Source organism: Pelodiscus sinensis, chromosome 5, assembly GCF_052426305.1.
Source record: "Pelodiscus sinensis isolate ZL-2025 chromosome 5, ASM5242630v1, whole genome shotgun sequence".
Classification (NCBI taxonomy): Eukaryota; Metazoa; Chordata; order Testudines; family Trionychidae; genus Pelodiscus; species Pelodiscus sinensis.
This window is the reverse complement of record NC_143056.1, coordinates 61,391,153-61,535,331: the sequence shown is the minus strand read 5'-3', so window position 1 is coordinate 61,535,331 and position 144,179 is coordinate 61,391,153. Positions and strand designations below refer to the sequence as shown.

General features: G+C 44.7%; 1 protein-coding gene and 1 long non-coding RNA gene across 6 annotated transcripts; one reads left to right on the top strand and one right to left on the bottom strand.

Moving 5' to 3' along the window:
* The first annotated feature begins 35,284 nt into the window (after window positions 1-35,284).
* BMF (Bcl2 modifying factor) lies at window positions 35,285-58,891 on the top strand. Of its 5 annotated transcripts, none has more exons than XM_089778467.1 (4): window positions 35,285-35,444; window positions 39,295-39,399; window positions 40,830-40,993; window positions 57,599-58,891. In XM_089778467.1, exons 2-4 carry the CDS (start codon window positions 39,300-39,302, stop codon window positions 57,698-57,700), a joined length of 366 nt encoding a protein of 121 aa, XP_089634593.1. In that variant the 5' UTR covers window positions 35,285-35,444; window positions 39,295-39,299; the 3' UTR covers window positions 57,701-58,891. The 5 variants fall into 5 exon arrangements, with proteins under 5 accessions (XP_089634593.1, XP_089634594.1, XP_006128708.1 ...); XM_089778468.1 differs by having other exon boundaries at window positions 35,286-35,444; window positions 39,295-39,390; XM_006128646.5 differs by lacking the exon at window positions 57,599-58,891 and adding an exon at window positions 42,034-44,712 and having other exon boundaries at window positions 35,286-35,444; window positions 39,295-39,615.
* LOC112546720 (uncharacterized) lies at window positions 50,798-143,779 on the bottom strand. Its single transcript, XR_016349657.1, has 6 exons — window positions 143,740-143,779; window positions 120,253-120,313; window positions 69,842-69,914; window positions 67,988-68,338; window positions 55,721-55,823; window positions 50,798-50,920 (listed from the first exon to the last, which is right to left on the bottom strand). It is a non-coding gene; the product is annotated as an uncharacterized LOC112546720 (long non-coding RNA).
* Between the last annotated feature and the right edge of the window lie 400 nt (window positions 143,780-144,179).

The window sequence follows — 144,179 nt, the reverse complement described above, 5'->3', positions numbered from 1 at the left end:
AATCCCGGGCTTCATTTGCAACTTCGAATGCCTACATTAGCCACCCTAATTTAAACTAGGGTGGCAGTGTAGACATACCCCAGCTGTTTTAAAACAGCTGGCAGTTCCCTCTAAGCGCCTAGCATGCTCCCCCTGGCCTCAGGCCAATCAATGCCTGTGGGCCGGGGATCATGTGAAGTCTCCTCACCCCCGCAAGAGCGTACGGCAGCTAAAGAGACATGCCAGCAGTTTTAGAACAGGCAGCATGTGTCTCTAGCCCAGGGAAGGGCAATGGGCCCTCTGTGGGCTGGATCCAGCCTGCCAAGCCAGTGGATCTGGCCCGAAACCACCTTGCTGCTCCCTCACCCCCAGGCCGATCAGGGAACATGCGGCGGCTAGAGACACACCGGCTGTTTTAAAACAGCCAGCATCTCTTTCTAGCTGCTGCGTGCCTCTATCAGGGTGGGAACAGGGTGTGAGGGTGTGTCCAGACTACATGCCTCCGTTAACGGAGGCATGTAGATTAGACAGATCGGCAGAGGGAAATGAAGCCGCGATTTAAATAATCGTGGCTTCATTTAAATTTAAATGGCTGCCCCGCTCAGCCGATCACCTGTTTTTCGGCAGATCGGGGCAGTCTGGACGCGCCACTGTCGACAAGGAAGGCTTTGTCGATTGGCGCAGGTAAACCTGGTTTCATGAGGCATACCTGCGCTGATCGACAAAGCCTTCCTTGTCGACAGCGGCACGTCCAGACTGCCTCGATCTGCCGACAAACAGCTGATCAGCAGAGCGGGGCAGCCATTTAAATTTAAATGAAGCCGCGATTATTTAAATCGCGGCTTCATTTCCCTCTGCCGATCTGTCTAATCTACATGCCTCCGTCGACGGAGGCATGTAGTCTAGACACACCCTGAGAGATTTTGCACACTCCCCACCCCCAGGCTATGATTGACCGGGGAGCAGGGAACACGCAAAGTTCCTCCCCTGCCAAAGGCTCATAGCAGCTAGAGATAAATGCTCGCTGTTTTAAAACAGATGGCACGTCTCCCTAGCCACTGCGTGCTCTTGCAGGGGCGAGGAATCTTCATGCTCTCCCCTGCCCTCAGGCTCTGATTGGCCTGGAGGTAGGGGAGTGGCAGGGCAGCCGTGGGCCAGATCCACCGGATGGCAGGCCAGATCCGGCCCGCGGAGGGCTCTTTGCCCACCCCTGGTCTAGAACCTAGTGTCTATGGCAGGGATGTAAAAGGTTAACTGGTTAACTGGTAAACATCATCCATTAAGGGTGATGCTTACTGGTACTGGTTAACTGGTGGGGGCAGGAGCAGTTCCCCACCAGCCATGGGCAGGAAGTTGCTCCAGTCCCGTGGGACTCACCACAGATAGGGTCTGCACCAAAGTTGGAGCAGACACTGCCTGCTGCTGAGGGCTGGTAGGCTCTGGTATCCAAAGCATACCTTGTCTGTGGTGTTCCCAGGCACGCCACAGGCAGGGGCTACGCTGGCATCCAGAGCAGCCTCTGTCCACAGAGGGCATGGGCGCCCCGCAGGCAGGAGCTGTAGCAGCCGGGCTGGAGTGACCCCCTCACCTGCTGCCCCTATTATCGGTTAACCAGTTAAGCAATATTTTTAACTGGTTAACAAATTAAACGGGAATTACATCCCTTGTCTATGGTTTTAACCCTTATAGGCTAGACAACTGGGGTTAGGTCTCAACAGTTAACCAAAGACTAGTTAATTGAATGACTGGTATATCCAGAAAAGGGTATTCCCTCCCCCGCATCCCTTCATCACAGCAACATTCCTGACTTGATCGCCCCATGCTTTTGTTCACATTTCATGTTAACGTGGCTTCATTGTCTCTGCCTGATGTCCAGTTGGTCAATCAAGTAAATACACATTCCTTTGTCTAGGGCAGACTGTGTCTATCTATTCCAACACATTTTAAGAACTATAGCCAAACCCTATGCTGGTATCATACAAAAATAATTAATGATTAATGACTTATTGGTTTCCAATGGTATACTACATGCCACTTTTTGGGCATACTACAAGCTGCACCTCCTGCTTGCCACACTCACCAACTCCCCTTTCTCTGCCTGTGATACTTGCCAACCCTTCCTTCTGGCTCCTACACTCACCAATTTCCCTCTCTGGCTGCTACGCTCTCCAACCTCCCTCACTCTGGCTGCTATGCCCCTTTCTCTGGTTGTGTGCCAGAGAGAAGGGGTTGGCAAATGTAGCAGCCAGAGAAGAGGGGCTGGTGAGAGTAGTGGTGGTGGTGGGGGAGTTTGGCGCTCGTAGCAGCTGGAGGGTGGGGGTTGGCGAATGTAGCGGCCAGAGAGAGGGAGGTTGGAGAGCATAGTAGCCGGGGGTAGGGGATTGGTGAACTCAGCGGCCAGAAATGGGGGTGGGGTGGCAAGCATAACAGGCAGAGAGAGGGAGGTTGGCGAATGTAGTGGGAAGGGGGGGGGGGGGTTGGTGAATGTAGTGGCCAGAGAGGAGGGTTGGTGAGTGTAGAGGGAAGAGAGAGGGGGATTGGTGAGAGTAGTGGCCAGAGAGAGGGGTGATTCCAAACACCCTAGAATATTCAAGGAGCTGATTGAGGAGGTATCTAACCCACTAGTGATTATCTTTGAAAAGTCATGGAAGATGGGAGAGATTCCAGAGGACTGGAAAAGAGCAAATATAGTGTCAATCTACAAAAAGAAGAAAAAGGACAATCTGGGGAATTGCTACATTGTTCCAGTTTTCCTGCTTTTGTATTCACATAGCCTGGTGTCTCAACATTTCATTATTTACCAAATTTTACTGTCATTTTACTGTTTTCCCCCATAAGACCATGCTTGCTCTTCCATCCATACTGTACATTGTGGGTTGCAAATAAAAACATGTACATTGGGCTTCCTTATGTTACCCTGAATTAGATGATTTCACCATCTTTCCTTTGTACGGTGATGGGGTGTGTGTGTGAAAATCAAAGTTGCATGTTCCCTTTACATTCATGACACAAAGGTGCAATGGCAAGACAGTTTGCCTGTGATATGATTTCACTACGTTATTAGGAAGGCCATCAAGTTTAAGCAGAGAGAAGATTAAAACACAAAGATTATTTAGATTGCTAAGTCTCTATTAATCGCATAACAGGCAGCTCAGACTAACACAGCGGTCTCCAACCTTTTCTGACTGGATCCCTCACTTTGTCCTATTGGAAACCAGGACATGGGCGGGCATATGCCTGCCCACATTTAAAGGACTCTTTTCTAGTCTACAAGGAAGATCCACTGAACTCTGTAGTCCAAATAATTACAGGAGACAAATTAAAAGGAAAACCAGGGACAGGTGTGTAGGTTAAAAGGCTAAAACAAGAGAACCAGAAGGGGACCAAGCAGAGAGCACCAGACAGCACTCACTGTTCCTAGAAAGCATCGAGGGAGCCAGAAGATGCTGCCCAGAGGAACTCTAACCAGATGCATGAATAAATACAGGAATGGAAATAGGCCCCACAGTCACAGGCCCCTCCCTGAGCCAACCTCTATTCCCTAGTTTTACAAGTGGCCACCTTGGCCATAGCCAGGTGGAGGTTGACATTAATGGAGTGCACTTAAATATGTAGGTGAAGGGAGAAGTGCAACCAGAACCTCAACAAGAGATTCTGGAGGGGCTGAAAAAGGGGCTGTAACCTGGCACACTCAAGGTAGATGTGCACCAGTGTCTCCCTCATGCTACAGAAGAGGCAAGCATCGGGGACAGGCATGAACCACATAAAGTACAGGCCTGTGCTCACAGCACCAAGCATTCCTCACTTTGGGTATGTCTACACTACAGCACTAATTTGAACTAACTTAATTCGAATTAGTTAATTCGAACTAAGCTAATTCGAACTAGTGCATCTAGACCTAAAAACTAGTTCGAATTAGCATTTTGCTAATTCGAACTAGCATGTCCACATTGAGTGGACCCTGAACCGAGGTTAAGGATGGCCGGAAGCAGTGCCGGCAGGGCATCAGATTAGGACTTAGAGCGTGGAGCTGCTGTCTCAGGCTAGCCGAGGAATGTGCTTAAAGGGACCCGACCCCCACCCCGAACAGACAGTTCTCAGGGGTTCCCCGCTCTCTTGTCTAACTCGATGAGGGACAGCAAAGCAGTCCTGGCTTGGAGTGCCCTGAGTGCCCACACTCAGCACATCACAGCACTTGGCCATCAGCCCGGCTGCACTTGCCGCAGGCTGCCATCCGGGGGGGGGGGGGTGTCAATTGGGGGCCTGCAGGAGAGCTTCCACCCCGAGGAGCCCGCAGAGCCACCCCAGTCCTCCCCGTCGGGGGCTCGTACCCCATTCCTCCCTCACCTCCTTCCACTTACCCCTCCCTAGCCCCCCTTCCTGATGTACAAAATAAAGGACACGTGTGTTCAAAAATAGAAACTCTCTTTATTGAACAAAACTTGGGGAGACTGGGAAAAGGAGGTGGGAGAGGGGAAGAGAGAGAGTGGGAGAGGGGAGGGCAACTAAAATGATCAGGGGTTTGGAACAGGTCCCATATGAAGAGAGGTTAAAGCGACTGGGGCTTTTCACTTTAGAAAAGAGGAGACTGAGGGGGGATATGATAGAGGTATATAAAATCATGAGTGGTGTGGAGAGGGCAGATAAAGAAAAGTTATTTATTAGTTCCGGTAATAGAAGGACTAGAGAACACCAAATGAAATGAATGGGAAGCAGGCTTTAAACTAATAACAGAAAGTTCTTCTTCACAAAGCAAATAGTCAACCTGTGGAACTCATTGCTGCAGGAGGCTGTGAAGGCTAGAACTATAACAGAGTTTAGAGAGAAGTTACATAAAGTCATGGAGGTTGGGTCCATGGAGTGCTATTAGCCAGGGGGTAGAAATGGTGTCCCTGGCCTCTGTTTGTGGAAGGCTGGAGATGGATGGCACGAGACAAATGGCTTGGTCGTTGTCTTCGGTCCATCCCCTCCGCGGTACCTAGGGTTGGCCACTGTCGGCAGACAGGCTACTGGGCTAGATGGACCTTTGGTCTGACCCAGTACGGCTGTTCTTCTGTTTTTATGTTCTAATCTCAGGGCTCAGGGTCGGGGGTCTCACTGGACCACCTTGATTTTCATGCAAACCTGCTCCTGGGTGGCCAGGCTGGCAGCTATCCTGCCCTAGACGGCCACTTTCCTGTGCCTAGTGCGGAGGTCGTGGATGAGGTCTATGATCTCCGCACTAGACCAGGTGGGCGCCCGCCTCTTGCGGACCTGGGCAGGCTCCTGGGAGCCGCCAGCCTGGTCCCGGGAAGAGGCAGAGGGCTGGGTGGCAGCGGGTGGCTGGTTTGTGCCATGCCAGGAGCAGGGTCTGCTGGCTGGGTGCTGGCAGGCTTGCACCTGGCACGGGCACCGTAGCCAGACCATTTCCCTTTAAGGGCTCCGGGGCCAGGAGGAGGGCAGACGAGTTTCCTTGGTGGTGCCCAGAGTGGCCACCAGGGCAAACTGGGGAGTGCTAGCCTCCCACTAGTTCGAATTAAGTGGCTACACAGTCCTTAATTCGAACTAGGCGTTAGTCCTCGTGGAATGAGGTTTACCTAGTTCGAATTAAGCGCTCCGCTAGTTCAAATTAAGTTCGAACTAGCGGTTTGCCTGTGTAGCGCCTATCAAAGTTAATTCGAACTAACGTCTGTTAGTTCGAATTAACTTTGTAGTGTAGACATACCCTCAGAGACAGTCCTAGTCAGATCCACCCATTTCACCAATCCCACATGGTCTGCTCAAGTTGCTGTATCTTATTTCCTTTTATCTTCATTCCCTCTTGACTTTTTCTATATGCTTTCCTTTTACTTCCTGTCCAATGTTTTCTCTTCTGCTTAACATTTCTGACTATGTATTCTTCTAACAATCTGGCTGTGCTCAGGGCCACATGAGTATAAATGGCAGCCAAATCAAAGAGCATCTTCAGTGGGCCCTCCCCCCAGTTTGTTCAACTTTTGAATGCTTTATTTTTTATTGCATTTGTAGCTCATTTCACAATGTTGTTGCATGATTTACATAACAGGTTGGATCACAGAGGTCCACTTGAGTCTGTAATCCAGTGTGCTGATCTTACTGCTAAGCCTACCTTCCTGCCCTCTAGGGCACTCCACCACCCTGTTCTGCTGGTCCAGATGCTCTGATCTCCCCCAGCAAAGGCACAGAGTTGGGGTAACAGCCCTCTACAGAGTGACATAGATGCTAGTAACTGCTGAGCTCTGGGAGGGCACAGCTACAGGGACTTGAGAGCACCCAGGAGCACAGATCTCAAAAATGATCAAAACCCCAAATAAATTCAACTTATTCTGTATGAAAGTTTTACACAGAGAAAGTTAATAGAAGCGATGAGGAGTCCTGTGGCACCTTATAGACTAACTGAAGTGTAGGAGCATAAGCTTTCGTGGGCAAAGACCCACTTCGTCAAATGCATGTAGTGGAAATTTCCAGAGGCAGGAATAAATATGCAGGCCAGGATCAGGCTGGAGATGACGAGGTGGATCCAATCAAGGAGGATGAGGCCCACTTCTAGCAGCTGATCTGGAGGTGTGAATTCCAAGAGAGCAGAAGCTGCTTTTGTAGTTAGCGAGCCATTCACAGTCTTTGTTTAATCCAGAGTTGATTGTGTCAAACTTAAAGATGAACTGTAGCTCAGCAGTTTCTCTTTGAAGTCTGGTCCTGAAGTTTTTTTGCTGCAGGATGGCTACTTTTAGATCTGCAATTGTGTGTCCAGGAAGATTGAAGTGTTCCCCTACAGGTTTTTGTATGTTGCCATTCCTAATATCAGATTTGTGTCCATTGATTCTTTTACGTAGGGACTGTCCTGTTTGGCCGATGTATATAGCAGTGGGGCATTGTTGGCACATGATGGCATATATTACATTGGTGGATGTGCAGGAGAATGTACCAGTGACAGTATGGCTGATCTGGTTAGGTCAGTTAATAGAGTTTGCTCTCTTTATCAATGAAAGAGAGAGATGCACAGCTGTTGCTTTCTCTCTCTCTCTCACACACACACACACACACACACACCGGTAACAATTATTTACACTGGGTTTGATAATAAACAAAAGTGTTTTTATTAAGTATAAAAGGTATGATTTAAGTGATTGCAAGTGAAAACAGACAGATCAAACTAAGATACTAATATAAAATAAAATGTAAAAACCCCACACCAGCTAAGCTAATACACTAATAAGGCATATCTATACTGCAAGGCAAAAATCGAATTAAGATACGCAACTTCAACTTCATCAATTGTGTAGATGAAGTTGAAATAGCTTAATTTGGCTTTTGGACCTGTCTCTAGAGCAGGAAGCCAAAGGAAGAACACTCTTCTTTTGACTTCCCTTATTCCTTGTGAAATGAGGGTTACAGAAATCAGAGCAAGAAGTCCTCCAGCTTGATATTATTTTGAAATAATGGCTTGCTGTGGAGAAGCGCACTTTGTTATTTCGAAATAATGTCAGTTAATTCAAAATAACACTGCAGTATAGACGTGCCCTAGGAGAGATTGTTACAGATCGTATTTCCCAGGCTATGTCTAGACTATGGGAACGTGTTTGCTCTTCCGACATTTTTTACAGAAGAGCAGACGTGCTCTTTCAGAAGCCCTGTCTTCCTCGTTTCATGAGGAAGAAGGACTCTCCTGAAAGGGGAGGCTTTTTCAAAATTTGGCCCAGTGTAGATAGACCAAATTTCAGAAAAGCCTCTTCCAAAAAACAACTGGAAAAAGGTACTCAAATTACAGAGTGCAATTTGCATATCTTTTTCTGAAAAAAACCTGCAGCCTAGACGTAGCCCCATCCTAGTCCTCGTTTCAGGTAAAATCTTTCAAATCAGAGATGACCTTTTTTCTGGCTTGGGTCTAGCAGATTCTTGTGAATCCTCTTAGGGTGGGAAGGCAGTTTCAATAGCCAGCTGAAGACAATAATTGATTACTTCCCATCCCTTAAATAGAATTTCCCCAGGCCCGGAATCCTTTGTTTAATTCTCCCAATCCCCATCTATGCAGGGTTGTTGGGTTTTTTTTTACCATATTGGCTGTCTCTACCCAGTAGTGTCTCATTAACTTACTCGTATATACATCAAAGAAAGGGTTTGAGTGGTGTGAGGTAATCCCAAGAACTGTAATAGTCAGAGATCAAAGCAGCTAGAAATGTTGCAATGAAGAGACCAAAGCTGCTGCCTGGTTGGAAAAGAGAAGAATCTAACAAGGCTGGAGGTAGCATCTATAAAGTTCCCAGTTGTGGGGGAGGAGGGAAAGATGGTTTATTTAGCTGCTTCTCAGTGACATATCTATCTTAGGTGTTTCAAGGATGCCCATCCCAGAGCGTCTGAGCTCCATCTCAGCTGTCTGGGAGCTAGTAACAGAAAACTGCTATTTGATCTCACTTCTTCTCCTTTATCTAATCTCATCTATCAATAGCATGCACAGCAGCATGGTATCTGAGCACCTCACAGAAATTACACAAAGTCAACAACCTTCTTTGGAGTCTTCTTACCATGTTGAAATAAAAGGGTTAAAATAAAATGGGAATTCAAGTGCATACTTTGTGATTCACCTATACCCACCTCTGTAGCTGGTCAGATGGTGGAAGGTATATCCTGTGTGAAGAGAAGGAACATTGTTTTATGTAGAAAAGTTCTAATGCTCATATAATAATAATAATTAATTAGGAGCATTTATATAAGGGGGAGCATGTTCAAAGGTCTGTGCAAATAATAATCAATCCTACAATACCCTTTTGGAACAGTGTGATGATGTATACAAATCCCACATTGGAGAGCAAGGAGTTAAGGAACAACTATGGGCTTGGGCAGGGCTTTAAAAAGGGAAGGCCAGGGCAAAGTGGGGGTAGGGCGATGGAAGGAAGATGGTCACTCTGAGGTGAAAATGCTCCCAGGAGCTGATTGCCTGAGGCCTGACACAACAGACCTATATACCTCTCTATGGAGAAGAAACCTGGGACTGAGTTTGCAGGTCAGAAACGAGACAGAAGTGATTTACTCTGGGAAACTAACAGAAGCTGGGTCAGGAAGTGGGCCAACGAGCAGTTGATTAGCACAAGAGTGCACCAATTACGGATGTTAGATATCATGTAATTAAATAGTCATGTAACTGCATGAAAACTTAGCAGTTACATGACTATTTGATAGTCCCTAGGGGTGGGACCAGCAGCCAGTGAACTTCCAGCTCTACTCCTGAGGGGCTCCCTGCAATCCTGTGCTGCTGCCTCTGTACCAGAGGCAGCAGCGCAGTGTGACAGGCAGGAGCCAGTCCGCGAGGGAAGCCAGTTTAAAAAACAGCTCTCCATGCAGACCATCTGCCTGCTACCCCATGCTGCTGCCTCTGATACAGAGGCAGCAGCATGGGTGGCCACAGCCACTGTCTATAGGGTTGCCAGGTGTCTGGTTTTGAACTGGACAGTCCGGTATTTGAGGGTTCTGGCTGGGAAAAAATTAAGAAAATACTGGACACATAAAATGTCTGGTATTTTCTAATTAGGTACGTTTTATTATTATTAGGAGTATCAGTACCTAGTTGTGTACTGACTGGCTGGTAGACATGCTCATGCTGTGTGAGTGTGTCTACCAGACAGGCAGTATACGACCAGGGACAGTGGGAATCTCTGGGGCCAGCCTCACTCGTGCTTCGCCAAGACTGCGTGCGGGATGGGCAGTGCCCCAGGATCTGCATATGCCTGGGTCAGTCCTGCTCCCCGCCAGCCAATTCTCTACCCCCGCTCCCCACCAACCAGCCCCACTCCCCCCGACTCTCTCCCGGCCAGACCCTCTTCCCATCGGCCAGTCCTCCACCACCCGATCTCCCCTGGCCAGCCCTGCTGCCCCCAACCAGCCCTACTTCCCACCAGCCGGTTCTCCCCCCTCCTTCTCCCGATCTCCCCTGGCCAGCTCTGCTCCACCCGACCCCCTCCCAGACAGACTTGCTTCCTGCCGGCCAGTCCCACCCCCCCATCTTCCCCGACCCCCTCCCCAACTCTCCCCCACCAGCCCTGCTTCCTGCCAGCCAGTTTCCCCCACACACACATCCTCCCGGCCAGCCCCTCCCAGCTTGTGTCCTACCCCTCCCCCCATCTGAGATCAAGTGTGTCCGGTAATTTTTTTTTAAGCCACCTGGTAACCCTAACTGTCTGCAAGGGGTCCGAGCGTCCCATGGACAGGGGCTGCTGCTGCGATGCAGCCTCTGTCCACAGTGGGCCCAGGCTTGCTGCCGACAGAGGCTGCTCTGTGGGATGTGGAGCAGCCTTTGTTTGCAGGGAGCTCGGGCCCACAACAGACAGAGGCTGCTTCAGTGTGGGGGCAGGCGGGTAAGTGGCACTGCAGAGCCAGTGCTGGGAGGAACTAGCATTTAAGCCATCTCTCTACAGCACCGGCTCCTGCCTGCTCCACTCCTCACTGCCTCTCTAGGAGGCAGCAAGTGGGGCAGGCGGGTTACCAGAGATGATATGCACAGGGAGCTGGCTTGAAAGCTAGCTCCTTGTACATATTGGCACCAACCTGCTCCCATTACCCTCCACACTGCTGCTTCTCTATCAAAGGCAGCCGTGTGGGGGAGCAGGCAGAACTGGTACTTGTGGGGAACTACCCTTTTAAGCCAGCTCCTCCCGGGCACCAGCTCCCACTTCCCCCCATCTTGCTGTCTCTGATACAGAGGCAGCAAGTGGGGAGGGGGAAATGCATGTAGTTGACAAGATTAACTAATAAGCCCAGGCTTACTGGTTAATAATGTAATTGTCTACACGATGACTTCCCTAGTGCCATTGGGAGCTACCCACACATTGGGCCCCCGATAAAAGCCCAGTGGAAATGGCAGCCTGGGCTCCCCTATGCATTCCGAGAGGATGTTACAACAACAAAGAGCCTTCACCTATAGTGAGAGTCTGTCTGGAAAAGACTGTTCAAGGGTTCAGTCTGCCAAATACCTGTGCTCTAGGGGAGAACTGGAAATCCTTCGGATGGAAAAGTTGCTAGAAAGACTGGGAACAGCCATATATATTTTCACCCTACACCTCATAAAGGGGTATTGGCAGAACCCTCTGATGTCAGGGTATGTCTACACTACCACCCTAGTTCGAACTAGGGTGGTAATGTAGGCAACCGGAGTTGCAAATGAAGCCCAGGATTTGAATTTCCCAGGCTTCATTTGCATAAAGCCGGGCGCCGCCATTTTTAAATGTCCACTAGTGCGGACTCCGTGCCGCACAGCTACACGCGGCACGGACTAGGTAGTTCGGACTAGGCTTCCTAGTCCGAACTACCGTTACTCCTCGTCCGAACTACCTAGTCCGTGCCGCGTGTAGCCGCGCGGCACAGAGTCCGTACTAGCGGACATTTAAAAATGGTGGCGCCCGGCTTTATGCAAATGTAGCCCGGGAAATTCAAATCCCGGGCTTCATTTGCAACTCTGGTTGCCTACATTACCACCCTAGTTTGAACTAAGGTGGTAGTGTAGACATACCCTCAGAGTCTTAGAAGAAGATAGCGTTCTCCACCCCATAGGTCTGTGTCAATTTCTGAACTATGCCAGTCAGCCTTCATGGGGCAGCAGCCAGGGACCAAGTGCTGTACCACATGACCAATATGTGGCAACATTCATAGGTGAAAGTGCTTTACCGATGTAATTGGGACTATCATGTGTCATGTCCATCCTACAAGCCCTTGAGAGTGCAGGACTCATGGTGAACTTGGATGGCAAATGAGTACATCACATATCTTGGCAACACTGTAGGGTGGAGCAAGTTATGACCCCTAATTGGCAAAGTTCAGGTCTCACCATCTTTTCCTATCCCAACAACAAGAAAAAAAGAGCTTTTGGGGTGTAATGCGCAATTATAGACAATTCATACTTGTGACAGGGCAAGGCATTTAAAGGACAGGATTGTGCTTTTACAGGAAGACAACCTGCTAACCTCTCACATAATCACTAGGCAGCACTGTCAGTGGATGTGCATCTTCTACAGGCAGGTGGGTAAGTCAGGAGAGAGATGGAATAACTGAATTACAGCTAAAAAAACTTGCCAAAGTCCTTAACCAGTCAGTAGAAGAACCAAAGCCCCATTTCTAGGCCTGGGTGAGCTGTTCTCAGAACAGGCCCTGAGGGGAGAGGACAAGGTGTTTTGGCAGTCCCTCAATCCCCAAGTTTGCTACAGGGACTAGTTTAGTCCCACATTGAGGGGTTTCTAACCTACATGTTACTCTGATGACCACGTGCAACAGCCCCCAAGGGTTGTTGTGGCAGTTGTAATGCCCCAGAAAAAAGAGTACTCTCCATGCGTCCACTGCCCGAGCAACTGTGTGTGTGGGGGTGGCAACCTAGAGCCAGGGAAATCCCCAGCTGACTGCTTAGGCTAGCTCGGAGGCTGCTTTGTGTCACTGGAAAGACACAACAGAGCTGTCAGTGGGCAAAGGATCAGGTTTCAGGGCATCCATATACTGTTTGCATTGGGGTGCCTACTTGTTTCATCTCCTGTTGCAGTTTCCTTAACCTGGTCTTCTTGTGGGACATGGAAGAGATTACTCATCAGGCAGTTTCTATCATGTTCATGGTTCAGATTCATGTTAAGCTCTTCCATGCTAGTGTAGTGGCAGACCTCAATGTATTTAGGCCTCCTAAAAATAATAAATATGGCTTGGCATATGCCTCCCTTTAAAGAGTGGTCAAAGAATTTGAAGAGGGGCGCTCATTGGCAAAAGTCTCATTATATACAGCTTCAAAGGCAGAGTTCATAGCACATAAACTTCAATATTTCTCCTTCTGAAATGAACTATCACTATTTCTATGGTATAGCCTTACTTCATAACTTGCTGCAATGTCAGCCAAAGGGGCCTAGAGCCAGCACTACAATATCTCAAGTGAAGCTAAACTAACAGTGCCTGCAATTAATAGGGGATCATGTGCCCAAGTCCTATAAATAAATGAAAGGGACAGAGTCATCCTTCGGAGGCTCGTCACCTTTTAGGCACTCATGCATACCTTAGACGCACTGGGCCAACACGACAGCTCAGGAACAAAATGAGCAATTAATTAAACAAATGTACAGTAACAGAGGTAATGGAGTAACTATTTACACAGTGGGAAAGTTTCCCAGAGCCACGTCATCTGACTAAAGAAGGCTGAAAGAGAAAAGGGAAAGAGTAAAAAAGAAAAGAGGTTCTAATGAGTTAAGTCCAACATGATTATGTTAAAATCAGGCCCTCCCGTGTTTGAGACCTCACATCAGTAAGTAGCTGCAGATACTGACTTGGGTTCTACTACATAGATCACTGGTCAGTTTTTGGCCTACTTGAAGGCAGTTGTATTGGTGACCAGAACTCTGCACTTTGGCTGCAGAATCTTCATGCCAAATAAGTCCTGCATATTTAGCATAATGTCATTTTAATACAGCCACAAGTTGTTGGCTTCAGAAACAGGAGTCACTGGGAGAAATTCTCCGAAACGTGATATGCAGGAGATCAGATTAAATGATCATAAAGATGCCTTCTGGCCCTAAAAACTACAAATCTGGGCATTTTATAATGATGTAGCAACACTGGCTCCAGTGGAATTGCTACTGAGTGAGATCACAATCAGGTCCTGTAATTTCAGCCCTGTGGCCCAGGTTTGTGAGAAAATAACAACAGAAGCGCTTTTCATGTTGCTTTCAGGGACATGGATAAACAACATTTTAGCTTGCAAGAAAATACCTAAGGCTTGTTACAATACTCGAACTACAGTGGGAAATAGAAATGGGAGTGTTTGGAAACAGGATTCTACAATGGATTTTTTTAAATGGTCGGGACAGAGCTCTGTAAGTAAGCAAATCATCTCTATTTATTACTGACAGAGAACACGAGGCAGCTCCTCACTGGCTGCTATAACCAGCAATTCCTCTTTCTGCACATGCAGGAAGCACATTCCCTTACTAACATCCCCTCAGAGGTACTTCCCTCTGCCAGCAGGGAGGAGCCACACCTTTAGGAAGCCAAGAAACAGCCCTTCCCCCAACCTGCACAGCAATTCCATTACAATAATAAGAGCTGCCCCCTCCTCCCCATCCACCCCAGAGTACTGCAGAGCTGTATTTCATAGTTGTATAGCATGGGTATGTCTCTCTTTTTAATCTGTATAGCAGGATGCAGGCTTTTCCAACGCCAAGTAGTTAGCTAATCCTGCTCAGGGTATGTTCAGATGTTCAGGGGATGCAAGAGGAGATTATAGTATTCCCATCTCTCCAAATGACCTCTCTGTCTCAGAAATCCTGGCATCCTTTCCTCAGAGGCTGGATTTAGTCCTTGGCCGGGTGCCTGGTTTTCAAATCCCATATATTTGGTGTGCTACTAAGGGGTGCCTCCCTGACCTTGGCATCTCTGTTCCACAGTGGACTGAGACTACAGAGCTTTGGGCCAACAACTTCTCCATTACCTCTCAAGTAACAGTCAGTTCTTCCGATCAGATGCAGTCTCCAGAACTCCCCGATAAGGCGGTGTGCATTCCAGATTCCACTTCAATTATTCACACTGGGATTGTACTGCAGTATCTTTCCCGCAGATAGTCTCTCTCTACTCTTTTAAATAAGACCTGCTCTAACCACAGAGAAAGATTTCCAGGACTGACATGTATTTACTCTAAGTGGGCTCCATTTCCTACCCCTTTTCAAAAATATCTCCTGGAACAGTAATGGGTCAGAGACAATTCCTATAATGCTCCTAAAGATGGTTTTGGTAAAGAACAGCAAGAGAAGAGAATTGCCCCATTTCACAGTATTTAATAGTTAAATGGGAGTTAATCTTTAGGTTTCTATAACCCTAACCTGTGGGGACATTAGGAGCCTTTGGGCTCAGCTCTACATTTAAAATAAAAGCATAAAATCCTATGTCCATAGAGCTTTGTTCTAGACATGAAGGATCCACCTTCATTTACCTGCAGATTCCTAACAGAAGTATTCAAAGCTCTTTTTCAGCACCCTCAGGATTACTTCTGAACCTCTAGAAAAGTTTCTCACACATACTCACATACAATGAACAAACATTTCCCAGAACACAGAAGATCTGACCATAACTCATATAGCTGATTATAAGCCAGAAGTAGCAGATTCCCCAACCTAGGCTCTCAGTAACACTGATGGCAAACAGAATTGAGGGTTTCCGAATGTATGAATAATCAGATGAGGACTCTTCCTTGGCTACTAGTTAAAGGTCATAAGGATATATTAGAGAGACCAGGTGGGTAGAGTTATATATTTTATTAGACCAACTTGGTCCAGTTATTCTGTCACCCTCGTCTCACGAATATCTAGGACCAAAATGGGTACAACAACACTGCATATAAGAATGTATTACATTCAAAAGTGGATTTTCCCTGGACTCACAGCAAAATCTCAGATTTGACCTACAGTGTTCTTAGTTAGCTAACATGACACAGAATACAATTTGTGTAGGTGTATATTGATCATTCAGTCATGGGCATCATCATGTCAGCTCATTTGATTCTTCACAATTGCATTAAAACACTAACATTTTGTAATACAGACATGCCCCTGGTAGTTTCAAGTTGTTCAAGGCCAATGTGAAAATCTTTGCTTTTATTAGAGAAGTAAGTTGCTCATGTAAACTGGTAGCAGATTCTGTACCCTAAGGAGGTGTATTTCTACACACCAAGAAAACAGTGATCACTGAGAAAACTGATTCAATTGAAAGTCCAGTTCTACTCTAGATGAAGTCTGTAACTGAAAGAGAACAGCAGTGGGACCAAGGGTCTACTTCAGATCAAGTCACAGATATCAGTAAGAGGACAGGGTTGTGGGAGCAGCCTGTGAGGTACAGAGAGGGCAGACTGAAGCATATGGTACAGTGTGTTTAAATCCCAGCAGCATACATCTGCTTTGCAGATCTGGCACAGATCTAAGTCTACAACCAAAGTTTGTTTTAGCTCCCATGAGAGTACCTCAGAGAAGAGTCCAATAAAAGTAGAGTTCACTTCAAAACTGTGTATCGACAATGATACTGGAATAGCATGAGGAGCAGCAGGAATGTTCCTGTATTTAGAAGTTCTTGCTAACTCATTCTCAGACATAAAAGTTCAACCTCTCACACACTACTAATCTAGCGTTACCTGAAAGCTCTGGCCCAATAACAGAAGGAATGCAGCATTTTGTAGAAGCCTGGGATTTTTAGAGCAACTCTTTAAATGTCCAGCCTTTCAAAGTCTGCATCCTTCCCACCCTGCTTGCATTAGACATAAGAAATAAAATATTTTATAACACTTATGACTCATGCCTTGCTCACCCAACTGATCACACAATCTGATTGTCTCTGCCACCCTACCATCCTATTTGTCATAGGATCCATAAATAGGGGAACGCGTAGTAGGGATTATTTTACTTCTACGTCTGGCATTGGTGTGATTGTTTCTGCAATACTGTGACCAACTCTGGTGCCCATAATTCAAGAAGGATATTGATAAATCAGAGAAAGCAAAGATCTGGTCTATATTGGGAGCTTGGTTTGAACTTAGTTGCATTAGGTTGATTTTCTAAACAGTGAGTCCACATCACCAAGCCCGTTCTGTTGACTTTAAGGGCTATTAAAGTCAATTTCTGTACTCCTGCTTTCACGAGAAGTAACAGCAGAAGAGCCACACAAATTATTAAAGGATTCAAAAACTTGCATCACACAGACAACCTCAAGGAGCTCAATCTATTTAGTTTAGCAAAGACATGAGATTGGTCACTGTCAGATCAGTGTTTCTCAAAATCTAGATTAGTGTTTCTCAAAGTGGTCCAGGAAACCACTCTGAGAAACCTATTAACTGTAGGGTGATCAGAATACCAAGGTGGGGGGCTACCAGTGCTTGGAGCTTTAGCCCAAAGGGGGGGTGCGCTGGCACCTGGGGTTTCAGCCCTGGGGGAGGCAGCACACAGCACTCAGGGCTTCAGCCCTACAGTGGGTGTGGGTCAGGGGCAGCACTTAGGGCTCCAGGAGGAGGGAGGGGAACCACAAGTGCTCAGGGCTCCAGCCCCAGAGTGGGGAAGGAGAAGAGCCACCGGTGTTGGGAGGCACTTGGGGCTCCAGCCCCAGAGTGGAGGGGGAGGAGCCACTGGCACTTGGGGCTCCAATGGCAGAAGCTCTGAGTGCCAGCAGCTCTCCACCCACCTTGCTCCACTGCAGAGATGAAGTTCAGCCCCACAGCATGCACAATAGGGAGGGGAGGGGAGCCGCCGATGCTTGGGCGCTGGTGGCTCTTTCCCACCCCCAGCTGGAGGGGAAATACGGGACAATGTGCCAATTTTTTTTTAAAAGTCAGGATCCTGGAACAGACCTTAAATCCAGGAGTGTCTTGATAAAAATGGGATGGATGGTCACCCTAATTAACTGGCCATGCCAGTTTATTTACTAGTGCTGCAGCCAAGCAGCCTCGCAGCTCCTTTTGGCTCCATTTTGCTGTTTGTAGCCAATAGGACTCGCGAGAAGTGGCAGCCTGGCCCACGCTGCTTCCCGCAGCTGCCCTTGGCTACAGACAGCCAAACAGAGCAAATAGGAACCGCAAGGCTCTGTGGCCACAGCGCCGATAAATAAACAAACTGGTGCGGCCAGTTAATAGGTTTTGTGGACCACTTTGAGAAACACTGATCTAGATGGACCATTTCTTATACTCTTAACTCCTTTGAGTTCAGTGGAGTTACTCACAATTTACACTAGCAGAGAAACTCAGGGCTAGAATGACTAGATACCAAGTATGACAAATTGTGAGAGCGTAGGACATAATAAGCACCTATATAAAAATAAGTCCCGAATATCACAACTGTCCCTATAAAATCAGGACCTCTGGTCTCTCTACTCCGGTCCCTTCTAGAGAGGACGGAAAATGGTTGGAACAAAATGTTAAAGAGAAAGCAAAGATCAAAATGTAGCAAAATATCCAAGAACAGCAGTCACAACAAATTGTAAAGAAAAATTGTTTTGTCTTTTTTTTTAAAGATGAATAGCTCAACTGTTCTAAAATATTTTTCTATGGTTGATTACAAAAGTTAAGTAGTTACAATAGCCCTAACCCCTTTCTTGAGCGAAAATGTGAAGCTGTGTGGCTGATGCAAATTGGTAGGCTCTCAGGTTAGCTCTCTTCTCTGAAGAGTCAGTAATAACCATGGGTTACAGTTATACACAAAAGAAGGATAAATATACTGTGAAAAGATTTCAATAATCAGTTCACATGGTTCAGTCTGGCTTCAAAGGCTACCATACGTAAGAAGGCTAATAGGAAAAATGCCAGAAGACCTTGGCAACCTTAGGGCCTGATTCTGGGAAGTAGTGAGTATCCCACAGAGTTCAGGGCTTTTTTATAGCATTTCCCCTCCAAAGAGTTCACTCTTTGTTCTTCAAGGGAAGAAAACGATTGAGTGTTTGTTTTGTAAACCTTTCTGTCAGCTGAGGTTTTGCTTTGCACAACTAAACCCCAAAGTAATTTTGATCCAGGTCCTTTTTTTCTACTCAAACCTCCAAAGTTTCCATGGATTCACAGAATGGTCCCAGTTGTGACTCATCTATAGGAATCACCTTCCTCTCTGTGACTGTCAGAAAGGTGAGTCAACCCAGACCTGACTTGCAAGCCTGCCTGACAAAAGGCCTGAGTCAATCCTGCCTACCACACTTTGAGGTGGTATGAGCACTGGTCCTATTCTCTATGATACGTGAACAATGTTTGTCTAAATACTATAAAACTGCAGAAATATTCTTAAAGTGAGACTCTGAAGATGACCAGAATTCTGAGGGAAATCTTAGTTGTGAAGCTAAAAGGTGTTTTAATACTGGCTCGTCTCGCCAGTCACAGATAAGCTCTGGAGACACAGTTCATTTGATTGACAGCTCATTAGAAATTGCAAGAGCAGCGAAACCCAAACTACAGACCATCTCTTTCTCTCTCTCCCTCCCTCTCTTTCCTCCTCCCTCTGTCTGTCTAGTCTGGGAGTCGTGCTGGTCAGCATTGGCCTGAGTGGAACAAAGAACTCAGGAGACACAGAAGAAAAACAACATCAAATTTTAATAGTGTTCTAGAAAGGCTGGGTGTAATGGATCAGGGCCAAGGCCTCCCCCGCCCACACTGCCTAGACACTTATATTTACTTACCATATATAGACACATAGAGAGCATAGATTGTGCTATGCTGCACATACACACATGTGCACACACATGAACACACAAAATCCTAGCTTATATATTCTGAAAGGCACAGCACCCACTTAAAAGAAGAGTTATGTAAAATATAGGCATTGAGGAAAATACAACGTTAAAAGAAGAGGTAGTAATAACTGGATGAGGTCAAACAACAGACCAAATTCATCCCTGGTGTAAAAACAAAAGAGTTACAATAGGAATGAATTTAGTCTGTTTACATATTATCAAAACTTGTTTATGCAAATCCTGTTTACCCATCATGAAATCATAATCCCGCCTATTTAGAAGACTTCAACTAGTAATAAGCCTGTTAGATCCTGAAATCATTAACTAGAATGCCCATTTCTTCATCTCCTCTAAGGATCATTCAAGGATCTGTTCTTCCAGCCAAATAGGAGAGAATGAAACTCCCTCTGAAATACATCAACACTAAAACTGAGTAAAGAATTCATAACATATAATGTGATTCATTATTCCATTTTTTCTTTTTATGGGATGTCATTTTGAAATGGTCTCAAATAGATTTATTTGAAAGTATTCAGTAGTATTTTCCACAGTTTTCTTCCACTCTATAGCATGGTATTTAAGATGTGATGCTTAGTTGTGATTGGTTCCCAAGGATACATGGTATGGTTTCTGTTCCTGATTGGATGCATACAGATCATATAGTCAGGTTTCTGGTATGAATTCTCAAAGGAAGGCGAGTTGTAGTCCACTCTCCATGAACATTCAAGTGTAAGCTTCATCTTCTGTGAGTTTTTGTGCAAGTAAAACTGAATCATACAACTATTTATTTGCAGATAAGAATTAGATAAAGACAGTAGGCCCAAACGAGCCATGAACACAGCCAAACTGAATTATTTAAAAATATTAGTGAATATTTGCAGGTTGTTGGGGCTTTTTTGTTTGTTTGTTTCCCCAGGATTCTTCCAGCTTTAGTCAACACAGCGAAAACTCAAAGAGAACTTCAAAAACAGTATAAACTTGAGAGGACAAGTGCTGTAAGATTATTTAAGCTTACAAAGGCTCTGACTCTAATGGAATGTAGGTAGAATATCTGTACAAAGACTACACAGAAATAATGGAGGTATTAGTTTGTGAAAAGGGTGGCGTGAGAATGCATGTGTTACTGTGGCATTGCATTCATTCGTAAAAACTGTGACCATGCACCCGATTCTCCTCTCAGACTATTGTAAGGATTCACTGTAGTCATTACAGTTCCCTGCTATAAAATTGCAGTAAGTGAGAAGAGAGGATCGTCAGGTCCTTTATTCCAAAACTATGAAAAATGACCTTTCCAGTGACTTAATAATCATAACAATGATGTTTTGTACTTACATAGCACCTTTCATCTTTAGATTTCAAAGAGCTTAATAAAAGTAGGCAGGTAAAATTATTCCCATTTCACAGAAGGAGGAACCAAGGCCTGAGGAGGTGATGTGATTTGTCTAAGATCACACAGAGTTTCAGTAACTAAACTCAGAAAAGCTTGGTTGCTGTAAGGTCATTGCATGCAGAACTCCACTGACATACAGAAGGTTGCTGGGCCCTCCAAGAAGAGCAGCTGTTTATAACTATTTTAAAAGGATTTATACATGTATTTGGAGGGAGACAAACCTTCTACAATCAAGGAATACAGTTTACAGTTCTGACTCAATACAAAGAGAGAGCTTAACCTTCCTCCAGTCTTAGTAAATGCTCCTTGAGATCACATGAATTAGAAGGAAATATTGAATCAAACTGTAAGTGCTTTTGGATTTTTGTCATTTAGGTTTCCTAGACAGTTATTCAACACATAGGAAAATAGGATTCTAGAGGTACCTGGCATCTCACTGGAATTTCAGACAGAAACTATCTTATCCCTCAGTTATAATTTTCTTTAAAAAAATAATATCTCATTGTACAGCAAAGTAAAGACCCAAACATTCCTGCTTACAATAGTGATGCTACAGAAGCTTGGACCGGTAGAATATTGGAATAGGTTTTTAAAAGTCTGATATTAGCAGTAGCATTGTCTATTGAACGGAGTGTAGGACTGGGAGCCAGAAATTCCTACTTTAGTGTTATTATTTATTATTTGTTTATGGTAGCACTCAGACTTAGGTGATTTCCAGCATATGTGTGCTTGCTCATGAGTGCTTGCTCCTAGGGACAGAGAGACCCTAGATAGAGGTTAGAGGAAGGGGAATCAGCAAATAGTGTTTACTTTCTATCACAGAGCCACTGAGTGGCCAAGTCAGATAAATAACATATGATGTTTGGACATTAAAGTGATAGGAGCCTTAAAAAATGAAGATAGATACAATCCAATTTTCAAAAGTGGCTAATTATTTTGGGTGCCCAATTACAATATCCAAAACGTGAGGCCCCCAGAAGAAATGGCCCCTACTGAAAATGTAATCATAACGTCTCTGCCTCAGTCTCCTCATCTGTAAAATGGAGATAAGACACACGTGTCACTATCTCCCATGGAGGCAATGAGGTTTCACTAATGTTTGTAAAGTGTTTTGAAGATGGAAAGCACTAAGTATTATCGCTGAAAAATATATTGAGAGTAAGGGAATAAATTGAGGGAGGAAAGGGAGATGACTGAGAAACAAGAGGTTGTAAGGCCAAAGCAGCAGGAGAAAATAGAGGAAAAGACACAGGAGAGAAAAACTGGGAGAAAATTCTAGAAGAGAGGGAAAAAACCAAAGAACATGAAACTATTTCTGGCCAGAAATAGCCCATAATATTAGTCCCCACGGGCTGCTTCATGATGGATCAGGTCAGGTGTCCGTAAGAGCAAGAGCAACTCGCAGGGAAGCCAAATTGCTTCACAAAAGTCAGGCAAACTAAATAATCAAATTGTGAGTAATAAAGTGAAGCTTTGTTACATTTCTATTGTAATTTATAATGATCTCTGCCCCAAACATTACCACCTAGCCATGGGATTCAAACACCATTTGATTGGGCTCCTCCCTTTGCATCACTTCTTTCTGACCTAGTTCCTTTGGAATTAGCTGTAACCCCACAGTCTCTTTAAAGCCCCCCGTCACAGCAAGTGGATGCAGCCCACAGGTGCCTAACCAGTTTTTCAGCCTTCCTCCAAACTGTGCAAAAGAGACAAAAAATATTCTTGTTTTCTTCTAGATCCTTTTCTAAGCTAGAAGTTTTGAACCAGATTTTCAAATATAGATGTGTGTGTGAAAACTCCTACCCAATTTTTGCACACATGTGCTGGGGAATTTGCACATGTATATTTGAAAATATAACCTTCTGGCTTTTGCTACATTTCTTTGATACGGCTTTTTGCAAAACATCCTTTTTCAGTAATAGTGGACCCATTTTTACTCAAAGATAGCCCTATTTTTACGAAAGATCCCCTTAACATTTCATGGTTCTTTTCAAAATAAATGGATCATTTTTTAAATTCAGATCAAAACATGAAAACCAGTTTGAAGGGTTTCACATTTCATTGTGAATTTTCCATATGATTCTACAGTCTTCTCAAATTACTAGCATACACCTGCATCCTCACATCCTCATCAGTGAGTAGTGAGAAAGGAGGGAGTTCAAATGAAGATCACCTCCCATTACTCAGTCACCACATCTGGGCAATCTGAATGGACAAAAATAATATTTGCATTTTCATCAGAGGATTTCAATGTGCTTTTAAATCAGCAGTATTCTATACTGTGCCATGCAGAGTTTTGAAGTATTATTATCAGCTCCATGTTACAGATGGAGAAACTGAGACACAAAACAATTAAGTGACTTTTCAAGATCACACAGTGACTCAGTGGCAAAGCATGGAACTGAACCTACATCTCCTGAGCCTGGGTCCCTGTGTTTTAGCCAATGGACAATGCTTCTTGTGTGTGGAAACTTCACTTACAGCACTGGTGTTGATTTAACATTTGCATGACACAGACATGGAAATGAAAAGAGATGGAAAGAGAGAAGCAGGCCCAGTGAACCTCTTGCCAGATTTAAGGAGGAGTCTTTACTTGGGTTTTGTAAGAGGATCTCCTCCGTCTCTTTAATAAATAAAGAATTTGGGTGACACAGGACCTTCTTGTCTCCAATGGAGGACATTTTTTCCCTGGGAACCTGAAGCTCAGTTATTAAAAATGAAAATCTCTCTCAGCCTTTCAACCCACTTCCTAGAAAGATCAGGTAGTATAAAAGGAAGAGGAAGAAAGGAGCCAAGGCAAAAGACCCTTTCCCAACGAAAACATTGCTGACATTGGGATCTCAGCATCAGAACGGCTACACATGATTACAGAGGGGAATGGGTAAGCTATGATGTTTAGCATATTTCATGTAAGAAATAGCCTGTTTCCTTTTATATGTATGGTATAGTGCAGAGGCTACCGATAAGAAGCTTCAGTATTATAATCCAAAGAAAAACTTTTTTCAAAGTTTCCAGCAAATCTGCTGCTTATTCCCTTTGGCCCATGTGAGGATTAACATTTTCATAAGAAGAAAAGATTTCATAAGGAATTGGAGAATATTAACTGCAAACACTCACACATGAGAATTCTGAGATTTCATTTTTAAAATTTTGTTTTCAAATTTATTTTCCAGGTTTGGGGATTTTGTAGAAAAATTCTTTCCTCTAAAAATGTAGGGCCTGATCCTTCTCACATAGAAGTTTAAGGAGAGACTTCAGAGGGAGCAGGATCAAGCCACTAGTTTTTGTGGTAATCCTATTAATTAACTGTCTGAGAGAAAATTATATTAAATTTACATTGACAATAGTTGGAAAAATATTACTGGATACAAACATACAAAGGAACAAAATGAGACTCTTTCCCTGTGTTCCTGCAAAGATAGATTTACGGTCTTATCAACCTTTAAATCCTCTATTGTAATAAAACTTTTTACAAAAGCACATAGAGTAAATACTATAATTAGCTAAATGCAATAAAAAGGTTCCCAGGGATGCCCACAGGTGATGGAAAAAAAGGAGATAGTTTTACATGGAGGAATATAGGACTCTTGGTCCTACAAATTCTTAAGCAATTTTTTCCCGGAAGGTTTGCAGGATCGGGCCCATAGACTATTCAATAGGTTTGATGCCAGCCTGTGTTAAATGGTCAGGAAAACACAGGATCATTGCAGCAAAATCAAACTCTGACATATTTCTTTACATATTGACTTTAAAGAAAAACACCAGAAATATTAATCTCCTGGCAGGTATCAGAGCTAGATGATTCCTTCAGAATATTGTTGGCAGGACTGGGCACTAATAATTCTATTTGTACTTTGCTGTCTCGCTTTGGCTTTCTAATCCTGCATGGTGCTATAAATATCCAGAGTGTTCATAAACATAAGTAGGAAATTAGGGTACTCAGCACCTCTTAAGATCAAGGCTCTATGACAGGAATGGGGAACTTTTTTGGGTTAGGGGCTGCTGTCTCACAGAAAAATCAGTCAGGGGCCACACACAAGTGAGAAGCAAAAAAAAAAAAAAGAGAGAGAGACAAACACTTACTGACATCGCCCCTCACACACCAGGCTGGTAGATTTTGTGTGCTCCAGTCCTGCAGTAGCCACAGGTTCCCCCAATGCTGGGAGGGGAAGCCTTAACCTTTCGGGGCTGGATCCAGAGCCTGAGGTTCCCCAGCCCTGCTCTATGATTTAATTTTAAATTTATAGAAAGGGACTGATAGCAATGCTGTCATTAATACCCAAAATATATTTTCTGAATTGAAAGTTATCATAGTCAATCTTAAAGCAAATAATTACCAATAGAGTAAAATAATACCATTCGCCAGATTTGTAAAATTGGTACAACATTCCTTACCCTAAGTTGGGGGGAGGTGTGACGTGGAGTTTAATCCATTAGGCCCTGATCCTTCAAGCATGCATTTTACACATTGTGAATAGTACTGAGGCTAATAAAAATGCATCGTGTTAAGCATCCACATAAATGGTTACAAGCAAGTGTTATGGATATGTGAAGTATTAACTATTTTTATTATTAAATGAAATGGGGGGAAATAGAGAGGACCAAACATCTTTAAAAAAATCTAATTAAAATATTCCAGTTGCTCACTTTAAACTTGTCACAGTTATAAAACTAACATTCTTCAGATAGCAAGAATTTTTGGGCTCCCACTTCAACAGATAGGGTTGCCAAGTGTCTGGTATTGTACTGGACAGTCCAATTTTTGCACCCCCTGTCCGGTAAAAAAAAATGCAGAAAATACCAGACATGTGCAATGTCCAGTATTTTCTGTTTTTCCAGCTGGGCGCCAGATGGAAGCCTGACGGGAGCAGGGAGAGTGGCTGGGAGGCGGGGCCGCAATCAGCGCTGGGAGCCTGTGGTAGCGTGCAAAACCCTGGCGGAGGCGGGGGGACTGCCTGGGAGTCCCAGCCATTCCCCCCGCCCGGCTTCTGCTCGCAACCACAGGCTCCCAGCGCCGATCGCAGCCCTGCCTCCCAGCTGGGACCCTGTGGCTGCGTGCAGAAGCCGGGCGGAGGGAGTGGCTGGAAGTCCCAGACACTCCCCCCGCGCCCGCCAGGCTTCTGCTTGCAACCAGAGGGAGTCCCAGGCTGGGAGGCAAGGCCACGATCAGTGCTGGGAGCCTCAGGTTGCGTGCAGAAGCTGGGCAGGGGCAGGAGGAGTGGCTGGGAGGCGGGGCACAATTGGCACTGGGAGCCCTCAGCTGATTGCGTCTGAGGAGGAGTGACGTCTTGGGGAGGAAGAGAAGCCCTGTTCCTGCTCCTGAGCGCTGTTCAAGCACCTTGTGGCACCGTAGTCCAGGAGAGAAGCCCACAGGTAGTTGTGTTTAGGCTCCTTCCATGGGCTCTCAGTCAAAACTTACTGGGGTGGAATTTCTGCTTCTTTCTACTGGGACACCCAAAGACCTGGCTATGGGGGAGTCACCTTCCTACCCATGGTCGCCCTTCCCTCCGCTCTGCCATTGTGTTGCCCTGGGGTCTGCCTCTCTCTGCTTTGGGTAGCAGGCAGCTACTTTGTAGAGCAGGCTCTGCTGCCTCTCTCCCCCTTTGTTCCCAGCTTGGTGGCTCTTGGTAGTAGCCACACAGGATGTGTGTTCAGTGTGGGTGGTGTTTGTTTGGTTTTTTCCTCGACAAATTCTTAGCCCATGTGTTCGGTATTTTTTGGGAGACCATCTGGCAACCCTATCAACAGATCTTACACAGGGAAAACATCCCTAGAAGTCAAAATAAGGCATGCATCATCAGGCCCCAAATGTTAAGCATCGTTCAAATATGACATTTTAACAATGTATTTTTTCCTCTACTAAAATGTAAAGATCCTGATCCTGAGAGATGCAGAGTACCTCTGGTAAGTGCTAAGCACCAACAACCCTCATTTTTAATGTATTATTATTATTGGTTATATGGCTCCCAAAGCATGCTAAGCACACCAGGGCATCAGTGGGAATTTTTCCATTGATTTGATTGAGTGTCAGATCAAGCTTTAAAGAGCGAGGCCCCAATCCTGCAGACATTTATGTATGTGCTTATCTTTAATACCAGAAGTAGTTTTGTTGAAATTATGGTAGCAAAGCCAACCATTTTCATATGTTTGCAGGATTAGAACAGAATAAGTTCTAATAAGCAAAGTTAAAGACAGGAGATGGGAAACAAAAGGAGATACAGTAGATGAGAACACAGAGGGGGAAAGAATAAACCGCAGTTTATATAACAGTTAAGTTACATGAAAATTGTGTTCTGATTCCAATTTTTTTCAGAGGTGAAGGAAACATGAGAAATCTTTACTTTTTATAGAAATCGGTAGCTTGCTATAGAAATCTATTCTATAGAAAGTTTCTACAGAATTGGGCCAGTTTCCTATAGAAAACAGAATTCTACAGCAGAAGTCTGTGAGAATAGGGATGAAAGAAAGAAAAGACAGGGCAAAAAAATCAATCTGACCACAGGGGGCAAAGAATGACATGTACCACCCAGACACACACCTCAGAGTCATAGTACTTCCTTCAACAAGTTGCTTTTAGGCTTCTCTGTGAGCTTGCACTGTTTCAGAAAAAGGAGGAGAGAAATGCTGAATGGACAATACAAGCTTATGTTTGCCCAGCTGACAATGAAAACGGAGGGCCACTCCTCAGGTCTCATTTATCAGGGGGCTATCTGCTTTTCTTGGGACAGAATGAATGGCTTTCCAAGGGGATTTCCATGGCCTGGGAAGAAAAAGTGTTTTTATTTTGCTGTCAGAAACATTTAAAGAGACAGGAGCCCCTTGAGACCTATGTCTTTTAAAATGTGCTATGTTCAGAAAAAGGCACAACAGAAATACCATCTCGGTGTTTACTTATTCCCCAAATGACTTCATTATCAAATTTGCTCAGTTCAAAGTGAGCAACACTTTTTTCTATCTATCAGCAAGCCATGCTGAACCCAATGAACCCTGCAGTCTAATACAGACCAAACTCCCTTATCAGAAGTGGAAGCTTTGCTTGTGTGGGGAATACACGATCAGAGTCAAAACTTGAAAATTAAGCTGATTTTTTCCTGCTTCTCACAACACAAGTAATAAAGATTTCATAGTGACAGAACTCAAATGGCAATATTTCTGTGAAAAGGCAGTGCATAACCGTCATTTGACAATCAAAAGCACTCAAAATCATGATCCAAACCCACCATAATTATAAAATTTCCTTAAAATCATATTTTAACAAAAATAATTGGGAAGGCAATATTTGCCTCCTGGTTTCTGAGGACTTTAAGCTACACTCAGATCATGTTTTCCAGTTTTTCACCATTGCTGCGAGGGCTAAAAAATCCTTAATGTCAATGAAAACTGAGGTGCATATGCAATCTCTTGATTCCAGTAGGTGGAGCTTTAAGAATAAATATCAAATCATAGTACTTGCAATAAATTCATGAGACTTGGCTCCACTGATTAATATTATATAAGAAATAGTATTTCTTACTACTCCAATAAGCTTGGCCGAATCCAAATGGCAGTGCCTTGCTCCTGCAACCTCATCTGAGTGGGAGGACTTGTGCGCCTGCATGGAGCTCCGCTGAACTGAATGAGGCTCCATGTGGGCTTAAGGATCCATGCATGCAGAGAAGCTTGCAGGACTGGGGGCTAAGAATACAACTTATTCTGCAATTATTTTGTGTTGATAGTACTATCAGAATGTTTTTGTAGTAAAATAAGCAGAAATGGTTCAGAACACACATTATAAAATAAATATGAGCAGTACATATAAAAGCCCACCACTTTTCTAAGCATCATAGCAGTCTACCACGGAATGATTGTTCTCCACTGAGCAGAATGGAATGTTGGGACCTATTTTCCTATAACTGTTTCAGGGACGCCATCACACATGATCCCAGATAAACCTCTGTTTATAAAAATACCATCACGTACATTAATGAGCAGAAATTACAGGCAGAATGTCTACCCCAGGGGGTCCAGTTCCCAGGTAAGGAGCTTGTCTCAGTGCTATTGTGGCAGCTCTATTAGCAGAATCCAGCAAGGTCACTGGTATAACTTGCCCTCAGTTCACAAATTTCCATTTCAGACTCTCTGTCTCTGTCTTGGTTTCGGTCTATTTACTCGGAGCCATTTCTTAACAATGTCTAATTTCCTCAAGGAATCCCTCTGAGTCCATTCTCTCAGATATGCTGCCATATCTTTTTTTTAAATCACTGAAAGGCACAAATATCCTTCCTGAGCTTTAAAACCATCTAGCTTGATTATAGACATGAATTTCAGTTACCATACATTTCTGCACAGCAGGGGTTCCAAAATTGCAGCCTCAGGGGATCTAAAGCATGGCCCTAACCACCTTTGCCCACAAGATGAGGATAAAGCAGATTGATACTGTTTTTTCTATCGCTAATGAAACACAATCAGCAAGCATTTTTTTATACTGGAAGATACAAGCTATGGGAATTGTGGTGTTTTCATTTTTGCTTTATATCAGTGTACACGCAAATTAGAGGCATCCCTCAGGTGTCTGGCAAGTTGCCATGCTATATCACAAATTTTGCACATCTCTAATAAATAGAAAGCTTTAGGTTGTTGTTTGTAGTAGTTTCCTCCAGGTTGTCTGATTTTCCAAGGTGGGGAACTTGTCATAATTAAATTAGGATTCAGTCCTTTATTGAAAATAAAAGGAACCAGTCCTTTCTCTTTCTCACTTGATAAGGACACCCAACCTAAGCAGAGGTGCCTTAATCCCCCTGTAATGAGGAGCAGGATCAACCCTTCATCAGGCAAGTAAAAAAAAAAAGACTAAGGAATAGACTTTGGAACTGGAGCCATAAAGAAATGTATCAGTGTTTCTTGGACAGAGTGCACATTATTGCCATATATATATAGATCTAGCGATGCCATTTATAAATAGCCTCTCAAAATTGCTGAGAGGATCTAAACTAAAGAGGATCACTGGGCTCAGCCAGAGGGAATGTTATATTGAGATCTCACCATAACTTATCTCACCTTTCTGGTAATCGGTTCCCAATCTAACCCCTCTCCTGAGTTTAGGTTACAAACCTCAATAACTCTGTGGCAGTCTTGACAGCAATTAACATTACTCAGCAGCCAGCTGGGTTTTAAAATCTCCCTTCCAAGTGATCTTGTTACTTAGGTTTTAAAGACAGCATGACACTGACATTCTGCACTAGGGACCTGATCCTGCACTTTTGAAATCAATAGGAGTTTCACTATTGACTTCCAGGAAAGCAGGAGCAGATCCCAGGAAAGCAATCCTAGAAGTAGGTAAAACAATAGTAAACTTTTGACTGTTTCCCAAATTGCAAAGTGTTTTCCTGCCTGGTTTTGATATTATTATGGAAAGCAGAGGAATGGAGAAGGGTTGCCTAACTGTACCTTCTGAGAGCTTTTCTTCCCAAATTAACCCCTTTTTCTTCCTGATTATTTATTTTTGCAAATACTCACATGTATCATAGTAGTGCATTTCAGTGATTCTCTTATCCTACTACTACTGGAGCATTTAGACTATGGGAGTCTCCTGAGTCATTTAAAACAAACAAACAATGCTGTTGGAATCTCACTTCAGTTTAAAACCCAGCAAACAAGTTCCCAACTCATCTGTTATAAGAGCTCCATTGTCAGAGTCAGAATACAGAATTGTTCTCTACAGCAATGGTTCTCAATCATTTTTGGGTTAGGACCCATTTGTAAATGTTTACAGCCTGTAAATGGTCTGGGGTGGAGGTCATGGATTTTCTCCTCCCCTCCACCCCCCGCCATTTATTTTGAAGAAATGGAATTGGGACCTGTCTGCCACTAACCCCACAGTGATGGCTCCTGCAGCTCCCATGCATGGGTGCCTGGGCTTGACGCTCTCCTCTAGATATCGTAACGTCCAGGGTTACAGTGAGTACTGCTAAAGTTTGGCCCCACCTCTCTCACTGGACCAAATTTTATGGAGTGGAACTGTGACCTAGCTCATGGGGTTGCAGTACCCCTCACTCACATTTGACTTACTCCTGTCATCGTGACAGCTGGGCCCAACCAAAGTGGTGCTGGAACCCAAGCACAGGAGCTGCTACATGACCCTTGGAACATTCTGGTGACCCAATTTTGGGTCCTGACTCACGTGCTGAGAAACCGTCTTCTTTAGTAGAGCAGTGTAGCTGAGAGGCAACATGGTCTCTAGTTCAGTGTTTCTCAACCTTTTTTTATGAAGTACCCCTTTTTTAAAAAAAATTGTAAGTACCCCCAGTCTAACCCAAAGCCCTCATCCCACAAAGCCAGGCACCCCCAGCTGCCCCCCCAACCCAATGCACCCACTCCTCCCCCAGAGCCAGGCACCCCCCCAGGCACCCTGCTCTAACCAAATGCCCCACCCCTCCCCCAGAGCCAGGCACCCTAGTCCCCCCGTTCTAACCCAATGCCCCTTCCCTCCCCCAGAACCAGACAGCCCCAGATTCTTTTATTAACACCCTGAGTCTCACCAGAGCCACTGACACAGCCACGTGCTTCTCCCTCCAGGCGCTGGGGCACGTGCGCAGAGCAGTTGTTAACGTCCCAGCATGCGGCTCCGAACATTCAATTTGACGGGCATATGCCGCTGCCCCTCCCCATCCTCTTTGCAGGGCAAAATCTCAGACATTTCTTGCCAAATTTCACTGGTGTTGTCGTACCCCCCAGACTTCTTTCACATGTTCCTGAGGGTATGCGTACCACTAGTTGACAGGGCACTGAACTAAGAGTCAGGAGACCTGCATTCTCTTCCTAACTCTGCACCTGACCTGCTGCCATCCTTTGTCTGTCAAGACTGTTTAGATTGAAAGATTTTCAGGGCAGGAGCTTCTGTTACTACCTGTCTATACAGAACCTGGAACAATGGGACCCTGTTCTTGGCTGAGGCTTCTAAGTGCAATATAAATAAATAGCTTTATGTGATTCAGGTGGTAGGGCTTCCACCACTTCCTTTGGGAGATTTTTCAACACTCTAAGAGATCTCATTCTTAAGAATTTTCTTCCTGATGTTCCACCAAAATCTGGCTTTGCTTTAATTTCATGTCACTGTTTTGGATTGGGTATTTTGGGCGTGTGTATGTGTTTGTAAGAGGGTGTTAGGTTCCCCCCACGTTTCTTAAAGCACACTAATACTATTTCTTATCTGTGTGTAAATTTCTTGTAATTTGATTGTAAGACATTTCCATTCAAAATAAATACTCCTTGATGAAAGGGGAAAATAAAACACTCCTTGATGAAAGCTTCTTAAAGAATTCCCAGATTTCTCCAGTAGGCTTCAGCCTCATTCCACCCCCACTTCCCCAAGTACAGATGGCATACAGGCTTTCCAGGATAGCTGTAAAATGTGGCAAGTCTGATTCTGATCACACATCAGTTTTACAGTGTAAACAGCAAGATGAGGCCTGACATGCATTAATGGCTTACATCTTGTGAAAGTTTATTGACTTTAGGGGAGTTACCCTTTCCAGTGGGTAAACTGGTTAGAGTGAACATGATGAGAGATAAAGGAAGGGGAGCCCTTCACATGCTGACCTGAGAGCCCAGAAGTTACACGTTGAACTGTGCAGTACATTTGGAGAGCCAAGTGCCAATTCTGAGGTTAGTCCATTGCTCTCTGATCAAGCCGGTGGTTGGAATGTTGGTGGGAATGCTGCAGATATGACATGCTTAGTTTTGGAGGAAGGCAGATGAAGTATTCCTCACTGACAGCATAAAAGCCCCCTATTCACTGATATGGAGGCAGTAATTCTCTGCAGCAATCCCTAAGGGCATTTCTCCATTGCCCTTAGAAAATACCCACAGCATAGAAGGTCACACGGGTCAGCATACAAGGCAGTTTGGAGGTAGACTGAGAAAAGGCACTGCTGCACATAGGATCACCAGATTTCTGACTGTAGAAAACTGAACATCTGGGCCCTACTACTGCCACAAGGCCCCACCCCATCCTGCCCCTTTTCTGAGGCCCGCCCCCACTCACTCCATTTCCCCCCATCAGACACTCCCTCATTTTCACCAGACTGGGTCAAGGGGGTTGGGATGCAGGATGGGATGGAGGATTCTGACTGGTGGGTGCAGGCTCCAGGATGGGGCCAAAGATGAGGGATTTGGGATTCGGGTGGGAACTCCAGGCTGGGGATGGAACCAAAATGGTTTGGATTGTGGGAGTGGGCTCTGGGTTGGGGCAGGGACATGGGAGGGGGTGAGGGCTCCAGGCTGGGGCCAGAAAGGAGGGTCTCAGAGTGCACAAATGGGCTCCTGGTTGGAGCAGGGGGTTGGGCTATGAGGAATGAAGGCTCTGACAGGGGGTGCAGACACTGGGGTGGAGCTAGGGATGAGGGCTTTGGGATGTAGGAAGAGTTTGGAGTGTGGGAAGAGGCTCAGGGCTGGGGCAGAAGATTGGAGTGTGGGAGGGGGTTCAAGTTGTGGGCTCCGAGTGATGCTTAACTCAGGTGACTCCCAGGAAGCAGCCAGCATGTCTGGCTCCTAGGCACAGAGGAGAGACAGGGGACTCTACATGCTCCCCAATGGCAGGCACCAACCCTGCAGCTCCCATTGGTCACAATTTCCAGCCAATGAGAGCTGTGGAGCCTGTACTCAGTTGGGTGCCTATGCTGCAGTCAGAGGCAGTGTACAGAGGCCCCCTGACCAGCCTTGTGTCTAGGAGCAGAGGAACATGCCAGCCACTTCTGGGAGCTGCACAGAGCTGGTGGGTGCGGCCAACCAAACTTTTAATGGCCTGGTCAGCTGTGCTGACTGGAGCTGCTAGGGTCCCTTTTCAACCTGCTGTTTTGGTCAAAAACAGGATGCCTGGCAAACCTGGCTGCAGACACCCTATTACTCAAGGGTACCATCATCTACACTGGGAGCAAGGTAGGCCCCCAGATGCGGGGTATGCTAGGTAGGGGAAGGCACTGCCTTACTAAACTACCTCACCTGGCCCCACCCATGCTCCACTGGAATCCTTTGGACCCACTCCCCCAGTCTGCTGTTGTGGTACCAGATGCTGAGGCAGGCAAGTTTGGGGCTGCGTCGCCTGTCTTTCCAGTGCTAGAGCTACTCTTTCTGTCCAGTGCTAGGGCTGGTGGCTCGCTGCAGGGAGGGCCTTGCTGGTCAGGACCCAGGGTGCGGGTGGCGTGGCCTCAGCCCTGTGCCATGCCTGTTGGCCAGCTCTCCAGAGCTCCAGGGTTAGGAGAGGCTGCCCGCCAGATCTCCAGGGCTAGAGGAGGCTGCTGCCATGCCATCTGCTGGCTCTCCAGAGCTCTGGGGCCAGAGGAAGGCTGGGGGTGCTACTTTGGGAGGGAGGGGGCAAGGGCCAGCAGCCACAGTGTCGGGGGGCAGCATGGGCTCTGGTGGATCAGTATGGGAGAGCTTGCCTCCCCAAGCCATGGGGTCACCCACCATCCATGTACCTACTGCAGGCAGTGTTGTGTCCTGGTACAAAGGAAAAGGACCACACATAAGAAAGCCTTTAATTACCTCCTGAAAGATCTGACCATTGTTCTTGACTGAAGGTTTAGAATTTTCCACAGTAAGTAAAAGGAAAAAAGCACTCCAAGTGTAATGTGGAGTTGGGGAAATCTCAGCGGCAATCCATTCCTTTATGACGTGGGCCTGATTTTCAAACAGGCGAGTTCCATTTCTGAAAAATCCAGCTTAAGGTATGGCAAAATGAAAAGCTGGGATCTCTCAAGTAGGGTGACCATATGTCCCATTTTGGCTATGAGAGTTCCTTTTTAAAGCCCTGTCCCAGTTGTCCCAACATTTTTAGCAAAAGTGGACTTTTGTCACTTGATCAGTTAGTAAAAGCAAATGGGACAACTATCCACTTTTATATATATATATATAAGTGGGCTGTGGTGTAAAGAAATGTGTCAGGGTTGAGCAGTTATGTCAGCCTGGTGTGGGGGTAGGCAGAGCAGGAGGGATCAGTGACAGCATCTTGCAAGGGGGTGCATGGGCAGGCAGGGCTGGATAAGTGGCTTGGGTGAGATCCATAGCAGGAGAGAGAGGCTTGGGCCGGCTCCATGTGGTGTCCTATTTTCCCTTTGGGAAATATGGTCACCCTGTACCACAACCCACTATTCACTTTTAAAAATAATGGCCCTGAGTTTTTGGTGCCTCGGTTTCCCCACCTGTAAGAATGGAGATTTTATGTGACCAGCTGCAAGGTACTGCCATTGATGTAGCAACCCCTCCCAACTCGGTGTCATCCCCTAATTTTATAAGCTTACTCTCGGCTTCATTAGCCAAGTCACTGAAGAAAAATAATGAATAATGCTGGCCCCAGGACTGACCCCACCCGCTAGATACACCACCCCAGTTCCATGAGGATGGTCTTTCAACCACTTGTGCACCCACCTTACAGTAGTTTCAGCTACAGCTTTCCCTGCGTTGCTTCTGAGCCCATCAGGAGGGGCTGTGTCAAAGGCCATACTGAAAGCCTCTCTTGTCCTGCACCCCTCGGGCTAGCAGCGTAGCAACAGAGCTGGAGCCTCCCGACACCAGCCCTGCTTGTGCATTGAGCGCTTCATGACGGCCTGAGGATTTACCCTCTCTCCCTTACTCGTGCTTGCCGCGAAAGCTGCACACTAGCCTCTGTCCCAGCTGCTGTGGCCCTGGGGGGGCTCTTCCCCTATTGGCTGACTGGCGGGTACGTCACGTGGGGGGGCGGGGCTTCTATCAGCTGTTTGGGGGATGCCAGGAAGCAAGTGTATTTTGGAAACAATGCGGCGCGGCGGCGCCTGAGGCGGCAGCCTGGGGACTCCTCGCTCCGCCCGGGTTCGGCGCCCGCGCCCCTGCACCCTAACCCGCCCAGCGGCGCTCTGCCCTGCCTCAGGTAAGTGCCCGCCGGGCTGGGGGCTCCTGCCTGCCGCCTCCCCGCTGCGAGCATGGAGAGGAGCGCGCCCCATTTCTGCTGCGGGAGGCGCTCCCGGGCGGGCCCGTCAGGCGTCTCCTTTGCACCCCGTTCTCCCCGGCTCCTGTCATCCTCTTCCCGGAGGGTAAACCCTCCCCCTCCCCCTGCCTCCCCCGCACGGTCATGGCGGCAGCTCCCAGTCCCATCGGGCACTGACCTAGCTATCTGCCCCATGGCCAGTAGGGGCTGGAAGGGGGACGTGAATGAGGAGCCCTAGGGCGATGAGGAGAGAGTGAGCCTGTGGCAGCTTCTCTCTCTCTGGTGCTTCTTGGCTGGGCTCGGGGCCGAAAACGAGCCGTCCCGATTGCAGTAGTTTGTGCCATAGAGCCAGGTGTGTACTGGGAAGAGTCGGTACTTGCACGTCTATGTGTAGGGTTTGTAGTTGACCGGCTAGTGAGAGTGCCTTCAGTTCTCTTTCGTCTTGGTCTGGGAGACCCCCAACCTTCATCACTTCAAAGAGGAGAAGTCTGCTCTCTGCTGGTACCATTTAGTTCTAGTTCACTATGCAGTGACCCTCTCTCCCATCCAGGAAATGGCTTCCCCTGTTGGTATGGGGGGGGGGGGGGTGTTTATATTGTCCCCAGCTGATCCTTGGTGACAAGTGTTTCATTCTGTTATCTGAGCTCATGAATCCCAAACTGGTGAAGGGGAATCTTCTCACTTGTGAAGTTACCTTCAACTGCAAGTGGCAGTCATTAGATTACTGGTAACTAAAGAGAAAAAGCTTTAGGGGGTAGCTGAGTTAGTCTGTACAGGATAAACTTAAAAAGGGGGAAAAAAGTTTCTCATGAAACCATATAGCTATATAGTTCATCCCCGGTCTGATGACAACATCTTAATGTTGTTTTATATCCTTCCATTGTACTGTCTCTGCAGCTGCATTCTAGTCTGGTAAAACAAGCCCCTCCTACCATCAGAAAAATATTTGCACTGTCCTCAGTTACTCCTAGGACTACCTGTTTGCCCAAGTTTTCATAATGGTGCCCATCATCATGGTATTTGAGCATTTCCCAAAAGATTTACTTAAAAAAAAATCCTCTTCAGTTGGGTTTCCTCAACCTGATGTGGTGTGATTAATTCCTTATAGTTTAGATTCATGCGAGTACCTGTTGAAAAAATACTCATGCCTCTTTGGCTAATTCAGTGTATTGCTCACAAAGCAATTATTCAGGCTCTTGCCAAAGGCAGAGACTTGAAAAATTGGTGATTTGCATAAATGTTCATGATCATAAAGAAAGATGTTAGGATTATTCCAAAGCATACTGCTTTTTGGAAACAGTTACCTGGTCCATGAAGTACCTGTATAAGATAGCATCCTGTACATACAATGCTGAGTACACTTGTGATGCTGCAAATTATGGTAGTGTTCAATAATCTAGATAATGTTTCCACTGTTGTATCTCTTCTGGGATTTAAAGTTTATGTTTAAATCCTGCTAACCTCAAACATTGTATTTAAGTCTTTTGTACATGTATAATTTTGCAGTACTTAAGCCCGCAAAGGGAAGGAAACGAAGGAAAAGAATATGGTAGTCCTAAACTTAGACCAGCCAATTTTGTTTTGGGAAGCAGGCATGCATGTATATGTTGAACCCTCCCTCTGTTTTTCCTGTCTGCTCCTCTTGAGAGTAGGCCTGCTACTGTGATGTATAAGAATTCCACTGTCATTATGCTGCCTTTCTCTGATAGCAGGTTTTCTTGTCCCAGGAGAATGCTTTAGGCAGATGTAAGGTATGATACTCCATGCATATGTGCACCACACTCATAAACAACTCTCACAAACTCTGTTTTGCTTGATGCCCCTCTTGCTGATAACTCTGTATATTTGTAGTTCTTGCATCTGAAGGAGTTAGTAAACATTATTTTGAGATGATGAAGAAATTAAGTGACTCTTACTATAGGTAATGCTCCAGATACATCAAACTTCTTGGTCTCAGGGCCTCAGAACAAAGCAGTAGCATACTTTGGCTCACCAGAATAGGATGCAGACTCAGATTTCTGACAGTTCTGAAGCTCCTTTTGTTAAATGTTTGGTCTGCCTAGTAAACTTCTTGGCTTTGGGGTTTGTCACATTTAGCCTTTTATACCAAATGTAACTGTAGTTCTGGCCATACATTTTAAATTATTTGCAGCTGTAACTTCTTCGTGAGAGTGGAAATTTTTATTTCTTCCTATCTGTGCATCACCTTTAGGACAATGGTGTCCTGAGTTCATATTTACACGGGGGGAGATACATCTATGACCGAAGTACTGGATAGGTTATGTTAACAGTTGTCTTTTTATCTCCTTCAGGCCTACGATTCCTTTTACTAGTCTACCATCCTGTTAAATTTTGTCAAAATCAGAGCAAGGGAGATGTGAAGAGTTGAATTTCACTTCCTTGTTGAAAACTGGGTAGAAATCCTGGGGATGGATCTTTTAGAAGACTGTCATCAGTTTGGGTTAGATGCACAGAGAATAGTAAGGGGTTGTCAGATTCATTGGCCGGGCTGCTTGTACTGACTCTGTGTTTGTGGGAGCTTGGGAGGTCTAAAAGAGTGCTCTTTTTGCCTGCTCTTAGGACATAATGGGGCTCAGGAATATACTTTGATATGTGTAAAAGCCCTACCTGAGATACTGATATCACCAAACACTTGTTGACTCCCTTAATTCTAGGGCAGGTGTCTCAAACTACTGACCCATGGGCCATACCCAGCTGCAGTGATTGTGCAATCTGGTCCTTGGTCTCCTGGTGGGCTGGGTGGGGGGGGCCCTCTGTTACCAGCCACAAGCCCCACCTCTTAATGCCCTTCCCCTCCCCGCCCCCGTCAGGATCCCGTCCCTCCAAGGACATGGTTTTGGGATCACCTGGGGAGCCTGGTGTGATGTGAGGACAGTGGTCATGCCCCCCTCTGGCAGCAGGAGCTTCAGGGAAAGTGGAGCGAGTACACTTGTCCCAATGCACTCCCCATCCTCCTCAGCTCTTAGCGCTGTGGGAGCACAGCAGGGTACAACCGCTGCCACCACATGATGCCAGGCTCCCTCTGTGATCCCCAAAACTGTGTTCTTGGAGGGACAGGGTGCCAAGTGGGGGGAGAAGGCAGGGCAATAGTGGGAAGGGTTGGGTTTTGAGGGCTGGTAACAGACCGCCCTCCCAGCCCACCTGGGGGGGATTGTGCAATCATTCTGGCCAGGGTTGGCCTGTGGGCCAGGTGTTTGAGACCCTGTTCTAGGGTGAAATAAAGGAAGGGTTTTAGGGTGGATTGTGTAGTAATGAGGGGTACCTGAAGGTGGTGGGACTGCTTGAGTTTTGGGTATTTGTGTGGCTGGGTTGTGGGGAAAGGAAAGGGGTGTTTGGCAGAAGCAATGTTGCCTAGTCTTATGGTCTGATGGCAAGGCTCTTACTATTTGGTGCAACACAAAGGCTCTGAAATCAGAAACTTCCCAAAATGTGGGTTGAGGATGGCTATGCATGTTAAAAAGTCCCTCTGTCTCACCATGTCTTTTTTTGGGGGGGGGTAGGGGAGGATGCTGTATTTTAAGACTTTGAACTATAGGTGGAGCCTTTTCGGCATGCTCAACTGTCTATTCAAGGGCTGCATAACTTGACCACAAGGCCTTAATTGTGTTTCTGATCTCTTCAGGCCATGGAGACTGGTTTTAGATGTGTGAGAGGAAAGAGCTTGGGTCTGGGAGAACTGTGTATTCCTTAATGGAATTGGTTGTGGGAAGGTTATTCAGGACTGCACTCTGGTTTTATCTTAGCCATTTTCACAGGCGTTCATTTGTTTCAGGAGCAATGGATCCCCCCAGCTACCTGGAAGAAGACTATTCTAGCCTGGACGGGCTGGACGATGACGTGTTTCACTCTGATGACTTTGGACTCACAGGTCAGCCTGGTGAGATGACTCCTACTGGCATTTTCACACAGAACCAATCGTACAGCTGCCTCCTGGGGAGGTTTCAACTGTTCCCACTCACACACTGCTGTGGTCCAGGTATCAGGCATGCTGAGCAGCAGGACAAGGCAACCCAAACACTCAGCCCATCCTCTTCCACTCAGGATGTCATGTTGCCATGTGGAGTCACTGAAGAGCCCCAGAGACTCTTCTATGGTAAGAGCACTGCAGCATCACTAGCTTTGCAGCAGGGAAAACTGGCCCTCAAGTACTTCCCCACTTCCCCCACTGGACAAGAGAGGGCAACTTAATCTGCTGCTATTCTGCTGTACCACCAAGAAAGACAGCTCTCTCTGCTTCTCACGCTTGCCTACTCACTGCAGGAGTTGCTCACTGCTACTGCCACCCTTTAAATGCCAGCTCCCTTTTCCCCCGTTGTCCTTATAGGGCAGTTTAAGTTATTACTAGACACTTCAGCACTTAAGGCTGAGTCCCTTCCACAGGCTTCTGAGAATGATTTGGATGCTTCTCTTCACTCAATGTATATGCTGCCGATTTGTCTACAAAGAGTTAAACCTTCCCTTTCTCCAGGCTGCCCAGGTGAATCTTATGTGGATGGGACTGCATTAGTGTTGTCACTGCAGACACTGTAAACACAGAAGTTCAAATGGTGTGGGTCTTTTATTGGGCTCTGCAGAGAAAAAAGTTGTCAACTATGTAACGTGAACAACCAGTTTTTCAGTAGTAAAGTGGTAATTGACAGGTTGCCAGGCCTCTTGGCCTAAATTTCTATTAAAGCTGAATTGGAGAAATGAATCATTCCTGACTGATTTTCAGGTTATACAATTAAAACAAAAAGCAACAACTTCCTTCCCCCATCAGCTTTGAGTCACATTCTACTTTTAGATCCTTGCATGTGGCACCTGTAAAAACGAAGAACCGGGTGTCCCAAGGTGAAACTTTGGCCCTTAATGCTGGGCTGTTGCGAGTGTTGCCTGATTTGGAAGGTGCAGCAAAAGTTAATGCCAAGATATTTTTGATGTTTAGGACCTAGGTCCCTCCTGCTTAAGTGTAAGACTGTCATTCCAACTAAAATCTCAATGCTGACTGAACTATAAACAAGCTAGATCCATGTGTGAGAGCTTTCCCTATCTTAATGTGGTTTCTTTCTTTCAGGTCGCTCGGTTATGGAAGGAACATAATGCACTCTGTTTGATCAATGTAAATCTACTTAAAGCTCCAAGTGAATGTTTTACTGAATACTTAGTGTGATTAGTCATTGTTTAGGCTGCAGAAACTGGACTTTAGCCTGAGTCAGAAGTTTGCAATCACACATCTCTTCCTTCATAATGTGTAACAGTCAGAAAGGGAACCAGGCTTAATGCTGGGAGATCAAGGCAACGCGCCTTCTCATCTCTAATGTCTTGCAGGGAATGCTGGGTACCGTTTACATGAACCCCCAGTTGGCTTCGCATTGAATCCGCACCTCCAAGAGGAGCCTCGGGAAGGTCACCAGGAAGCCCGGGCTGAGGTTCAGATTGCACGGAAGTTACAGTGCATAGCAGACCAGTTCCACAGGCTCCACATACAGAGGGTAGGAGCTCTTTCTGGGGGACGGGGAGAAAAGGATTTGGTTATACAGGCATTGCATCCAGGACAGAAGCATTTGCCTCAGCTGACCCTTTACCTCTTATTTTCTGTGTATTTATTGTCTGTGCTGAATACACACTTGGGCCACTCTGGTGTTGCTAGGGTCTGCACTGCACGCCAGCACTACTTGGTGATTACCATATTTTGGCAGTCGTCTTCACAGCAGCTGTGTGACACCATTCTGCTTTGCCTTCCAGTCTCTAAGTAGTCTCTGCTCATCCGGGGTTTAGAATTGGCACATCCAAAGTGCAGCCCAGCATTGTCCTCATCTTCGATGTGGAGGAAGTTAGCAGAGTGCTCAGATGTAACATGCAATGCCTCAACTAGATTTGAGCAGACTTCCACTCACCTCAAAGAGTGCCACATGCTGGGAGCTGAAGCTGCTGATGCCATCCAGTGGGCTTCAGAGGGTGAACGAGTGTTTCTTCACCCCAGTAGAGTCTATTAAAGGTGGGCGCTGCTTCAGTTTTACTCCTTAGGTGAGGAACTTAGCTCCTGGCGAGTTGCTGGGATGACCCTTGGTTGGGCAAAGTTTGGGTGCACTTAACTTACGGAAATGAAGGGTCCCAAAGCTTTCTTCTCATGACCCAACAGCAGAATTGCTAAAGCGAATGTTAGAGAGAGATCAGCCATCTTTCACATTTCTTTAGTTATCTGGACTGGAGGATGTCATTCTGACATCAGAAATACCATAACTCAAGTTATTTTTGTGAGTTGTTTGTTTTTTCTCCCCCTTCTAAATGGTACTGTCTTGCAACTGTCCTGGAAGCCTTACTGACTGTAGTTAGCTTCTTACAGCAAAGGGAAGGTTAACAATCTTGCTGTCAGGAGTCCTGAAGGGAAGCAGTGGAACTGGTTGTAACTTGACCCTTTCCATCTGGGGAGTGTAGCTATCCAATGTCTTTGTCAGGGAAATGTGTCCAAGAATGCCCCCCTCTCCAAACCCAATAGAAAACCTTGGCTTGTCCGTTCCCTCTCTCCCAGGCAAGAAGTGTGTGCTGCTATGGCACTGAGAGAGCCATGCGACTGACTGCAGTGCAGAACAGGCGTGGGGGACTGACGGAGCCAGGAGAATAGAATTGAATCCTGTGTCAGCCAAGCATGTGGGAGAGTTAGTAAACAAAAGCATTCGCCTGCACTACCAGCTTATGTGGCCTGCCAAGGAGGAGTTCCTGTGTCTTTGTTTGAACTGGAAGAACAGACCATTGTAAAGGAGAGGGAGCTGTTGAACCATTTAAAAAACAAAACCAAAAAACAGGTGTGAAAAATCATAGCTAGTGGTTCTGCAGGACTTGATGCTGGGATAGGTATTCATATTTAGAACTGCTCAGGGATTCTTTTTCTTGAGTGTGTGTGTGTGTGTGTGGGGGGGAGTAAAAAGCCCTCATGTTAATGTGGAGCTGTGCTTTGGGTCACATAGGACACTAAAATCCTATTGTGCCAATGCATTCTCTTCCTTGCTGACTCTGCATGGAATACTTCCTTTGACTGTTGGTACAATTCTCCAAAACAGCGTTGTACAATGGCTCTTCCATGTCTGCTGTTTAAAAGGGCAGTTGGTGGCCAGAGGCACGTGAACTGGTTTATGATGGGCTGTGGTTTGTCTTTTGGGCAGGAGCAGTCTCTGGGAATAGGAAACCTGAGCTGCCATTTGTCTGTAAAGCTCCTATCTTGCTGTGAAACTAATCTTTGTCATATTCAGGTTTTTTATGCCTTCATTTGGTGCAGACATATATTCAAATAAAATGATTGCATCTTCATCCTCAGTACAGAGATAGAACAATGGTGTAACATTATGTAGCACACTTCATGGCTCTACTCTGAAAAGTGTTTTTCAAATGTGGGCTACTTTTAAAAAGTATTTCCACATGCAGGCATTGCTGCTTGGGATTGTTATGGTCTGTCCAGGGTTCTGCAGGGCCCTTTTCAAACTATGCATGGGATATTTAGCTCACTTCTCACTCTTATATACCCACAGTGCCCTCCACCTGTTTGAGTCTCCATGCCTTCTAGTAATCTCCCCTCTCATCCCCAAAAGCCCCCACCATGTGCCAAGAAGCCAGGAGGTGGAGCTAAAACACAACTTTCTGTGTGCAGGAGAGCCATCGGAGATCTCTACTCTGGCTTACTGGCAGTAGATTAGACATAAATGAAAATTTTGGGATGTTGGTAGGTTGGTTGCATGCATATATCCTGTACAGCTTTTGTGTGAGCACCTAAATGCCTTAAATCTGAATTTTACCTGCTGTGATAGCTCCATAAAACACGTAAGGCATTTCCCATTGAAAAGACATTGAGGCTACATCTACGCTGTGGAGCCTTCTATGTCTTAAGAGCAAGCCCATTATATCAAAATATATCAGGCTCACTATTCCAATGTCCCTGTAAACTTCATTGCATGAGGGATAAGGGATATTTTGGAATAGTGCTTTATTTCTAAATTTGGTGCTGTGTAGACAGCACCAAACTTTGAAATAAAATCAAAATAAGCTACGCAATTTGAGTAACAAAAATTGCGTAGCTTTTTTCAAGATAAGGGTGCCATTGTAGACGCACCCTTACTGAATAGGCTGCAATTTTGTGGGGGGCCAGTTTTATTCCATCCTTTCCTCATCCCTTAAATCTAACATTGGCTACTGTGCGCAACTATAAGATCATGTCACAAAAGGTAAAATTGTCTCTCTAAAAATAAAGACCTGGTAGCTCAGGACAGTTCTGGGCTTTAATCCAAGTGGAGCCACTGACTTGCTACATGTCCGCAGACAAGTTTCTTAACCTCTTTCTGCTCCAATCAACTCAGCTGGAAGACTGGGTTAAAAAAAGCAGAACCTCAATGAGAACCAGATGCTGAATCAGAGCTGAGCTGTCATGGGTAAATAAGTACATTACAACCAGCAAGAAAACCCCCTTCAGACGGTGTGCGTTAGGTGTGCTGACCATGTTCAGAAAGCTATGGGATCCAGCAATAGAAATTTATTGCTACCCTATGTGGAAATTCCCCATGCAGTTCAGCAAATTGTCTTGATGGAATTGTGAGCAAGAAAAAGGTGATTGGCCTGCACTGGCCCTGTGTTTGAAATGTTTAGGACTAGATTCACATTGTTTGTGGGCAGGTTTCTGGAAATTAGCCAATTCCAGTACAATTAAAACCAGCAAAATAAATTCTTCCTTCAGAAAAATTTCCACTTGAAAGTGAAACTTGTCATGTTCTGCATATGTTTTTTTTCTTATACAAATTCATCAGCTGAAGCATCTATCATTTTGGGTCATCCTTCCATTAGGGAATCTATGGTTTGTTTAAGATACTACAGTATAGGTTGTAGGCACAAGGACATTGACCAAAATTTATCTATCTCTTTCTGCATCACACTTGTCTGTGGGTTTGTTTGCCTTTTTTGGGAGGCGGGGGGTGGGGTGGGGAGAGAATGAGCTAAACATTTTTCATAAAAAATCCTGATATGTCAAAACCAAACAGTTCTGGGTCATTTTCAACAAATTTCCCATTTGGGGATTTTTTTTTTTTCAAAAGTTACCAAATTGTCAAAACATTCTGTTACACTTTCAAAATGAAGAAGTCCAGTTTTGGTTCAAAATGACTTTTTAAAGTAATGTAATGTATAGTATTGAAAACATTGAAATTAAAACATTTTAATTTTCTCAAAATCCTTCAAAATAATTTGATATGTTTGGGGGGTGGGTGAGTTTTTTGTCTTTTATTTTGCAAACATTTGAGACTTCCACTTTGTCTTGATTTGGGATGGGAGAAATTGTAGACCTCTCAAATTCTCTTGGGATGGAAAATCTGTTTCCTGCTATGTTCTAGTTACCAGTGAAGCAGTGAGTAGGGGTAAGAAAAGGCCTAGCTGTGGGGAAAATTGGGAGTTCTACATAACCAACTGCAGCAAAAGTTAGGTTGGGATAAAAAGGGTGTAGGGGATGTCCTAGCAATGAGATTGCAACCTACATATATGGTGGTTTTCCCACAGACAAGGATTAGATAAAAGAATAGTGCAGAACACCTCAAACTGTAGGATGAATTTTAAAAAGTGGAGGAAATAACTAGGGGGACAGATGTTTTAATGTTAATTCTGGCCAACTGAGAGGAATTGGTTGCAAATCTGAAGCAGAAAGGCAACTTGGGTAAAGTGATTATGAAATGATAGATTTAATGATTCAAAAAAAGGCAGCTGCAGAATAAGGACAATAGACTTGAAAATAGAGGACTTTAATGAACTCAGAGAACTGTTAAGTAAGGTCCCATGGAAGGAAAATCTAAAGGGATAAAGGAGTTCTGGAGAGCTGGCAATTTCTCAAAAAGACAATATTAAATGCACTGCTGCCAAGTATTCTGATGAAAAGGAAAGATAGGAAGAAGAGGAAGAGGCCAATATGGTTCCATCAGGAGACCTTTAATATTTCCAAAAAGTGCAAACATGGAATAATTGCAAAAGAAGAGTGCAAAAGAACAGCTCAAGCATATAGGGACAAAGTCAGAAAGGCTAAGGAACACAATGAGTTACACCTAAGAAGGGGTATTACAGGCAATAAGAAAGAGGTTCTTTAAATACATTAAGAGGAAGAAAAAAATGAGGGTAAGTGTAGGTCCTTTTCTTGGCAAGGAAGCAAAGCTGTTAATTGGCGACATCAGGAAAACTGAGATGTTAATCTATTTTGCCTCAATCTTGATTTAAAAAGTTCATAGTGGTCGATACTCAATACACTATTAACAAGGAGGAAGGAATGCAAACCAAAATAGGGATAACAGGTTAAATAAGCTAAAATATTAAAGTCAGCAGACCCTTATGAAATTCACAATGAGATCCTTAAGGAAATATCTGAAACCATCTCAGAATGCTAGCTATTATCTTTGGGAATTCATGGAGGATGGGTGAGAAGGGAGAGACACAAACATAGTGCCTATCTTTTAGATAGGGGGCCAAAGAGGCCTAGAAACATACTGGAACAAATTATTTTAAATAATCAACTTGTAAGCACTTGGAGAATAATAAAGTTATTAAGGAATAGCCAACAGGGATTTGACCAGAACAAATAATCCAAAACCAGCCTAATTTCTTTGTGACGGTTACTCGTCCAGTGGATGGAAGGGGTGGTAGACATGATAAATCTTGATCTTTAGTAAGGCTTTTGACAAAGCCATACGTGATAGTCTCATAAGTAAACTAAGGACATGCAGTCTAGATTAAATTACTGTAAGGTGGGTGTATAACTGGTTGATAGACCACACACAAAGCACTTTGCTGTCAAACTGAAATGTCATTTGTAATGGAGTTTTGCAAGGTTAGTTCTGAGTCTCAGACTAGTAAATATTTTCATTAATAACTTGGATAATGGAGTGTAGTGTGTGCTTATAAAATGTATAGATGAGACAAAACTGGTTGCATACCATTGTGAGGACAGGATTATAATTAAAAATTATTTTGACAAATTAGAAAATTGGTCTTAAAACATCAAGATGAAATTCAATGAATACAAGTGCAAAATACTACACCTAGAAAGGTAAAATCAACTGCACAACTCCATTTGGGGAATAACTGGCTAGTATTACCAAAAAGGATTTGGGGGTTACTGTGGATAAACAGAATGAGTTGGCAATGTGATACAGTTCAAAAAAGGGCAAATATCCTGGGGTGTAATAGCAATGTCATATGTAAGACACAAGCAATAATTCTGCTCTACTCAACACTGGTAAGGGCTCTGCTGGAGTACTGTGTTCAGTTCTGGGTGCCACGTTTTAGGAAGGATGTGTACAAAGTGGAGAGAGTCCAGAGGAGATCAACAAAGATCAGAAAAGGTTTAGAGCCTGGCCTATTAGAAAAGCTTAAAAAAATGACTCTGGGCATAAACAGTCTTGAGAAAAGAAGACTGAGTGGGGACTTCATAAGTCTTCATAGATATGCTAAGGACTGTTACAAAAAGGATGTGATCAATTGTTTTCCATATCTGCTGAAGATAGGGCAAGGAGATATGAGTTTAATCTGCTGCAAGGGAGATTTAGATTAAGTATTAGGAATATCTGACTAACTGTTGTAGTTAAGCTCTGGAACATGCTTCTAAAGGAAGTTGGAGAATCCCCATCGCTGGTGTTTTTTTAAGAACAGGTTGGACAAACACCTGTTAGGGATGGTCTAGAGATTTACTTGGTCCTGCCTCACTGCAGAAATCTGGAATTGACCTCTCAAAGTTCATTCTAGCCATAGGAGTCAACAGACTTTTGGGGTCCTGGGCACGGTGAGGGCTGCAGCTCCATGCTCCCAGAAAGGGAGTGGCCTTAGGTGGAAAGGGCGGTGCTGGAAGTAGCCAGCCCTCATTTATGATTGCTCTCTGAGCTGTCTGGAGTGCATCACGGGGGGGGGGGGGGGGGGTGTTCTGGCAGTGATTTAAAGGGCACTTACCATCTTGCTTCCCCCCACCCCCACCATTGGTGATCCTGGTTCCTGCCCTATGTTTCTATGATTGTATAACCAGTGCAGGATACCTCAAATGATGTGGGATAAATTGCACTGCATTGCCAACAACTTTTTTTGTGATAAATTACTTGCAATGCTTTTTGTGCTGCCACAGGATCTCCGGGCACTTCATAACCTGCAGTGCAGCCCTTTTAAGAGTCAAAACACCACTCCTGGCAGAGCCGGCCCAAGCTACTGGCTGACCGGGCTACTGCCCAGGGCGCCCCATTTAGGGGGCACTGCGTGGGGCTGCCGGACTGGGCAGGGGTGGGGCCGCGAATGCACCGGGCGCCTGAGATCCGGGGACAGGGCCATGCATGTGTCAGACTCCTGGGGGCAGCACCACACTCCCGGGGCGCAGGAATGGCTCGGGCTGGCCCTGCTACTGGGGACAACAAATACCAGTTACTCAGCACTTTTCTGCCATTACTGCCCTGTGGCATGTGAAATGCAGTTATTTCTTACTCTCAAAGTAATAATATTCCATTTTACAAATGGGGAAGGTAAGAAACAGAAGTTATAACTGCAGAGTGACAGAAGAGCAGATTAGTGACTAGCACCCAAAAGCCCTGATTCTGATCCCTTGCTCTGACTGCTACATCACGCTGCAATCTCACTGTAGCTGGAGGGATGCTTGGGCTGATATTAATAATAGAGGGAAAGGGGTGTATATTTGTGTGTTGTATGTGAATAAAACTGGTGGAGAGACAAGAAAGTGAGAAACTTAAACTGTAAGTTACTTTAGCAGTATGGAAGAAAATATCCTATTATCTTTTAGTAACTATTCCTGTCATTGGCAAAGGGACCTTGAATTATTTACAAACTTTTTTTTTTAACTCTATGTACGGTCCCTTTAAAGCAGCAGGGCAGCTTTTATTCACCCCCATCAGGTTGTGTGATGTAACACAACCCCATGATGAAAGGGAGCTGCACCTCTGGCAACACAATGAAAAGTCTCTGGAGCAGACAGCTTCCCCTCATAGGAGGGCTCGCAACTTCCAAGAGCGAGAAGGGAAAGGTTCAGAGAGTGTGCGTGAGAGATGGGTCAGTTCAGCCGTGTTTGCTCTGCGGCCAGCTCTGTTTATATCACTGTCTATATTTAGCCTCTGAGTCATCAGAACTGCTGACAAGAAGCTGAACTACCCACAGGCTCCAGTCAGTGCTGCACCTGATTGCTTGTCTTTGTGTGTTTCCAGTGGATGGGGGGCTGTTGCTCTGTTCAAAGTCCACTTCATTTCAGTCTTCTCTGGTGTTTTCTTTCTTTCAGTAGATACAAAAGGTTACTTTTACTCCTCTTCTAATTAATCTCCGTATCTAGAAATAGGGAGAGTAGATCTGCTGCCTCTTCCTAGTGCCTTCATCAGATACTGAAACGTCTTTGTAACTTCACCCTTTGTGAGGAAGGGGCCTGTATAAAACAAACATCAGGAGGACCCTGATGCATACACAGTAATACAGATTATGAGCAAAGTAAATCTAGGAAAGAGGGCTCTCTAGACTCTAATAGCTAATCGTTAAGGCCTGAGTTAAGCCAAACTTATGATACACAGCACCAGGTTTCCAAATGGGTGGCTTGTTTTGTTTCATCCCCACATCAATGAAAGGTTTTATTCCAATCCGTTAATAAATTTAGTTCTAAGTAAACTGGAAAATCTGCCTGCACTTTGACTGAAATTCTCCAAGGGAGAGGGAATGCTCTGAGGATACGGAGAGCAAAGGCAGATTGAGCAGGCAGCACCGCACATGCTAGACTGGAATACTTTGCCAGATAAATTTCCCACATCTCCTAGGGTTCAGTTTGAGGTGGGAGTGTTGGTAGGAATGTAAAATTTTGATTAATTGGCTAATCAAATAGTCAATGCAATTTGCATTGACTATTTGATTAGCGATAAGGATGCCTTCACCTTTTGGCTGTGTCTAGACTGGAAAGTTTTTCTGCAAATGCAGCTGCTTTTGCTGAAAAACTTGCCAGCTGTCTACACTGGCTGCTTGAATTTCCGCAAGAACTGACTTCCTACTGTCTGAAATCAGTGCTTCTTGCAGAAATCCTATGCTGCTCCCGTTCGGGCAAAAGTCCTTTTGCGCAAAGCTTTTGCGCAAAAGGGCCAGTGTAGACCGCTCAGCCCAGTGTAGATAGCAAAAATGGCGATCAGGGCTCTTTTGCGGAAAAGCGTGTCTAGATTGGCACAGACGCTTTTCCGCAAAAAGTGCTTTTGCGGAAAAGCGTCCGTGCCAATCTAGATGCTCTTTTCCACAAATGCTTTTAACAGAAAACTTTTCCGTTAAAAGCATTTGCAGAAAATCATGTCAGTCTAGACGTAGCCTTAAAGTGTAGCAACAGCCACAGAGCACTGTGGGGAGTACAGGGCCAGCAGGGGACACAAGCAGTTCCCCGCTGGCCCTGTGCTCCCCATGGCATTTCAAAGCTGCAGTGCTGCATGGAGCCTGGAGTCAGCAGAGGGGTCCGCACAGTGCTACCACTCTGAAGCACCCCCTCCTCATCGCCTCCCCCCCCCCCCCCCGTTGCTTCTTTCTGATAAAGGCAGCAAGGGGGGAGGGAAGTGACTAGTCGACAAGCGTGTTGACTGTCCAATAAGCATTTGCTTATTGCAGGGGTTCTCAAACTTTGTGATACCTCAACCCCCTTCTAAGTTGCTCGTGACCCCCCGGGGGATCAGGACCCACAGTTTGAGAAACGCGGGCTTATCGAATAGTCAACTAGTTGTTCACATCCCTAAGTGTTAGTCCTTAGCTGACACTCCTTGTCAGGGAAGAGGCTTAGGGAGGATTTTGAACCCTCCAACTGATAAAGAGCATCTTGTAAAGGAATCCTGTCCCAAGCCATATAGATGATAGGGTCTCAAGGACTATCTGTGTAAAGCAGCAGCAGATGGAAAAATCCCATGACTCTTGAAGGGCCTTTATTCTCCCTCTGCCCTGAATGGAAAACAACTAAATAACCTCAGCGGGTTGCAAAAGATAGGAAACACTGTGGCCTGGGAAAGTGCTGGCCAGCAGTTGCCCTTTCCAGGTTGAAAGTCAGTTGTTGCCATGAGTGTTTGTCTGCTTCCACTTCCTGTAGGCTCAGTTGAAAGAGGAAGGCACACGGTGGTGTTTGTTTTGAGTTAGAAAAACTTTGAGAAATGATTCACCTGCCAAACCTTCCCACAGGCTGGAGAATGTATCTTTTTAATAATAGTTTCCTGCCACTCCTGGAATCCCCTTTGTGGTGGGCATTATTGCTCTTTCTGCCACTGTCCTGCAGCTGAGGGTCTCTTCAACTCATCTCTGTGTCTCCTTCATCTGCAGCATTCTGATCCCTCAAATGTTTGGTGGCTTTCTCTAGATGTTGACAAAGTGGTTTCTTATTTGGGCATCATAGGAGTCAGTGCTTCTGAGTAGGGCTGTCAAGTGATTAAAAAAATTAATTGTGAATAATCGCTGCGGTGGTGTTTCAAAGGGGCAGCACCGCAGGAGCCCGGGGTCAACTGGAGTCCCCACCTGACCCCAGGTTCCATGCAGCGTTGCCTCTTTGAAGTGCCGGAGCAGCATTTCAAAGGGGCAGCGCAACGCGGAGCCGGAGATCAACTGATCTCCAGCTCTGCATTTCACTTCCCCTTTGAAGTGCCACTCCAGCGCATCAAAGGGGCAGGGCTGCACGGAGCCTGGGGTCAGCTGGGGACTCCAGTTGATCCCAGGCTCCTAATGCCCTTCTCCTTTGAAGCGCCGGGGCGGCACTTCAAAGGGGCAGTGCAGCATTAACATGTTAATCCTGTCCTGCATTAATCGCAGGCATTAACACAGATAAATTGACAGATCTATCTTGCCTTCCTTTCAGAAATGTTGTGTTTAATTTAGATGGAGTAAGTGGGGCAAATGTCCCAGTCACTGTCCTATATTAAGCAGTGTTGAAGGTTCAGGGTAGGGATGTTATAATTAGATTAATCAACTATTCAATTAGTCAGTAAGGGCACTTTGAAATGTAGCAAGAGCCTGCACAGCTGTTGCTACATTTCAAAGATGGAAGTGCTGCTGCATGGAGCCTGCAGCCAGTGGGGACCCGCTAGCCCCAAGCTCCATGTAGTGCTTCCGCTTTAAAATGTACAAGAGTCCCCACTTTCTCCTCCCTTTAACCGGAAAGAGTTTTAGAAGGGAAAACCCTGTCTAACAGTCTTAGAGCAGTGGTTCTCAAACTTTTTTTTTTATTTGCAGACCCCTTTGGATACCGATTATCTATAGAATTGAATTCTGTTCCATCAGTTTTCAGTCTTTCGCAGGCCAATTAGACATTATCTGCAGAGCCGCAGCAGTGGGGGTCCACAGGCTGAGGACCACTGTTTCAGATGGTATCTGAGATGGGAATGACTGTCTGGGCTGAGGGGTGGAGGAGGCAGAGTACTGAATTGAGACAGCAGTAACTCCCAACAGTTCCAACCTATTGTTAAAGTCCTGTCGTAGTGTATCACAGGCAGTGGTTGGGATTCAGTTGGTGCTGGTAGAGGTGGCAGTGTCCTCTGGGTTCCTCTCTGGCTCGGTCTGGTCAAGACATTTTTCAGAACATGGGTAACAAAGGCTTGGGTTTGGTGGGACTGGCAACCATGATGATGGAGCTCACTCCTGTAACCTTCATCTGTTCTTTATTTCTCCCACAAAGTGCCTTTCTTCATGGAACCAAAAGGGATGATCAGTGAAATACCTCATCCCTTCATGATCTGGTCCACCAATTAAGCCTAATATATGATCTGCCAATTTTGATTAATTTCTCGGTGCACATTTTCTTGTTTCCCAAGGGTGATTTAACACAAACCCTGAGTTACATTACTTGCCCTTTTTGTTCAGGTTGTCATCTTGTCTCTTTTTCATGCCTTTTCCCATCAACATTTATTAATATAGGTTATTGTGACAATTCATTAACTGTCACATACAGCCGGTCCCCAACTTACGAATGCATCGACTTATGACCATCTTCCCATTAACCCCATTACAGCTGGTCCCCGACTTACGAACACACCATCCGCACTTATAAACAGCGCGGCTGTGTGTAAAAGCATGTATTTCCGACTTACAAACAAATCAAGTTACGACCAGGTGTTTGGAACGTAACCCGTTCGTAAGTTGGGGACTGGCTGTAGTCGTTACAGTTGAGTGCATAATTAGAGTAAACTTGCAGGCAGTAAAAATTACAGTAAATTTGCAATTATCACAACCTAATCCTATTCTGAATGTGACCGCTAAAGACTGGAGCTCTTAAATCAATCCATTATCTCTCTCACATTATTTTTATCTTTTTTAGGTGTATTATTCCCTAGTCATTAGACGTCCAGGAGATTGCAACGTGACTTAATTTGTCCCTTGCCCTCACTTTTTCCAGCTGAGACATCAACCATGATGTCTGTTGCCTGGACAACATGATTTCCCAGTGTTACTAAACTCAGATCTGTTTTATAATAGCACAAATGTGCCTCTAGTCACCTGGCACTAACTAGCTTTCAGCAGTGAGTCAATAACTGCTCATCATTTGCTAGTGTTTTTTGTTTCTTTGCAAGAAGTAGCAACTTATTACTAAGATTTGTATTGTTAAAGTGAGACTAATATCCCTAGACACACATCCACTCGTGTTCCTGTGCAGTGTTGCCTCTTATGGCCAAATCTTGGTTCTGCTGATTTCAGCAAGAGTTTGGCCACTGACAGTAATGGGAACAGAATTTGGTCTTTGAAGAACATCATGGGGTAAGAACTATGTAACAAAGCAGAGAGAGACTGACACCCATGCTGTGAACAAAGCTACATTCTGTTATACAAAGGTCCCACCAATGGTACAGTGAATATATACACCCTCTATATAGAAATGTATGTGTATGACTATTTGTTTTGTAAGGAGGGAATCTGCAGCTGCTCCTCCAGCAGGAAGAAAATAAGACCCTTAATCTCAGCCACTACTACTTCACAGCTACTACCTGTGATTCTGGGAGCTAAATCCAAATAGACACATTTTGCCTTTGTGTATTACGTCCCCCAAAATCATCTTGAGCCACAGATACTCTGCCCTTGTGTACATATGAATAAAAGTGGTTTGACACAATAACTGGAATGCTGATTGGTTGGTGACAGTTTTATATGTATGAGACATATCACTTATTGTACACAATGTCCAACACCCAGTAGGAATATTGATTATCGAAAACATCTGTTGCCAGTTCTTGCCCCTATTCCATTTTTGGCACAGTTCCTCCTTCCCATCATGACTCTTATGTTCTTTATTAACTTGTTTATGTAGTGGCATCCTGGCTGATACAAGCACAGTTCTGGGAATGGGATTTAGGGTTGTTAGCTGACTGTTGCTGTATAGGGCATTTTTCTTGTAAAATTAGCTTTCTTGTGACTTACTGAAACATCCATGTTAACAGCTTGGACAGAGAGTCTCGTAAGGATATCCTCCTTAACAGGCTGCAGCTACTGCAGGAAGCTGTTTCGTGTGCCTCAAACTTTGTCACTTACTAACTTACTGTAGTTTACAAGTCTAGTCTGCTTTAGTCACAGGCTCCTTCCTTTCTAGAGTCATTAGCAATTTATACTTCCCTAATATTTTCTCCCACAGTAACATTACAAAATGAATTACTTTTGGCAGGGATACTGTGGGCTAGAATCATCCCTGGAAAGACTATAAATCTGCACCACGAGGTAGTGATGGGTGAATCTCAAGGCTGTGACTTTGATACTTGAGCGAGTCTCTTGTGTCTGAGAAATCCGACTGGAAATCTCATGAACTGGCTCTCCTGATATTTCTGGTCCTTTCTGGCAGGCAAGCAATACCTTGGAAAAAATCCTCTCTTGCGATATTTGAGTATTTTGCTCCCAGTCCTGGCTGAGGCATGTCTGGGAAAAATTACTTGAACTTACTGAAACTTTCAAGAAGGTCCTGTTCAGGTTTAGGTAAGTTCTTTTTCTGAACTGGCTTTTCTGTGCTTATGCTGAGACTGTCTGTCATCTTCCCTCCATGACTCTTGTCTCTCCGTTAAATTGATTTTTATCTGATATGTCCTGTTAGTGACTGAGAAAGCACTGCTCCTGAATCTGACTAAATAGGAAAGAGGCAGTGAGATATAGAGCAGTGGGACTTTAGAGACCTGGATTCTGTTCTTAGCTCAGTTGATGGTGTGCTGGGTAGCCTTGGTCAAATCACTTCACCTCTCTGTGCCTTTCATGTACCCATATGTGAATTGGGAATAAGGATACCAGCCTTCTTTGTAACACTGTGAGAGCTGTTGATGAAAAGCTAGGTGGTCGTGTTTAACTCAAATGTGTGTCAATGAAAGCAAATCAAGAACAGTGTGTGGATAAAATAACTTCCTTGCTTAATCATGGTCACCAGCTATCCAGTGAGGTTTTCCAAGGTAGAAAAGACCTGAATTTCCGATATATTAAAAAGTACGTAGGAAAAGCCACTTTTGGTGTGGGAGGATTCTTTATCCATCATAAAGCAAAAACACAGATTTCCTTCCGAAGTCTGCCTATTGAACTTCAGGAAAGATCAACATTTAGAAACCTAATATATTGCATGAGACACTCAAAGCAACCTCCTTACCTACTAACCATTTGCCTTCAAATAAATATATAGCAGGATAAATTGCGTGCACTTTAATGCATCTCTTTTCTCCCTACATGTCTCAAAATAAGCACTTTGACAAATGTCACGTGAGCAGATGGGAAAGAAGTTCCACCAGTTAAGCTACTATGTTTCAAATTTTCAAATTTATTTTTAAGATTATTTAAGGCCATCTTAAGATTTCTTAAAGACTAGCCTGTTTGGTCACAAATACAATGAAGTAATAAATCTTGTTGAACATGTGAAGTTGCCTGCATTTCCTTTGGAGCATCCATTGTGTTTGCACTAGTTCTCTCCCATAGTTTGCTAAGCAGTGAGGATGGGGGAAATCTATACACTGCAGTATACACTGTCAAGAGTCTTGGTTGCACATGCATGTCAGAGCAGGTTCTGAAATGTGGCTCGGAGTAGGGAAAGAAAGAGCGTGAGTGATCTCCAAAGTCTCTGATAAAAAGGAGTGTATGGCTAGTTACAACAATAAAGGGAAACCAAAAGCATCTCCCTTCTTTAAGAGCATTTTTAAGGGTTCACTGTACCACTAACCAACTCTAGAGGATATCAATGTCAGGAGTTGTGTGGGGGGAATGGTTGTTCTCACCTGTGAATGTGACCATGCCCTGGGACAGTTTGCTTGAGGGTAGTAAACCTCAGGTTGTTTGGAACAGGTGACAGGCTTCAGAATGGCTGCTCTGGGTCATGCTCTGAACAGAAAGATGTTGGAACATTGTAATTAGAACAGTGTAAACCCTCCTAAATCTGTGGACACATTTAAGTCTTGTGGACTAAGGATGTTAGAGTAGAACCATTTAAGCGATAAGCTGATGTTTATCGGTTAGTGGTCTTGATTACACTCAGCCGACTCTCAGGGAGGTGGCTTGCTGCGGCAGGGTAGCGAAGCCTCCTCCTCAGGAGGCAGGTGGGCAAGAGCTGCCCTCTCTGCTCCTGGGGAGGAGGCTTTGCTGCTGCAGTGAAACCTCCTCTCTGGGAGCCGGGCCAGCAGAGGCTGGTGGCCCTGCTCCCGGGGAGACTTTACCGAGGGCTCTGCAGCATAAAGCTAAGCTTATAACGTTTCCAAGGCCTAATTTGACTGCATTTGAGGTTCATGTTGTACCTTTTCTGCAGGTCAGTCTCTGGAAATTATGAGCACAATTTAAAGAGTTTATTGGAGTGTTTTGTTTCTCTTGAAACAATTTTAATATGCAAACTACAGGTTAAGACTTTTTTTCTTTATCCAGTTCATAATTATGTGGCAAAAACTTTGCAATCATGTGGATCTGCCCTGTTGAACTAATCTAAATTGAAACACCTTGTTCATATAACATGCTTCAGTACTCTGTCATGCGCCCATGTGCTAAGGTGAAGTCACTGTAAAGCAGCCTTCTATTCCCTGTCTGCTGGGGATTTTTTTTTTTTTAACAGCCACTAACCTGGCTTAACAAATAGGGAATTCTGGATGAGAAAACAAGAACTGGTCTTTTAATTGAGGATTGGTAAGGGATGTGAAATACTATCCCACACTGTGCAATGTAAAGAGAAACCCACCTGTTTGAATGAGATGCCATTTAAAGAACAAGAAGGTGGGGGCATAATGGAGAACACTTTCACCAAGATGATTGCACATAACAAAAGAGGGGACAGCATTCCTTCCCAGAAGCAGCATTATGTGGGCTGATGTTCCCCCTGAAACTTAACGTCCAAATATCATTTCTAGACAATGGAACCTGAAATAACCTTTTGCTTTGCTTTTTCTTTTTTCTTGTTCTCTTTTCTTTTCTTTTTTGTAAGTATGTTCTTGCTTAAGGTTTAATTGGCTCCAGTCGGTAGGAAAGGGCTCCAAGGCTGATTATTTATGGCTTACTGTCAAAAGTAGCTATAAAAAGGGCAGTATTATCTTGGAGATGCTGGGAAGGAAAATGTGATGGGGGGAGGGAGTGGGGGAGTGTGTGTGTGCACGAGTGTTTTCTTGTACTGGATGAAATCAGAGTTTTGCTGCCTCAGCAGTGTGGTTTAAATTGAAGATTAACCCTTTGACCTTCACGGTGTCAAATCGCTTACAGATGGATCACCAGTTACTTTTTTTTTTCACTTTTGGGGTGAAGAAGGGGGGTAACTTTTTTTTTTTTTTTTAAGAAAGTTGTTTGTTCATGCAGCTGGAGCTTTTGAGAGGCTCAGAAGCCAATCTGATTAAAACCAGCACTTGGCTAAACTCTGCAAAATCCTGCAAGCAAAAAAAGGTTTAATCCCCTTGTGCACAATGCATAAGGGTCTGCTCTTTTTTTTATAATGTTAGAGCTATAATTATTTCTGGAGAACTTATCATTCTCCCCACCCCCTACCTCTTTTTTCCCCCCTTGTTGTGCTGATGGGATTAAAGTGTCTGCTCTTGAAAAGTAACTGAGTTTTTATTGGAAAAGATAAGTAGTAGGTTGCAATTATAAAATATAAATAACCTTGTTTCAATTATTCTCCTTTACAGCATCAGCAGAACAGAAATCAAGTGTGGTGGCAGATCCTTCTCTTCCTACATAACTTGGCCTTAAATGTGGAGGCGAACAGGAACCACATAGGTCAGAGGTGAGATCCCTCCACCTGTTCCAGGTCACATCCAGTCTGCAGGGAGCACTGAACAAACACTGGTCTGGGGAAAAGAGACACGCACACCGCCGGCCGGATGTGAGGACTCTGTCTAACTCTTATTTGTCTTCAAGGTTTTTGGGTTTTTTTTTTTTGTTTGTTTGTTTTTTGAGGACTCTTCTTTACTGCTTCCTGCCTGATGAGGCTGGAAGCTCTTGTCCAACACTGTTGAAGGAAAGTCTTAAAATTTGGATGTGTTTGGTAAAGCTTGCTGCTGATTCCCCAAATCAGTAACCTCTATGCAAGTGTGGCAGGTAGTAGATTAACAGGTTCCTCTGCTCTGGGTTTTTTTGTTGTTTTTTTTTTATTGATAGAATGCAGCATTTTGTAATTTTGGCTGCTTGTTAATGATGGTGTCTGGGACTGATGGCTCTAAATGTGTTTTGGGCAACTTCCAGATTGAGACATTTGACTCCTCTATGGGATAACTTTGAAAAAAAGTTTTTTGGAAACAATTACAGTTAAAGTAGCTTATGTACAGCAGCAGGTGGGTCACTGTTTATTTTCCTGCATTTTATTACCAGGGAGACATGTAAAAATCTAGTTTTGTTTAATGACTTGACTGCCCTAAATTTGACATTCTTCACATGAAGTTGCTCTTGCCACCAACAGATGAAATCGTTTCTATTAGAAGAAGAGTCTTCAGAATCTTTCAGAAGATGTTGGCGACTCTTCAGTGTGTTTATACAAAGAACTGTGTGGTTCTGAACACCATATACTGTCCCCATAAACTGTGTGGTTCTGAACACCATATACTGTCCCCATAAACTAGGATAGAGCTCTTAAAGATGAAGCCTCATTCTTCTGAAATTGTTAATCTGTATATTTTTGTTAGTGCTCTGGTGTTTTGTTTGTTTTTTCTCCTTCCTATCATGTGGGCTGTTACGAAGATTCAGATCCCAGGCATCTGATATGTTTGCTTCATGATTTGACTAGGAGATCAGTTAGTAATTACTTTGAACCCATACATTGCAGGTTTGTACAAGTGATTGGACTATTATTCTAATGATTAATACTGGAAGTTGGTATTAGTGTACACTGATGACAGAAATATTACTTGGAGTGATAGCTAATTGTCATTGACTTGTGACTGTTCTGGCCTTTTAAAATCTGTTTGGCTGCCACTCATGGAATGGAGAGGGAAACTACCTGTCCAAAAAAGTTTGGTTTAGTTAGTATTTCAGGCTCCATAAACAAAGGGAAAAAAGGGTATATAGCCTCTGCTGTCCACAGACTGTTTCCATACTTGCCCAGAACTAGTTCTAAATCACAAATTATAAAACTAACACTAGGAAAAATCTTTCTGGACAGTTGCCCTTCAGTCCTGCTACAGCTGTCAACACAGAGGGATTCTGGGCCTCCTGGTCTGCTTTGAAGCCTAATGAACAGTAAAGCAGCCTTGTGCTGGAAGAGAAGTTTTCTTGCACATTTTCCTTCCCCCTCCATGTTTTTCCTCTTCCCTTCTTTTTTTGGAGGGGGGAGGGGTGTCCTTCTTTAAGCCTGTTTCCATCTCTGATATTTGTAATTATCCAGTTTCTATGTATCCTCAGTGCCCCTATTAAAGTGCCTGCTAATGATTTGTAGCACATATTTGTATTTGGATGATTTCCCTCTATTTCTCAATCCCATCGCTTAACTGGCATTCTGCTTTTTCATGGCGGGAGTTGCCTAGTCCTCTCAACTCCAGCTCCCAGGTCATTCTTAGCTCTGCTGTGATCTTTCAATACCCATAGGGTTCCTCATGCAAATGACCCCCACCCCAGCTAAAACTATATTATGCAGAGTAATGTGTTCCTCTGGGATGGTCAGCAGTTCAGAACAATGATTCCTAAATTAGCTGTGTTTCTTTTTACTTAAGCATGTGCACTGCGGAGTTACCCAGTGGGAGATAAGTGGTACCTGTCTTCGATTACTCTGCAGCAGTAGTAGAAGCTGCTCTCTATTTACTGAAATATTTTCCGTGGCTCTGCAAAGCAGAGTGATTTGTGGGATGTTATAATTGGAGAATTGGGTTATAAATAGGAAGCAGTCCTGAGGGGTGAGGGAAGGGCACACTGAATTGAGGGGATTGACGCCTCAGAATCTAGACGAGCTTGCATAGAGCCCTCTTAAAACTGAAGGTGTAGGCTTCTCAATAGGGATGTAAAATTTTGATTTTTTGGCTAATCGAATAGCTGATGCAATTTGTATCAACTATTCAATTAGTAGATAAGGGCGCTTCTGCCTTTGAAATGTGGCAACAGCCCCAGGGCTGTTGCCACACTTCAAAGGCGAAAATGCTGCGGGGAGACAGGGCCAGCAGGCAACTCAAGTAGTCCCCGCTGGCCATGGGCTCCGCGCGGCATTTCAAAGCAGCAGCACTGCAGGGGGCCCAGAGTGAGCGGGTGAGTTCCCAGCTGACCCCAGGCTCTACATGGTGCTGCCGATTTGAAATACTGCGTGCAGCCCGACCCCAGCTGGCCCTAGGCTGCAAGCAGCATTTTAAAGCAGCAGCACCATGTGGATCCCGGGGTCTGGCCCCAGGTTCCACGCAGCACTGCTGCTTTGTAGCACCTCCTCCTCCCGCTCCCTTCCCCCCCCCCCGCTGTCTCTTTATGACAGAGGCAGCAAAGGGGGGGGGGAGTGACTAGCCTACTAGTCATTCACATCCCTACTTCTTAAGGAAGGTCTTGAGGGAAGAGGAGGGGAACTTTAGAGTCTGCAGTGAGGAAGGAATGAAATGAAGTATGGCAGACACATTGGTAATGTACATTCATTTCCCTACTGATTGGCTGAAAACCTTTCATTCATCAGAGGGGTCAGATTAATAACTAACAGCCTTATGAAGTGTGTAAAAATGGAGCAAGCCCATCTAACTTTAGAACACTAAATGGTCATCGTATCAAGAAATCAAACGTCACCTTTCTTCCTTAAATTGCAGCCTAATTAGTTAAACCAAGAAGCAAATAAATCTCCCTGGACTCCTTAGCCAACCACAATAGATATGTAAGCTGGAAAAGCAAGTCTGGTATAATCACTTAATGATGCTCTGTCCTCACTAGCTTATTCTATAATATCACCCTTCTTACTGGGGAGAATAAATTGCTAAAATAGTTTTGTAGGTCATCTAACTGTACAGAATCATTTGCTTCATGAGAGATGAGCCTTTCCTGGCTATGATGTCCACTGGTAGCAGTGGATTTATCAAAACTGTCTATTTCAAGGTCTTAAATGAGGTTTGGCAACCATGATGCTTCTCTAACATCTCATATTTGCATGTCTTGGAGAAAGAAACCAAGGTTCTATCAACCCTAAACCCAAGGATTTTAATTTGCTTCTTTTATGTCCACGGGGATTTTGCTATTGAGTTCAATGGGAGCAGGATTTGGTTACTACTTAACATCTCATCTTCTTCAGGAAACAATGGATTATGTAGAGTTTTCTTGTTCCTTTGCCAAGCCGTATGGTTATGTTGCCCTCAGGTGCACTGTTTTTTCATACATTCTGTCTAAGCAGGGCTCTCTTCAGTATGTACTTCTTTTGAGAAAATCCTCCGCTCAAAGGCCTGGTCTGCCCTACAATGGAAGTTCGAATTAAGATGTGCAACTCCAGCTACGTTAATTACATAGCTGGAGTTGATGTCTCAAATCATGCTTCCATGCCGTCCACACAGCAGGAGGCCAATGGAAGCAAACACTCCCTTCAGCTTCCCTTATTCCTCACAAAAGGAGGCGTACTAGACGCTGGCCGGAGCTGCTCTCAGCATTCAATTTATGGGTCTATACTAGACCCACTAAATCAAACGCCACAAGATTGACATCTGGTGCTTCCCCTCATCTGCTTAGGATAGACGTGGCCAATGTACTTATTACAGTATGACCACAGTTAGAAATATGTGGATCAATTAGGGAAATATTTTCAGGTAGGCCTAAATCTGATGAGGGGAGGGGCAACTCTTGAATGATTTAATAGGTTTGCCTTGGTGAAATGGGGAGGTTTCAGTTTTCAGCTCCTTTTTAATACACTCAAGTGCTAGTGAAGTGTCTTGAAAAGTTGGCTTTCTCCTAAAGCTCCTTTTAGTTTGATGGGCAACAGTCAAGACAACTTGAGTTTCAACTGACAGCACCTACAGTACAGGCAGTTCCTGAGTTATGCGGATCCAACTTATGTTGGATCCGCAGTTACGAACGGGGTTTGCTGCCCGTCTCCCTGGTCTGCTGAGACGGGGAGCAAAGCCTCTGAGGACGCCAGCAGCGGGACAGCCGCGGCGCGTCTGGGCTGTCCACTGCCCGCGTGCTCCGCGGCTTTGCTCCATGTCTCCCGGGTCTGCTGGGGGGGAGGGGGCGCAGCTAGTACGCCCCCTCCCCCCAGCAGACCAGGCTTTTCTCCGGAAGCCTGTGGTAGAGCAGCTGGGGCGCTGCCGGTTGGTCCCGCAGCGCCGCTCTGGGCGCTACTGGACCAACCTGGCAGCACCCCAGCTGCTCTGCCCCAGGCGTCCTAATTCAGCCGCTGCTGGTCAGTTTCAGCAGCGGCTAACTTGGGGACGCCTGGGGCAGAGCAGCTGGGGTGCTGCTGGGTTGGTCCAGTAGCGCCGAGGAGCAACCCAGCAGCACCCCAGCTGCTCTGCCCCAGGCGTCCCCAAGTCAGCCGCTGCTGAAACTGACCAGCGCTGACTACAGGAAGCCCGAGGCAGAGTTGCTCTGCCCCGGGATTCCTGGAATCAGCCGCTGATCAGTTTGAGCAGCAGCTGACTTGGGGACGCCTGGGGTTCTTAAGTTGAATCTGTATGTAAGTCGGAACTGGCGTCCAGATTCAGCCTGTTGAAACTGATCAGAGGCTGATTCCAGGAAGCCTGGGGCAGAGCAACTCTGCCTTGGGCTTCCTGTAGTCAGCCGCTGGTCAGTTTCAGCAGCGGCTGAATCTGGACGCCAGTTCCGACTTACATACAGATTCAACTTAGGGACTGTAGGTTTGTTCTTATCTTGTACGTAACCCGGGGACTGCCTGTATTTGAAGTACACCTCCCTTTCCATGATTGCCAAAATGGCTTGATCCTGACATTCTTGACCTGAGAGAGGAGAGAATTTATTTCAATATCTCCCTTGTGTCTCTTATAACCCAAACCATACCTGGATCCTTTTAGCCTGGTGTTAGTGGATGTTAGTTTATCTTACTTTGTTTCCTGCAATTCATGAAGGCTGAGCCAGTAATTCACGAAGTGATTGCCCAAGGTTAGCTGCAAACTGCCATAGCTAGGATAAAATGGAGGTAGACAAGGGAATGGACTTCCAATAGAAAGGGCTGACACTGGAAATGGATGTTGGACTGCAGGCTTCTCTCAAGGTGCTAGCAGTAGACTTCTTATTGCATGTATTAACTGCTATCATTTTGTTAGTTTCTAGGGGGTATTGTATTCTATTGCAATTTTCCCATTGTAACAAGTATGCCTGTCTTCTGCTGCCATCTGAAGCATAGCTTAATACTTGTCAATGTTCTGGACGGCTGGAATTCTAGTTGAGAAATTGGCCCTTCAGTGAAATGTTCTCCTCAACCTTTCCTTTTTAAACTGTGCCTATATCCACACTGGGCTGGTGAAGAGGAAGCTCCTTTGTTCTTGAACCAAGGCTAAATAAAAATCATCTGAGATGTAACCAGATTTAGATGCATTGATGCCACTTCATACCAGTATAATTCCATTTCCATCAATGAAGTTACACCACAGATGAATTTGGCTCATGGGAAGAGGAAGGTTGCCCTTTCCCTTTGGGAAATTGCAGGTTCTGGATTCTAATAAACTAGCTGGAGGTAAAATAAAGGCTCTAGGCAGTTGCTGCAACCTGAAGTCTAAACTCTGCAAAGTCACTTTGATTCACTTTAACCCTTCCTTTGTTGATCTTCAGTAGCACCTACTATGCTTTCCAGTGAATGGGGTAGAAGTGGTAATATTGGAACATATCAGGTACATTCAAGGGGTGGTTTTACTAACAGTCCTATTTTGGTTAAAGGGAAGGCTCATATGACTATGTTTTGAGCTCATGAACTAGAGGCCCTATAATGCTCTTGATTAAACTCTTCAGTGCCTATTAATGGGAGTTCTGCATGTTTGTCAAATGCTACAGAGTATCGAGTTGATAGCAAAGCTATTCATAACCATTTCAGAGAATATTATTTTTAAATTGTGATCATTTAAAAAAATACACCTCTCTGTTGCTTTTGATTTGTTTCGGAAATTTAAAAAAATACCTCAAGGAATTGGTGAGAGATTGTCCAAGAGCTCTTACAGTTCTTAAAAAGCTTTTATGGTCATTGTTTCTTTGGTTTTGTACATGTTCACACAGGTAGCACACAACTTAGTTCTTACCCATAAGGAAAAGCAGAAAAAGACCAAACACATCAAATGCACTGGAATGTAAGTGTGTGTGTGTGTGTGTGTGTGTGTGTGTGTGTGTGTGTGTGTGTGTGTGTGTGTGTGTGTGTGTGTGTGTGTGTGTGTGTGTGTGTGTGTGTGTGTGTGTGTGTGTGTGTGTTTATATAAAAATGCAGTCTTAACATCCTCCCTTCTTTCTTCCACAACTCACAACCCCTTCCCCCACAGAAGGAAGGATCTCTTCCTCTGAATCCCATGCTGGAAGTTGGTTTCTGGGAAGTGAAACTAAAATCTGTGGAGTTTTTAAAAAGCCATTTTTTTTCAGTTCTGTCTTCAGACTATTTGCTGCCTTTGGGGGATGGAGGGAGGAGATGGGAAGGGTAGGTCTTTAAACTGTTTTAAATTTTATTATGAAAATTTGCATGTATAAAGTTATCTTTAAAAATCAAGTGGAGTCTCCCTGATTTGCAGATTTATCCTCAGGAGAGCATCGCCACATTCCTCAGCTCCAGAGAGACAAATGTAGGCCTGTACCCCTCAGAAGACCACTCCAGTTTGGTTAGATTACTAGGAAAGGAAAAGTTGAGTGTGGAAAGAGGATGTAATACCCCTCTCTTCTCACTGTGTTATAGTTGTATGAAGACAAACATGGCCAAGATCTTACTAAATGGGTGCTTACTACATAGGTTCCTAGTGGGGTATTTCCAAAGGCACCCAAAAGAGGTGATTTTGAAAACCCTGATACTAAATATGAACTTTGGGTACCCAAAATTAAGACTACTTTAAAAAATGCCCCTACAACTTGGGACATGTATTTCCCTGCCCCCCCCCCCCTTAAATCCTCTTCCTCTCCTTCTGTGATGATAGCAATATATACAGATCCCCCCTGCAATTTCTCTCTAAAGATCCATAGATGAGCATACTGTATTCGATGGGCAGCTTCATCTTCCATTGGACTTTTCTACTCTTGTCAGAGATCATTTTTAAACACTGAAGTAATTAATTGCCACCAGTGGCTACCTTGTAGAGTCAAAGGGATGAAGAGGAGAGAAATTCTCAGTATATTGTTAAAAATGCTCTTATGCATTCATGGAGCCTGTCCATACTAAATGAATCTTACGTTCTTCCCGCTGAAGAAGTGCAGCCGATGCTCTCCTGTGAAATCTTTGTCTAGACTAGTCCTGAAGTGCACATGCCCTCTCTGCCATGGACTGAGACCCAGTGAGAATGTAGCATTTTGTTTATCTTGGCTGTGTGCCTCCAGGACTCCTGCCTGTAGTGGTGGTGACTGGGAATAGCTCCTTTTTTGTATCTGTGCAGTATATTTGCTTTGTGCTTTCTCTCTGGTGCTTTTTAATACTTGGAATTTTTTCTAATAACTGGTACACTTTTTAATAAAATTGTTAAATGCTATATATTCTCTTCAGTTGCATGATTTAATGGCTGTATGACACTGTATGACACTCCATTATAGTGACCTGAAACTTCACAAACTGACCAACAATTCTGTAATTTAGTCAAAGGTGAAAGTAAGTTGTTTTTTTTCTTATCACCCAATTGAAGAAAATTGTTCATGCCTGTGCCCAACATAATTTGATTAGAGTGTGGGCTCTGGGTGGGACTGAGGATAAGAGCTTTGGCGTGTAGGAGGGGGTTCAGGCTTTGGGTGTCTGGGCTGGAGCACAATGGGGTGAAACCTTGAGCAACTCCTGGTCAGCAGGGAAGCAGGGGTGCTAAGGCAGGCTTCCTGCCTCTCCTGGCACTGCAGACCATGCTGCGCCCCAGAAGCAGCCAGCAGCAGGTTGCCAGCCAATGGGAGAGTGGAGCTAGTGCTCGAGGCAGGGATAGTGCACAGAGTCCTGTGTGCTTCCACCATACACTCCTAGGAGCTGGGCCTTCTTTTGGGGCGCAGTGCAGTTTGCACTGCAGGACAGGTAGGCAGCTTGCCTTAGCACCCCCATTTGACACCTCACCACCTGCAGCAATGTGACCCAGTGCCTGACATTCCATGAACCAGTAATGGTTTACAACCCAGAGTTTGTAAACCACTACATTAGCGGGCCTGAGCCAGTACCAACAACCCCTGGGAAGTGCAGCCACAGTGCACCCAGGTTCCAGACTCGGTATACTCCCTGTTACCTAGCCTTTACCAACCTTTGCAGCTAAACCAAGATTTTCCTTTAAGATTCTGTCATTGTATGGGGGGGAGGGAGGAAGGTATGTCCCAGCCCACTGGTGACTGAATTATAAAATATGAAGCCTTAGAGGCTAAGTTTTCACCATGGTACACTAGGCTTTCCAAAACTGTTGCTAATAGGAACTGCATGGCTAAAGCATCCACTTCCCTCCACAAAGCTGTAAAATGTATCTTCAGAACAGGTACCAAAGTATTTAAAAAGGAGCCTCTGACTGCAGTTTCTCTGCACTTTCTAGGCAAGCTCAATCAAAGTTGATCAGCTGCAGGCTTTTATTGATGACTACAATTACAGTTGTTAATGTACCAAGGAAGATTCCAGTCTATACTACTACTAATTATGTATATTTCATACAAATGAGTAGTGGCTCTGGAGGATAAGATGGTATCAGGCCTGCCACTGGAGGAGCAAAAGAGACAACTGCCCAGGGGCCCAGCAATTTAAAAAGACCTGCGGACACATTTCCTCCCCCCCTCCCCACCCCGGGTTGCTGCCACAAAGTGTGTCTTGATGGAAAAAGGCTTTTGATATGCCCCTTACAGGTTCCAGGGTGGAGTTACTGGGCCCAGAACCTGCAAGTGTGTCAAAAGTGTCTTTCAATCAAGAAACACTTCTGTGGCTTTGCCCAAAGTAGATAGATTGGGTCCGGGGAAGAGAGGAACGGTGTGGCATATCTTTCCTAGAGCTTTTCCAAACAGGTGGGGGGCTGGGCTGACTCAGGCCTCCTCTGGCAAAGGGGAGTGTGCTTGGGGCTTCTGTGAGGCTGGAGGCAGGGTTTGTGGCCCTGGCCTAGCCAGAGAAGCAGGGGGCCCACAGATTTCTGCCCAGAGGCCCAGAACTGCTGTCGGTGGAAGTTTCCAGAACCTGACTGGAGCTGAGCTGCTGCCCCTAGACACATACTTGAGCAGGGGCGGCCCGTGACTATAGGCTGACTCGGCCGTCACCTAGGGTGCCGCCTTCAACAGGGCGCCCGATGACGTCATTCCATTGACGGCTGTGCAGGCGGGGGCGCTGATCGCACGTTCCACCTGGGGCGCTAGCTGCCGCAGCCCGCCTCGGGCCGCTCCTGTACTTGAGGTAAAGGCCGTCTTTCTCATATCCCCTGGTTGAGAGCTGAACACTGATGTCAAGCTTCCTGGAACACTGACCCTTCTGACTGCTCTGTAGCTCATATACTTCTGGAAGCTCAGCAAAAATGAGTGTTTTCTGAGTTACCATTTAACTCTCTCAGGCTATGTCTAGACTGCCACTTTTTATCAGAAAAAGTTACGCAAATTGCACACCTTTTTCCGATAGTTTTGTCGGAAGAGGCTTTTCCAAAATTTGGCCCGTGTACAGTGGGCCAAATTTCAGAAAAACCTCCTCTTTTGGAAGAGCCCTTCTTCCTCTTGGCATGAGAAAGACGGGGTTTCTGAAAGAGCGTGTCTGCTCTTCCGCAAAAAATTTTGGAAGAGCAGATGCATTCCTTGGATGCAGCAGAGTTTTTCCGGGATACCTCCAGTATCCCAGAAAAACTCCATAGTCTAGACATAGCCTCAGAGACACATTGCAGTTGTGAAGCATATAGCTCTTACAGACTCTTTGACCAGAATCAAACACATTATTTCTTTACTTAATCACCTGAGAAATAGACAGGTGTAGGACATTTAGAAAACAAACATTCACTGCACAATGCTCCTCACTCTTTTACCTGTCCCCAGGGGTACCAATTGTAGTCAGATTGTAGGAGAGATGATCTCATCAGGCCTCTGCATGTTGTAGGGTTAATTGCTTCTCCTTTCTCTTACACAGGAGAAAAATGGTCATTGAGTGAAGCAGTTCCTGCCCTCTTATCACTTTTAGCCCCCTTTGTCTGATGGCCTGCTCTGGACAGTCACAGATCCCTGCCTGGCCTTTGTTACCAAGGTAACCTTCCCCTGACAAACCTGCTCACTAGCATAGAAACCAGCCCATTGTCTTTCCTTGGTAGGGGACCAGCTTGGTTTAACAATCCTCTCTTGTTAGGCCTTTGCCCCTATTGCTGTTGGAGTTTTGGTTCCACCTGGAGGTGAAAAGACAATAAAAGACACAGGATCACATTTAAAATTGAGTTTTCAGCTGGATAAGGATGCATAAGCAATTCATAATTTCTCTCAGAATTAATGAGTTGTACAGATTTCCCAAGTCATTACAGATGGTAATGCATCCCCTTGCCACAGCTGCAAAGTTAAATTCCTGAATGATAGTAAATGCACACTTACAGTTAGGACCCTGATGTGTACCCCTTTGGTGGAATTCAATTTTAACTGAGTTCCTATAAATGATTGGAAGAAATGTCTCCCCTGAATAATGTAACCAGTCAAAAATGGGACAATGTATGTGTTTAATAATTTTAATACACCCCATTAAAGCAATGTTACTAGTGAGATTTTCATCTCCAAAAGGTTTAGGAAACTGAGTTAATGATCCCACTCCAATGTTAAGTTGCCTTGTTTTGGTGTATGCATTACAATAGAGTCTTTCATTCCATGAACACATGATGTATGCAGTAATATGAAAAGCAACATGCATATCTAAAATTATAGACAAAAAGTACAATTTCTTTTCATTGTATTAGATTTGCTGAGAAGTGTGTCCCCTGCCCAATGTCATGTGATTATGAAAGAGCTTATTGTAATACACTCGCACAAGGGGACAGAGGTAAGATTGATGCAGCTGGGGGAATTAACTCTGAATTTCCTGACTCTAGGATGATTAAAATCTTAATTTTTTCCATAATTTTTTTATTAAAGCAAAATGTGGCCTTTAAAAACGAACTGTATGGTGTTAGCATTGACACATAGCTGGAACAGCTGAAAGAGCTTTTACCTAACAGGAAACATAGACTGGTGCACAAATGGCTGGAACACAAACCTTCCTTGGAGATCTCTCAAAAGAGTAAACCCAGCCTTTCTTAACTTATGAAATTAGATGCTATCGCAGCCTGTAGTTATCAAACTGCAGCCAAGTGAGGGGTTTTTAATTGTATACATTGGGGGTGAAGAGAGATGATTGGCTCAAGCATCAAAACCAAATCCAAGATGCTCTTACGCATTGGAGTACTCCCATTAGGATCATCAACAAGTTGGGAGATTTTCTCCTCAGATCCTGACTAGACTCAAACGTGCATACTAATCAAAATTGGAGAGGGGTAGTGTCCTTTATCCCTTAACTTGTAACGTGGTGGAGCAATTGTAATGTATGCTTCCTAGTAAGTATCAGCACCATAGTAACAGCATTAAAAATGTACTTTGATTTCATACCATTAACTTTTAAATGGCACACTTTACTGAAGAGATTTAAGTTGGGTTAGTTAGTACTGCAGGAAAAACTGTTTATTAAGAAGTGTTCAGCCTCTCTTTAAAATGAAATAAAATTATAATATATGCACTGTTCTGATGATTAAAGTTCTTCTCTTGTTACACAGCCAGATACATAAAGCACTATATTCCAGTGCCTCTTTTTGCTGAAGTTAAAAGATGAAAAGCTACTGATTAACCATCCAAAAAATTACAAAATTAAATACCTTTTTATGGAAAAGGTACCTGTCCTTGCTGAGCTTGATATATATGAAAGCTGCTCAAAGTCTGCTTTCACACCTGAATAATTCAGAAATAGATTAGTATTTAAAAGATACTTTAGAAAATATATTTATTTCTGGTGTAGCGCTAAGTGCCTTTTATTTAAGGTTTTTGAGAGGAGTGTTCCAAAAAGTCATTTTTTTAAACAGATCTAAGTGACTGGGAAATAATGGCTTAAAATGGGAGAAGTTCAACTGCATTATCTCATTCAAACAAACAACAACAAAAAAACAACCAGCCAGGGACAGTTTTAACCATGTGCAATAGAAGTGACCAGGCTCTTTTGCTTTTGGGAGTGTCACACAAGCCAAGCAGTTTTCCACCTCAGACGTGGAACAGAGATAACTTGCCAACTATTTCCTCCTTTCTGGCTAGTCAGGACAGCAGTCTCTGTCTGAATAATTATGTATATATATACATGCTAATTCCTGCCCCATTGAGCCTCCATTCCAAGGTAGGGTGCATCCTATACATGTCCAATACCACATGATTGGAGAATGAAGTGGTACATCAGAAAATGGCAGACTCTATATAAACATACACATATTGCTAGTTAGCATTAAAATGCTGCATGAAAACAAATGTGGTTCATTCCAACAGGGATTTGAATTAAAAAGTGGATGATAGTTCAGGGCTAATAGCTACTTGCTATTATAACACTTGCTGCTGCTGAGTGTTCCCTACTATTTTGACTTTCTTCCCATCTGATACTGGCATTGCCTTTTGTTGTTTTGAGGTCCTGATGTCTGTCTGTCCCTTTAACAAAATTAAGTGTCTGACAACAATATAAATGTTCCATTTGAAAGGTCTTTAAATCTTGATTTCTCCTAAATGATTTAATTCTTGTCTCTCTAGAATTATAATGGTCTCTTTTCTTTCCCCATTGAAATCTGTCAGCATTCTCCCTCTCTGTTTTGCCTCAGGACTCTTGATGTATACAAAGGATCCTCTGTTTTTCACTCTTAGTCACATGCTTTTACTCTTAACCTCAATGCCGTAAACTAAACATCCACCCTCTGTGGCTGGAGATGACCCTATTTATGTCTGTAGCTCACATCAAAACAGCAACAGTGGTGAAAACTGTGTTTGATGGAGACAACTAGCTTTTAGTAAATGGACAACAAATCTTGAGTTTTGCATAACTTAATGAGTTCCAGAGTTTATGGGAAACTTCAAACAGAAATAATGAGCAGGAGATGGCTAATGGGTTATATAAGGAAAAAGGTCTTTGAGCCATTTTCCTTTTCCACCCCTTGTGTTTATTGCAGATGATTTATTAGAATAGTTCTGTGTGTGTTTGTTTTTATGCAGTGTGAACTCCATTTGAGACAGTGAAGCTACAGCCATGTTCAGGGGTGACTACTTTTAAATTCGGAGTTAATTAACCACTAGTGAAAGGTGCCAGAATGATAGATCTGAAGCATGAAGTCTGGATCAACAGAGCAGGCAAAGTCTGTCAGTTATAGTTCAAGTTTCCTCTTCATACTCTCTGCTAATGTGCCTCTCACCTGAGATGGCAGGACCATTGATGTATGTGAAGATATTCAGTTTCAGTACTCAGTCATTCTTCAACCTTTATGCTAAGACTACCAACAGGGGTGCCAATTGTGGGGGACTTTTCATAAGGCATAAATTTTTCATAAAACATTCACTGGGAACTGGGCTGAGATGACAATCACATGTTCAATAGCCAACAGATGGTAAAGTTTGGGGAGGCGTTGGGTGGGAGAAGAAACATTTTAACGTTTTATAGAGGAAGTGGGTTGTCACTGAAAAGCCTGAAGTCATGTTTAGTTCCATGCAGAGAGAGCACAAAAGGACTGATAATGTCCACAGACAAAGGGCTATCATTTTTCCTCTGTTTAATTTCCACTCATTAACTAATAAAACCTCAAAAATAGACAGGGATCCTTCTCAGTGAGGGATTCTTGCTCTTTTGCTATAACCTCAAAAGATAGTGGGGGAAGAGAAATATTCTCATGAAACATTCAAAGTTCTTCTGGTCTAATCTCTTTCCTTCTCCTTGCAGTCATCTAAAATGCTTCACCTTTTCTTTCATAATTTGGCAAGAATTACAAGAAAAAATTACATGTTGTTTTTAAAAAATGGATTTCAACATTCTCCGCAAGATCTCTCTCTGTGACCCCATTCACAGTTGCTGGCTGTTTTACAGGCAAATTTTCTTGGCCACTCAGAATTTGTACCCTCAAGCATAATTCTCAGACCTGCCTTTCTTTACTCGGGAATTCCTAAGGCTCTTCTGAAGGGTGAGAACAAATAACTTGCTCAGTCTTATCCTCTGAATCCTGATACAGACAAGCCGCCTCTGACAGTATTAGGTCATGTAGTCCATCCGCCTGTCAGTGCAGGCATGTTCCCTAGAGCATATTCGCCAGTGTTTTGATTAGTCTAGTTTTTAATGTCCCAAGTGACTAGCTTTCCACTACTTCCCTAGGGAGACTGTTCCACAGCCTAATAAATCTCACTGACAGGATTTTTTTCCCCAATATTCATCCTACATTTTCTATTTCTTAATTGTATTTCAGTATCCTAGTTATATGCCCTTGTACCATCTTGTAAAGAGACTGCATCAAGCCACTATTACAGCTAATACATACTAATAACCTGATCCAAAGCCCATTGAAATCCATGGAAAATACTCACATTAACTTCAATGGAGGTTGGTTCATATGCTAGAATATCAGGCATGTCTGGCCTATTCACTTGTGTGACAGGATAGTGTATGTCTGTAACTGTGCGGAGAAAATAGGAGTTTTGTAATATTGATATAAACAATTTGCATGACTGTTTTCCTACTCAACTTGTACTGAAACCTATTGAGTCTGAAGGGGTTAATTTCTTCCAGAGGAGACTGGTAGTAAGCCTGTCTGGCTTGGAACTTGTTATATTTTCAAAAACTAACTGGAATCAACACAAATGAATGCAGTGTCCTGAAGAGACAATGGAAGCTCCAACAACCAAACATTAGCTGTTGGTGACAGGGAAAGGAAGGCAAGCTAAACATAGGGACTGTGTCTACATTGGCATCCCTTTCCAGAAAAGGGATGCTATTGAGACACTTCGGAGTTGCAAATCCGCGGGGGATTTAAATATCCCCCACGGCATTTGCATTTACATGGCTGCCGCTTTTTTCCGGCTCGGGGTTTTTGCCGGAGAAAAGTGCCAGTGTAGACGCGATTCTCCGGAAAATAAGCCCTTTTCCGGAGGATTCCTTATTCCTACTTTCAAAATAAGCCCTTTTCCGGAGGATCCCTTATTCCTACTTTCAAGTAGGAATAAGGGATCCTCCGGAAAAGGGCTTATTTTCCGGAGAATCGCGTCTACACTGGTGCTTTTCTCCGGCAAAAACCCCGAGCCGGAAAAAAGCGGCAGCCATGTAAATGCAAATGCCACGGGGGATATTTAAATCCCCTGCGGACTTGCAATTCCGAAGTGTCTCATTAGCATCCCTTTTCCGAAAAGGGATGCCAATGTAGACACAGCCAGGAAGACAGCAGAGGCTGCAACTTGGGACAAAGGGGCCAGGTGTGAGCAGGCTATGTTTTAAATTTCCTGCTACCCAAGCAGATACACACAGTGAGGGAGAGACACAAGAAGACAGAAGATGGAGCCTATAGAGCACTGTGGGGCAAGCTGACTTAAGCTTTGCTTTACCATTCAAACCTGCACTCTTAAATACTGTACTATAGCTGACTAATAAATGCTGACTTGTCTACTGTGATGCTGCAGATACTGGCTGCAATACTCCCTGAAGGAGTAAAATCTATGGCAGGAGTTTGAACTTACTGGACTTCTTTAAAGCCCTCATGAGCAATGGGTGCACTGTGCCCAGAAAGGCTGGTCTTGAAGTAAGGTAGCCACATGGCTTGCCCTCATAAAAAGGTAAGCCAAGAGCCTATGAAATAATAGGGGGACTCCCAAAGGCCTCCTAATCTACACTAAGAGATTGTTTCAAATTCACTAAATTTGACTTCTGGCATCTGATTTTACAATTTCGAAGTTCTGTGTTCTCACTACAGGGAAGAATCAAATGTAGTCTGAGGCAGGCTCCATTAATGTGGATATGCTACCATGGACTCAGAGTTCCAGGAAGCGCTCTGGGGAGCTGCAGGAGACCTCCTGGAGGCCAGTTAGTTCGAATAAGCGGCACTGAAATATCCACACTAATGGTATTTTGGATTTACAAGTTTAGGAATAACATTATTCCTGATGAAAAGCAGGACCACAGAGTTCGAATTCTGTAGCCCCTTATTCTGGAATAATGGGCTTGGTAGTATGGCTGCATTGCTTATAAATTCAGCCTTGTAAGCCAGGCCAAAGAGACGACAAAGTCTGGGGCATTGTACACTTCTTTAATTCCCTGACAGTATGTCTATATCAAACTATGAATCCCATTTTGTTTTGTGAACACCATTTTGACGACAAAGTACACTGCACTTTCACTATTGCTTTTTGAACTTCCATCTTGGTTAACCAGGAGGTGTTAGCTGAGGGCTAACAATGGGGAGCAATCAGGAATTGTTAACCTGGATGATCTTCCATTCAAATTCCTAGGGCAATGAGCTGGCTAGCTGTCCTCTAAGGAACCAGTTGTCCCAGGCAGGCTTGTAATCAAAGCATCAAAATACCTGATGAGTGATTTGAAGCCACTCAGGAGGATCACTTTTTACAAAGTGAAGGCTCTCTCACTGGTTATTTAAGAAGAACCAGAACTGTGCAGGTAATAAGAAAGAGCCCTGGACTTCCTAAAGGTCATTGACTGAGACCCACAAGACTCTCTGAATAGTAAGCGCACGGGAGGAAAGATTTTGTCAGTAGGTGTTTATTATTAGTCCCTAGATCTGTGTATGTCTTGTCCTTTGTGACTTAAGGTATGATTGGTTTAGAAATTCCTTTGCTAAGTCTGTGTCTCCTTTGCTTTTACTCTCTCATTGTTCTTAACAAAGGATACAAAGTATCCTTAACAAAGTAATTTTTCGGGACCATAGCTTCAGTGAAGCTCTGGGAACATGCAAGAGCCATTGAGAAGGCTTGGCAGAGCTAACCCTAATTTCAGGATGTGGGCTCTTGGATTGCAGAGTCCTATCTTTCAGGCAGTGATGCTAGAGGATTGACACTGAAAAGGAATGTGGAGGCTCACTGGTTGAGGCAGAGCCCAGACCATAGGCAGGCAAAATACAGCCTGTGGGCCTCTTCTGGCCCACCAAACTGCTAGATCCATCCTATCACCGACCCACACACTGCCCCCATGTGCTCCCACATGCTACTCAAAATGTTTGGCTGTGGGGGTCTCATGCTCTCTGTGCACTGCATGCCTGGGGGAGAGGACCTTTTGTGCACTGCCCCCACCTCCAGCACAATCTTGCAGCTTACATTGGCCAAAAATCAGCAAATGGGAGCTGCCTGGGCTGTGCTTGCAGTGCAGGCAGAGTACTGTGCTTCCTCCCTCCTCCCCCCCAACGGCATGTGGCTTTCAGCAATAACATGGACCCCATAGCCACCCACTTTGAGAGGTGTGCAAGGGCTTAGCAGGCAGAGAGCCTACCTGAGTGACCAGCTAGGCTGCTGGCCACGAGTCGCCTCAGGTAAGTACCTCCCAACCTGAGCCTGCACCTGGCTCCTTAGTCACTCTCTCAGCCCAATTCCCTGCCCCAGCTCATAAACCAACTCCTCTGCACCCTTGTCCCAGTTCACAATTCTCTCCCAGATACTGCACCCCCTCCTTCACCCCTCCTCCACATCAGAATCCTTTCCTACACCTATATCTCTCCCGGATCCTGCATCTGCTTCTGCACCCCAATTTCCTGCCCCAAGTCACAATCCTCTTTTATCTAAACTCCCTCCCAGACCCCATGCCTCCTTCTGCATCCCAATCCCCTACCCTTAGTTCCTTTCCGCACCTAACCTCCATTCCAGATCCTGCACCACCTCCATTTATATCATGGAACCACTTACCAAATTCTTGAGAGTAGGCCCCCCACCATCAAAAATTATTGCCCACTCCTGGCCCAGACTCTACCTATCCCTCGCCAGCCTAAGAGTATGTGAGACATAGCAGTGGATCAAAGTACAACCTGAAAAGCATTCACTAGGGGGATTGCAGTATGACTGCCAACTGTCTGAAGCTTTCTAGAACCTATGACTGACTTCCCCTTGTGGTTGTAGTCCTATCTGGAAGTACACTGATAATATGGTCTCTAAAACAGCATAAGGCCTCCATTCTGTCTTCTTAACAATCATAACTTATAATTCACATGAGTAAAGGGCTCAAGTGAAACTGAATTGTGCCCACAACCTACAGTAAACTAATATCTATCACTTCCCCCATCTCACTCAAAAACCACTTTAAAATGTGTCTCTATCTTATGACCTAAAGTTCTATGGCCATAGGTTTAATCTGAGCTAAATGTTATTTCTCTAGGCAGCCTCACCCACAAAAATGAAGCAATACTTCTGCTCCTTCCAATGATTCACAATTAAAAATATACCTTTGAGTAAGTTACATTACAGCGATGCTGCATTTCAGAACCCAGATTGGATCAGCCAGAATTCTCTGCTGCATTGTCCAGCTCCTAAATCCTGTCAGAACGGAAATGGAAATTGCACAGCATTGGTGGCTATTTTAGAGGTCTGTTGAATCCTGGAAACTGTACAAGATGTGCCCTGGATTTATTTTTTATTAAATATGCATGATGCCCTTCCTAAGCTAGGTCTGGTGATGCTGAAGGGGACTGCATTGCACGTAGGTGCTGGCATACAACTATTCTTCACCCTTCGTAGTGGTGGAGACAGCCTTGTGGTGCAGATATGTTTCCTTTTGAGATCATCCTTGAAGCACAGCGTTTTTACATAATTCCCTGTATGCCTAGCCTTATGCAGTCCACACTTAGTGTGGCTCTCTAACCTGTGGGCCACTGAGGTTTGCGAATCTGTTACAGCCTTTGGGTGAGGAAAGTCTCTTTTAGCGTGGGCAAGCAGAGGTTCAAACTTCTACATCCAGAGATTCTCGGTTTAATTGCCACTGCCACTAACCAACCTGGAGTACTGAGTTATAAGTGGTGTTGCACCTTGGAATATGAATTGAGTTGAATCCCAAGTTGAGATTTGTTGGTTAGGAGAAATAGTTCGCCTAGTGCAAACTACCATGTGGTCCAGTCTCTAACAGGACTAGATCTTTCAGTTTAGAAAGTCCAGACTTACTCTCTTAGATCTATTGTTCTCAGCATTTGATCCCTGCATCTGATGATCCATCCAGGAGCATTATGTTAAACTTGGAATGTTGCTAATGTCCCCAATAAGCTAAAATGTCTTGAGTAAAGGGGGCGGGGGGGACGAGTGCTTGGGCTCGGTCACTCAACATACTTGGTCAGACGGTGCAGAGGTTAAAGAATATGTGAGGAAGGGAGACAAGAAAATAAGGTTTATTCCTGAATCAGAAACTGTGTTGTGTAATAATATACTGCAAGTTGCTTTGTCCATCTGAGAACAGGGGTTTATTGTTATCCCATGTGAGGCTTAATCCAATAGTTTGTAAGGCGCTTTGAGAGTCTCAAATGGAAGATGCTCTATAAAGACACAGCATTTCCTTAACTTAGATATGGGGTTTTATTTCTAATTTCTTGTCCCGAGTTGGCAGTAGCTTCAAGTGGTGCAAGTGAGGGCCACTTATTTATCTTGCCAAGCAGTGCTGAAGGAGCTATCCTAATAGATTCAGCAGCTTCTACTCACCTAACAGAGAAGATGGAGGAGTGGATGGTGCATTCAGTGTAGAAAATAGCTCTTAGTGGGAATGTGACACTTTTGGCATAGTTTAGGACCTAAGCCATTAAAATGTACAAGGAAAGGTGCACCACCAATTCAAAAACATCATTTTTTTCAACAAATCTAGTGAAGATTTTAGTGAAAGTATGAAGTTCTGAATTTATCCTTGAACAAATGCTACACAAACAGCTGAAATGCAAACTTACTTAGCAACGCTAACAAAAAGGTGTGGTCAAATTGGAGAAGGTCCAAAGGAGGGCAACAAAAATGATTACAAGTGTACACAACGTGACCTGTGAGGAAAGACTGGAAAAAATAAGTTTGTTTAGTCTGGAGAAGAAATGTCTGGGGTGGGGAGAAAGACATGATAACAGTTTTGAGAGACATAAAAGGCTGTTACAAGGAGGAGGGTGAAAAATTGTTCTCATTAACCTCTGAGGATAGGACAAAAAGCAATGGGCTTAAATTAAAGCAAGGGAAGTTTAGATTGGACATCAGAAAAAAACTATCCAGTGTCAGGATAGTTAAGCACTGGAACTAATTGCCTAGAGAAGTTGTGGAATCCCCCACACTGGAGGTTTTTAAGAACAGGAAAGACAAACACCTGTCAGGAAAGGTCTAGTTATTATGTAATCTTGCTTTGATTGCAGGAGAGTGGATAAGATCAGTATTTCTCAACCTTTTTTTTTTTATAAAGTCCCCCTTTTAAAAATATATATATAAGTACCCCCAGTACCTACAGTTTTCAGACACACAAATTTTTTTTCTACCATTGCAACACATTTGTTTAAACAACTTAATTGTAGCCGGGTGAGTGATTAAATTTTTGGGTGTAAAAAGTACAAAAAATAATAAAGTGCTGTAAAACTTAAAACAAAAATTTAGTTTTCTCTAAATTTCAGTTGTGTTGACGTACCTCCCCTCCTCCCCCCAGACTTCTCTTGAGTACCCCTGAGAGTACTTGTACCACTGGTTGAGAAACACTGGACTAGATGACCTATTAAGGTCACTTCCAGTCCTACACTTCTGGGATAATGCAGTTTTTGCTTTTGCTGAAAGCAATTTGGCAATGATGCAAAACCTCCAGCCTTCATACAATCTTGGGAACAAAAATCTTGACTTCAGCATTCCTGAGAGACCAAGAGTTCTAATTCTAACTTTTGCATTGTCTGTTATTTTTGAATATCTATCAGGGTAACTATCATTCACTTATTTCAATATAAAATAACTAAAATCAGTTCAAAAGAGCTGTTAATGGAACCCAAATCTGATCCTCTTTGCACATAATTTTTCAGAAGGAAAACACCAAATTAGGTGTTTCTGTAACCCACAATAACACTATTTGCTTCTGTGTTTAGTAACAAACCACATGTAGTAGTTAGTCTCTGCTAACTGTTTCTAAGAAAGCTGGTTCTTTAGTTCAAGTTGTAGCGGTTTATAGTTTTTACATCCAGATATCCCAAATTCACTCCCAGCAGATGACTCAAAGATGAGTGTGTTACATTTGGTTATGTTGTTTGTACTTACTACTCTACAATCTGCTGAGCCAAGAATCCTGATGCCCACTATTTGATTAAATCTTTCCCAATAAACTTGGGAGGGTTGTGACCATGAAAGCTCATGATACCATCTACATTTTTTGGTAGTCTCTAAGGTGCTGCTGAAAATTGTTTTTTAAGTTTTTTTCTATTATGGACTAGGGCTATGTCTAGACTGCAGGCTTCATTTGGAAGAAACTTTTCCGGAAGAGATCTTCCAGAAAAACTTCTTCCGTAAGAGAGTGTCCACACTGCAAAAGTGCATAAAAAAAGTCATCTGCTTTTTCAAAAGATAGCGTCCACACTTATGGACACTATCTTGCATTTCAGCTGTGATTACTATGGACGGCATGGCCACCAGGGTACCTGTGCTTTTTCCTCTTTCCTCCTCTTTTGAAAGAACTCCCTCTTCCTCGTCCACTCACGCCATTTTCCAAAAGAGCTCCTTCGAAAAAGGCTTCTTCCTCTTAGAAAGAGGATTACCAATATCGGAAAAAACCCTCTGTTCTTTTGATTTTTTTTCAAAAGAATGCAATTGCAGTATGGACATAATTGAAGTTTTTTTGGAAAAACGACATACCCTAACATGGCTACCCCTCTGATACTTGAGTTGACAACACTAATTCTCTTTCACACATAAATATGCACATGTAAATAATTCTGGGAAGAGGGAAACATGGCAGTCACTACAAAGATGCCACTTAGTGGAAAACGTGGTGGTAGTTTTTGTGATCTGTACATACGTGCAGAGAACTGCGCTAAACACCAACTCATTTTAGAAGCCACCAAATACTAGCCAGCTAGTAACTATTTCAGGTCATTACCAGCCTTGGCTGGTTTTGAACACATCACCTATCGGTAAATGCACTATGACCCCATACAGTGCTGTTTCTGCCCTGTTACCTGTATTGTTATTTATAGTTTCTCACGTGCCTGATAGTGTTCTAGATGCTGAGAAGACACAGTCCCTGCCCTCAAAGAGCTCACAGTGCAAAATTAGATACAACTTGCCCCAGAACCATGATTAATGTGACTTGAGGAAGTGGGGGCATAGCAAGCAGGAGACTGAAAATACAAAAGATGGTCCTATAAGTACTTAGGTTTGTTATGTGCACATCCTCTTGATCTTACCTGCTCTGCAGGTGTGTGTATTTTTTATGAACATATGCTCAATAAAGGCTTTTCATAGGTATCCAATTTGAGCCAAATGACCACAACCTTGTTACCGACTTTTCAACAATATTTTTCAACAGTTTCTCCTGCAAACATTTCCGCACCAACATGCATTCTCCTGGAGTCATATTGCAGTTATAAACAATCATATCTTGAGACTATGTCAGATGTATGGCTTTGGGCCTAATTAGACCAGATTTTTTTTTAATGTTTTGACATTGTTTTAAGGGCTGAGTTTTGCACTGGTGTCTGAGACCCGAGTTTCATTTCTAATCACAGTCCCTGACTCTTTCATCCAGCAGGATCTGGGAGCACAGGGCAAGAAGCACACTGTATCTCTCAACAGCAACACCTCACCCCCCATCAAGTCCTTAGCAGGAAGCATGGTGACAGCAATGTCATCATTCTGGAGCAGATTTATTGAGAGAAGAAATCGTTAGGGATCCATGTCCCTATCAAAAGATTCAGTGAAGTTCTTTAATAATTCTTTTCTCCTTCTTTCCTCTCTCCTGTCCTTTTTTTTTTTTTTTACAGCACCTCCATGTATTTTACACACCCTCTGGAAAACAATGGCATTGTTTAAAATAGAATTTGAAGTAGCTGCCAAGGCTTGATCTAGAAAGTAAAATGAAAATACACTGAGGCCAAGTGCCCATAAACTTGTCAAGAAGTCTCTTCACTCCCCTCTAAGAACTATAAATTTCCTAGTGCCTGAGGTGTCAAGATTCCTCCTCCCACAAGCTCCTCTCTTCAACATACCAAGCTCTTAATGATGCCTCTTTTGGGCACATGGGAGTGGATCACAATTAACTCTCATGAGTCTCCTTGCTCATGGTTTGGTAGTTGGTACTTCAGTATTTCATTGGGATGCATTGAAAATAGTCAGAAAAAACATGGAAAAAAATAATCTCCAGCATGGTATGAGGTGCCCAACTCAGTCATTAAAGGTGTAGAGATAATTCCAAAAGTATCATAATAATGAAACTTCATCACATAGCATTCTGCATTGGACTTTTGCAGAGTTTTCTTGGAGTACAAATCTCTATTTGATCCCTTTACTTTTTTATCCCTGTTGTGCTATGTGGTCTTTCTGCCCCAGAAACATAGATGGATTTCTACTCTCTCCTTGTTAGTCTATAAGGTGCCACAGGATTCCTTGTCACTACTCTCTCCCTGTCACTGGTTGCTACTTCAGTTGCTAGTAGTCCCTCTACTGTGGAACATCGATTAACAGAGTTGCCAAAACTGTGGGAGCAATTCAAATGTACAAGATTTAAAAATAAATATTAGTGGAATTGTAAAGCTCTCCCTGACCACACAATATCAACCTCATTCATTGCCAGAGGGAAAACCTTAAAATTGAGCCAAAATGAATGTGCTTCATTCGAAAGAAGGGAAATGTTTATTGTTGGCTACTAGAGCCTTTTCTCAACATGTCTTGACCATAGCCCACAGATGCTTATTGAACATGTTTGTGATGGCTGGAATGTCTATGCATAATAATGGGAATGTGGTTGCCTTTTTTAGCTTGGAGAGAGACAAAATTATTAAATAGTTTGAGTCCAATGTATTACATAGTAGAGGTAATAATGTAATGACTGTGAAATAGGTGGTTCCAAAGTTTCACTTCTTGGCAGAACTAGGACAATATCTTTGAATCTAAAGTGTTTAATGACTTATTGTTTTGGGAAGGTATTTTCCTGAGATGCTGCCCATCTTTAGTGCCAGGCTCTTTGGAGGCTTCTGTTTTTTTAAGAGCGCAAAGTTTTCATTCTGATTCAAGAGCCCTACATTTTTCTTCTGCTTCCATTCTGACCATCCATGCTCTGAGATCTCAATGTTACCATTATACCTAAATCATCTCCTCTCTGCACCTGCAAGCCTCTCATTCTTTAGCAGCTCTGGATGTTCCTTTCTAGCTCACTAGGAAACTAGATTCTTCTTCAATATCCAGCTCTGTAATAAGTCTTTTTTTTCTCAGCATCCCATTCTGTAATTTAGGCTACATCTAGACTGCAGACTTTTTGCGCAAGAACCTTTTTTTGGAAGAGATCTTCTGAAAAAACTTCTTGCACAAGACAGCGTTCACACACAAAAGTGCATCAAAAACGCAATGCGCTTTTGTGCAAGAGAGCGTTCAGTCAGGGCATTAGGTCAGCAGTTACTTCCAGGTGCTGTTGCCTAAGGCTATCTGAGACGCGTGCTTAAATGGACCCCCCTGGACAGCTGTTCCTCGGGCTCTGCTGCGGGCTTGCTACCTCTTTGAGAAATAGCAAAGCTTCAGCAGTGCCTGCTATGGTTTCCCTCTTCTTTTGTGGGTGCCACAGCTTTTTGCTTTGTGCCATGGAGCCGGAGCTGCTCCTGGCCATGCGATGGCCCCACACAGCCATGCTGCAGTTTCTGCAGCAGTTTGTGTCTGCTGCCTTCCTGGTCCTGCAGGACATGGACCCCAAGCTCATTCTGGGGTCCCTCTCCGTGGCTGTGGCTGCTCCACTTTGGCAAACGCACTTCTCTGTGGAGAGGCTCGACACCAGTTCAGACAGCTGGTCATGGAGCGGTGGAACGACCAGCAGTGGCTCCAAAACTTCCACATGTGGAAGGCCACCTTTTTGGAGCTGTGTGCCTGGCTTGCTCCCGCCCTCCAAAGACGCAACACCCACCTGTGGCCCACCATCCCTCTGGAGAAGCAGGTCGCCATCGCCATAGGGAAGCTCGCCACCCTGGACAGCTACTGGTCGTTGGGACACCAGTTCAGTGTGGGGAAGTCCACCATCGGGGTCCTCTTTATGAAGGTATGGCACTCTTGGGGTGCACTCCAAGCACAGGGGGAGGAGAATCCTGGAAAAAGGGGACCCTCGTGGCACCTGTGCTTTTTCTTCTTGTGCAAAAAACCCCTCCTCCGCATCCACACACGCCTTTTTGCGAAAGAGCTCTTTCGCAAAAAGGATTCTTCCTCGTAGAAAGAGTAATACCAATTGTGCAAAAACCCCTCTGTTCTGTCAATTTACTTGCGCAAGAACACGCTTGCAGTGTGGACGTTGCATGAGTTTTGTCGGAAAAACAGACATTTTTCCAACAAAACTCTGTAGTCTAGACATAGCCTAAGTCTAAGATAGGACTCCATTTTTGTTGCTTTGCAGCTGTCTTGTCTTGCTGAAGGCTCTGATAAGAATTTCATAGAATTGCAGCAATGTAGGGGTGACATTACCCAGGGCAGAATCTGGACCATTGAAAAGTGGTGTCCCTTTAATGCTCTAGCCTGGGGTGCCTTTTAAACTGCTTTGCAGCCAGAACATCTACTTATGGCCTGCTCGCCCAGCCTTCAGTATGCAAATTCACACCCAGCTAAACACGAGTACTCTGGCCAGTTCCTCATGAATTAAATAAAGGGTGACACCCACAAATTCTTAGTCCCAACCTTGTCTTCTCCCCCAAGAAATGTGTGTCTGGGGCTGTTCCAGACACTACTGAACAATGCAAGTTCATAAAAAAATTTGTCATTTCATCAAAGGAAAATAATAATGCACGGACTTTATCCCAAATGGAGTTTCCCCACACCCTCTAATCCAAACACTCTGGTTAAGATAAAACAACAAGATAAGTTTATTAACTACAGAAAGACAGATTTTAAGTGATTGCAATGGTATATAAAATTCAGGATTGGTTACAAAGGAAAATAAGAGTAAAATGTAAGCTAATACCTAATTTAACAAGCTAAATAATCTTACAAGATAAATGATCTTAAAAGCAAAAGGTTTTGTCACACCATATGCTACCGTAAATTTCACAGGTTGGGTCTCCTTTCTGCTTAGGATCTCTCTTTATTAGTTCAGTTCTCTGAAAGTCATTGATGTCAGGAGCAGAGAGATGGAGGAGAAAGGTGAATTGGAGGCCACTGTTTCTCATTGTTGTACCATTCTCCCTCTTTGAGGATTGCCTCTAGTTCAGGGACAGCTGATAAGCAGACTTTTATGGACACAAGGCCTGAACTGTCCCTGTGATGAAATGTATGTATCTTGTGTACATCTTCCATACCTGGAGAATGGCAGCCTACCATTCTCCAGCTATGGGTAATGGCTGCTTAACTACCTGGCTGGGTAGTAGTGTGTCTTTGGGTGCGTCTAAAATGCAAGCTTCTTTTGAAAGAGAGTGTCCATACTTCAGAAGCAGATTGAAAAAGCGATTTGCTTTTTCAAAAGAGAGCGTGCACACTGATTGGATGTTCTCTTGCATAAGATGCCACCCGGAACCACTTCAACCAGGGTATTAGGTCAGCAGTTACTTCTGGGTGCTGCTGCCTAAGGCTATATGAAACACGTGCTTAAAGGGACCCCCCCGGGACAGTTGTTTCTCAGGTTCTGCTGTGGGCTTGCCTACCTCTCTGAGGGAAAGCACAGCTTTTGCAGTGCATGCTCTGGTTGCCCAGCTTGGTTGCTATGGAGCCGGAGCTGCCTCTGGGCGTGCAATGGCCCCACACTGTGAGTCCCTCTGCCTGGATGCAGGAGCAATGCCCTTGCCCCCGTACCGCACAGTTGAGAGACAAATCTGGAGGCTGGACACCAGTTCCAACTGGTGGGACCAGCTGGTGTTGGAGCCATGGGACGACCAGCAGTGGCTCAACAACTTCCACATGCAGAAGGCCACCTTCTTGGAGCTGTGTGCCTGGCTCGCCCCTGCCATCCGGAGACACGACACCCACCTGCGGCTCGTCATCCCCTGAAGAAGTGGGTCACAATTGCCTTATGGAAGCTCGCCACCCCCAACAGCTACCAGTCAGTGGGCCACCAGTTTGGTATGGGGAATTCCACCATCGGGGTTCTCTTTATGGAGGTAAGACACTATCAGGGTGCACTCTCTGCACAGAGGCAGGGGAGTCCTGGAAAAGGGAGAACCTCGGGAAAGGGGAGAGGGAAGGATAAGGGATAAGGGCCGTCCTGCCCTCACAAAGCCCTGCTGCTGGGGGGACAGCTGCAGTGGGGGTGGCTCCTGGAGTGTTTGAGGGGAGAAGGGAGATGGGCACCTCCCAAAGGCTAAGGCACCCCCTCTCATTCTCTGTTTTGTGTGTTTCTATGTCTCCTTCTGCAGGGGGTGAAGACCATTAACTACATCCTGCTGTGCAGGGTCATCTGTCTGGACCTGACCATGGCCGGATTTGCTGCCTTTGGCTTCCCGAACTGCGGAGGAACAATCAATGGGATCCACATGCCAATCCTCACACCACAGCATCGAGCCACCCAGTATATAAACAGGAAGGGCTACTTTTCTATGGTGTTGCAGGCCCTGGTCGACCACTGGGGACAGTTTTCAGACATTTTTGTAGGGTGGTTGGGCACACAATGCCCGCATATTTAGGAACTCTAGCCTGTTTTGCAAGCTGGAGGCTGGAACATTCTTCCCCCTGAGGGATTTCACGTGGGGGACATCCAGATGCCACTCTGTATCATTGGCAACGCAGCCTACCCAATTATGCCATGGCTCATGAAATCCTACACTGGCCACCTGGACCACACCAGGGAACAATTCAACGTGTACCTGAACCAGGCCCGCATGCAGGTGGAATGCGCCTTCAGGTGCCTCAGGTCCAGATACAGGTATCTTCTGACACACCTTGACGTAGAGGAGTGCAACATCTGTGAGGTGGTCTCTGCGTGTTGCGTGCTCCACAACCTGGTGGAGAGCAAAGGGGAAGCTTTCCTCCCTGGGTGGGGGACAGAGGCTGATCACGAGGGGAGGGTATTTGAACACCTGTGGACAGCTGCCATCCGCCAGGCCCATCAGGCCGGGGTGCACATCCGTCAGGCCCTGAGGGAGAGGTTCTCTGAAGGAGCCCAGTAGCTCTCCCCAGGGCCTCGCCAATGGGGGCTTGTGCCTTGCCCCCCCCCCATACCTTTCCTACCACAATTCCTCCTTTTCCCCCGTTCCCTGTGCAATTAATAAAGACGCCAGTTTCAGTTTCAATAAAAACTGTGGTTTTTTTTAAATGAAAGTAACTAGGGTGGAGGGGGGCTGAGAACCTGAAGGAGAGAGGGAAGAAGGGGGCTGAGAACTTGGAGGGGGGGAGCTGAGAACCTGGAGGGGGAGGGAGAAGGCAGGCGCATGGAGTTCCTGCAAGTGCTGCCTCAGGTCTGGGCACCTCGACAAACTCAGGGTTGGAGGGGTCTGGGACAACAGGGGGGATGGACAGGAGGGGGAGCTGCAGCGGGGTCAAGGATGGCAGGGGGAGCAGGGGCAGGGAGAGTAGGAGTGGGGACAGGACCCGGGTGTGCCATCACTTCCCAGATGGTGGCACACATGTTTTTGCCCTGCCGCACAAGCTGGTCCCACATGTGATTGCATCACTCGGCATCATTGTGGACCTTTTGGGCCAGGGTCTGCTGCATGTCATGCGGGATTGCTCTCGCATGAGGTGCTGGTGGACCCTCGAGTACTTGCGGCTCCCTCAGCTTCAGTCGGCTGCCTGGGCTGGTGTGGATCGCCCCTCAGCGATGGCTGGTCCAGCTGTGGAGGACAAGGGGGAGAAGCGGTCAGTCATCCATGCAGACAGTGTCTCTGAGGGCGTGCTCTCCTCTGTGAGCAGCGATCAACTGTCGTTGGAACAGGGGAGGGTGATGTCCAGAAAGCAAGGCCATGTGTGGCCTGCACAGCAGGTCCGGCCTCACAGGGGCCCCTAGGTGCCCACTGACCATCCAGTCTGATTCCTCCCTCTCCCCCATAGACAAGCAGGCCAGGGAAGTGTCCGGCCACAGTGGGATCCCATGTGCGGGAGAGGGACCTGGGGTGCTCCCTGGGACCCACACACACACACCTGCACCTGGCAGCGTTGTCTCCGGGAGCAGGTGGTGCCTCATGCGTGCAGGCATGGCCATGAGCTATGTGCGACACTCCGCAGTCTGTGTGGGGGTCTTGCATGCACCTTTGTGCCCAGCCTGCTTCTGGCAGTGGCTGGTGGGAGGAAGACGTCCTTTCCAGGGGTCGGATGTGTGTGGAGCCTCCCCCCAGGATGTGAGCAGCAACCCGTGTGTGTTCCGGGCTGGCTCCTGAGACAAGGTTGTGCACACTGCTGCTACACATGCTAGCATGTGCACGGCCATCTGCATGCTGTCCAGGCTGAGCATGTCGAGTGATGATTGTGCCCCATCTCCTGTGCTTCTGCCTCCCCCAGCCTATGTGTGTGAAAACCCCACAGCACTCACCTGAAGATCCCTCCTCAGCATCAGATGATGCCTGGGAGATGTCCAAGGCCTGGGGTACCAGCTCCAAGTTGAGGGTGACAACGCTGCTAGTGTCCTTCTCCTCTTGCAGCTGATGTCCATTGTCATTGTCCTCCTCTTCCTCCTCCTCCAGGAGCTCTGCCTGGGCAACCATGGGTGTCTCCAAGCCCAAGACCACCAGTATGGGTGGGGAAAGGGCTTGCCCATCACCCAGTATTTGGTGGAGCTCGTGGTAGTATGGACAGGAGTGTGGTCTTGCCCTGGAGCAAGAGCTGCGCTCCCTGAACCAAGCGTATCCTTCCTGGAGCTCCTTTACTTTGCTCAGGACTTGGATAAGGTGGTGACCCCTGTGAGCCAGAGCTTCAGCCATGCACCCATAAATGTCCAATTGATGGCGGCTGGAGGTCAGATCCTTCAGGGTCTCCTCCTTCCCCCACAGCTCCAGGAGGGGCAGGATCTTTGGGCCGGTCCAAAAAGGCGCCCGGCGTTTGGTGCACCTGGTGGGTCCTGGGACCCCTGGGGCTGCTCCCTGGAAGGGCCAAGAGGGTGTCAGGGGGCTTGTTGCTCTGCCATCTGTCAGCAGGCCTGTGGCAATCACAGCCACGTAGTCAAGGTCCTGCTGCAAGGCTGGTTTCCTACCACAGGGCTTGTGCAGGGTGCTTGCAGCTTTAAGAGCTGCCAGGAGACAGGACCTATAGAGCTGTGATTAGTGTGGATGGAGTGTCCACCAGGGCACCTGTGCTTTTTCCTGGAGGCCTCTTCTTTCGAAAGAACTGCCACCTCCGCATCCTCACATGCCTTTTTCCAAAAGAGCTCTTTTGGAAAAGGCATTCTTCCTCATAGAATGAGGCTTACCAATGTTGGAAAGATGTCTGCGTTCTTTCAATTTTCTTTCAAAAGAACGCGATTGCAGTGTGGACATAGGTGAAGTTTTTCGGAAAAATGGCTGTTTTTCCGAAAAAACCCTGTGGTCTAGATGCACCCTTTGTCTCAGAACAATTTTGTCTGGATCTGTTTTTTAACTTTGGCGCATGTTATAACAAAAATATATATTATAGAATCTTATAGGTGTATATACAATGTTGACACACATTTTACCAAGACAACACTAATCAGCAGATTACGTTTTTTCAAATTTTACCTCACTAGACATACTTTGAACACAAGTTATCACAGTCTTGTAAAAGTGTGGAACAATATAGTAGAGACTGTCACAGTGTGGCTGGAAGGAACTTCAGGATATCATCTACTCCAGCCCTCTGCACTGTGGCTGGACCTTACAGGTGTTTGCCCATCTTATTTTTAAAAAACTTCCAATGATGGGAATTCTGCAATCTCCCTTAGAAGCCTATTAAACTTAAACAGTTTTCCTAACATCTGACCTAAATCTGCTTTGGTATCTTGCTTTGTCTGTCTTCAGTGAGCATGGAAACAACTGATCACTATCCTCATTTGAAAGATTGTTATAAAATCTTTAAAAACTGTTATAAAATCTCCCCTCATTCTTCTTTTTTCGTAATTAAACATACTGAGGGTTTTAACTTTTCTTCATAAGTCTGGTTTTCTAAATCTTTTTATCATTTCTGTTGCTCTGCTGGACTCTCTCTAAATCATCCATTTCTTACCTAAAGTGTCAGAGGGTAGCCGTGTTAGTCTGTAACTGTAAAAAACAACAGGGGGGTAGCCGAGTTAGTCTGTAATAGGAAAAATTTTAAAAACAACAAATAATTTAGTAGTATCTTACAGACTAATAAAACATGTAGATGGTATCATGAGCTTTCATGAGCACAACCCACTTCTTCAGATGACTGGAGTATTAAAAATACAGATCTAAGAATAAATAAGGGAAAGGAGGGAGGAAGAAAAAAAAGAGAGAAATAAGGAGGGGGGAAGGAGAGCGAGACAGTGAGTAGATGGTTCAAATAGTGTATTTGGCTTGTGGAATTGGCCTGAAACACTACAGTGACTTGGAGATCCATTAATGAGTCTTCAGGCAGATTAAAGTGTTCTCCAACAGGTTTTTGTGTATTGCCTTTTCAGATATCTGATTGTGTCCATTAATTCTTTCCCATAGAGACTGTTCAGTTTGGCCAGTATACATGGCATTGGGGCATTGCTGGCATTTGATGGCATAGATCACATTAATGGGTGTGCAGTTAAATGAGCCTCTGATTTGGTGGCTAATGTGGTTGGGTCCACTGATGAAATCACTAGTGTGGATGTGTGGGCAGAGTCGGCACCAGGAATGATTGCAGGGTTGGGTTCCAGGATGATTATGATGGAGGTGTGTTGCATGGTTACTGGAAAGAATTTGTTTCAGGTTACAGGTTGTCTGTAGGCAAGGACTGGCCTTTCCCCCAAGGCCTCTTGAGAGTGAGCGGTCATTTCCCAGGATAAGTTGTAGATTGTTGATAATGTGTTGGAGGGGTTTACATTATGGACAAGTCTCTGCTCATCCAAAATTGGACACAGTACTGCTGCTGAGTCCTCACTTTTGCAGAGTAGAATGGGACAGTTACCTCCTATATCCTACATAACATAGGGTGTTAATGCACCCTAGAATTATATTGGCCTTTTTCACAGCTGTCTCACACTGTTGGCTCAGATTCAGTTTGTAAGTTGTTATAGCCCCCAAATCCTTTTCAGCAGTATTACCACCAACACAGTTATCCCTTATTTTTTACTTGTGAACAGACTTTTTTCCTTTCAAAGTGAAGTATGTTGCACTTATCTTTATTGAATTCATCTTCTTGTATTCAGATTAATTCTCCAATTTCTCAAGGTTCTTTTAAATTCTATTTGTTAGTCGCTAAGGTGACACAGGACTACTCGTTGTTTTTAAAGATACAGACTAATATGGCTACCCCGAGACTCTTTGCCTCAGTTTGCCTATGTGTAAAATGGCTGTGAAAGCATTTAATCCTGGAATTGTGAAACTTCATTAATATTTTAAAATGCCTTGAAATCCTAAGCTTAAAGGAAAATCATTATTCTTGTTAGCTCTGCTGTTTACCATCTGGTTTAACAAGATATCTTTATTCTTGGTGCACTGAGATTCCAGTTCAACATGATGCTGAATGACTCCTGAGAGCTATTCAGCATCCTTGATCTTCACTTCTCAAGAAGCATCAGCCCATTGCCAGAATTGGCTTACATGTTTTGGAGGGTTTGGTGTTTGTTTGTTTGTTTTTTGAAGTACCATATTCCTGTTCCTGCAGAAGAAAAATTATAATACAAAATGCTACTTCTGTGAGCAACACATTGAGGCCCAAAGCAGAAGCGTTGTGGACCCTGCGGTCACCAGCAACATCTGATACAAAACTAAACACAAAGCACAGATTAAACCTTTGAACAGCAAATAAAAGGAGCCAAAACAGATCAGTTCCCACCCATTCCCCTTTATTTTTGTACAGATCTGACTTGAAGTGAATTAATGTTTCCACACCAAACCATGTACATTTGCACCAAGCAGAAACATAAGAATAAAGTCAAAGGTGAAGCAATATTAAAACTGAAGATTACAGACTGGAAATTGGACTCAATGTAAAATCTTTTATTAAAGTTACAGTAACTACAAGCAAGATGTGAGTGCCAGAGGAAATGAGAATTTAAGAAAATGCAGACATTTTGGCAGGGCTACAAAACTGAAGGCTTTAAAAGAAGAAAATTAGAGAACTAAAGGAAATATTAGGTGGAGAAAAGATGGAATTGTAGAAGTATCAAGCTTTGGTGAAAGACATAAGCATGTACTCAATGCTTTAAAATCAAAGGCACATACTACATGAAAGTAGGCAGCCCTGTCACATCTGATCTTGGGGGAAATGTTTAAGTAGAAGATTTTTCTTAACTACTTGAAGATTAAGACATTGTGCATCATATAAATACATATGTACACCCACAAAGAGAGAGGGAGAGAGAGAAGCATTTGGGGAGCAGAAAAAGTTGGGGGAATCCAGTGATTTAAGGGTTAAGCTATTGGAAAAGTAACCAGACACAATTTCTGTAGAAATGATGAAGTTGAGATTTAGAAGATGTTGAAAGAATTGATTCTGAATGGCCAAATCCACATTAGTGCCCCTACCTTGACACAAATAAACCACAGCTGCCTGGATAGCATAATTCCCCATGGTCTGAAACTATATATGTTATTCAGAAGGATCTTCAAAAATAGAAGTAGACTATTGAGAGACTCACAGGGAAGCCAGGGATCTAGAGCCGACTCAGCAGGTTGCCACTGAGTGCCTGTGGAAGAAATCTGACGTGGAAACCACCTTTATCAAAGGTAGCACCAATGAAAAAATACATTTAGCGTTTGATCCTATTCTTGTAGATCAGTGATTCTCAAAGTGCAGTATGCAGACCACTAGTGGTCTGCAGCTGCATTGCAAGTGTGCCACAGCTGGAGGCTAATTTCTCCCTGCAGCGAGGAGCCCACACTGGTGCTCCAGCCCCATGCCTTTCCCTCTATCCACTGCGAGGCTGGAGCACCAGCACCAGCTTCCCGCTGCAGGGAGGGGAGAACCTTGAGCTACAAGGGCCAGATCCGGTTTGCAGGAGAAGCTAGTAGGTCTGCATGATGCTGTTCCCTTGCTCTCCTCCCCCTCCCAGGCTAGGGGAACAGCAGCATAGGGAAGCACTGCCTGGAGGCTTTCCCCGCTGCTCCCATTGGCCAAAATCGCAGCCAATGGGAGCAGCAGGATGTGGTGCCTGATAGTGGCAAGGGGCACAAAGCCAGGTAAGCACTCCCCAACTTCTCATGCCCAGACCCCCATCCCTCTCCTACATCTCCCCCTGCCAAGATCCTGCATCCCCACCCTGCCCCTGAGCCCTTCCTCCTAATCTTACACCCCCCCCGTTCACTCCTGCACCCTATCTCCCACCCAGACCTCCCACCCTCAGCCCACTCCTGCACCCTACCTCCCACTCATACCTCCACACACTCAGCCCGCTCCTACACCCTGTGGGCCCCAGTGGGGCAAGGTGGGAGGGGGCCAGCTCTGCACCCCCAGAAGAGATGGGATCAAAGGCAATGGGCAGTTAGACCTTAATGCCAACTGAACCGCGGTGTGCTGCCTCCCCAACCCTCAGAGCCATGCGGAGTCGCACTCCAATGCTCCTGTGGCAATTCAAAAGAGCTCTGGACCCCTTTGAATGGCTAGGCCCTAGGGCAATTGCTCCCCTTTGCCCCACCCCCGGTGGTAGGCCTCTCTTCACTCTACTACCCACCCGGTCCCCACACCACCACCCCCTCCTGCACCTATTATGTAATCATGTGTGGTTGGCTGGTAGTCCATGGAAAGGTTTGCATTGAGTGGGGTGGGCTGCTAGCACAAAAGTTTGAGAACCTCTGTTATAGATGCTACCAGTAAGTACTCATTTGCTACTGTGATAGGCATGGTTTGAGAACCTTAGCAGAATACAACTCCCATTGCCTTCCAGGAAAGGTGGGTTGGCCCTTGTTTATGGCATTTGCCCTCATGGGCATGAAAAGTGAAGTAGTGGGCACGTGGCCTTACATTGGGCCGCTCCTCATTCTTTAAAATGAAATCTTGAATCATTCCAGTCTCTGTAGGTAATGGACTGCTGAGCTCTGCACTTAGTGCTCCCCCGAGACACCCATTTCTTTGCTGCTACATTGTTCAGTAATACTTGGGAGTCCCCTGCTCAGTTCTTTATAACTTTTATTTATTTTCCTGGTTTAGTCTTTAACCAGCCAAGCATCAAACCATCATTTACCAGCTGTATCCTGCCAAAGCTGCACTCTCTGCACTTCCCAAAGATGTACCCACAGCGAGAGAGTGTATTCTCCCCTAATGGGCTGGAAGAGCAGCCTGTGTCTTCAGTCTCATTCAAGGTAAACATTACACACTAGCTACTACTTTTGACCTGAACAGTCATCTCCTGACCGACAAACCAGACAAAGAAGAGGACATTTCACACCTACGCTAAATCACACTTATGAAAACTTGTGAGATTCTTGTCTGAGTCCAGCCAATTATAAGAACTCCCATTTCAGTAAGTAGTTCAACCAAAGGATACACAACCTAGTACAGCACAGGGTACGTTCTTTTAAATATCATATTTTACATGAACGGTGTGCTTGACAATCTGACACCTTTCACATCTGTGGCAGCTGAGTACTCTCCACAAAACATGAGATAAAGTCAAGCTTCCCCACAGTGCTCTGCCAATACGTCTCAACCCTAATGTGGAAGGATCATCTCTAGTAGAGAAGGTGCATGTTAGTCTCCGTGTCTGTTCAGTTATTGTCTTCTTTTCTGAGACTACCGACAAGAGTGCCATTTAAAGTCAGTTGTGGCAGTAAAATGGGAACAGCGGTTCACCAGAAAATGGGCTTCAGCCACCAATTTTCTTCACATCAGCTACTAGAAAGTCTTTTGGTATAACAGTCTAGACCAGATTTTAACTGCAATCTATATTCCAGCCTCAGTAGCTAAAGTGATTTGGTTTTGCTATTGAACTTATTGTAGTGCATTGGCTAAAAATGTAACGTCCAGTTGGGCTCCATGATATAGATTCAGAGCTGTTCAGCAGCCTGTCACAAACACTGTGCAAACAGAAGATAATTTCCTTTGGTCCAAATGGTAGATAATGGTGCTTTTGGAGCAGACTTCTATTCCTTATGTTGTGCTAAGTCCCAGGATGCTGTGTTATCCCGTGCAATGATAACGAAGAGGCAATAAGTGGCCACAATTTTGTAACAGTAAAGAGAGAAGTAATCACTGAATATGACATGTACAATGAAGATCCCTCTATACAACTAGTCAAACATTTTGGGATCCTTCTCAGGTGGGACAGAAATCTGTGCAACTCCAACAGGTGTTTGCCTCAATCCACAAGCAGCCTCTAACTTATGTGGAGTGATGGGTCACTGCCAGATGGGTCTCATAAGTCCCAATGTTGGTCAGACATTTGGGGATTCAAAGAAACAGTAGCTCGCTTTATGCAGAGGCATCCCAAAGCATTTTGTAAATGGCATTTAAGAATTAATTACTCACTATATCCATGCAGTTATCCCTGGGGTGGTATCCAATACTCATTCTGTGTAGACATGTGCCCTCCCCCTTCCAGACTCACTGACAGCTAGTCTGAGCCCAGGGCAGAAATTGGTCTGCTCCCTGCCCCTTCCCTTGGCAGGGGCCACAACCACCATGTCCCTGCCCAGAGAAGCCCCAAGCAACACCTCCCTTTTGCCAAAGGAAGCCTGGACCAGCCAAGACTCATCCCCTATCTGCATAGATGAGCTCTAGAGAAGCCACACCATGTCTCTCCTCCCTTTCCTGGACCCAACCTACCTTCTCTGGAGAAAGCCCACAGCAGTATCTCTTGATTGAGAAATACTTTTTATATGCCCTATTCAGGTTCCAGGGCTGCGTAACCCTGCCCCAGAACCTTCATGAGGAATATCAAAAGCCTCTTTGAATCAGGAGATTCTTTTCTCCCTCTTCCCTCTCCCCCCCACACCCTTTCTCCTGTTGGCATGCCTGAGCCCTCGAGAAATCATGCCATCAAAAAACTTTTCATTGTCTTCCTCTTTCTTCCATTGCCAGAGATGGAGCACATAAGAACATCCATACTGGGTCAGACTAATGATCCATCTATCCCAGTATCTTGTCTTCTGGAAGCAGCCAGTGGCAGGTGCTTCAGTGGGAATAAGCAGAACAGGTAATCAGGGAATGATCCAGCTCCTGATATGTTCCTACTTCCAGCTTTTGACAAGTAGGCCATGTCTACACAACAGTGTTATTTTGAAATAACAAGGTGAGTGTCCATAGAGCAAGACCGTTATTTCAAAATTATTTAAAAATAACAGGCTTCTTATTCTAGAATAATAAACCCTCATCTCACAAGGAATAACGCCTATTTTGAAATAGCTATTTCGAAATAAGGTGTGTGTGGACGCTCCACTGCTGCTATTTAGAAATACCTCCTCCCCTGGGCATTCAATGTTATTACTCTCCAGTGCTTCCGGGGGCTCTAAATCAAGGTAGTGCATCCATATTAAGGGAGCCTGCCTCGGACTAATTTTGAGGCTTCCTTGTATTGCGGATGTGCTATTTTGAAATAGTTATTTCGGGAGTTATTATTCCGAAATAACTTATTTCAAAATACCCTTGTAGTCATGGGGATCTGGTGTATAAGGCAGCGAAAGGCTTTGCCTTCCCAAACTGCCAGCCTGGCCCCACCCACACTCTGCCCCCAGAATGCCTACTGTAGGTGTTTTGGAGGTAGAGTGTTGCTGCCTCATAGTGCTCACCCTCCCTGTGCTGGAGAGGCTGAGCCGGGCCACGCAGTGCGACCTCCTCTCTTTCCCGGTGGTCCAGGGCTGGAGAGGCTGGGCTGGGCTGGGCTAGGCTGCATGGTGCACCATTCTCTGGGGCTGGAGAGGCTGGGCTGGGCTGCACCGCATGGCATGCTCTCCTCCCTTCCCCTGCCCCCCCCCCTCCCCATGCTCTGTGGTTGGAAAGGCTGGGCCAGGCCACGCAGTGTGCCCTCCTCTGGGGTTGGGGAGGCTGGAGCGAGTGTGCACCTCACCGCTCTCCTCCCTGTGGTTGGAAGGGGGAGCACACACGTGGCATGCTGACCTGCCTCCCCATTGGAGGGCGGGAAAGTGCGGGGCCTCAGCAGAAGGGGAGGGACTGGAGGTGAGGCTGGGGGTTTGCCTCCCCCATCCCTGCCATCATCAACCACCCATGCGTAGTGTAGACATACCCTTAGAGGCTAGAAACACTCTGAGCATAGGGTTGCATACTTTACCATCTTGGCAAATAGCCCTTGATGAATCTACCCTCCTTGAACTTATTTAATTCTTTTTTGAACCCCATTATAGTTTTGGCCTTCACAATATTCCCTGACAATGAGTTCCACAGGTTGACTGTGCAGTGTGTGTAGCAGTACTTCTGTCTATTCCTTTTAAAAGTGCTGCCTATTGATTTCAGTGGGTGACCCCTGGTTCTTGGGTTATGGAAAGGAGTAAATAACATTTCCTAATTCATTTTCTCCATACCATTCATGATTTTATAGACCTCTATCATAGCCTCATTTGTCTCTCTTCCAAGCTGAAAAGTCACAGACTTTTAGAGTTACTTTCACTACTCAAGAGAGTGAGAGTCATTTTTAGTTCAATTGCATGTAGTCTTTAATGTGATACACATAAAGATTTTGGTAAAACAAAAAACAGGACGGTGTAGCACTTTAAAGACTAACAAGATGGTTTAATAGGTGATGAGCTTTCGTGGGCCAGACCCCCTTCCTCAGATCAAATAGCGGAAGAAAATTGTCACAACCATTGTGACAATTTTCTTCCACTATTTGATCTGAGGAAGTGGGTCTGGCCCACGAAAGCTCATCACCTAATAAACCATCTTGTTAGTCTTTAAAGTGCTACACCGTCCTGTTTTTTGTTTCGGCTGCACCAGACTAACACGGCTACATTTCTACCACAAAGATTTTGGTAATACTCAGAGATGAATTGGCAGGCACGAACAATGCAAGCAAACGCTGGAGCAGCTTATACAGTTAGTTTTCAGAAACCTATATCCTTTGTTCAATTACTGCTCCCTTCTATATACATATTTATATTTGTCTCTAATGGAAAAGCATGTGCATTGTGATTTACTGAAATGTCTCAGCATAAAATCTTCTATAAAATGTATTTTAAAATAAGTTTCTCTTGCTTTCATTCTTCTTTTATTCACTCCTATACTATTTCCTTCTAAAATATGTGTTAGTGCATCTTTTCCTCTTTCTTTCAGTGCCTGTTTTCACTCAGTCCAATTTTTTTTGTTGGGGTTACTAAGTGTTCCTTCTTGATTTGCTATTTCTATAACATCAAACCCCATAATAAGCAGTTGTTTATTTCTATTTTGGTTTATTTAAACATATATCTGGAGTTCTGGGTGCATGTTTAAACATAACTAATAAAATATACAAATTAGGACCAATATCCAAAATAATATAACCGCCTCCCCAATTCACCCCAAACTAGGCTTCTCACACCACTCAGTACAGCTAACTTGTCCCCGTCTCTCCCAGAAAAATTATGATGTGAACTTGCAACATGCATGAGCCAAAAGTCAACAAATTTGGGCTTATGCAAACCAGTGGGAGAGACAAGTTATAGTCTCTACTTTGCAGAAGTAACCCTGCCCCCATCACATGCCCACTTAAACTAAGAGGTGTGTTGTAACGAGCATCTCAACTGTTGATACTGCAAGGAACTTAGGATCTAACTATTCAGGGACTGACAACACTAAAAATAAACATTTTAAATTATACCCAGAAATGTAGAAGGAGCACGTAGCTTTTTCTACTCCACAGAAAATACAGTATCGGTAATCAAATGAATGGCATCAGCTACTGCACATATCTGGGCAGACTGCTTTGGCCGGTGATCTGGACAGACTCTTTTGGCCCGTGGAAGAGCAACAACACAGGAAGCAGCTCTTAGGAGAGTCACAATGTATAAATAGCTCTGCTGACAGCATAACAAAGACTCGGCTGTGCTACTGCACAGCAGAGCCAACCATGGTATCACTATGTCATTGAAACAAAACCAATGTGTTACCTGATGTGAAACTATATGGGGGAGGAGGGTCAACTGGCAACCACAGATACAACTGCCAAACAACACTGCAAACAACCATTACCACATTACCACGACAATGTAATGTAATGTCTTTCTGGGGAATCTCATAAGGATAGATGCTATTGACAAGCAAGAGGAGCCCATGTGCACTTTTTGGGATTCTTCCCAATTGATGTAACCCTCCCTTTCTTTCAGCTTGAGCAGTCAAGTGTTCTCAAAGTTCCTAAAAGAATAGGATGCCATCAGCAGATTTCATATGGGTGCCATGGTATTGATTGTTCACACACAAAGTGTGTGTGTGCATGGTGGGAAGTGGTTGCTGATACAGCTGATGAGCGACTGCTGTTTTCACAGTAGGAGGTGTCTTATCAGGTTTGGTTTAAAAAAAGCAAGACATAAAGGAAGACGTGTCTCATTTGCCTCTGCCCTGCACCTTGTGTAGTCACTTACACCTGTGCAAAATTAGAATAAAATGCTCCTCTTCTGATCTGGCAGCACACGGCCTAGGTGAACCTGGTGCTTAGGGCCCAATGCCATTCCTGTTTTAAATCAATGGGAGTTTTATCACTGACCACAATGGAAGGAAGATCAGGCTTTTAGTTTAGTGTTAACAGCTATTTAAAAAATCTTCATGCTTTCCAACAACTGAAAGGCCCTTACAAAAATCCAAACAAACATTCACACATGCAACACTGGAAGTCAGCTTGAGTTACAAACACAGGAAATTAAATACAAAACTATGTTACAATAGCAAGGAGGATTGGACTTATATCAACCCAAAGAAGGGCATACACAGTTCAGGTTCCACTCTGCACCAGTGTTCCCTGTAAGTCTTTGTCTACACTTAACAGTTTTAAATGCAGCCAAGGTAGCACTTTAAACTGAAAGTGTGGCCATGGCATGAGCCCTGGGATGGAGGTCTCTAAGTGCTCTACGTAAACCCCCTCTGTGAGGGGAGTAGTTGCTCCCAACGCTCTAACCTGATTCACACTGGCGCTTTACAGCACTGTAACTTGCTGTACTCGGGGGGGTGTTTTTTCACACCCCATGAGCCAGAAAGTTACAGACCTGTAAAGTACCAGTGTAGACTCAGCCTAAGCTGTGCACTTGTGTAGCCGCACAGAACAGATTGAAATCCCACCCAGCTGATTAGCAAAGCATCCACAGCTAAGTTTTGTTCCTACTGGTGGTGCACATTTGCACATGCCTTGGTGCACATAAAATAATTCTGCACATGAATGGAAAAAATCTGCACATGAAAAGATTAGAGGGAAAATTGCTCTGCACAAACTTTCTGCTCCTGCCCCCAATCCAAGCACTTGTCTACATACAAAAATTGTAGCACTTTAGATAACCCACATAGCATGGCTACAAGTATGCCAGAAAGACGGTATACTGCTTTATATAAGTATAGCTATTCTCATTTGGGTGGGCAGTAAGCTACAACATTCTAAAGGAATCTCTATACTGCTGTCATTTCTGAGGCACAACAGAGCTGTCACTGTGCTGCTGTACAGAGCATCTATACTATGGTGCTACAACAGAAGGAGGCTGTCTGTCAAGATAGTTAATCCACCTTTGACAAGCATTAGTTACATTGACAGAAGAATTATTCCATCAATCTAGCAGTAGCTACACCAGGTATTAGGATGATCTAACTACAGTGCTCAGGGCACAATTTTCACAGCCCTGTGTGACATAGATCGGAAAGGCTAATTTTTAATTTTAGAGTAGGCTTCAGTCACCTTTATACCAGTATAACTGCATCCACACACGGGCTACGTCTACACTGGCATGATTTTCCAAAAATGCTTTTAATGGAAAAGCACGTCTAGATTGGCAGGAAAAGCATCCGTGGCCAATCTATACGCAGTTTTCCGCAAAAAGCCCCGATCGCCATTTTCGTGATCGGAGCTTTTTAGTGGAAAACACTACTGTGCTGTTTACACTGGCCCTTTTACGCAAAAGTCTTTCGGAAAAAGACTTTTGCCCAAATGGGAGCAGCATAGTATTTCTGGAAAAGCACTGACGATCTTACATGAGATCGTCAGTGCTTTTCCGGAAATTCAAGCGGCCAGTGTAGACAGCTGGCAAGTTTTTCCACAAAATCAGAAGATTTTGTGGAAAAACTTGCCAGTCTAGATACAGCCTAGGGGTTGTCCTGATATAAATATATCAGTGACTAAAGTAGCCATCCTGGTACAAAAGCTGTATGTGCAGACTGGGCCTTAGTACCTTCCCCTGATGTACCCTTATAAATTATAGCAAATAGACTACTATCCTCTAACATCCTACACACCCTTCTAAAAACTCTCCCCCTCCCCCTCATCACACTAGGGTACGATTCCCACATATCTAATTTCTAGTAAACGGGCCCCTGAGGGCCCCACCCTCTGCCCTACCTCTTCCCCCAAGGCCTGGCCCAGGACCCACCCCTTCTCTCAAGGCCCCACCTCTTCTTGGACTTTTACCTGGGTACCTGACAATCATAAGTGGCAGCTGGACACAGAAGCCAAGAAATGGACTGTCTGGGTAAAATGCAGACAAGTGGCACCCCTATACTGAGGCCAATTAAAGGTAATGTATAGCCTCAGCTCTACATGGCCTAGCTTGTGGGCTTGTGTTAAAGCAGAAACTTAACCTAGCTTTCAGTTTGTATTTTATGTCCTTAGTCCAAGGTTACCCACTTGCTTTTCTTCTTTAAGCTTTACTGGGACAAAAACAATCAAACATTTCATATGGGAACGTTGTTATGAGATTTCCATCTATTACATTGTGGCACAATTCATCAACTAGCTACCAGAGTTATCTGAGGCCATACTTCTTTAAAAAAAAGTCTCCCAAGTTCTGAACATTTATCTGGAGCCCTGCATAAAGTCACATGTCTACTCCAGCAGAAGGGCTCGCAAAGTTAAACAATGTCCCCTCGCTTGCTCTGTCTGAGTAAATACAGACCATATTGGAGTAAATAAACAGCCAGGCAGTGTCCCAGACAATGGGCCTTGGCGATGAATTAATAAACTCTGCCTCTTGCATTAGCAGAGTGTGACTGGAACTGGCAGCAGTCCCTGGCTGGAGTCCAGAAACTATTATTACTAGACAGAGCCAAAGGAGACTTGGCACGAAGCAGGGCCCACAGCTGGAGATTAGGTAACAGAGTCAACGCTGAGCTGCCAGGGCGTTGGTCACCCTGCTTGAAAAAAGGTTCAAAATTTTGTTTTTGTGGCTCATAGTCACATATGCTGCCTACCTCCAAAACTCATAGGGCACATCTACACAGCAGGGCAAAAGTCGAATTAAGCTATGCAACTGGAGCTACGTCAATTGCATAGCTTAAGTCAAAATAGCTTAATTCGGCTTTTGGCGCTCTTTACACAGCAGGAAGTGGAAGGAAGAACATTCTTCCTTCGACTTCCCTTATTCCTCATGAAATGAGGGTTACAGGAGTTGGAGTAAGAAGTCCTCCAGCTCGACATTATTTCAAACTAATGGTTTGCAATGTAGACACATTATTTGTTATTTTGGAATAACGTCACTTATTCTGAAATAATGCTGCTGTGTAGACATAGCTCTACTGATTCAAGCTATAATTCTCAGTAGATTTTTCTTTGTAGAACTGGAACTTTCATGCCAAACCCATAACGCTACCAGTACTCCTGCTTAACCAAAGCATTATGGCATCCTCTGACATAAATGTGCACCATCCATTTCCTTCCTGCCATCCAACATGAGACTCTGTTGATTCAAAGGTTTCTGATGCCCTTTAACACATAACTGTGCCCTATTCGAAAATGGAAGGTGCTTCCATGAACTCTAGGAAAAGAGGTGGCAAGGCTCCTTTTTTGTAAAGAAAAGCTTAATTGAGGTTGACCTCTTGCTTCCTGAGGCTGACAAGAACTTGGAGCATGACAGAGGCATTTGGATCAACCTCTGGAGGGGGAAGCACCTTACATGAATCTGCAGTGATCTCCTACTCATTGAAGAGTGGTGCTGTCAGACCATCTCTCCAGGAGATTCCCTGGCCCTCACAACTGAAGGAAAGGAAATCTAAAGCACAGCCTTTAGTAAGTGAGTGGTGGGGCTGCTGACACAAATGCCTGGCCCCTGGGCAATGGATGGAGGGAAAGGAGGGGACCTTGGGTGGAAGTGGTGGGATTGGAGGCCAGCCTCCCCCAGCCAGCCTTTTAGTGCTACCTGGCCCTTGCTGCCAAGTGCTCTGGCAGCAAATTTAAGGGCCTGGGGCAGCTGCCCCTTTTTGCACCCTGTCCGAGTGAAGATTCTAGCCATCACCATCACTACTGCAGCAGCATCTGGGAGCTCTGAGCTCTTTTAAGATGCCCAGAGGCCCCTGAATAATTGCCCCCTATGCCTTCCCTGTCAGCATCCCTGGGGAGCTGTAACTTGTAAGTATAGAAATATGGAGAATAGAGGTGGATCCTTAATAACAAATAATAAGAAAAGGGTGCTATAAGGAGGAGGGAGAAAAATTGTTCTCCTTGGCCTCTGAAGATAGGACAAGAAGCAATGGGCTTAAATTGCAGCAAGGGAGGTATAGGTTGGACATTAGGAAAAACTTCCTAACTCTCAGGGTGGTTAAACACTGGAATAAATTGCCTACAGGGGTTGTGGAATCTCCTATCACTGGAGATATTTAATAGCAGGTTAGGCAGACACCAGTCACGGATGATGTAGATTCTAGACAGTGCTTGGTCCTGCAGGAGGGCAGGGGACTGGACTCAGTGACCTTTTGATTCCTTCCAGTTCTATGAATCTATAACAGAAGGCCCTCACCCTGCCTCCAGAGAAAACTCTGTTTGCAGCTGAGTTCTTTGCAATAGATTATGAACATTTTGCCAATACCAAAGATATCTTTCACTGAATCAATACTTACACTCATGTAAATAAGGATGATGACACTGACCTTTTTGAAAAGCACTTTGAGATTTAAGAATGAAAAGTTTGATATAAGAGCTAGGATAATACCTAATAATCATTATTTTATTAATGATACATTGTGCACACTGGAAAATGTAGAGAGAAAGTACAAGACTGAGGCCAACTTTTTCATGGAATCACAGAGCAAATCTTAGAAGCACTTCTGATGAGAGGACATTTGTGTGCAGCCACCATCGGTGACTGGAAGTAGCACTCGGAAGGTGCACTGTCTTCCTATGCTCCCATCAAAATTTTAATTGCTAAGTGGAGTGACCCCACATACTCCCTCCCTATTCCTCTGAGTCCCTCCCTAGATCTCCCCTTCCCCCTCCCCCCGCAGACACCAGCCCCCACTGGCAGTCACCTCTGGGCCAGGACTTGGAGAAAAAGTGGTTTTGTGTGTACGTAGGGGAGGGCAGCTATTGGTTTGCAGATTCCAAGCAAAAGGAGTTTCTAAACAGATATGTATTTCCCAGTTTAACTGGGAAAAGAATAAACCTAAGGGCACAAAAACCAGAAATACCTACTTGTGCAGCAGTGTTTCCTCCTTTTCTTCCCATCTCCTAGAAGGACATTTGAACAAGTTTGATGGAAATACGAATAAGAAGACATGTTAAAGGAATGTTTCTCTTTTTACAATCTGCAGGAAGAATTAATCAGCAATCCTTACAAATGGTGCCCTGAACCTCTCTTCATCTGTCCCTTTTTCCAAAATGATCTTCTGTCCTTTGGCCATAACTAGTGAGAGGCTCAAACCTGATCCTGAAATTGAAATCCATCTTCTTTCATCCACATTTTGGTTGGGTATATATTTGGATTCTTGTATCAAAACCACTTTTAATGGTTTTAGTTTCAGGAAAGATCCAAAACCGGAGGGACCTATTTTTTTATCTGCCTCTGGTATGGCCCAAGATGGGGAAAATCTTCAAGAACATCTTGAGCTCATAAGATTGCCAGTATTTTGAGTTGAAATCTCACATGAAGATTTGCAAGATTTTGATGCCATCAAATCCAAATGTTAGACCTGGCTCAGCTTCTGACCCTAATCTAAACCATATGCACTGCAGAGCTGAAAATCGCAAGTGTGTCTCATTTCTATTCAGATCATTCCTTTGTTCTACTTTTCGTTCCTTCTCTCTCATGTTCTCCTCCTCTTATGTGGTATCTTTTTGTTTCTTCCCTTCTGTTCTCTACTTGCTTCTCTTTGGGTACATCTAGATTACATGCCTCTGCCGACAGAGGCATGTAAAATAGGCTACTGACACAGTCAATGAAGCAGGGATTTAAATATTCCTGGCTTTGTTAAAATAAAAATGGCCGCTGCGCTGTGCCAGCGCAGCTGATCATCGCCACAGCGCGCGAGTCGAGATGCAGATCAGTTGACAGGGAACGCCTTTGTCAACCGATCCCCTTATGCCTCATGAAACGAGCTTTACAGGAGCGGTCGACAAAGGCGTTCCCTGTCATAGAATCATAGAATACTAGGACTGGAAGGGTCCTTGAGAGGTCATCAAGTCCAGTCCCCTGCCCTCATGGCAGGACCAAATACTGTCTAGACCAGGCATGTCCAAAGTCTGGCCCGCGGGCCAATTGCGGCCCTTGTTCTGGTTTAATATGGCCCCACAGGTAATTTGGCAATATCTATCTTTTAAGGCCCCCAACGAATCCATATGTATTGAGATGAATACATTGTAAAATCTCAGTTAATGTCAGTTGGTCTAAATCAGTTATAAATATATTTGGACACAACATGTATACTTGGTGTTATGTTCCTGTTCATATTTTTTGAACTTAAAAGTTGACAGACAACCTTTATTACCAATAATATGTAATGTACTTTACAATGTTCCTGACATATATTTCAGCTTCCTGGATTTTTTTTTCATCTGGCCTTCAGATATGAAAGGCAGAGTGATTTAACACCTGTTTAGATTTGTGATCCATATGACGAAATGAAAAGTATGCCGTTTGCAATAAACTTTGCATAAAATAGTTAATTTGCATTTAATTTTAATGGTTCAAAGAATGTCAGGCAAAATGGTCGGCCCTCACGCATGTTCACTTCATCCAAATCTGGCCCTCTTTGAAAAAAGTTTGGACTCCCCTGGTCTAGACCATCCCTGATAGACATTTATCTAACCCACTCTTAAATATCTCCACAGATGGAGATTCCACAACCTCCCTGGGCAATTTATTCCAGTGTTTGACTACCCTGACAGACCCTGTTGACCGATCTGCATCTTGACTTGCACACTGTGCCGACAATCAGCTGAGCCGGCACAGTGCGGCAGCCATTTTTATTTTAACAAAGCCGGGGGTATTTAAATCCCTGCTTCATTGACTATGTCAGGTAGCCTATTTTACATGCCTCTGTTGGCAGAGGCATGTAATCTAGATGTACCCTTTGTGACAGATCCCCCATGCTTTAGAAAATGGATTTGTGGACACAGATATGCCAAACTCAAAGGTCTTTGGACAAATTATCTCATAATCCACTGGGTCTGCATAGTTTATTTTGGTGTATGTATCATTTGTGTGTGTAAAGTTAGATATATGGAGTATGGAATGGTTTTAAATGTGCAAATGAAAGCCATCAAAGGTGTTACCCTCAATGTCTAGACGACCAACTGTAAACACCCTGTTTTGTCCTTTAAGTCTTAGCAGTGGTTGGTCTTAGGAAGTCACAGGTCCACCTCAACTGAAAGGGCAGACCAAGCCCCAGACAGCAAGAAGGCGAGTGTGGGTGGCTTTGTCTGCGCCCTGGGAAGCACCCTTAAGAGGTTGTCTCTGACCTCACCCCATCACAGTGGCACAGCTAGCAGGGTGGTGAGAAGCCCCAGAAAGCAAGAAGGCAAATGTCAGTGGCTTTGCAGTCCAGGAAGCACCCCCAAGGGGGTCATCTGTGACTTCACCCTGTCACACTCTTCTTTTTTCCTACCCCACAATTGCTTCTTTATTCCTCTTTCCCTTTTTCCTTTTTCCCTAGTTTTCCCACTCTTCCTTTTCTACATCTTTATGCTTTGTTCTGATAAAGAGTGGGATGCTTCTTTTAATATTTGTTTCTTGGATACAGGCAGCACTGTTTTCTTATGGAAATTCAGCTTCACTGAAGCCCTGCGATGGTCATTCTATACAAACCTGTAAGTAATTTTTTAAACTACATTTTACTTTGGTGAACACGATGTCATTAGAAGGGGCTAACCAGAGAGGATTAAAGACTTCACCAGGCCCTGGGCAATGTGGCAGGGAGTATTGCTCTGGCCCTCTCAGAGTGTTGGGCAGAAAGGGCAGGGCTAGGAGCAGGCAGCCCTCAATACTGCCCAAACTGCACCATGTGGGGCTCTGGCAGTGATGTAAATGGCCTTGAGACCTGAAATTACTGAGCCCCAAGGCGGCATCCCTTGTTCTATGTAGCTTCATAGCAGGTACAGGATAGCATGTGGCAGCACAAGCTCTTCCCACATCTTTCGTAAGCTTGACCTGAACTGATCACTTTAAAGCCGTGGTCCCCAACACGGTGCCCGCGGGGCATTCGTGTGCGCCCGCCACGTGCTCGGGGCAGGGCTGGCCTGGCCCCGGGCGCGCGGCACTTGGGGCGGGGGGCGCCGGCCTGGCCCCGGCCGCTTGGAGGAGGGGGGGGCACCGGCCCCGGGCGCACGGAGCTGGGGGGGAGGGGGCGCCGGCCCCGGGCGCGCAGCACTTGGGGCGGGGGGCGCTGGCCCCGGCCCATTGGAGGAGGGGGGCGCCGGCCCCGGGTGCACGGAGCTTGGGGGGGGGAGGGGGCGCCGGCCCCGGGCGCTTGGAGGAGGGGGGGGCGTCGGCCCCGGCCCCTGGCGCCCGGCAACCTCCACAGGTTGGGGACCACTGCTTTAAAGTAATACTACTGCTAGCTGTAATACTACTGCTAACAAAGCCTTGAATCCAGCACTTCTGACTCCTAATCCATTGCTCTATGCAGTTGGTCACATTGCCTGCCCAGGACCACATTGTGACCATGCTCATTCAGTCACTTGTCCTCTGAGACTGCAATCAAGAATGCACCATTGTGCTGACTTGTGATACAAGTCTACTACAAACTTGACTAAAGCCACAACTTTATGTTGCATTATTAGCTGTTCAGTAGCCAATGAAACATCTTTGGGTTAATATTGACCTTAGTTGAAGTCAAACTGATCCCCTACTAGCCAAAAGCTCTATCTCCCTTTATCAATACCTCTGAACTATTGAATCCTTCAAAAGCAAAGGTGTGGAATTATGTCTCTTATTTTTAAAATTAGAATTAAGTGTCACAGTCGGCACAATCAGCAAAAGAACTGCTTTCAGTTAGCCATGGGATAGATGTGGTTCTTTTTTCTCCTTAAATAACCCTCAGTTTGATAAACATGGGCATTGCCTGCTGTTGTCTTCAAAGAGCAATGCCTAGAGAGAAAACCCAAGTGGAAAATGAAATTCAGAAGAACTAATAAAACACTTTCTGAAGGGTTTGAATCTCTCATTCCAAAGAAAACAAAGAGGTCAAATGACCTTTCAACCTCATCCTTCTTTTTTTTCTGAGACATTAAGAAAAACATTCTGAAAACAATGAGTGTTCGCTCTAATTGTCCCTCCCCTACATCCTAGCTCCTGCCAAAAGCAACATTTCAATGTCCATGGAGTGTGGGGGTTGGGAGCAAATGACTAAGCCAGGCAACGCTGGCTTTCACACATCAGCGACTACACTGTCAACCAGACCCATGGAGGCTCAAGGTGAGGTTGTCAGGCACACAGACTATTACTTTTACTCAGTTAGTGCAGTACCTGAGATATTGTAATCAAAGTGGGCTGTTGAAAACATTTGTCAGCAGCATTCAGAGTGATAGGTCAAAGCGTAAGAAAAGGGCTACATGGAGGTAAAATGCCATTTCAAACTTTACCTAATAATTACCAAACATCTATTCATATGACTAGTGGAAATTTTCATTGGTTATACAGACAAGATCTGTCCTAACCTAGGTCTAGAATGGCTTTGGTGGCTATGATTTTTTATTTCTTTATATTAGTGTGGTGCTTAGGTGCCCCCAACATAGACCAGGACCTCATTGTGCTAGGCTCTATTCAAATACAGAACAAAAAGAGGGTCCTTGACCCAGTCTTAAATAGGTGAGAGGACTGGTTTAAAAATAACAGAATGTTTGTTACTTTTGTAGTAGTGCTTTTGAATGGAAGAGGTTTCCTGGGTCAGTTTGCACCACTGCTTTCTTGCAATAGGAGCTCAAGAATATCTGCCGTAACATGTTTCCAGATGCAAAAGGAGTCTAGATGTTACAGACTGAATTCACTCTAGCATCTGGATCATGTTCTACTGGGCAATCTTTTGGAATATTTCTGCACTAATTGCTCTGAGGCCATCTAAGAGAGGCCTCTCCTTTTCACTTTCATTATCAGGGATTCCAAGCTCCCAGCCCAACGGTCTATTTCATTCCTACCTGTGCAAGCAACAAGGATATTTCTGACCCTGACACTAACTGTGTTGTTGACAAGTTGTTGACGCCTTCTCTGCATCAGAGAATTTTTACCAAAAAACCCCACCATTGCTCACTGGCACCACTGGTGTTAGCAAGGTAAGTGCTCCTAAGTGGACAGGTCTGTGGCTTCAGCAGCTGTTTTCACTACTCTCTGCTGAAGTTGGGGAGCTATCTGCATTAGGCCACTCAGTCTTGCTAACTCTTGGGCTGCTGCCTTATTTTTGTAAAAATTCTCCAGTTATAGACAGCGCTTTACCTTTTCAAAGGCCCATTTCAAATGTGGATAATAACACTTATCTAGCTTTGTAATGGTTCCTAATGGCAAAAAGCTCTATATCCCTTTATTAGTCCCTCTGAGCTATTCAGTCCCTTGAAAGTATTACCTAGCTTTGTAAAGGGCTTTTGAGATCACTGGATGAAAGATGCTGGGAATGGTCTATAAGTGCAACATAGCAGTAACTTGCTGCAGCTCCATTGAGACTCAAGCTATGTCTATATTTTCTCTTTTTCATTGTCAATGGCACTAGCAAGTACAAGGAAAGACCAGAACAGTTTCTACACTTCTTTGGAACCACAATGCAAAAGCAGTGACCCTGGGAACCTACCTCATAATTCCTAATAAGCACATGAGTGGGTTTAGGTACTAGGGTGGGAGCGGGGGAGGAGGTTAAGAAGGTTAAATAAACAATTCTTCTAGGACCTTTTTGTTACCCTTGAGATTTATTACTACTGTGCAGTAGGCATTTCTAAGGCAAAGTGCAATTTTGTGGTTCTTCATCAAGACTCAGATTCAATATATAAAAAAGAAACTTGGAGCTGAGCTTTTGTGAGCCATGTTCAGTTCATTAAGCAATGAGTCAGCCTTGGTTTTGTGGCAGAGAATTCAGCTTTTCCTTAAAGGTGGGATCAAGATGCCCCATTTCACTATAATTTACGTCTCATCTGTGCTACATGACAAAATTTAATATTTACCTTCATCCTGCACAAACCCCACATTCTCTCTCTTTTCTTACTATACATTATTTATGTCAGTAATGCTGAATCATGACATTGAGGTTAAACAAAATGGTATTTATGGTTAAAGTAAAAATTATTCCCACATCAGTGTAAGATCCCTTTATTATTATTTTCCTTGTGTCTTTATGTATTATGTTTTTATTACCGTTAAAAGAGTGCATTGGCCTTGGTCCTCTGATTAACGATGAATTACACCTTTAGTGAATTGAATGCTTGTTAGATGGTGCTTGTTTAACTGTCTTTAACTTGGAATGGAGGTCTTTGGTATATCTAAACAAGAAGAACCACAGTAGGGCCACAGTGCTAGCTTCCCACACAGCCCCACTAATGTGCCAGTTGTTGCAAAGTGACTCCTCTTGTGGTGAGAAGGTAGTGATTTTCTAAGGCCGTTCAGTCTTTAGCCTTATTGAGGCTACAAATAAGGGGACAAATTGTAGTAGTGTGACAATGGCACCTGTCAGCCTAGTAATGGAATAACCTTAAATGAGTCAGAGATTCTGTTCAGCTAAGGACCCCAATGCTTGAAAGCATATCTGAAGCTTATTCTGACAGCCTGAATCTCCTGGTTTACAAAATTGGGCTGGAAGTCTCATTAGAAAAGGCTCTCCCTTGAGAATTCTAGTACTTCTGGGTTTTTTATCCAGCCAATAATACCAGAAAAATAGCCATTCTCACTGTATGTTGGTACTTTGGCTTCCAGCAAGAAATAGGGTTGCTAGATGGTTTCAACAAAAATACCAGACACACTTGACATTACATCACCGTCTACATTACATCTTATTTAAAAAATACTGGACATTTATATTTTCTCAATTTGTTTCCCGAACAGTAAGCTCAAATAGTGGATTATCCAGTTCAAAACCGGACACCTGGCAACCCTAGCAAAAAACCAGGTGTACAGAAGCAGCAGTGAATCTGAAAACTAAATCTTTACCATAACTTTTGAACCTCATAAAAGGGTCAGTTTGAGGTGAAAGTTGGGGTTAGTCAAACCAATTCACTCATTTATTGTCCACAAAGAACTGGACTTGGACCATCGACTCATTCCACATATTTCATCATGGCTGTCACACAATAATTAAGTTAGATCACTACCAGCCCGGTGCGATTAAACCGAGCAATCTGGGGCAAAAGGTCTATTTCCTATCACCAATCACTTGAGCCCCCTGTGATTTTTGTTTTTACTTTGTCCTAAATTTGACCTGCAGCAGCCATTTTGTGTATTGAACTAGAGACTCATGCCAACACACTCACAGCACCCCTGCTGCCAGCGAGGCATTCTGACCACATACAACATTCTGTCAAAGCAAGTAAGTAAAATGAATATATACAATCAGATTCCAAACTGATGTTTAAAGTGTGAAAACTGAGAGAGGGAGTCTAAGTGTAAGGTTGGCCCTTTATTGAAACTTAGAAGTGGGGGTTTAGTGGGAGCATCCCTCAGTAGCAAAAGAAAGAAGAATGTTTGAAGGAAAGGGAAAGGGAAACCCAAGACCCTGGGACTGAGAGTCCCCAGAGGCAATGGGGAGAAACCAATGCTCCAGCTCAGCCTGACTGACAGGGCGGACAGGCTAATGAGGGAGTTAGGAGGCCTGGTGAGGTCCCATCCTCCATGTGGGCTGAGCTAAGGAGAAGGCAGGAGCCAGGCTATGCTGGCCAGATTCAGAAGGGCCAGAGAGGGCAGCCTGAGCAGAGCAGGGCTGCACCAGCCAGAGACAGAGGGACCAAAGGAGCTGGCCTGGGGGCTACGCTGGAAGCCGAGCAGCAGCAATGTTGAGGCAGAACAGACATAGGGCTGGAGCAGTCTGTAGCTGGGTGCAGTGAGCATCTGGGGACTCTGGGCAATGAGCCCAGCACAAGGAGACACCCCAGCCAAAGGGTGGGGACTTTCAGGCCAGACTTGGAGGGGGATCATAACCTCAAAGTGGGGGAAGGCAAGAAGAGTCCTGCCACCTAGAGCTGAAGGTTTTTTAGCAAGTGTGTTGACTTGCAGCATCCCTTTAGCACAGGCAGTACCTGGGCAGGAGGCCTGGGACCTAAGAGGAATAGACTGTGACCTGTCTTTACGTTCCAGAGATGGCTGTTTGCAATGTCCTTGTGCCCCGAGAGGGGGGAAGTGATGTCTTTTCCTTTAACCCTTCCTGTTTTCCCTCATTTTTTAAATTGACTGCTGTTTAATAAAATGTATTGGCTTTGTAATGATCAGTGGGTCAATGAAGCACCCAGAGCGGAGAGAGCACCCTGGAGTGGGAAAACACTAGCCTCTGCCCTAAGTCACCATGACAAGGTTGGGGGTCAAGCCCCCCTCCCTCAGGAATCCTGGGCTCAGCCTAGCTGGGATTACAAGGACTTTGCCACACAGGCAAGTGGAAGAGGAGCCCTTAAAGTCACAGGGTAATGGAGTGGGAGCAAGGACTGTGATCCTTTCCGTAGCCAATTCCATCAGGTAAAACAAAAGGGAAAAAATTATTTGGCATTTTAAAGACTAACAAGATAGTTTATTAGGTGATGAGCTTTTGTGGGGCAGACCCACTTCTTCAGATCATATTCTGAAAGAGAATTGGCATGACCATATATAACATTCAGAATATGATCTGTAGAAGTGGGTCTGCCCCACGAAAGCTCATCACCTAATAAATTATCTTGTTAGTCTTTAAATTGCTACATAATTGTTTTCCCTTTTGTTTTACCAAGATCAGACTAACACGGCTACCTCTCTATTACTTTAAATTCCATCAGGGTCATGCATAAGCCAAGAAAGTTCCCCACAATAGCAGGACCCAGCCCGCACTTACATAGTTTTACATTTTGTAACTTAAATGCTGATGGGCTGAAAGACAGAGGTGCACCAGGAAAAGCAACATGCAGGAGGACAGGCTTTAACTTATATTTTTTTTATGCTTTCTACCTACCATCTTAAACCCCCTTGCACCCTCTTAATGATGTGTAAATGATATCACCTCACACATCACCTCTGAACTTGGCCCTTTGTTTCGTGGTTTGTCAGGGACACTTAAGAATAAGATCTACTAGTAAATGAACAGAGATAACTGAAGACCATAGGGAAGCATTTCATTGGACTCTAGTCCATACAACCTTCCAAAAAAACTTCTCATCTTAATGAAAATGGAACATGAAAAATGAATACAAACTTCCCATTCTAAATTGGCCTGAGGCTCAGAGAACATTGCACAGACCCAGTTACCTTTAGGAGAAAGGGCAATTTCAGACATTAACATGCCATAGAAATTTCAGGTGTGGGGCATTTTACTGCAAAACCAACATTTCTCACAGAGTAAATTGAGTCAGCAAGTGTCAGATGGCTTGGTAACTGCAGACAGAAGTGTTGCTCCTGACCTGCAGCTGACCCTTGGACCTCTTCACTGCTGCTGCTGCAATGCCCTTTTCTGAGTAAGTTCATAGCCCTGAGTTTTTAATAAGATGGCTTCTAGTGCATCTCCGCTTCATTAGGCAATGTATAATTGCTAAAAGAGGCAGATGCGCTTAGCAAATTGCAGTCTAATGAATAAACTAACCACTTTTTCCAGCTTTATCCATGGTCACTCAGCCTTAGATGGGACTCCAGTTTGCAGCTGAAGGGGCTCTTGTTCTTATCTCTGGCCTAGAGCAGATAGTGATTAGGCTTGTTCCTTGAAGCAGAACGCAGTTGCAAAACAAATGAGCAGACTGTGAGGCACGAATAAATTCTATGTTGTGATGACTTTTTCAAGAGGCTAGTATAACTTCAGATGAACCTGAAAGTGTATTAAACCTCATTAACTGTTAATTTCAATGATAATATTTTACATTTCTCTCGTCCTTGTCTTGGAAGCATCTCAAAGTTCCTTATAAAAATTACTTTTAAATGTGAATTAATGAAGGATCAGCACATCTGCGAAGTAGGGCTTTTTAAAACCCATTTTACAGATGGGGATGATGAGAGAGAGAGGGGGGGAGCTACAGAGAGTGACTTGCCCAAAGAGACCCTGTAAGTCATTGACACAGCCAGGGGTAAAACCCAAGTCTCCAGCCTAATGTTCTCCTATTGTTCTTATGATGACACATCATATCTTTAACCAGAGTAACTGCGTGGAGGCACGAGGAGTTTAAATGGGGCTGGGAAAAGAACAGCATGATTGAATGTGTGAGACAAGCCTACAGGAATCCTGAAAAGCCTCTGATTTGCTCAGAGGATGGTGAATTTTAGAGTTTGGAAACCTTTGCATTTTATACTCTTACCACACTGCCATGCCCTTGCCCCCCACCTCAGCTTCGTGGATGAGACAGAGTAGTATTCTTATGTTTTCACAGCCATAGCCATATGATAAACCTCGATTTAGATTATTGGACGTACAGAGAGACCCTGGGATTTGGGGTTCAGCAATTGTACTGCAAGGCAGTCATATAGTCATTTCCCCTGTTTCCAAGGCCTTATCATGAGGTGGTCAGTGCTTGGCTGTGTACTCTATCCCATTCTGGATTTGAGACTTTATCCTGACATCAGTAAGTGTGGGGATAAACACACTCTTCACCACCTTGTAAACAACACTGCAAGTACACAGATAGACATTAGCCCCATTGCTGAACCTCTGAACCAGTGGTGGGATGAGGATTGCCTCCATAAAGGCAGTGACCGTTGAGCTGCAGGGCTCTGAAGTAGAAGCACACAGTCAAAGAAGCAGGAGCCTCTGAGTCCAGAGTTAATGCCACAATTCAGTGGAGAAAGGAACAAATATAAAAACACAGTTAGAAATCTGCACTTTCTGACTGTCTCCACAAAGTGCTTCTGCCATTCCCCACAGTGCTAGAGTAGAGGTGAATTTACAGTGCAGTGGGAGCATTAACACAGTTAATGTTTAACATTATTATTACCTCATCTTCCAGGGGCTCCTTCTAAACATAACAATTGACAACAGGCTCCTGACAGTTTGGAGGAGACCGACCTCAGCCCTAAGACTATGATGAACACGATTTCCCTTCCCCCTCTGTTTTGATTTTCTGCTCTGTTACCCCAGAGCCTTGGCTGGCCATGACCCCTGGCTGCTTTTTCTGTAATTACCAGCTCCTGCCAGATTTACTGTGGAAGTTAATGTCTGTTCCAGCCAAGTCAGCCCTCACTATTACATTCTGTGAGACTGTAACCCCTTCATTACAGGCAACAGTAAAATAAATAAAGTAATAAAGCTTATAAAGGCCCTGCAAAAGGTTTTACACTATTTGATGAGAGTGTTGAGTTAACACTGTTGCTCCTATCATTAACTTTCCCTGTGGAGGTGTGTGCTGAGGATTCTGCCCTGAGGATCTTCTAGTCTTGAAAAGCACAATAAGTGCTGATGAGTGGGGAGAAAAGAAATTTCATGGAGATCTTTGAAAAATCTTCAGTTTTTCCCCAGCCTGTGAAATGTCTGTGGGTCTTTCCTTTAGAGTCTATGAAAGAAAGCTGGGATGGGAACTTCCCTAATAAATGAACATTCTTCAGGTTTGTCTTCTAGATCTGTAGGGATTTTTATAGGGAATTTTTTAAATTACCTAAGAAGCATGCCTCACTAAAAACTGAGAGACTCGAGCTCTCATGGATCTCTCTCAGAAACAAATGCCAGAATTTATGCACATCCATTAGGAACACCTCTCCCTGGCCCCACACGTTTTGCCTTAGGTCTAGTTAATCCTGGCAAACCATGGATTGCGACTATTGCAATATTGCACAGGCTTTTAAACAGGTTTACACAAGATTAAACAAGATTATACATGCTTGATCCTAGCCAAAAGTCCAAATGGATTACAAACAAAGGCTAGATTCTGATCCAAAGTATGTTGCAGTAAATCTCCAGTCAATAGAGTTATTCCATGAGTGGAAGCTCAGAATCTGACCCATGGCCTATACCAAGGGGTGGGCAATAATTTTTGACCAGGGTCCCTGGGCCACCCTGGAAGGGGCGGGGCCTCAGGTGGAAGGGGCAGGGCTAGAACATTTCCGTACTTCCCCCATCCACAGACCCTGATGGTCTGTGGGTGGGGGAGTGCATGAAGTCTTTGTTCCTGCCTCTCCCTCCTCCCCCCCAAAGAACCACTGTTCTGAACAGCTGGTGGTTCCCTCAAGGCAACCATGCTGCTGTGGTGGGAGACTTTGCGTGCTCCCCCATTCCCCCAGATCAATCAGCTAAGCAGCAGCTGACGGTTGGCTGAGCCCCTTGCAGGGCGAGAGGAGACTTTGTGTGCTTCCCTCTGCCCCCAGACCCTGATTAGCCTGGAGATAGAGGGGAGAGTGAAGTCTCTCCTTCCTTGCCCTCTGGCATGCAGTGCTTAGAGTCACCCACCAGGGTTGAGTTCAGTGTTCTCTCTAAGATTTTCCACCCATGAGTGAAATGAATTTTGTCTTGTGCACCAGTATTGAGTTCATGTGGCTTGTTTGGATGTACCACTGTGGCACCCAAGTTTTTAATGTCTTATAAACCTCTCCCTCTTCTCTCTGCTGCCATGTCTCCTCCCCTCTCCTCACCCTATCTGCTCCCCTGGTGCCTGCTGCCCCCTACCCTTCACCCTCCTCTGCTGTCTTGGCTCCCACCCTTCTTACTCTCCTCAGCCCTTTGGGGACCTGCCCCCCTTTGCCTACTCCCTGACCCCTGTAACCACCCTTCTCTTCCCCCTGTGCCCACTCCTCCTCTAGCCCCACTCTGATCATCTGTAGCTACCCCTCCCTATCCCATCTCCTAACACCACCTGTCCTGCCTCTCTCCTATGTCCTTTGATGCCCGTCTCTCCCCTCCATGTGTCTACCCTTCTGCTTCACCACCACAATCCTCTGGCACCTGCACCTTCCCTTACCACTACACCTTCCTGGTGCCTCCCCCTTCCCTCACTGTCCCTGGCCTCCTTGCCCTCTTTCTCCCTGGTGCCCACCCCTCACCGCCCTCTGCACCAGGTTCTCCTCATGCCCCATGTGCCCTCACACATGACTTGCTCCATCCCCTGCCTTCCTCATGCCCATCCCTCCTTTCAACACCTCTTCTGCTGGCACCCAATCCTCTCTCCTCTTCCTCCTCATTGTCCCTCCCCTCTTCTTACCCAGCATCACCCTGTCCCCTCTCTTCTTTTACCTCCACTGACACCTTCCCTCCCTTCCCCGCTCGTACCCTTTTCCTCATTGTCTCCTCTTGGCTCCTTGGCATTTGTCTCTCCTCCACCCTGCCCCTTCGTGCCTGCCCCTTTCTTTGACTGCCCTGTCTCCCTCCTCTCCCTTGAGCACAAACCCTTTCCTCTCCTCACCCACCTCCTCCTTAGTTCTCCCTCTGCCCCTTCTCTAGTTTTCTACCTTTGATGTGGAAAGCAGTTTGCTGGTCCTGGCCCCAGAAGCCCCTGAAGCCACAGCCACAGCCACAGCCACTCATCACCAGACACTCTACAGGCCACCGGCTGCCACTACCACCACTCACCTTCCATTCCAGCAGGAAGGTGAGCAGTGAGTGCTTCTGCGCAGCTCTGAAAATGATGTGGGTAGACCTAAAATTTTTAGTGCATGGCTGCACAGGTGCACAGCTTAGAGGGAATACTGGTTGACTCTAAGCACCATGTGCTCCCCTGTCCTTAGGCCCTGATTGGCCTGATCAACCCACTTGGCGGGTCAGATTCGGCCTGCGAAGGTCCTTTTGCCCACACCCCTGACCTATACTGATGCTCCTATCATTGCTGCAAAACCAAACAACCCACAAACTCTAACAGCCTGGGAGACAAAAGGATCACTGAAGTACTAGCTTTACTCTGATCTATTACAAGAGAGAGACACTATGAATAGCCTACACAGGTTCGTAGTAGCATGTCAGTGACAAACTTTTCACATTAATGCTACAGACAGACAGCAAAGCTCATGGCAGCTTGCAAATTGTTGGGAATATCTATCATTCTGCTCAGAGGGGTAGCCGTGTTAGTCTGTAACTAAAAAAACTTAAAAAACAACAAGTGGGTTGTGCCCATGGAAGCTCATGATATCATCTATATTTTTTGTTAGTCTCTAAGGTGGTACAGGACCATTCATTGTTTTTTAAGTTTTTGTCATTCTGCTCTTCACTGAGCTATCAGAACGCACAGTGGCAGCTTGCGGGTCTTTGAAAGGAAATGGCATCCCGAGCACCAACAAGGACTTGACAATGGGCTTCTTCCTACTCTGGCCCACATCTAGATCAGGCCTAGGCAAAACATCTTCTGCGGGCCTGATCCAAGCCACACAGCAGGGAGCCACCAGGCAGACTCTCCTGCTTGCCCTGCCCCCACAAGCTGCTCAGAAAAGTGGCTGCCAGCCTATTTGTGTTTCACAAAGCATGAGCCGGAGGTTGAAGGGAATGGTGCTTCATGGCTGCTCCCACCCCCAGATCAATCACATTGTCCAGAAACTGGCCAATGGGAGTTGCCTGTTTCAAGAACAGTCAGCATACAACTCACCCTTCTCCCTCCCCTTCCCTCAGGTTCTGCAGCCTGTGTGGGGGAGGAGCAGGCTCCTACCTGAGAAATATGCTGGGCTGCTGGCTAGGAGTCTCACAGGTAAGTCTCTCTGCACACCCCAGCCTCTCTCTCCTCCCAGCCGTCTGCCTTCCCTCACCCCACATAAACCAAACCCTCTTCCCCCTCCTAAGCCCATACCCCTTCCCAGACCCTGCACCCCAGTCCCTACCCTAGATCACAATGCAAACCCCTGCACTTCAATCTCCTGCTCCAGATCACAACTGCCTCCTTCACCCAAACTCCCTCCCAGACCTCATAGGCCCTCCTGCACTCCAATCCCTTACCCCAAGCTCCCTTCTGCACCCAACCTCCATTCCAGACCCCGCATCTCCTCTATTAATATCATGGAAGAGTGCGGTCCTTGACCACTTTAAAAAAATCATGGAGAGGCCCTGCATCAAAAATTATTGCCCACCCCAATCTAGATGCAGAAGGGCTAGAATAATTGGCATAGTGGTGGTGCTAAGCCATTGAACCAAACTGTAAACCGCTGTATATAATAGAAACCACTTCAAGCCAGAACCCATAGTTCCAGCACCTATGTCTAGAACGGGAGATTCAGCAGGGTTATGAATTGCCAAGATAGCACAAGGTTAAGGAGTCCCAACTAGTAGAGTTGTTTTTTGTGCTTAAAAATGCTTTGTAAATCAGAGAACTCCAGATAAACTTTCCTTTCAACACATCTTAGAAATTAAGGAAGTATGCCCGTGGGGTTCATGTTAATCTTACAAGTGCCAAACTGCAACCTGATGTGGATGGTGGAGCAGAATCTTTTGCCATTCTTTGTTCCCCCTCCCACAGCCAATCTCCCCCCCCCCCCCACACGCACACAAGGAGGAAAATCTGTATAGCTCAGTCTAGGTCAGTGGTGGGCAAATAACCAGCCCACAATCGGGTCTGGAGGGCTCCCACTGCTGTATTTACTTGTGCCTCTGCAGGTATGGGCAATTGTGGCTCCTGCTGGCTGCGGATCACTGTTTCTGGCCAATGGGAGCTATGGCAAATGATGTCCCAGTCCATGCTGCTTCCCATAGCTCCCATTTGCCAGAAATGGTGAACTGCAGCTAACAGGGGCTGCAATCACCAGTTTCTGTGGAGGCGCAGGTAAGTATAGACCTGTCAGCCCCTCCAGGAGCTAACCTTGGCTAACCATTGCCATTTTATTGCCCACCGCTGGTCTAGATGACTTATTTCAGACTGAAGAATGCAAAGAAAGAAAAAGCAAATATAAGGGTTCCATGGAGGAAGACAAGAGAGAGAGAGATTGTGACTTCACTTGTAACATTGTGGTCTAAATGATGCTCCCCTACCCAGCCAGGAATATCTCTGAACGGCATAGAGGTAGACTAAGAGATCCTGTCCTAGGCTGAGGAGGATGTGGATAGTGCATACTGCCTTTTGGGTACTGCAAACCAGAGTGGCCCATAATTGGGTATGAGAAACTGTCATGAGCTAGTTTGGCCCTGAGGCTGTTCTAGTTTGTGCTGGGGTCCAGGCAGACATAGAATTGGAGAGTGCAGATGTTGTACTCCCAGCTCTAGCTGCTCAAGAGAGTTCAGCTCAGATTCAAGCGTGCTTCATCAGAACTGAAACACAAAATGGCAATTGCCAGACAGATACCCCATAGCAGGCAGAGAAATGCTTCTCAGTTTAAGGGGGCTGTACATGAAACCCAGAATGGCAACATCTCCTGACAATGCCAAAGATTCATACATCATGGTTCTTATTCTCTTAACCCAAGCTAGTGAGGCTTAAAGTATTACATGCAATATCACACACACACATAGGTGCATCATGTCCTAATTAAACTTTGAATGCCACATAGCTTCAATCATAAGAATTTGGGAATACATGTGCCTCTCGTGCAGATTCATGTGGGATGATATCATGGCAGAACAGCATGTGACTAAAATGGAAAGCCTCCTTTGGGCTGGTGAGTGTCACACACTGGATCATGAAAAGGGCCATATCCTCCATCAACCTGCAGGAATCACTGGAGTATCTACAGAAGGAATCATTTTAAAGGATATGTATGAAGAAACATACCATAGGCTTACCATACCTGAAGGCCTAGTTAGTCTTGCATCTTACCTCTGGTAAAGAATTACCAGGAGTAACAAAGTCTCAGAGGGGTAGCCAGGTTAGTCTGTAACTGAAAAAAAATTAAACAATGAATGGTCCTGCTGCACTTAAGGGGCTGTAGGACCATTTGTTGTGTTTTAAGTTTTTTCAGGAGTAACAAAGAAAGGAAAATCCCACTATGTATTCAGCTAATAATGCGTTTCTACATTATGTAGGAGTGGGATTCTGTTCTAAATATTTCACATTATGGCCTAAAGATTGTTTTAAAAGATTATTACTTTCCCTAGCTGGCCATTACAATCGGTTATGTAAATACCATATTTAATAGAGACGGGTCCAAACTGAATCACAGAACTTGGAGGGGATTGGGATCTGACCCCAGATCCAGAGATGCTTTTCCTATCAGGACCCAGTATCCGTTTCATGAGAGGAAGGCTGGTTTAGTGTTTTGGTACTAACATAGGATTTGTTCATTTCCCTCCTATGGACTTCTGGAATGAGTTTGGATTTAGGCTGTTTCTCCTCTTCATGGAAATCAGTGGAAATTAGGAGTCTTAAGGATATGGGACTTAGCTTCTCATCTGTAAAATGGAGATAATAGTATTTCCCAGCTTTTTAGGGGTGTTGAGATGAATACATTACAGATTGACAACATCTACGCTGCAGGCTTCTTGTGCAAGAACTGTTTTGTGCAAGAGTTCTTGCGCAAAAGGTTTTGTGCAAGAGCGCATCTACACTGCCATGTGCTTTTGCACAAAAGCATCCATGGCTGTGGATGCTCTCTTGCGCAAGAAAGCTCTGATGGCCATTTTAGCCATAGGGGTTTCTTGCGCAAGAAACCCCTGTTGCCCATCCACACTGCCATCTTGCACAAGAGGGCTTATTCCTCATGGGGAGAGGAATAACTCTTGCGCAAGAAGCCCTCAGTTCTGATGCTTTACTGTAAATTTCCTTGTGCGTGCAGTGTAGACGCTCCACAAGTTTTTGTGCAAGGATGGCTGTTCTTGCTCAAGAAGCATGCAGTGTAGATACCACCATATCGGGATAAATATTACAGACCAAACCTAAGCCCCAGATCAAAACAGCATCAGATTGTTGGGGAGACATTAAAACCTGGAAACATGGCTCCTCACAAATATATTCCAACAATTTAAAACCTGCAGGTAAGATCTGTGGGGAAAAAACTTATGAAAAGAGCAAATGAACTTTCTCAGTTTACACGTGTCATTCTCTAGCTTTAAAGCGACACTTTCAGCCTACATTTAAGGCCTAAACTTCTTGGTGCCCTTTTAAGTGTTCTCAGATACAAAAAGTGGGGGAGGAGAGGGAGATATTCTGTCAGTTTGTTGCTTTATTATGTGGGCTAGGATTTGCTGCTGGATTAGTTTGGGTTTAGGGTTGGCTGTGGTTTTTGTTTTTGTGTGTGTTTGTTGTAGCAACTGTTAAAGCACCTAAAGCTTGGGACCAGGGATTTTTGTATTTCTAAAACTAAATACATGAATAAAATAAGTACATGGAACAAGCTACTGTTAGAACAGTAGAGTAACTTTGTACTGTTTTAGTAATCAACAAATATCAGTATGTACAGCACTTTTTACTAGCTATTATGTGCACTGGAGTTTGTGTCTTATGACACCGCAAATACACTAAGCTGTCTGTGAATTAGGTGATGTTTCTTCCTTTTAGATATACAGACTTAAAATAGATCCAGCCACAGAACAAAAAGTTTTGTCAGAATGAAGGAGTTTTGAAGTCCATTATATTAGTTTTGATTCAGACCTGAGTTCAGATTCTAGTTTGGGAAGTGTGTTCACTTTGAGCCTCTCAAAGAAGCAGTAACTTGTATTGGGGACACTAAAAATGATTTAAGTGATTCAACATGAAATTTCTGGAAGCAGCACCTCCTTCTGTTTGGTGTGAGGGCTTTTCTCTCTTCCTTCTTATAGGATGCCCCCTTTTTTTTTCTTTGCATGCAAAATACTTTGACTGTTTTTCCAGACAGTCTCTCTCTCTCTCTCTCTCTCTCTCTCTCTCTCTCTCTCTCTCTCTGTTATGAGAAAAAGAAACCCCCCTCTCCAGATGGACAGCTGCTCCCTGCTTCTTTTGATGTAGCTTTTATCTGTCAGGCCAGTGCTCTCTGTCCCATGTCTCCCTGAGGCAGTTTTCCAGAGGCGTCCCAGGGGAGCTTTGTCTTTCACATGTGTTTAAAAAGAAATGTGGGGCTGGCACAATGGCTCCACAGCTTGACCTTCGCCCTTCACTGTTATGAGGGCCATAAAGCTCAAGTCCCTAGTAACTGTGCTGGTGACCAGAGCAATTTTGTACATAGACAGAGCTCCTTGACAGAAAGCTGTTTAACTAAAAATAAGTTAAGGAGGAAAATAAAAGGTTGTACAAAGTAAGCAATGTCTTTTATTGCCTAATTTGGCATTATTCCCCTGTGTGACCAGAGGCAGATGCTTTAGTGGCAGAGCACCAGGCTTGAAACACATAGGGCCTGATTCTCCTCCCATTTATATAAGTGCAAATCAGGAGTATCTTCAACTGAGTTACACTAATATAACTACAGGCTGAACCTCCCTCATCCAGGACACCCTGGTCTGACAACATCCATAGTCGGGCAGCACAGATGTTGCTAGACCAGAGAGCCTCGGCCGCAGAGGTTGAGAGTGGCTGGGAGCGGAGCTGGTTTGGTCGGCGGCAGCCTGCAGGGGCAGTGACATGGGGGTAGAGAGCCCTGGGAGCAGCTGGAGCCCACCTGTTTCTGGGGTTCTGGGGAACCCTGGGAGCAGCTGCCACTGCCACACATGTAGCCAGAGCCGGGGACCCCCAGGAGCAGCCGCTGCTCATGGGGCCAAGGAACCCCAGGAAGAGCTGCCGCCCTGCGTGGGGCTGGGAGCAGGGAGCAGAGCCCCGTGAGTGGGCTGGGGGCAGCAAACCCAGGCACGTGGGCCTGAGGAGGTGAGGTCTCCGGGTTCTACCGGGGCAGGTGCCAGGAGTGGAGCCTTGGGAGAGCCAAGACACCTGACTTTACCTGGTCCGGCAAATTCCCTTGTTCAAGACCATTCTGGTCCCAAGGGTGCCAGACAAGGGAGGTTCAACCTGTAAAAGGAGAATCAGACCCTTAAGCCACACATGAGATTGTAAGCTCCTTCGAGCTGGGACTATCTTTTTGTTCGTGTGTATAGCCCCAAGATCATGACTAGGGCTCCTTGGTAGTTTGGCAATACAAGTACAGGTTGAACCTCTCTAGTCTGGCACTTTCTGGTCCAGTAACATTCACGGTCCATCATGATTTTAGTTAGCCAGACATCCACTTATCATGAGTGTGGCCAAGTTTCCTGCTGACCCATAAAGTTTGTTTACAGCCACCAGTTCTGGCTCTCAGTGTTCTGTGCTGTTATTTAGCTCTAATTTACCCCCTAAATGTCTTCTAAAAGCCCAGTAACCAGTGGAAGTGCTGTTAATGCTTCTAGACAATACTGACCACTTGTGGTTTGGCAAATTATCTGGTTTGGCCCTGGTCAGGCCCTGAGGATGCCAGACTAAAGAGTCAATCTGTACTAAATAAATAAATAAATAAATCCATCATCATCATCATCATCATCCTAGGAATGTTTATTCAAACCCTCAGTCTTCCAAGGCAGATAAATTGAGAACCATGTGGTCATGGGCACTGTTCCCTCTCATCTTTTCCATTCATGTACAGAATAAATGTTTTCATGTGCCCTGAGACATGTGTGAATGTGCACCACCAGTAGAAACAAACTTGCTGTGGGGGTTCTGCTAATCAGCTGGGTAGTATTTGAATCTCTCCTGAGCAGCTGCACAAGCATGGAGCTTACAAGGAATATTGGTCATGGATGGTGGGTATAATAGGCTAGGGGAGACTCTGCCATATTTATTGTATCTTAAGGAGGCAGTGTGTGCTATTCAGCTACCTGGGTTCATCAGTAATGACCCTGAATTCCACATATCACCTCCTCAACTATCCAGGGGCCTGCATGCAGCATATCAAAAGAATTGTTGAAGAGGTGCTTTTTCCTGGAGCAACTTGGCTCTAGGAGGGGAGGAGCGGATGCACTGGCTTGGGGGGTGGGGAGGAAGCTTGGGACTGTGGATGGCTTGGGGTCTCTCTAGCCACGGTGGGTGGAGGTGAAAGGTCATCTCGGCTCCAGTCAAAAGGGGTGGGGGCAAGTGGAAGGCATGGTGGTGTGGAGCTAGCCTCCCCAAAGGGGGGCTCCACCTTCTGCCCATGCAAGTGGCATGGTCAGAAATGGAGACTGTTATGTTTTTCCATTTATAAAACAGTCTGGATTACTTTTCTCAATCTGAAATAAAAGTAAAAGCAAGAAAGCAGAAATATAAAGTCTCCATGAGGGGGAGAGAGAATAAGAGTACATAGAACAGCAATGGGCAGGAGTGGCCCAAGCTTGGCTGCAGCAGCTGGTTCCCTAGGCGGGGCAGCACAATCGGTGCCCCTGCCTGCACGGCCATCAATGGCCATAACGTTTTCATCGGGCGCCTGGACCAGCAGCGCCCTAGGCAGCTGCCTAGCTCGCCTAGGCTCACGGGCCGCCCCTGGCAATGGGTAACCTAAGCTAGTGAATGGGCTGCTCTCCTTCATCTCAGACGGCTAAAGATTACTGTAACCAAGAGAGTTTCCTGGGATAGGGTAATTTTGCTAACTGCACTTGTGTATCTAGAATTTGCAGAGTGTGCCGATTGAATCGTAGCAGCACTTTGGATGCAACCATGAGCTCCGACAACATTGTGTGCAATCAGTACACACCTCATTTCATGTGCTCTTGCTTTAAGTGCACGTCACTTTTGTAATACCGGTAGGAAAAAACTACATGGACAAAAAACAGCAGAATCTGGAAACCCTGTGTGTGGGCAAAGGCAAATGAAATATGGGCCACACATCGACCCCCCCAATGGGCCACATGCGGTTGCCACAGGTTGCCCACCACTAAGATAGAGGCTTACTCTGTAACACTTGTGTTTTGGAGCAGAAGGAAAAAAAATTGAGGGAGAAGATTTTCTCTTAAAGTTGCAACACACAGAAAACACCCGGGCTGTGTCTAGACTGGCCAGTTTTCCCGAAAATCAGCCACTTTTCCGGAAAAACTTGCTAGCTGTCTACACTGGCCACTTGAATTTCCGCAAAAGCACCAATGATCTCATGTAAGATCGTCAGTGTTCTTGCAGAAATACTATGCTGCTCCTGTTCGGGCAAAAGTCCTTTTGCGCAAAACTTTTGTGCAAAAGGGCTAGTGTAGACAGCCCAGATTTGTTTTCTGCAAAAAAGTCCCGATTGCGAAAATGGTGATCGGGGCTTTTTTGTGGAAAAGTGCATCTAGATTGGCACAGACACTTTCCCGCAAAAAGTGCTTTTGCAGAAAAGCGTCTGTGCCAATCTAGACGCTCTGTTCCGAAAATGCTTTTAACGGAAAACTTTTCCGTTAAAAGCATTTCCGGAAAATCATGCCAGTCTAGACGTAGCCACAGACAGCATCTCCTTACAGTTACATATCCTCCTAGAACACATGAATTCCTTTTTGCTTGAAAATGCATGAACTTTAAGTAAAACTTCATATTCAAATGTGGAGCAGGAATGTGAATGGCAATTCCATTTATCTGCATTTGCCTGACTTGTGCATGCAGTCATGCCATATGTGGGTGCACCTGTGCTCTTATTTTCTTCATGAGAGTTTCCTCTTTCTGTTTAAAAGGTGTAGCCCTAAAGACACCAGGACTTTGTTAATAAGAATAGAGGATTAAATTGGTGCCTTTGGCTAAAAATGCCTCTGATAGTAGGACAGTCTCAGGTAGCATAAAGCCAGTGTACCTGGCTCACATACCAATTATCCCCATCCCACCATGGCATAGGGAAGGAGAGAGTAAGTAAGGCCTGGGAGGAGGACTTTTCCTCAGCTGCTGATCCTTAGGTGGGCCATGGTCTCTCTCAGAATCCTATGGTTGGCATAAGCGAGAGCTTTGAGCACCAACCAGTAGATCAGGATATACTGGTAGATCTTGGAGCCTCTGACAGGGGATCCTGACTGGTTTGGCCAAAAGTGCCAGCACTTTCAACTCCCCGCCACCTAATGCTGTTCATCTTCTGCCCTTTGCCTTGCTGCTGCCTCCCCCATATCCCTGGGAGCCTCCTGCTTGCTGTGCAGGGCAGGGGAGGGAAAGGAAGGGGTGCTGATGTCAAGGTATCTTCTCTCTCACCATGTATCCTATCTCTAGAGTGGGGGGCACAATAGGACTTTGGGATGGAGTTTGCTGGCTGCTTTTGAGAGTGGTGCAGGGCCAGAGCAGGGGTGAGCCTGCCTGAGCCACCTGAGGTAAGCGGTGTCCAGTCAGATCCCACGTCCCAAAACCCTACCCCAGTCATGAACCCCCTGCTGCACGCCAAGCTCCTGCCCTACCCCCAAGCACCCCTGCATCCAAACATCCTCCCACAGCCTGCACCTAGAACCCCCTTGGATACCCCAATTGCCTGCCCCAAGCTCAGCTTGGAGTCCCTCTCACACTCCAAATCCCTTAATCCAAGACCAGAGCCTGCACCCCAACCTGCTGCCCCAGCCTAGTGAAAGTGAGAGAGGATGGAGTGAGCAGGGGTGAGGCCTCAGAGAAGGGGCACATATGAGGCAGGGCAAAGGTATTTTGGTTTGAGGTAGATCTTGGATTGCACTTAAATTCAAAAAGGGATCTCAGGCTTAGGTTGGATACCACTGAGCTACAGCCATCTAGGAGTTACTTTAATTAATACCAGAGCTAGGGCCAAAGTAGATCACCCACAGAAATGGGGAGCTAAAAGCAGATTCCAAATGACCTCAACACTCACATTACTCCCCTCTTCCACCAAGGAGACCCCAGATGCAGGAAAGATGCTATTTTGCTGTCATTTTATTCAGAACACATGACGCTAGTTTATACAGATGATCCTAATTACTATTCCCTCTGCCTCAGGCTAGCAGACAACTCTCCCTTGTAACTACTGACCCCAGTAATCTCCTGGCTGCTGTGAGCTAGCTGATATAGTTAACTATGGGTTTTAGTTTGGGGGATTAATCATTCTTTCCTTGCTTAAGGCTAATATTGGATAACTAATTATGGGAGTAGAATGATGTTTGAGTGGCTAAAGCACAGATCTGAGAATCAGAAGAGTTGAATCCCATATCTGGCTTTGCCACAGACTTGTTGTCTGTGACCTCAAGAAACTTACTTAATTTCTATCTCATTCTCCTCATCTAGACAGCCAGAATAATAACAGATATCTACTTCAAATGGGTGTTGTAAAGCTGCATTTTCTGATGTATGTAAAGTGCCTTGAGATCTTCAGACAGAAGATGCTATATAAATGTGAAATAACTGAGAATAGTGCTTCGTTGAAACTGCTCTCCTCACAGAAATTGCTTTTCTACTAAGATAGTGGTTTCATGGCCTCTGTACTAGCCCTTGAGGCTGCATTACCACTGAAGGGTAATCTCACAAACTCTCCATTTACACTTTATAACCTCCATGTAGGCTGCAGAGTCACAGATGCAGCTGTGAGAAGAAACCACACACCACAGACCTGCAGGTGCATGTGGGCCCTAGTGGGGAAAAATATTAACTATTTCCTGGTAATAGGAACAGAGAGATCTCTAGCATGGATGAAATTAACTACTGCTGTCTGTATTACATACTCTGAACATGCAAATGGGGAAGGCTATTGTTAAATTAAGTAAAAAATCTCCATTTAAATAACCCTGAGAGTCTGTTCTGTAATGACCGAAGGCAGAAGATCCAGGGCCTGATTCTCATTCACAGAGCTGATGAATTTTCACACTTAATGTGCTCTAAACTTCCAAAGTAGCATGCAAGGTTTTTGACCATGACTCCCACTACTGTTAGGTTAGTACTTTATGTGCTGACATTATCGTTACCACCCCCTGATTCTTTTTCAGGATGAAGCCAGTTTTAATAAGGTGATTCTGTATGTTACACACAGAGCTTGAGAGAGATTTACAGATCACAAAATTACTTTTGATCCCCAAGACACAGGGGAAACTAGAGTTAGAAGAATAATTCCTAATGGATACTTTATCAGAAGAATTTCCTGTTTTTTCTGTTGGAAAATCATTCATGAATGCATAATTATTTTCTCTAGTTTATTCAGCGGTCATAATAAGTGTCTGAAATTAAATGTATGTGACTGGTATCATAAATTATATGGCATGGATAGATGAATGTAACTATTATAATTAGATTTCCAGTGTGAATGTTTCCAGAAAGCAAAATATAAATTGGTTTTCATCAAATATTTTCCTGAATTCCCTTAAATTTGCTATTTCTTCAATCATCTTTGCTAATAAACTTGTTTGCTAGAATATTAGTGAGAGGCAAACACAGTGGCTACGTCTAGACTGGCATGATTTTCTAGAGTGTCTAGATTGTCACGGATGCTTTTCCGCAAAAGCACTTTTTGCGGAAAAGCATCTGTGCCAATCTAGATGTGCTTTTGTGCAAGAAAGCCCCGATCGCCATTTTCGCGATTGGGGCTTTTTTGCACAAAACAAATCTGAGCTGTCTAAATTGGCCCTTTTGCGCAAAAGGACTTTTGTCCGAACGGGAGCAGCATAGTATTTCCGCAAGAAGCACTGATTTCTTACATGAGATCGTCAGTGTTCTTGAGGAAATTCAAGCAGCCAGTGTAGACAGCTGGCAAGTTTTTCCGCAAAAGCGCCTGCTTTTGCGGAAAAACTTGCCAGTCTAGACACAGTCAGAAGGGGACCAAGCAGAATGGATCATTTTACAAATTTAATGAATATTTGTAGATCTGCTTTCAGTATTGACCAAGCTATAGCAGCAACTTTGATCCCTTGTTGCCCTCTCTTAGCCTCTGGGAACCAGAGGCTAGAGACACCATCCCTTCCTGTTCTAATAGCCATTGACAGACCTATATCCTCCACAAATGTATCTAGTTCTTTTTTGAAAATTGTTTTGTATGTCTTCTGTTGTCACTTCAGTGTGACATGCATCCTCATTTTATGTTGCAGCAAAGCATTATCACTTGTCTTAGTGCTCACAAGGGTAGTATTTCAGATAGATCCTAGTGGATCTATAATCAGCGATGGTGGATGTCCCTTAAAAAGTTCAGTGATTTGGTTCAGAAAAATACCCAGCAGCTTCAATACTTAGCCAAACTTCCAACTGAACCGTGTGGAGCTATAAAACTGCATAAGAACAAGCTTTGCACTAATTTCCAGCTTCCTGCTTTTGAGAAGAGTTGAAATACTGGCTCTGAAAAAACAGCCTCGCCATGATATTGAGGGGGAGGTTAAATTTGGCCAAAATGTTGCGTTGCTTCTTATCTAAAATGATCAATCAACAGCAACAGAAGTTGCATTTAGTCTTTCTCTTGGCATAGATAAAAATGTGAAATCTCATTTATATTTGGTTAGTTGCTTGGCACGTTGTCAGAATTAGACAATATATTGGTCAAAAATTGTCTATGGTAGGGCTTCCACTAGTATACACAAATGGATCTGAAATTGTAGTGGTAAATGCAGAAATTTCTTGAGAGAAAATGTTTGTGTAGATTATTTCCATTTCAATGACCATTTCTTCATCTATCCACTGTAACTGTCAATAGCCACCTAATTGCCAGTTAGTGGCAGCTACAACTAATTTTTTGGGACATGGACCTCTAGCCACTGACTAGAGACCAGAAAACTTATGTCACACAGGAACTGAACAGTCATCAAATGCTAAAAGCCTTATGATCATCACTGTGCAGAGCTAGACAACCCAGTGGTAAATAAGTTCTACTAACCCATTATCGGTCTACTAAGTCATTAATTCCCACAAGATGGGTGGCTTTAACAAAAATAGAAGTATATAAGGCCCAGCATTCACATTTTTTCCCTCTGTAAGCCCTAGATTTTATGGACTCTAAATTTCTGTACTATGATTTTTTAATTCTGCCTTGTTTTTTAATGGTGCATTTTAAGGGGCAGAGGAAGAGAAGACAACACACTCATTGGTAGGATTTCTGGCTGCACTTTCATTTCCTCTTTTTTGTTTGTCACTTGGTGCTTCTTTAGCATGAGAAAAAGATATATTATACAGGGAAGGAAAACAAAAGACAGTGTAGCTGCACCTCCTTGTTCCAGCTGAATGTTCTCCTATGCTTCAGCTTCTTCACCTTTTGGTAACAATGAACTCCTGAAAATTTAGAGCACTCTCCCTTTAAGAGGCTCTGCTCTCTGCCCAGCTGTTGACTTGCCTGAAGGTGAGACCTCTGCTTAAATTCATGGCTCCAGCTGTCAAAAGCAAAGAAAAGCAGCTTTTCCTTGGCGGCTCTCTGCTTTGGGTAGAGTTTGACATCTTCCTCAGTCAGCAGAATTTAATCAGCATCAAGTACCCACAGCCTCTCAGCTTCTCCACAGCTCAGCTGTGGGGGGAGGGAAGGGGAATCTTGCTAATAGAAAAAGGGGATAGTCCAAGCACAATAATGTATAAACAGACACAGACACGAACATGATCTAAAGCATGTTGCTGTCTAGAGATAGTCCCCTTATGCCCTTTGATTTAAGAATTGCTGCTACCATTAGCTATGTGGGAACACTCCCATTTGCTTGTGGAGGAAATTTTTTCCTTGCTAAGGTTTTGCCCTGGCTTCATTACACTCTCAGCTTCTCATGAAACAGCTGTAATTTGCAGGTGACAATTACACCAATTGCAAAAGAAAGCTAATGAAATGCACATAGGGGTGTTGTTCCCCACCATAGATGAACAAATGAACTAACTTCAGTAACAGGAATACCTTGTTTGCAATTTACTTAAATATTAGCTGGAAAGATGCTCTTCTTCCATTTATTCTCACCTATATCTCAGTGAATCAAATAATTCAACCTAGTAGACAGAGTTATGGACAACTGTAAAACATTCACATTATACCTCAAACTCCCAGAGCCTTGGGCCCAACAGTTGATGAATTTAATTAAACACAGCCTGTGCTCAAAACAACTTGGAGCACACAAGCTAAGGCTTCTTCCCCACATTCAGCTTCAATTTCCTTCCCTATACAATTGATTTTTCCCTTTCCACATGCAAGCCGAAAAATCTCACAGAGAACTAAGGTAAGAAAGGAGGCAGTGAGTAGTAAGGGAGAGGTTGATTACAGGGTGGCATGATCGTTCCTTTTAGAGGTTTCAGTGCTGTGCTGTATGTAGCTGGTGTGGCTGTTTTCTGTGTACAGTACTCTCCTGTATGGTTTGTAAGGAATCTGCCTGCCTGCTTCCTATGAGACGCTTGAGTTTGAGGAGAAGTTTTAGTTCCAGGTGGCTGTTCTTAGGGAGAGGCGTGTATAACATGCTGTCTTGAGATTTTTTTTCTTGTTTTATTGATTTCCTTTGTGTAAAAATAGATCAGTCTGATTAAAATATCTAATTATTCTTGTGATTAGAAAAACCAAACTCCAGCAATCCCAAATGGCTGGTTCATGTCCCACACCTGTAGCTTGGTTATCCTTTCTGGACTGTTTTGCACAAGAGTTTTTGCGCAAGAGGTCTTGCACAAGAGTGCATCCACACTGCCGTGTGCTTTTTGCAGGAGTGTCCATGGCAGTGTGGACGCGCTCTTGCGCATGAAAGCTCTGATTGCCATTTTAGCCATTGGGGTTTCTTGCACAAGAAACCCCTGTTGCCCGTCCACACTGCCTTCTTGCATAAAAGCTCTTGCGCAAGAGGGCTTATTCCTCCTGGGGAGAGGAATAATTCTTGCACAAGAAAGACCTCTTTTCTGATGCTTTATTGTATATTTACCTGCGCAAGAGCACATATGCAGTGTAGATGCTCTGCAAGTTTTTGCACAAGAACAGCCATTCTTGTGCAAAAAGCCTGCAGTGTAGACTTAGCCAAAGTGTCTACATTTCTGTTGATACATCTTACATCTCCCACCTTTCAGGAGAGTCTCAAACCACTTGGCTTTGGGCTGGCGGTGGTGGTCTCTCTCCATCTCTTCTGTTTAAAGCTATTCCAGTTTGCTTAGTCAATGGCAAAGGGACTTCAGTATCTTACATCAGAGGTGAGTGCCAAACACTGAGCAATTGAGTCTTGCTCTTTTGCTATTCCTTTAAGACAGTGGTGGGCAAAAGGGCTTCCATGGGCTGTATCCAAAGCCTCCTCCACCACTCCCCCCACTCCAAAGGGGCTCCCCCGCCCCCAGACCAAGCATGGGGATGGGATAGCCCTGCTCCTTCTTGTTTAGGCCCTGCCTCTTCCGGGGTGGCCTGGGGCTACTTCAAAAAATTTGGAAATGGTCCCTGGGGAAAAATTATTGCCCACCCATGCTTTAAAGGATATCTCATGTTGGGAGAGAGGTATAAAGCCAAGCCATATATTTCTCCCAGGTGCCCCCCCCCCCCTTTTTAGAATGGGCATTCTATTTATACCTTAGCAAAATTTGATAATTTTCCTCGCTTTTTGCCACTTGGGAAAAAACCAAACAACTACCCCCCCCCCCCCAAAAAAAAACCCAACAACAACAAAACAACAAAACCTTAGATCAGTGTATTTCAATAATGTTACATTCTTAGTTCCCTCCTCAAACCTGTCTATAGTTTCCCACTGTTAAAAGGTATTGTATGGACCCTCTATAACATCTGCAGTCTTCTATCCTCTAATAAAAATATTTCTCATATTCAAATAGCTTTTGGGGACCATCTATCAGGAGAAATTTTTTATATGTTATACATTATATTCCTCCAAGCTGCCTGAATAATTATTAGTTCAATAGCTGACAAAAATAAATGTAAACAGATATTATTTACAGTTATTAGTGAATACATATTTCCATTAAATACCATCCATGCTCGAATAAATTATTCACAAACTTTCTCTTTTGTCAAAGCTATTATCTATGAATAATTATTTTAATTATTCAGATTACCAGAAGGAGTATAAATATATATTTTTTTAAAATAAGAGCTGAGGATCCAAAAATGTTCTGTTGAATGTGGTGTATGCCATGGCAAGTACCGTACATGTGGAATTACAGAATACACAGGAATCTGCCTAGAGAACAAAGCACCCAACTAATTGTGCTACACTGAGGGATAGATGGAGATTACTGATAACTGATTTTATGTCAGAGCTATCTGCAAATTGACAAAAAAAAATTGTTGTTAATAATTTAAGTTGTGCAAAAAATTAATTCAAAATTAAAATGACTTCAACAACTCTGTATGTGTCTAATGCCCTGGCACTTCCTCAGAACTGCCATTGAGCTTGACCCTGAGCATATAAGGAGAACCAGGAAGGTTCATTACTGCAGCTCCTAGGAGTCCTAATCGTGCACCAGGTGTTGTGCTAGGTGCTGTACAATCACAGAACAACATCGAAAACGTTTCTGCCCCAAAGAGCTCTCTCCCTTATACAAACCTGCACAGGATCTGGGCTCAAGCTCACCTTGAGATAACAAAGCCCAAGATGTTTACAGTCTTTTGTGCTTTGTTCAGTGGCAAGCACGCGGTCTCATTTTTATTTTAATTCACAATTTAGCATGTGCACTTTGAATGCAACATAGTCTTTTTCAATCTTTAAAATGTTCATATAGTCTGCTGTAGAGTGTAGAAAAGAGTATTTGAGGCCAGATTGGGGTGAGAGGCCACATGCAGTCTCTGCCCCATTTAACTTGAGCCAACAGCCAGGCCTAACCCTCTTTCGAATTTGAGCACAAGGAGAAGGAAAGACTAGCACTGCTGAGGGAAACAGATGCCCAAAGTTGTGGGGTGAGGGTAGAGCTGAGCTGGCACTGGGAGTCTGCCAGGCTCCCATATTCTGGTATGTGCTCTTTTGGAATGCTAACTGAGTCAGCCAGGATGCCTGTTAGAGCTGCCCCTGGTATAGAGCCATGTCTACCTCATCATAGGGACTAAAGAACATGAGTTATATTGCCCATAACGAGAGGTATACAGAACAGCACATTGATATGTGGAGAAAACTTGTTAGTTTACTTTGTAAGACATTTACATTCTTTTTACTACACGTTAACTAGATCCTTGGCTTCAAAAGAAGAAATCCCACTCGATTTCCTAAAACTTGCAGGCTGTGTCTAGACTGGCCAGTTTTTCCGGGAAAAACTTGCCAGCTGTCTACACTGGCCACTTGAATTTCCACAAAACCACTTACTTCCTACTGTAAAAAATCAGTGCTTCTTGCGGAAATACTATTCTGCTCCCATTCAGGCAAAAGTCCCTTTTGCGCAAATCTTTTGCGCAAAAGGGCCAGTGTAGACAGCTCAGATTTGTTTTCCGCAAAAAAGCCCCAATCACGAAAATGGCGATCGGGGCTTATTTGCGGAAAAGCGCGTCTAGATTGGCACGGACGCTTTTCTGCAAAAAGTGCTTTTGCGGAAAAGCGTCTGTGACAATTTAGACGCTCTGTTCCGAAAATGCTTTTAACGGAAAACTTCTCCGTTAAAAGCATTTCCAGAAAATCATGCCAATCTAGACGCAGCCGCAGTGTAAGGATGAAACAGGATATTTGCATATGTTTGACGCCAATGTCCTTGCTTCATTCTACCTATGTGTAGATGATAGAAGGTAATTTTTTGGACATTTTAGATGTTCAGGAACAAAATGATATTTTTACAATGAAATATATTTAGTGTACCACCTGAGATTTCTTTGTTGCTTAAAAAGAACTGTGAAGCTCTGCACTTGTTTCATTTTCACTAAGCCCATGTCCTGACCCCCAATCACTCCACTAAATCCCTGTCCATATTAATCTTTAACTGCTTAAGAGATGTTGTTTTCAAATTTGGTGTAGAACAAGGCACACCAGACTTACAAAGGAGCAGTGCTCTGCACTCTTTTCAAGGCTATTTCTGAAGTGACTCTACAACAGGGCTACTCAACTTTGGAAGCCCCAGGGGCCACAATGATGCAGCACATGCCAAGAGCTGCAACTTAAGTGTGATTGTATATACATGCAAATATATGCAAATAGCTTCTTTTACACTGACAGGCATGAATACAAAGATTAAGACAAGACTACACAACACACAGGCCCCCCGTTTAAGTCAGTTCTACTGATATTAATAAAATGCAATATGTTCCCAATTTCCACCCATATGACAGCACTTTTAATGAGCAATGACAGTCCAGGTATTTAACTACTAAAACACATATCTACAGAAGACCATTATATTGCCTACTTTTTTTTTTTTTGGCCCCCATCTGCGAGCCGTGTGTTGAGCCCCATGTAAACCCAAAGGGCTACGTCTACACTGGCCCCTTTTCCGGAAGGGGCATGTAAATTTCATAAGTCGTAGTAGGGAAATGCGCGGGGGATTTAAATATCCCCCGCGGCATTTAAATAAAAATGTCCGCCGCTTTTTTCCGGCTTTTAAAAAAGCCGGAAAAGAGCGTCTACACTGGCCCCGATCCTCCGGAAAAAGTGCCCTTTTCTGGAGGATCTTATTCCTACTTTGAATAAGATCCTCCGGAAAAGGGCACTTTTTCCGGAGGATCGGGGCCAGTGTAGACGCTCTTTTCCGGCTTTTTTAAAAGCCGAAAAAAAGCGGCGGACATTTTTATTTAAATGCCGCGGGGGATATTTAAATCCCCCGCGCATTTCCCTACTACGACTCATGAAATTTACATGCCCCTACCGGAAAAGGGGCCAGTGTAGACGTAGCCAAAGTGTACTGAGGTTTGCAAACATATCCATAGTTTAAAAATTATTTGCTGGAGAGCAAGGTGTGCTCCATGAGCCTGATTTTAAATTGTGCTAAGCTAGAAATGTAGAGGCAGGCCCAGAATTTTGTCTCACTCACATCATTACCTTAATATATACACTGATACATTTGTCACTGCAGCAGTTCTCACTGGCCATGTCTTCACTCACTGTTTAAAAAAGAAAAACTTAAAAACTGCATAGTCTTGCAGCACCTCAGAGATTAACAAAACATGTAGATGGTATCATGAGCTTTCGTGGGCATAACCCACTTCTTCAGATGAAAGAGTAGGTTCTTTACTTCAGGGTAACTAATATGCATGAGCTATCTTGACATAAAAACACAGTGAAGACCAGACGCTTCAGTTTTACTGGGAGAGAAACTAGACAAGGTCAGCCCCAGGCAAGGGTAGAGGGATGACCTCACCTAATTTACCTCACAGAAAAATACTAAAATTGCCTGTTCTTCACTGTGGTTTTTGTTACACAATAGTTCATGGTTGTTGGTTACCTTGAGGTAAAAAACACACCCTTTTAACAGGTGAAGGCAAGGGCATAGAAAGACATGCCTTCCTGCAGACATACATCTACACGTACACTCTTGGCAACCCAATTGTATATACATATGCACACAGACCTCTTAAACTCTACAGGGCCATCGCTTTAAAATGCAGCGATATAACCAGCTCTGTTCTGTTTGTCTCCCTTTTCTTCCTTCACACCTGTCCTTTTCTCAAGAGGATGTGCCAGCACTTGTCTTGGCAGGAGCCAGCCCTGTACAGTAAAGCTAAAGAGCTTCCAGTGTGTTTGTGATTCTCACAGACTTTAGCAGCCCTCCGCCCTCCTCCCCCCCTGCTCCAGCACACAAAGGGAAACAAACATGCATTGATACATGCTGGGAAGAGACACAATCACAAGGTCCATCCACACAGATCCTCACACAGCACTTTACAAACATGCATGGTCGGCACTTCTGTAAATTAGAGCCTCGTCACAACCACAATTACATGTGCATCTACCACACAGAGTGAGGAGCATACACACCCAACATTCACATGGAAAAATAACAGAACGTTTTCACTGAGTACAGGCTTGGACTACAGTTTGGCAAGTACACACAGTATTGAAAAGTAGCAAGTGCCATTCTGACAGTCCTGGTGACTGAAACACTTCATTTATGCACAGAGCCAATATTGTGAACACCTCGATACAGCTCTGCCAAGGTGCCTCAGCCTTTTGGTGTGTTCATTTTCATTGTCCACTCAATCTTTGTCCTTACAGACTACTTGCCTGAAGGTGTATCACTGATGGTGATTTTGTGACATGGGCACCTCATCATAGGAATCAGTCACCTTGTGAACATTTATTTTCCACGAAGGCCACCATTCAAATGTCTATAGTGTCTAATCAGTTTTCAGCCACTGCTAAGTGATAACTTCTTCTGGATTATAACCAGTGACAGGGGTGAAAGTAACTTTAAATTTCTAATAGGTACTCTTGTATTGCCTCCGCCTCTGGGGTCATTCAAGGCAGGGGGCTGGGAGAGTGCGATATGGTAGTACCTGTAAGAAATTTAAGTGTTGGGTGGGATGCAGGGCTTTTGGGGCAGGGAGCTGGGGATGTGGGGAATGCAAGAGTCAGAGCAGGGGGCTGGCAAGTGTATGTGGTGGGGGGGGTGCAGGAGTCAGGATTAGGGGATGTGAGGAAGGGCTTAGGACAGATGCTTGGGGCATATGGGGGTACAAGAGTCAGGGTTGGGTGTGTGAGGAGGAGCTCAGTAGAGGGTTGGGATGTGTGTGGAGAAGAGCAGGAATCAGGGCTGGACACATTGGGGAGCTCAGAGCAGATGGTTGGGGTGTGGGGATACAGGAATCGGGGCGAGGGCTGAAGGCTTGGGGGGCCCAGGGCTGGAGGTTGGGGTTTGTGTGTGAGGGTGGAGAAGACAGTGTTCCCTCTACGATGCCCAGCAACACAGCTTCACAGGTGATTAATCAGCCCCACCCCAGTCACTCAGCACTGAGCCTCTGACTAGGCAGTGCTGATTAATCACCTGTGAAGTTGTGTTGCCACTAAGCTTAGAGGAAACACTGAGAGGCACCCTTTAGGGAGGGCAGGGTCATTGAAGCACCTCCTCCCTATTTTTACCAAAGTTGCTTGTGAGAAGAAGCACACGATGGCTGTGTCTAGACTGGCAAGTTTTTCCGCAAAAGCAATTGCTTTTGCGGAAAAATGTGCTAGCTGTCTACACTGGCCGCTTGAATTTCCGCAAGAACACTGACGATCTCATGTAAGAAATCAGTGCTTCTTGCGGAAATACTGTGCTGCTCCCGTTCACGTAAACGTCCTTTTGCACAAAAGCTTTTGCGCAAAAGGGTCCGTGTAGACAGCTCAGATTTATTTTGCGCAAAAAAGCCCCGATTGCAAAAATGGAGATCGGGGCTTTTTTGCACAAAAGCGCGTCTAGATTGGCACGGACACTTTTCCGCAAAAAGTGCTTTTGCGCAAAAGCGTCCGTTCCAATCTATACGCTCTTTTCCACAAATGACTTTAACGGAAAACTTTTCCTTTAAAAGCATTTGCAGAAAATCATGCCAGTCTAGATGTAGCCAGTGTTGGTCACTCACTGCTCAGCCCCCTTTGTGCAAGCTAGCTGTGTGCTAGGGGAACAGCAAGCAACAAACAGCATCAGTAGGAATGGGAGGGCTTCAGTCTCTGCTCTCCCTAAAGGGGATCAGTGGGAGAGCACGCCCTCAGCCACCCCTTTCACCTGCCTGCTGCTTAATATGGCAGCCTGCAAGAGAGGCCCAGGAGCTCTGCTGGAAGCTCACTGCCCCTCCTCCTGCAGCTGAGTGCCCCAGCTGGCTCTTAGCAGTGGAGGGCGGGCTTACTTTCACCTCTGCCAGTGACCTAGATATTAAAGGCTCCTTACACCCTCACCAGTGCCCAAACCTGTCCTGATCTCCAAATAAATGAACAACTAAGTAAACAGGAAGATTTTATTGTCTTCCTGCACGAACATCTACAGAGGCTTTAAGTTCTGCCTCTTATCAGTGCCACTTAGTAAGATAACAGGCCTCATTCACCTCAAGACTTTTAGCCATCACTTGTGGAAATCTTCGTCCATAAGTTAACGTATGAAACGTCTGCCATCCTTCGTCAGTTCATAAACCTTCCAAACTAAGTGTCTACCCTTTCCTGCCTGTGCCTACTGGATTGTTTTTCTCCTGCACAAAAAGGCAAGATAAATCAATTGCGTATCTTATTTTGAAATTGGGAGCCTCTACACAGTGCTTATTTCGAAACAGAGCACTCTTCCTCCCATTTCCCTTACTCCTCATAGGGTGCATCTACACAGCACCCTAAACTCGAAATAAGATACCCAATTTGCATAGTGCAAATTGGGCATCTTATTTTGATTGAATTTCAAATAGCCTATCTACACAGCACCAAATTTTAAAATAATGCACTATTTCGAGACATCCTTTAACCCTCATGGAATGCAGGTTACTAGGATGCTGAAATAGCGCACCTATTATTTCAAAAAATATTTTGAAATAATGGGCGGCTCGTGAAGACTTCTAGTATCCCGAAATAGCCATGCAGTGTAGACGTATCGTATAATGAGGATTACAGGAGGTGGAGTAAGAAGTCCTCCAGCTTGACAGTATTTCAACATTATTTTGAAATAACTGCCTGCTGTGTAGACGTGGACTAAGTTATTTCAAAATAATGTTGCTGTGTAGATGTACCCCAACAGAAATAAGGACTCCCTGATTTGTGTTTGATTCTGGAGCAGCACTGGAGCCTTTATGTAGGCAGGGATCACTCGAGTGCAGCTTGCTCCAGGCATATCTCCACAAAGTGCCCTATTTTAGAGGGGCTGGCATAGAACCAACTAGAAAAGAATCAGTTGTAAACAAGCCCTACAGTATGCTGCCTTGGGACTAGACAAATCCAAGAGGAAAAGTCTCAGAGAATATGTGTGCAACAGCCCCATAAAACTTGCAGAATACGCCCACGGCGTATATGAAAACCACACCATGTACAGTTAATACACATAGATGTGCTGTCAGTCCCCAAAGTATTGCGTGAGAGGGGTTGGGATGTTTTAAGTTTGGAATGGGAACAGTTTGAAGAACAGTAATACACAAGGAGTTGCCTTTCCTTCTTAAGGGGGAAGGGAGGTATTATCTTTTCTACATTAATCACTTGCACCTCCAACCTGTCTGGATCCTATGAAAAGAAACAGCAAAGAAAACACCAGCTGCTGCAGCTTCTACTTCTTCTTTGGCACCCTGCAGCCTCCCCCCTGGACTATGTTTATTTTTACAGTTAGTGAATCAGCCAGAAGCTTGCTCCCTGCAACAAGATCATCTGAGAACAAGCTGTAGTTTGTACGGCTCCTGAAACACTGGATTTGTTTGCTAGTTTATGACCAAAAGCAAAATACATAGCTGAGAAAAGTGAGAGAAATCTTCTGTCACCCAGAAAGACTGCACTTTCATTTAACTCCAGCCACAGAGAGGGGTTTCCCCAGCGTGCTCCAAGAAAGCATTTCAGTTTTTCGCTAGATAAGAAATTGTTAGTCCCCATTTAGGCTGTGGCTACACGATGACTTTTGCCGCAAGAGCCTATGCAAATGAAGCACGGATTAGCATTTTCCCCGCGCTTCATTTGCATACTCTCTTTCAGTCCGTTTTTGCAAAAAAACCGGCAGAGTGGCTGTGGCCGTTTTGCACAAAAAAAAAAAAAACTTTTTCTGCACGATCCTTATGCCTGTCCCGGAGAGGCATAAGGATCTTGCAGAAAAGGGTTTTTTTGTGACAAACGGCCTGTTTTTGCGCAAAAATCCCTAGCACAAAAATGGACTGAAAGAAAGTATGCAAATGAAGTGTGGGAAAATGCTAATTCATGCTTCATTTGCATAGGCTCTTGTAGTGTAGACAAAGCCTTATATTGTAAGCTCTTTGAACAGGAGCTATCTGTTACATATGTTTGCAAGCACCTATCACAATGGGACTTCAATCCTTAGTGGTGTTTCTAGGGGATATTGGCATAGAAATGATAATAATAATTTCAGAGGGGTAGCCAAGTTAGTCTGTAACAGGAAAAACTTAAAAAATAATGAAAAGTCTAGTAGCACCTTAAAGACTATCAAAACATGTACATGGGTATCATGAGCTTTTGTGGGCACAGCCCACTTCTTCAGATGATGGTAGTATTAGAAGTCCAGATCCAAGAATAAATAAGGGTAATAATGTTTAGTCAGTCGCAAGCATCTGTACCCTTCTCCACCAGTGAGCCACAATGCTTCCTAATCCAATGGAAGCACTGTTCTCTTTTTAAGGGAAAAAACGGGATTCACTTGCCTTGCTCATTGTCATTCCTCCACACTTCTCTTCTGGCAGCCATTCTGCACCTCCCACCGCAGGAGGCGAGTATCTTTTTCTGGGATAAGGGCATTAAAGTCTTACTTAGCCACAGAATAGTGGTAGAGATGTAGCCGTGTTAGTCTGGGGTAGCTGAAGCAAAATGCAGGACAATGTAGCACTTTAAAGACTAACAAGATGGTTTATTAGATGATGAGCTTTCGTGGGCCAGACCCACTTCCTCAGATCAAATAATGGAAGAAAACAGTCACAACCCTATATACCAAAGGATACAATTTAAAAAAAAGAACACACATGTTCTTTTTTTTAAATTGTATCCTTTGGTATATAGGGTTGTGACTGTTTTCTTCCATTATTTGATCTGAGGAAGTGGGTCTGGCCCACGAAAGCTCATCATCTAATAAACCATCTTGTTAGTCTTTAAAGTGCTACATTGTCCTGCATTTTACTTAGCCACATTTCTTCAATGTGATATTTCTCCAACATGGCTACACCAATTGACTCTACATACTTGACCAAGGAAAATTAGTGACAAGCATTCCATTGTGCTCCATCAAAGAACACCTGTCCAGAAGAGTTTCTCTTCTAGTGAAAAGGGATTTCTCATTTCCTCTTTCTCTTTCCCAGTAAAAAGCATTGCAAAGTCTTTGTAATCTGAGCTGAGATTCCCCCATGCACTTCACCCAAAACACACTGTTTTAGGTAAAATATAAAACAGATTTATTAACTAAGGAAAGGTAGATTTTAAGTTCTTATTTGTAGCAGGCACAAGATCAAAATTGTTTACTTAAAAAATAAAAATAAATTCAGAATCTAAATTCTACAAGCTAAACAGGATTTGAGTTAAGCGATGTCTCTATTTGACAGACGGTACAAGTAGGTTACAGTCATTCAATACACAGACTGGAATCACCTTCTAGATATACAAGGCATACTTTGTACAAAACATCTAATACTCATGTGAGAGTGGTAAATATGCGGGTTCCAAGGTGCTTATTTTGAGGTACAGCATGTCACACTGCATTTGAGTCCAGTTCACTCCAAGAAATCACATTGCAGGAGGCCCTGCCATGCAGCTGAAATCACACCATTGTGGCATGCACCAAGACTGATGTTGTCTCTGTTGTTTCCTGTCCTGACAGCCTAAACCTGATATGTTGTCAGACACAATGAGAGACTCATGATGATGAGTCACCACTGTCTAATGTGCTTTTTCTCACTGAATCTTTGTGAGAGCTGATGCTCTTGCACCCTCTGCTAAAATGGCTTAATTTGCCTCATTCCTTGCAATGCTCTCACAGTGTGGGATACCTCTTCTTTACCTACTCCTGCTGTCTCCCACAGTAAATGCATCTCACCATGGGTATGGAACCCTCGCCACCTGCTCTCCTTTGCTGTTGTCTCCCAGCATGTCCTCTTGGGAGTGTTGTACCACCTAGGGCTTTCATGTCTAAACATTGTCTAAAATGTCACATCACCATCTCAGAGCAGCCACACCTGAGGGTGGTGATCCCAATTACCACAGATTATTTCATCCTGAATTAGGAAGCCTGTTAAGTCCCCAAAATTGCATGTAGCAGTCAGTGTTTTTAAGGTAGTAATATAAGGGGCCTCTCCCCTCACTTTCTGGTCTCTAGAGAAAAACCTGTGGTGTTCCATAATTTCATTCTGCTTTGGCTCCTAGGACTGGACTACTGTGAGGCTTGGGGCAGGAGTGAGTTTCACAGTGCTGCAGACTTCTCTGCCTTGTTCCCCAATGTGGTCAAATATCAATGTTACTTTCCTGCTGTGTAATCCAGCATGGCTAGCAGTGTCCCCTGTAAGATGAGCGGTTGGGTGGCCACTCAGGAGAGATTCAAATGCCACCCCAACTGATTAGCAGAGCTCCAGTTTTCTCTCCAAGCTGCATGGCAGCATAACCTCACAGCTGCTTAATGAGCCCCACCCAGCCAGGGCTGGGAAAGACTGGCTGCTCTGTCTTCAGCAGGGAGCAGCTGCTATCACTGAGGGAGAAGTGCTCCTCCTCCAGTTAGGCAGTTCCATGCAAAAGGTCTGGCTGGGCAGAGCTCATTAAGCAACTGCTGGGCTGTGCTGCCATGCAGCTTAGAGGGAAAACTGCAGCATTCCCACAGACAGCAGCATGTGCTTCCATTAGTGGTGCACATCTGCACATGCCTTGGTTCACATAACATTTATGCTATACATAGATGGAAAAAATTGAAGGGAACATTGATGGCCAGGCCTGTGAATAGCTTAAACTCCTCTTTCCACTGGGTCCATCGATGGGCTAAGTTTATCTCTGCAAAATCTAGGGCTCCAGGGGCCTTTATATCGAGTTCCAAGTGGAAGGAGTGGCACGTTATCAATACCTGAGCTCTACCCTGTCCAGGTGGCTGAGTTGCTTCCTTCCCAGTCCCACATTCCCTGGCGTTTGTTTTCTGTCAATAACAGTTCCTCCAGGAAAATGGGCCTTCTGATTCCAGTTCCATTGATTATGACACACCAGCTGGGGCCTCTTACACTCCAGGGGTAGAACATGGGCTTCTCAGGCCCCAGAGCCAGGACTTCTCTGACTTTACCAACTTGAAATGTTGGGAGGTATGTTATTTAGTCAGAATACTGTAGTCAGCTTCAAGTCTCTGATGGGAAAGCCTCCATCAGGAAAGCCCAGGAGCTGTCAACACGCACTACCACTGTGGCCGACTGAGCGATGAGGCAATAAAGAGAAGAAATTGCTCCAGTGGAAGATGCTGAATTTGCTGGAGGTTTTTACATCCCGCACATGGATAAAACATGGTGCAGTTGTCCC

Coding starts and splice junctions, on each gene's coding strand:
- BMF (XM_075927081.2), top strand. CDS start 39,300: ATGGATCCCCCCAGCTACCTGGAAGAAGACTATTCTAGCCTGGACGGG. Junction 39,616..40,829: donor GCCCCAGAGACTCTTCTATG/GTAAGAGCACTG, acceptor AATGTCTTGCAG/GGAATGCTGGGTACCGTTTA. Junction 40,994..57,598: donor ACAGGCTCCACATACAGAGG/GTAGGAGCTCTT, acceptor TCTCCTTTACAG/CATCAGCAGAACAGAAATCA.